A 122,121-nucleotide genomic window follows, 5' to 3' on the forward strand; every position below is an offset into this window, starting at 1 on the left:
TTCAATGACCCAGCCTCCACTGCCTTTTGGGGAACAGAATTCCACAGACTAGCGACCCTTTAGAGAGAAAAAATTCCTCCTCATCATCTTAAATGGTAGATCTTATTCTTAAATGGTGACCCCTGGTTCTAGTCTCTCCCACATGTGAAAACATCCTCCCGGTATCTACCCTATCAATAGTGATAATTCACACTCAAAAACTCTAGTCAAAAATGCACCTGTCTGACCAGGACCAAGGATGCCTGGAATTTCTGAACTCAAATGTCATTTCTCTTCTGCTGTACATGTCCCAGGTTACAAATATGCTCTTGGTGGTAGCTTTTCATAGAGTCACAGAATGAGACAACACACATGGAGTCCATTCAACCCATCATGGCTATGCTGGCTCTTGGAAACTCTTCCTACACTCCTACCTTTTTCCCCCATCACCCTGAAAATTTGTCCTTTTTCAAGTATTTATCTAATTCCCCTTGTGAAAGTTCCTATTCAATCTGCTTCCACCACCCTTTCAGGCAGCGCCTTCCAGATCACAACAACCTGCTATGTAAAAAAAAAATTCTCCCTCTCTGATAAAGGATTTTTACCTGAATTGTCAAAGTTTACTATGGACATCATTCGTTTACAACAGGTACTTGCATAATGCGGGGAATCTGCTGAATTAGTCATTGATGGATATTGCGTCTCTTCATATCCAGCTCCCCAGGGAACCTCCCCTCTCCCAATACCTATTGCAGCTGATCTCAAACACTGAGAACCACTGTGAATACAAGTATTGTGGAAAGGATGCAATACTGCAGGGCATATTCCATCTTGTACTCGGTGTTTGCCTTTTTTAAAATTCATTCACGGGGATGTGGGCGTCACTGGCTAGGCCCAGCATTTGTGGCCCATCCCTAATTGCCCCTTGAGAAGGTGAGCCACCTTCTTGAACCGCTGCAGCCCATTGCTTAATGGGTAACGTGCTCCCTTTTGAGTCATGGGTTCAAGTCCCACTCCAGAGACTCGAGCACTGAAATCCAGTCTGCAAGGGAGTGCTGCATTGTTGGAGGTTCCATACTTCTGATGAGGTGTTAATCCAAGGCCTCTCAGGTGGACATATAAGATTGCATGGGTAACATCACAGAGCACCACAGAATGGTTACAGAGTAGAAGGATGCATTTGGCTCATTGGGTCTGTGTTGGCTCTCTGAAGGTGCAGTTTACCTATTGCCACTCCAGTGCCTTCTCCCCGTAGCCTTGTACATTCTTCCTTCTCAGATAATAATCCAATTCCCTCTGGAGTGAACCTGCCTCCACTACACTCTCAGGCAGCACATTCCAGATCCTAACTGCTCGCTGCATGAAAATATTCCTCCTTGTGTCTCCATTGCTTCTTTTGCCAATCCCTTTAAACCTGTGTCCCTCTTGTTCTCGATCCTTCCACCAATGGGAACAGTTTCTCCCTACCTACTCTGTCCGGACAACCCTCATGATTTTGAATACCTCTATCAGGTCTCCTCTCAACCTTCCCTTCTCCAAGGCGTACGGACCCAACTTCTCCAGCTATCTGCTGAAGTTCCTCATCCCCGGAACCAGCCTCGTGAAACTTTTCTGCGCTCTCTCCAACACCTCCTCCCCAAAGCGTGGCACCCATAACTGGGCACAGTGCTCCAGTTGAGGCTGAACTAGTCTTCTATACAAGGTTAACATAATTTATTTGCCCTTGTACTCTAAATAAATCACCGAAATTAAAGCAGATGATCCAGGTCATTATCACCTTGCTATTTGTGGGAGCTTGCTGTGCGCAAGTTGGTTGCTGTGTTTCCTACATTGCAAAAGTAAAGTTCTTCATCGGCTGTAAAGTGCTTTGGGACATCGTGAAAGATTGAAAAGAGAATTGGATAATAATCAGGTAATATTAGGAAAGCTAATAGAATGTTATCATTTATTGTGAGAGGAATTGAATAGGGAGGTTATGTTTCAGTTATACAGGGCACTAGTGAGACCACATCTAGAGTACTGTGTGCAGTATTAGTCACCTTATTTAAGGAAGGATGTAAACACGTTAGAAGCAGTTCAGAGAAGGTTTACCAGACTAATACCAGGAATAGGGGGGGCTGTCTTATGAGGAAAGGTTGGACAGGTTAGGCTTGTATCCGCTGGAGTTTAAAAGAGTAAGAGGTGACTTGATTAAAACCTTTAAGACCCTGAGGGGTTTTGACAGGGCGGATGCGGAGAGGATGTTTCCTCCTGTGGGAGAACCTAGAACTAGGGGCCACTGTTTAAAAATATGGGGTCGCCCATTTAAAACAAAAATCATGCGAAATTTTTTCTCTCTCAGAGGGTCACAAGTCTTTGGGAATCTCTTCCTGAACAGGCAGTGGAAGCAGAGCCTTTGGATATTTTTAAGGCTAAGGTGGGCGATAGATTCTTGTAAAGCAGGATGGAGATTTGAGGTTACTATAAGGTCAGCTACGATCTTATTAAATGGCGGAGCAGGCTCGAGGGGCCGAATGGCCTACTCCCGCTCCTGATTTGTACGTGATTGGAGAGCCGGTGCAGACGCAATGGGCGGAATGGCCTCCCTCTGCACTGTAACAATACTATGATTCGGAGAAAGGAAGGTGTGGAGGCAAGGGTGGGGGAGTGGGGACATGGTGAGTCGCTCTGACAGAGAAGCTAGCAGGGGGCGTGACAAGCTGAATGGCCTCCTTCTGCGCTGCAACCATTCTTTGATATCAACGCAAGTCTTTCTACTGTGAAAGATTTTACAGTGCCCAGGCTGAGCAGAAATTCTGTAAACCTGGATTCGGGTTCCTTTAAGAAAAATATTTTGTACCCGAGTTTTCTGAATTGTTAGCTCACCCGCAAATTATTTCTGCTGCGGTCTACAATTTAAATTGTCTCCCGCGATGAAAACGCTGTTTTCAGTTTGTAAGCCTTTTAGAAGCTTGAAGTGAAGTTTCCCGGAGAGGGTCAATATTTGCATCCGACTCCCCCTCCCACATAAAAATAAATAGTTTGAAAAAACCCTTCAACGTTTAAAAAAAAAGTGTTAGCTCGGCCGTCAGTCGACAAAGTGTAAAAGAAGTACTGCACTTCTATAGCGCCTTTCACATCCCCGGGGTGTACCGTCGCGCTTTACGGCCAGCGGAGTTCTTTGGAAGCCTAGTTCGCGCTGTAGGAAATGCAGCAGCCAATTTGCGCGCAGCAAACTCCCGCAGACAGCAATGAAATGAGTGACCAATTAGACTGTTTCAGTGGTGTTGGTTAAGGAATAGATGTTAGCCCAGGATTCTGGGGAGAACAGAGCTTTTCGAAATCATGCAGTGGAAAATTCTGCTTACACAAGATTCTGACTTAAGCAACTCCACAAAGGCTTCTAACGCTGACACAAGTGCTGCACTTTGTGAAGGTGGATGTTATTTTTTAAAGTATTTTTGGGAATAGTGTAAAGAAGGCTATGTGTGTGTGTGTGTGTGTGTCTCCATGATTAATTAAACTAGGGGAAGGTTAGTAAAGACAACTTGTCTGTGGGAACTGAGAGATGAAAGGTAAAGGTTGCTAGATGCATGCATTTGTAATGAGAGGCTATGGTGAAGTCGAATGTACGAGTAAATAGGTTGGGTTTGAAATTTGTTTATAAAATAAGCAGGGACTTGACTTTTCAGCTGTTAAATTTCAAAGGAGAGTTTAGAAGTGACAAGGGGATTTTACAACTTACAAAGGTTTCATAAGTAAACAAGGGAAGGTTATTAAATTTTATTTGACCCCAAGGTGGAGAGACAATAGGAAAACGTGAAGATTTTTATATTTTTGGAAAAGTTGAGTTCAAAGAGGTGCTGAGGACAATGGGTCCTGAGATGAAAGGGGGAAAAGGATATTTAAGGAAAGGTGTTAAGCTGAGTTGGGGTGGCTGTGTGGTGGGGGGGGGGAGAAGATGTCCTGAGACCAGATCTGTGCTGGGAAAGATGTGAAAGTTGTGAATTTTGAAGCAACCATTGAGTTTTCAAGCCGGGAAAGTCTCTGTGTGAGAAAGCAGTTTGTTTATTGAACTTTCCTGAATTTCCACAACAGAGAGGAAGAGAGTGAGAAGTTGTGTGGTATACCTTTAACTAGTGACAGCAAATTTGTTTTGGGTAATATTACTGGATTTTTATGGTTAAAACTCTATAAGGGAGCTGTTGCTAAGTAGTTTACTTGTGTGTCCTGACCAAGTGGGTTTTTTGGGGGAGATGTTTTGTATAACTGTTTTAACTGTATAACTTTAATCTTGTGTGCTTAAGTTTTTTTTTCCTTCTTGTAAATAAATCTTTCAATTTTAAAATCCTAAGAGTGTAACTGGGATTCTATGCTTCTGGGATCAGTAGTTTTCCCCTCGTTTTCAAAATACAAAAGAAAAGGTTATGATCAGTAAGACAAGTTTCCCTCTGGAATTTGGCTTGCTCAGCAACTAACATCAGCTGTGGTCGTAACACACTGTAAACACTGTAACAATCAACAAAATGAAATACTGAAAGGTTACATTTATATGCAAGTAATGAAACTGAGGGAAGAGCTTTACAGGGGGTGGAAAGTGCGTACATCCTTAGAGGTAGAAAGGATATAAATGCATTAGAAGCAGTTCAGAGGAGGTTCACTCAATTGATACCTGGGATGGTGAGGAGGGGTTATCTCAAGAGGAAAGGTTGGACAGGCTGGGCCTGTATCCATTGGAGGTTAGAAGAATGAGAGGTGATCTTATTGAAACATATAAGGTCCTGAGGGGAAATGACATGGTGGAGAAACTAGAACTAAGAGGCACAGTTTACAAATAAGGAGTCTATCACTGACGACTGAGATGAGAAGAAATTTCTTCTCTCAGAGGGTCGTGAATCTTTGGAACTCTCTTCCTCAGAGAGTGGTGGAGGCATGGTTAGTGAACATTTTTAAGGCAGAGGTAGATAGGCTCTTGACTAACAAGGGAGTCGGAGGTTATTGGGGGTAGGCGGAATATGGAGTTGAGACCAGAATTAGATCAGCCATGATCTTATTGAATGGCAGAGCAGGCTCGAGGGGCCAAATGGCCTACTTCTGCTACCAATCTGTATGTATGCTCGTAGGTAAGGAACGGCACCGACAAAGAGAGAAATTTCAAGGAAACGTTTGGGATTTGGTGGGGTGGGGGGTCAGAAAAGTTAAGAGGTTTTTTTAATGGGAAATAGCAAATGTTTACATATTTCTTTTGCAGTGACAACTCGGGAAAGTTCCATGGCCTGGGAATCTTTCCTCGCTTGCAGGAGTTTTAAGACCAAAATGGCCCACTTTCTCCTACCCAGATTGTTGACTCACAGATCAGACCACAGATAAACTCTGAATTGTCAGTGGGTCTCGCCAGCTTCCGTGACACAGGAGCGTGTACATTCAGCATGACTCTACCACATCTGTGGTTCTGGTTGGCTAATGCAGGAGTTCAGCTGTGGTTTGGTGGTTAGCACTCCTGCCTCTGAGTCAAAAGGTTGTGGGTTCACCCCCTGCTCTGGGGGCTTGAGCATATAAACCATGGTTGATGCTCCACAATTCAGTACTCAAGCTGTGCTGCTGAAAGTGGCACTTTACAGCTGAGGGTGTTAAACTGGGGTCTTGTCTGTCCTTTGAGGTAGGTGTAAAAGACCCCTTTGTGCTAAGAGCAGGCAAGTTCTCCTCAATTTATCCCTCAACCTGTAAAATAAATGATCCTGCTGTTAGTGGGAGCTTGCTGAGTGCAAATTAGTGGTTGCTAGTGACCACACATCAAATCAAATTTGGGGATGCCCTGTGGCTGTGGGAGATCCCATATATACTGCAAGTTCTCAAGCTTAATAATAGTCCCAGGTCTGATTTCTTCATTCAATTGAAGTAATGTTCTTGTATACTTTTTCCTTTAGGAAGCCAAGGTTACTCCACTGGTGCACACTCAATGTCCTATGGATGACTGTGGTGATCCTTATGGCTATCGGACTGGCAATCCAAACACTGGGCATCACAGATAAAAAAAGGTTATTTCACATTTTGCTTCAATATTGTATGGAAGTTCAGAACCAAATCTTAACTATTGCTGAAAAAGGAGACATGTTACCGAAGCTTTACCTCTTGCACTCATCAGGACAAATGCAAGAATGCCAAATTTCAAATGATCAGAGCTATAGGTGAGAAAAGGAGACGATGGTGTAGTGGTAATGTCACTGAGTGAGTAATACTGGGGCCATGGGTTCATAATCCCATTACAACAGCTGGTGGAATTTAAATTCAAAGTAATAAAAGTTGGAATATAAAGCTATGCTCAGTAATGGTGCCCATAAAACTATATATTTTTTTTATTGTTAAAAACCCATCTGGTTCGCTAATGTCTGGCCTGCATGTGACTCTAGACACACAGGCATGTGGTTGACTCTTAACTGCCCTCTGAAAGGGCTGAGCAAGCCCACTCAGTTCAAGGGCAATTAGGGATGGGCAACAAACGCTGGCCTTGCCAGCGACGCCTGCATCCCATGAAAGAATAAAGAAAGAAAAGGTTGCTGATTTTCTCCTGTTAATAAATTGTTGTGATCCTTTGAAATTTGGCATTCTTGCATTTGTCCCGATGAGTACAAGATGAAAAGATTTGGCAACATGTCTCTTTTTAACAGTATTCATGTTCTGTACCACCAAGCGATTGTTGGCATTTAAATACTGGAATTTGAACATTGATGTATGTTAATGGATCTTACTGGAAAAGGTAAAAGGTGAAATGCATAACTTACTTGAAAATGGTAATTTGCTATTCTACATTGACCGTAACTGAATTAAGATCTTAGTTACATCATCGTATCACAATTTCATTAAACAAAGGAACGTGGGAACAGCAGGAGGCCAATCAGCCCCTCGAGTCTGTGCTACTATTCAATTTGATCACAGTCGATCTGTATCTTACCTCCATTTGCCTTGATTGGCTTCACGATCCCCCCTTTCCCAACAAAAATCTACCACTCTCAGTTCCGACACTTTCAATTGTCCCCCAAACGCAATGCCTTTTGTTGGGGGGAGTGGGGGCTGGGGAGAGAGAGTTCCAGATATCCACTCCCCTTTGTGTGAAGAAGTGCGTCCTGAACTCTCTCCCCTAAACTGCCTGACTCTAATTTTAAGATTCTGCCCCCTTGTTCTGGTTTTAAGATTCTGCCCCCTTGTTCTGGACTACCCAGCCTCCCTCCCCACCGTCCCCCACCCCACCCCACTCCACTCCACCCCACCCCACCCCACCAGAGGAAATAGTTTCTCTCTACCCAATCTATCAAGTCCTTTGAATTTAAACACTTCGATTAGATCACACCTTAATTTTCAAGATGCAAATGTGTTAAGGTGGTGTAGTGGTAGTGTTGCCGGACGAGTAATCCTGAGGCCTCGGCTAATGCTCTGGGGACATGGGTTCAAATCCTACCATGATAACTGGTAGAATTTAAATTCAACTAATAATTCTGGGGTCTAAAGCTAGTCTTGGTGACTGTGACAGCTATCATTGATTTTTGTTTGTAAAAAAAAAACCCATCTGGTTCACTAATGCCCTTCAGGGAAGGATATCTGCCGTCCTTACCCGGCTTGGCTTACATGTGACTCCAGACCCACAGCAATGTTTTTTTTATATGTTCATGAGATGTGGGTGTCGCTGGCAGTGCCAGCATTTATTGCTCATTCCTAATTGCCCTTGAGAAGGTGGTGGTGAGCTGCCTACTTGAACCGCTGCAGTCCCTGTGGTGTAGGTACACCCACAGTGCTGTTAGGGAGGGCGTTCCAGGACCCAGCGACAGTGAAGGAACGGCCGATATATTTCCAAGTCAGGATGGTGAGTGACTTGGAGGGGAACTTCCAGGTGGTGGTGTTTCCATGTGTCTGCTGCCCTTGTCCTTCTAGGTGGTAGTGGTCGTGGGTTTGGAAGGTGCTGTCGAAGGAGCCTTGGTGAATTCCTGCAGTGCATCTTGTAGATGGTACACACTGCTGCTACTGTGCGTCGGTGGTGGAGGGAGTGAATGTTTGTGGATGGGGTGCCAGTCAAGAGGGGCTGCTTTGTCCTGGATGGTGTCGAGCTTCTTGAATGTTGTTGGAGCTGCACTCATCCAGGCAAGTGGAGAGTATTCCATCAGACTTGTGCCTTGTAGATGGTGGACAGGCTTTGGGGAGTCAGGAGCTGAGTTACTCACCATAGGATTCCTAGCCTCTGACCTGCTCTTGTAGCCACAGCATTTATATGGCTGGCCCAGTTTAGTTTCTGGTCAATGGTAATCCCCAGGATGTTGATAGTGAGTGATTCAGTGATGGTAATGCCATTGAATGTCAAGGGGTTATGGTTAGATTCTCTCTTGTTGGAGATGGTCATTGCCTGGCACTTGTGTGGCGCGAATGTTACTTGCCACTTGTCAGCCCAAGCCTGGATATTGTCCAGGTCTTGCTGCATTTGGACATGTGGTTGACTCTTAACTGTCATCTGAAATGGCCCAGCAAAGTGACACAGAACTAAGAAATATAGAAATGAGGTGAAATATAAGCTGGTTGAGGGGGGGTGGGATAGTTAGAGCTAGATAGAGGGCCAGTGATAGATGGAGGCAAAGAAGAGAGCTGTCAGACCTGCTGAGTTTTTCCAGCTATTTTTGTTTTTGCTTCAGATTTCCAGCATCCGCAGTATTTTGCTTTTATCTCAGTTCAAGGGCAATTAGGGATGGGCAACAAATGCTGGGCTTGCCAGTGATGCCCACATCCCCTGGAAGAATAAAGGGAAAAAAGATAAAGGTGACCACTAGATTGCTGTCAATAAAACCCATCTGGTTCGCTCGTGCCCCTTAGGGAAGGAAATCTGCCGCTCTAACCTGGTCAGGCCTACGTGTGGCTCCAGACCCACAACACGTTCCCTCTGAATTGGCCCAGCAAGCCACTCAGTTGTCAAGAAGGTGGCTTACCACCACCACCACCACCACCACCACCTCCTTCTCGAGGACATTTAGGGATGGGCAATAATGGGACACAGCTCGCGAATTACTCAACAGAGAGTTTTAAGAGACTGAGCGAGGGGTGGAACTCGGCAGTTTTGAGGTCCCCCGGGGAAAGGCAGACTTGGAAGCAATCTCCTCCCTTTATGCACTGAATTACCTCACGGCGAGAGCGTGTCCCACAGCCCCTGAGAAGTATGACAGGTTTTTAACACTGATTCAACAGTATGGGTTAATATATCAATTAAATGTGTTCTGCGACATGAAAGGTATGGAAATTTGCAGGGGAAAGAGTTGGTGGGGGGACGTGGGGGTGGGGGGGGGGTGGAGTGGGGGGGAGGTGGGTGGGGGTGGGACTAATTAGATAGTTCTTTCACACTTTAACAGGCACATTGAAACCACCCCAACCCACCCCCGCTGTTTATATCAACGTTCATTTGCCATGTAGATGAGAATGAGATGTGAAACACAACAATTGATAAGTTCTCAGAGTCATGAGTGGATGTGGTCCCTATTCTCTGGAGCTTGGGAAATTCGGAGGTGGTCTCATTGAAACGTATAAGATTCTGAGGCGATTTAGGATCATTAGAAATAGCGGCAGGAGTAGGCCACTCGGCCCATCGAGCCTGCTCCGCCATTCATTAAGGTCATGGCTGATCTGATTGTGGCCTTAGCTCCACGTTCCTGCCTGTCCTCCCCCCCAATAACCCTTGGCTCCCTTGTAGATCAAAAATGTGTCCAACTCGGCCCTGAATGTATTCAATGACTCAGCCTCCACTGTTCACTGGGAAGAGAATTCCACAGACTAACAACCCTCTGAAGGGAAAAAATTCTCCTCGTTTCCATTTTAAATTGGAGACCCCTTATTTTTAAACTGTGCTCCTTCGTTCTAGACTCTCCCCACGAGGGGAAACATCCTCTCAGCACCCACCCTGTCAGGCCTCCTCAGAATCTTATATGTTTCGATCAGATCGCCTCCCATTCTTCTCAACTCCAATGAGAATAGGCCCAACCTGCTCAACCTTTCCTCGGAGGGCAACCCCATTCATTCCCAGGAATCAGCCTCGGCCGGACTGAGAGGGGGGAGAAATTTCTTCGCTCAGAGGGTTGTGATGCTTTGGAATTCTCTTCCCCAGAGAGTTGCAGAAGCTCAGTCATAAAGTCACGACTGACTAAGGAATGTGAGGATTGTCGCTTGGTAGCACGGAACTTGAATATCGCTGAATAAAAGACATTTTGTCAAAACTTTTCACCTTGCACTCATCAGGACAATTCACAAGAATACCCATGTAAGGGAAAACAACAATTTATACTGTATGAGAAGAGTGTGCTGATTGGTTAAGATAAAGTAAGGTGGGAGGAGGCATAAGCGCCAACATGGACCAGTTGAGCTGGTTGGCCTGTTTCTATGTTGTATGTTATTGGTACGTTAATTGTATTATCAAGATTAAGGATACATGGGTGAAGCACATTGACTGATTAAGTACTTTGAGCACATATAAAGAGAGACTGCTGGGTCACTTAGTAGGGAGACAGACACATGCAATGCTGCATTCTGTAACTAAACCAACTGTCAAGAAAAGGACTCGTGTCTGGTTCCACACTTCACCATCTGGCTTGGGATCCATTTAACAGTAGGCTCGATGTCATTCCATTGTCGCCAATATTGCCAGAGACGTTTTATAACTGCGCCCAGATGAGTTTTTTTTTGACTTAAATCCTGCTCCATTTCTTTAGGGGAACATCTGAGCAGCTGGACCAGCCTCGGGTTTTGTCAATGACCCCTCACGATGAAGGAGTCCCGTGGAAGCCCTGTCAATCCAAGACGCACGTGATGTTCCTAAAGACGCACAAGACTGCCAGCAGCACAATCCTCAATATACTGTACCGGTTCGGGGAGGCAAGGAACTTAACATTTGCGCTCCCCAACTCTTACCAGTTTGGCTATCCCTACCTCTTCAGCACAAGAAAGATTAAGTATTACAGTTCGATTAAAATGCAAGAGTATCACATAATATGCAACCATATGAGATTCTTCCGCCCACAGGTAAAGCAATGCACAGGCTTGGGCCGCGTTGTTCCAGAAAGGTGAAGACTGAGGTGGGGGTGTGGAGGGGTGACCTGATAGAGGTCTTTAAGTTAATGAAGGGGTTTGATAGACTAGATGTAGAGAAGAGATGTTTCTCCTTCTTGGAGGGAGACCAGTACTAAAGTTAATCAATGTAAGATGACCATAAGACCATAAGACCATAAGACACAGGAGCAGAAATTAGGCCATTCGGCCCATCGAGTCCGCTCCGCCATTCAATCATGGCTGATAAGTTTCTCAATCCCATTCTCCCGCCTTCTCCCCGTAACCTTTGATCCCCTTACCAATCAAGAACCTATCTATCTCGGTCTCCAATGACCTGGCCTCCACAGCCTTCTGTGGCAATGAATTCCATAGATTCACCACTCTCTCTGGCTAAAGAAGTTTCTCCTCATCTCTGTTCTAAACGGTCTTTCCCTTTACTCTGAGGCTGTGCCCTCGGGTCCTAGTCTCTCCTACTAATGGAAACATCTTCCCCACGTCCACTCTATCCAGGCCTTTCAGTATTCTGTAAGTTTCAATCAGATCCCCCCCTCATCCTTCTAAACTCCATCGAGTATAGACCCAGAGTCCTCAAACGTTCCTCATATGTTAAGCCTTTCACTCATCAGCTGATGGTCGCCAATAAATCCAGTCAGGAAGTTTGGAGAAACTTCCTTGGCAAGGGGTTTTGACCGAGGTGTTCAAAGTCATGAGGGGTCTGCACAGAGCGGATAGGGAGAAATCGTTCTCGCGCGCGAAAGGATTGAGAAAGAGGGGGCACAGATTGAACGCAATTCGTAAAAGAAGCAAAAGTGATTTGAGGAGAAACTTTTTCTTCTATGCAGCCAATGGTTAGGGTTTGGCTTGCACTGCCCGAGAGGGTGGTGGAGGCAGGTTCAACCGAAGCATTCAAAAGGGAATTGGACTGAAAAGGAACGCGTAGGGCTAGGGGAAGAAGGCAGTGGGAGTGGCACTAGGTGAATTGCTCATTCGGAGAGCCAGTACAGACATGATGGGCCGAATGGCCTCCTTTCTGCACTGTAACAATTCACTTTGTTGGCTGTAAGGTGCTTTGAGATGCCCAGCGGCTGTGAGAAGCGCTATATAAATGCAGGCCTTATTTTTTTGCTGTGCTGATTGAAATTACTTTTTACCTTGTTATGGCTGCAGGTTCTAACTATCAGGAAATGTCTAGCAGGCTGGGGGTATTTTCTGTAATAAAGGGCAGACTGAGGGGCAATTTGATAAAGGTCTTTTAAATGGTGAAGCAGTTTGATAAGGTAGACATGTAGAAGGTGTGGAACAATTTGATTATCATTTGATACATTTGCGTTTATTCTGTCACAGTCGCTAATCTGATGACATGAGTATTATCACATCAACACACAGCGTACTATTCACTATGTCAGCCATGACATAACTAAACTGTGGATAAACAAATGGGTACAAAACTAAAGAAATCAAATTGTCAAATTTCACAAATGAGTATTAACCAGTGCGGACTGCAGTAACTTCCTTCTGAAACATTTATTTCTCTCCTCTCTTTATCCTTTCCTCTCTACCATTCTCTCTCTCCTTCCCTCTTTCTTCCTCTCCCACTCTCTCACACACCTCTCTCTCTCTCTCGCTTTCTTTCTCCCTCTCTATGTCTCTCTTTCTCTCCCTTTTTCTCCCTTCCTTTCCCTCTCTCCTTCTACCTCTGCCACGCTCACTGAATCTTCCTCTTTCTCCCTCTCTCTATCTTCTTTCTCTCTCTCTACCTTTCCCTCTCTCTCTGTCTCTCCTGTCTGTCTCTCCTCTCTATCTGTCTCTCCTCTCTGTCTCTCCTCTCTGTCTCTCCTCTCTGTCTCTCTATCTCTCCTCTCTGTCTCTCTGTCTCTCCTCTCTGTCTCTCTGTCTCTCCTCTCTGTCTCTCTCTCTACCTCTCCTTTCTCTGTCTCTCCTCTCTTTTTCTTTCTCTCCTCTCTCTATCTCTCCTGTTTGTCTTTCCTGTTTGTCTCGCCTCTCTATCTGTCTCTCCTCTCTATCTGTCTCTCCTCTCTGCCTCTCCTCTCTGCCTCTCCTCTCTGTCTCTCCTCTCTGTCTCTCCTCTCTGTCTCTCTCTCTACCTCTCCCTCTTTCTCTGTCTATCCTCTCTTTCTCTATCCCTCCTCTCTTTCTCTCCTCTCTATCTGTCTCTCCTCTCTGTCTCTCCTCTCTGTCTCTCCTCTCTGTCTCTCCTCTCTGTCTCTCCTCTCTGTCTCTCTCTCTACCTCTCCCTCTTTCTCTGTCTATCCTCTCTTTCTCTATCTCTCCTCTCTTTCTCTCCTCTCTATCTGTCTCTCCTCTCTGTCTCTCTCTGTGTCTGTCTCTGTCTCTGTCTCTCTGTCTCTGTCTCTTGTTATCCCCTCTCTGTTCGCGTGCTCTCTCCGTCTGGTTTCTTCTCTCTCGTTCTTTCGCTCTTTCCGTATTTCTCTCTCTCCTTGTCTCTCTATATCCCTCTCATGTACAAATCCTAACACTTCTGCACACACAAAAGGCAGCAGAAGGATTAAATATAAGCACTGTACTGTTTCCCCATGCTACCTTCCTCACACTCAAATAAGGTGGGACTTAGCTAAGCTTCAGGGAGTGGTGAATAAGTCCAAAGTTGACATTATCTGAATCCCTTTGATCTATTTGTAAATGTTCTTAGCCAGCCATCATTTATTTAGTTGAAGAGGAGCTGACTTCGGAGAAATATTGGATGGATTTTCAAATTTTAGTATTAAATTAAATATCATATTCTATGTAGTAAATCTTACACATCTGAATGTGAAATTTACTTTCTGTATCAATTTTCATTTCCAGTGTAAAATACAAGCTCAGGTTACTGGTTTGCTACACAGAACAGAACAAATCATAGAATCCTACAGCACTGATGGAGGCCATTCAGCCCATCATAGCTGTGCTGGCTTTCTCTAAGAGCTATCCAATTCATCCCACTCTTCCCTCCCATCCCCCCCCGCCCTCCCAACACCCTGCAGTTTTCCCCCCTTCAAACATTTATTCAGCTGTGGGGAGATGGTGGTGTAGTGGTAATGTCACTGGACTAATAGTCTAGAGGCCCAAGCTCTGAGGATATGGGTTTGAAACCCACTGTGGCTTCTGGTGGAGTTTAAATTCAGCTGAAAAAAGAAATCTGGAATGGGAAGCTAAGGAACTATCATTGATTGTTGTCAAAAAGCCATCAGGTTTGAAAATATCATTTAGAGAGGGAAATCTACCATCCTTACCTGGTTTGATTTCCAGACCCACAGCCAAGTGGGTGACTCTTAACTGCCCTCTATAATGGCCTAGTAAGTATTCAGTTTAAGGGCAATTAGGGATGGGCAACAAATGCTGGCCTGGTCAGTGATGCCCCATCCTGTGAAAGAATATATCTTTTTAAAATTGCCTTTTGAAAATTGGACCTGCTTCCATCTCCCAGTCACCGTATTCCAAATCATAAAAACTCGCCGCGTTTAAAAAAAATATTCTCTTCACCTCCCACCTTTTTGCCAGTCGCCTTCAATCTGTGTCCATCTGGTTACCGCTCCTCTTGCTAGTGGAAACAATTTCTCCTTATCGTTTTTAACGCCTTGGTTAAGTCTCTCCTTCACCCCTCTCTTCTCCAAGGAGAACAATATCAGCTTCTCTGACCTCTCAAAAATCACTGAACTCCCTCGTTTGTGGTATGACATTGCATTTACAGGACAGAAACAGGCCGTTTGGCCCAACAGGTCAATGCTGGTTTGGTCAAGATCCATGATTTTTGAAATCAGATGTCTTTTTGAGCTCTTGGCCCCTCTGTCAGCAGCGGAATCATTGTATCTACTCTCGTCTCTTCCCTAGGTTGAAAAGGTGATGTCAAAGGGGACCTTTTACTTCTCGATCTTACGAAACCCGGTGACCTTGGCCGAGTCGGCGTTCACCTACTACAAGGGCTCGAGCACGGCGTTCAAGAAGGTGGAGTCACTGGAGCAGTTCCTGAGCGCGCCATGGAAGTACTACGCGGCCCGAGACCGTGGCAACCAGTACGCCAGGAACCTGATGTGGTTCGACTTTGGGTTCGACCACAACGCCAACGACACCAAGGACTATGTGGACCTGGTCCTCAAAGAGATCGGCGGCACGTTCCACCTCATCCTGCTGTCAGAGTACTTTGACGAGTCGATGGTCCTGCTGAAGGACGCTCTGTGCTGGGAGTTCGACGACGTGGTCTCCTTCAAGCTGAACTTCCGCAGCAATGTGACGGTGAGGAAGCTGTCCGACGAGACGGTGGGGCGGGTCAAGGCGTGGAACTCGCTGGACTGGCAGCTCTACCTGCACTTCAACCGGACATTCTGGCAGAGGGTGGAGGAGTACGGCTGGCAGAGGATGAGGAACGACGTCCTCCTTCTGCAAGAGAAGCGCAAGAGGCTGATGGATCTGTGCCTCCAGGGGAGCAGTCCGGTGGAGGCCAGTCAAATCCAGGACAAGAACATCAAACCCTTCCAGTACGGACGGGCCCAGATCATGGGCTACAACCTCAATCCGAACCTTGACAACAGCAGCAGGGAGAAATGTTTACGAATGGTCATGCCCGAACTTCAGTACAAGGACCTGCTTGATGCCAAGCTATTCCCCTTGGTTTCCACGGGAAAAAGTCTACAGACATCACAGCTCCATTTTTGAACCGATGTGTGAAGGAACCAACCCTACTTTGTCCGGCAGAACCTTATGGCCCGGTTATTGTACATTATGTCAAAATTTGGCTGACAAAATCTCCAAAAGCAACATTCCTCACTGCCAGTTGGACAACCTTGGGTATGAAGGTGGGGGCAGTGTCCCATTTCAGTCAGAACCATTATTATATCTAACAATTTATCCTTCAGGAAAGAGGGGCACTGTTGAAGTTTTCATCCTGCGCTCATATTCGTTTATTTATTCTTTCACGGGATGTGGGCGTCGCTGGCAAGGCCCAGCATTTGTTGCCCAGCCCTAATTGCCCTTGAACTGAGTGGCTAGCGAGGTCACTTCAGGGGGCGGTTAAGGGTCAGCCGCATTGCTGTGGGTCTGGAGTCACATGTAGGCCAGACCGGGTAAGGACGGCAGATTTCCTTCCCTAAAAGGGGCATTAGTGAGCCAGATGGGGTTTTTACACCATCGACAATGGTTTCATGGTCACCGTTACTGAGGTTAGCTTTCAGCTCCGGACTTGTTCACTGAACTCAAACTCCACCAGCTGCCGTGGCGGGATTTGAACCCGTTTCCCAAGAGTATTAGGCTGGGCTTCTGGATTACTAGCTCAGTGACATTGTCACCGCGCCCTCCCATGCCCCCCCCACCCACCAAACAAGACAGACGCAAGAATGCCAAATTTCAAAGGAAGCAACAAATGAGACTACAACCAATTTAAGATTATGAGTTGGCCTCACAATGTGTCTCAATTACGCTTGCTAGAAGCTACATACATTCATCGGCAGGAATCTGTCCTCTGCAGGCAAAAGAAACATGTCCAGGCAGCTCCTTGTTTTGAATTTTAAAAAATGCATGAGGGACAATAGGTCCCTGGTACAATCTCTGTGACAACTCCTCGACCAATCAGAGCCAAACAATCAGCACCCCTTTTCTCAAGCAGTATAAATTGTTGTTCACTTTTGAAATTTGGCTTTCTTGTGTCTGTCCTGATGAGTGCGAGGGAGCAAAAGCTTCAATAGTGTTTCTCTATCTTTCAGTAATACTCGAGGTCTGCACTACCAAGCGGTGATCTTTTCCTTCCCTGTGTTCCCATTTCCCAAATCGTGACTCGTTAAGGCGATGTTTCCTATTTGTTGATAATGGGGTCGTTTTTTACTAACCATATCTGAGAAGGACAATGAATGCCCATTAAAGCAACAGCCAGGTAATATTGGGTGCAGTGGTGCAGCGAGAGTGTTGCTGGGCTAGTATCTGTGCCATGCCAGTCTTTACACTTGCATTTGGGGTGAAAGAGCTGGTATTGGTCAAAAGTGACCAGTGAGCTGTCGGGTGGCTGTAAAAGTTGCCAGCTGGTTCACTGATGCCCTCCAGGGAAGGCAGCTTGCCATCTTTACGCCAGTCGGGTTTGCACGTGGTCCACACCAGCCCTCCAAAAAGTGGCCCGACAAACCTCTCAATACCCTAAAACCGCATGGTTCTTGGGAAGTGGGCAAGACTGGCACTTATTGCCCATCCCTAATTACCCTCTCGAGAAGGTGGTGGTGAGCCGCATTCTTGAAACCGCTGCAGTCCCTGTGGTGTGGATGCCCCCACGATTGCTTCCTCCTCCTCCGCCCCTGTCGATACAACTGAGTGGGCTTGCTGGACCATTTCAGAGGGGCAGTTCAGAGCCAGCCACATTGCTGTGTGGGTCTGGACTCACGTGTAGGCCCAGACCGGGTAAGGACGGCAGATTTCCTTCCCTAAAAGGGGCATTAGTGAACCAGATGGGTTTTCACAGCAATCGATGATAGTTTCACAGTCTCATCACTGAGACTGGCTTTCAATTCCAGATTTTATTCATTGTATTTAAATTCCACCAGATGCTGTGGTGGGATTTGAACCCAGTGCATTAGCCTCGGCCTCTGAATTACTTCTTTTCATTCAATCATGGGGTGTGGGTGTCGCTGGCTAGGCCAGCATTTATTGCCCATCCCTAATTGCCCTTGTTCTGAGGGCATTTAAGTGTCAACCACATTGCTGTGGGTCTGGAGTCACACTTAGGCCAGACCGGGTAAGGACACATTAGTGAACCAGATGGGTTTTTATGACAATCGGCAATGCTTTCATGGTCATCACCAGACTTTTGATTCCAGATTTTTTACTGAATTCAAATGTAACCATTTGAACCTGGGTCCTCAGAGCATTACCCTGGGTCTCTGGATTACCGGTCCAGTAACAATATCACTACGCCAACACCTCCCCGTCCACTAGTCTAGTGACATTAGTTGTCTAGTGATATGGCCACTCACCACCCTTTCCCCACTAATTCCCTATCAGATTTATTAGTGACTATCTCACATTGAGAGCACTTGGTCTGATCTCCCCCACAAGTGGAAACACCATCTCCACATCTACCCATTAAATCCCTTCACAATGTTAAAGACTGCTATCGGCTCAACACTCAGCCTTCAGGATGGAGGAAGGTAAATATATAACAGATAATGACTGACTGATTCGACTGAGAGTGAATGTTCCTTGTTCATTTGATCAACTGGTTGGGTCCTTTATTAGATTTTGCTAAGTCTTTTGCCTGTAACTCAATTGATGGAAGAATCAAATGGGCTGCATGTGCACACGCACACATACACATGCATATGCACACATATACACACACACATTTATATGCACACATATACACATACACACACATGCACATACACAAACATACACATATTCACACATATATGTACACACAGATACATATGCACACATATACACACACACATATTCTTATGCACACATACACACACACATTTATACGCACACATATACACATACACACACATGCACACACACAAACATACACACATTCACACATATATGCACACACACAAATACATATACACACATATACACACACACATTCTTATGCACACATATACACACACACATTTATATGCACACATATACACATACACACACAAACATACACACATTCACACATATATGCACACACACAAATACATATACACACATATACACACATACACATTCTTATGCACATATTTATACACACACACACACACAAAAAAGGCCTTACATAGACACGTACACACACATGCACGCACACACACAAAAGTTTACAGTCTGAGATGCTTTAGTGATAAATCATGTGAAGCTTTCAAAATTGTTCTTGATCTTATGACATGACAAGACTGATACTCTGCAGCATTCACATTAACATCCAGTTATGCTACTGCGGAACAATCATTGGAACAACCAGGTTGACGTTGAGGGGGTGCTGCACTGTCAGAGGTGCCGTCTTTCAGATGAGATGTAAAATCTAACTTCATTGTCTAGATGAGCAGGGGTGTTCTCCCCCAGTGGCTTGGGTGGATATCAATCCCTGAACCAACATCACTGAAACAGGTTATCTGGCCATTATCACATTGCTGTTTGTGGGAGCTTGCTGTGGGCAAATTGGCTGCCGTGTTTCCTACATCACAGCAGTGGCCACACTTCAGAAAGTACTTAGTTGGCGGGAAGGCACTTTGGGATGTGCTGAGGTCATAAAAGGTGCTATATCTTGTCTTGAATTTCTGTGGTGAGTTGTGATCTGAGATGAGCCGTGGGTGGAAGCGGATTCAATAGTAACTTTCAAAAGAGAATTGGAAAGGAAAAATTTCCAGGGCTGTGAGGAAAGAGCAGGGGAATGGGACTAATTGGATAGCTCCTTCATAGAGCCTGCACAGGCACAATGGGCTGAATGGCTTCCTTCTGTGCTCTGAGGTTTGATTGACTTGCTGACCTTGTCAAAAGTGGCAATATCTTAAGTGGTAAGTTTTCTGGCCCAAAATGAATGTTTTTGGGAAGTTGCAATGCAATAGCTTTAAAAATTAAATTAGTTCTGTGATAAGGAACGTTAATATGTGAAGGAACATTTTTTGTTTCAATAATTTCCACTAAACTTTGTTTCGCTGTGATTTATTTTCTGAATTGCTAAGGCCTTTTTTGGCCTTTATCGTAAGGGGAATGGAATATAAAAGTAGGGAAGTCTCGCTGCAGCTGGGGACGACTGAGTTCAGTTTTGGCCTCCTCATTCAAGGAGGGATATACTTGCATCGGAGGTAGTTCAGAGGGCATTTTAAGAGTCAACCACTAGGATAAAGGCAAAATACTGCAGATGCTGGAAATCTGAAACAAAATCAAAAAAAAAAACTCTGAGGAAGAGTCTAACAGACTCGAAACGTTAACTCTGTCTTTCTCTCCACAGATACTGTCATTTTTGTTTAAGAGTCAATCTTTCATTAAGAGTCAATCATATTGCTGTGGATCTGGAGTCCCATTACCACAAGACCAGATAAGGATGGTAGATTTCCTTCCCTAAAGGGTTTATAATTCCAGATTTGTATCAAATTCTACCATGGCAGGATTTGAATCCTAGTCCCCAGAGCATTACCCTGAGTCTCTGGATTACTAGCCTAGCAACAATACCACTACCTGCCCTATACTCATTGGTGTTTAGAAAAATGAGAGGCGATCTTATTGAAACATATAAGATTGTGAGACTGGATGCTGAGTTTCCCCTCACTGGGGGGAACCTTGAACTAGGGGGCACAGTTTCAAAACAAGGGGTCTTCTATTTAAGAGGGAGACGAGGAGGAATTTCCTCTCTCAGAGGGTCGTTAGCGTTTGGAATTCCCTTCCCCAGAGAGCAGTGGAGGCTGGGTCACTGAATATGTTCAAGGCTGAGTTAGACAGATTTTTGATCGATGAGGGTTATTGGGGACAGACTGGAAAGTGGAGTTGGGTCCACAGTCAGATCAGCCATGACCTTATTGAACGGCGGAACGGGTTTGAGGGACCGAATGGCCTACTTGTGCTCTTATTCCTTATGCTCTTACGTTTCTGTAGGCGAAGATCTTTACTTTGTACATTTTTAATTCACCTTCACAACTATTGGGATTATAGTTTGCAGCAGGCATCGGTAGCAACACACTTCTTCCGGGCATCGACTTGTTGGTTGGTGAAAGGTGCATCCATGTTGTCCCACAAAAGCGACAGGTTGTTTTCTGCATTTAGAAAGTAGTCCCTTGCCGAGGAATTAACAGGTTGTAATTCAATCGAGGAGCTCTGATGACCAAGGAGCGAGTGCATCATCGGAACCCTAAGACTGAATTACAGGTGTCACTTTACTCCTGGGTTTTCTTACTGTTTCATGAAATTAGGATTCAATTATTCATTGATGTGCGGCTAGGAGCTGGATTTGCTCCAATGGAGTGAGCAGCAACCTCGATTTGACGGTGATTGCAGGACTTCAGTGACCTGGAGCGACTTGAGAAACTGGTGTTGCCCCTAACCCACCCACCCCATAGGGCAGGGAAGATTAAGGGGAGATTTAATGGAGGCATTTCACACCATGAGGGGTTTTGATAGTGTGAATAGGGAGAAGCTGTTTCCAGAGGCAGGAGGGTCAGCAGCCAGAGGCACACAGGTCGAAGGCGATTGGCAAAAGAACTAGAGGGGGAGATGAACGGAATTTATTTTTCACACAGCGAGTTGCTGTGATCTGGAAGGCGCTGCCTGAAAGGGCGGTAGAAGCAGGTTCAATAGGAGCTTTCAAAGGAGAATTGGATAAATATGTGACGGGGGACAATTTGCAAGGTTATGGGGAAAGAGGGACCGAGGGAGACTGATTGGATAACTCTTTCAAAGAGCCAGTGCATGCATGATGGGCTGAATGGCCTCCTTCTGTGCTGTATTATTCTGTGATTCTATGAATATCATGGGCTGCCGCTGCTTGTAGCTACCCCTACCAGGAAATCTACTGGCACGCTTGTCAGTGACATCTTCTGGAGGGTGGTGGTGGTGGGGGAAAGGGGGGGGGTGGTGGGGGGTATTAAAATATAAAGCAAATGAGGGAAGTGTCTTCTGCAATGTATTTTCAACCATTTACCTGCTACCAATTTTGGGCTTTAGCTGTGGCTCAATGGGTAGCACTCTCACCCCTAAAGCAGAATATTGTGGGTTCAAGTACCACTCCAAGACTTGAGCACAAAACCTAAACCGATAATACAGTACTGCTGGAGGTGCCATCTTTCAGGTGAGGCCTTAAACTGAGGCCTGTCTGTCCCTCATAAGGTGATGTAAAAAATTCCTACAGCCACTATTCAAAGAGGAGCAGGGGAGTTATCCCTGGTGTCCTGTGGCCAATAGGTATCCCTCAAACTGACATCAATTAAAAACAGATGATCTGGTTGTCAAAACAACAGATTATCCAGTTACTGTTTGAGGGAGCTTGCTGTGCAGAAATTGGCTGCTGTGTCTCCTACATCCAACAGAACAAATGCCAAATTTCCAATGCTCACAACAATTTATACTACAGGAGCAAAGTATAAATTGTTGCGATAATTTGAAATTTGGCATTCTTGCATTTGTCCTGTGCTTAATTGACTGCAAAGGTTGTGAAAGTTGCTATAGAAATGCAAGATTCTTGCTTTCTTTCTGGTTCCACCTCTGCTCCAGTCAGGGATCAGTCCAGCTCCCTCTTTACAGTGTACAGAACATCACCCTAGCAACTAGCAACACATTCCAGAGGCTCACTGGAACTGCCTAACATCCAGTCTATTCTCCTTTACGAGTAGTTTAAATGGAGGTCCCTCATCCACCTCAGCCGGTCAAACTGGAATAATCCACCAAAAGCCATGCAGTCCAGCCCTTAATGTTCCCACTGGGTGGAAGGATTGAGAACGAGAGAGCACAGATTTAAGGCAATTGGCAAAAGAAGCAATGGAGACATGAGGAGAAACTTTTTTATGCAGCGAGCGGTTAGGATCTGGAATACGCTGCCTGAGAGTGTGGTGTGGTGGAGGCAGGTTCAATCGAGGCTTTCAAGAGGGAATTGGATCATTATCTGAAAAGGAAGAATGTGCAGGGTCACGGTGTGTTCTTTTGGAGAGCCTGGTGCAGATGGGCCGAATGACCTCCTTCTGCACTGGAACAATTCTGTGATTCTGTAAATATTCAGTCTCGTTTTATTGCTGGAGAAATCCAGAGTGATATCTGGTGGAGTGTTGTCCTGTCTATGAACTGGTGTTTGTCCTTTGGTGTAGGCCAAAACCGTCTGATCTATGGAGCAAGGTTTGTGTATATGGTATGTACAACACAGACAGGCCATTCTGCCCAACAAGTCCCTGATTGTCTTTATGCTCCACCCATAGCTCCATCTTACCGACTTGATCTCACCTGAATGACATATCCTTCTATTCCTTTCTCCTTCATGCGTTTATCTAGCTTCCTCTTAAATGTTCCTGTGCTATTCATAGAGTCAGAATGACACAGAATGAGGCTATTTGGCCCAACAAGTCCATGCCAGCTCTCTATAGAGAAATCCAGCCAATCTCATTTCCCCCCCTCCCCTACTCTATCCCGTAGCCCTAGAAGTTTATTTTCTTCGAGCGCCTCCATCCAATTTCCTTTTGAAATCATTCATCCTCTCCGCTTCCGCCCCCCTCGTGGGCAGCGAGTTCCAGGTCATCACCACTCGCTGCGTCAAAAAGTTCTTCCTCATATCCCCCTTGTATCTCTTATCCAAAACCTGCAATCCATCGTCTCCTAGCCTTTGTGCCATGAGTCAATAGAAGCAGCTTTGCTTTGTCTACCTTATCTAAAACCTGTCATGGCACCTCAACCACTCCCTGCGGTAGCAAGCTCCACGTTGCTGGACTAATAATCCAGAGACCCAGGTTAATCGCTCCGGCGATCCCGGGTTCGAATCCCACCGCGGCAGATGGTGGAATTTGCAATTCAATAAATATCTGGAATTAAAAGTCTAATGATGATCATGAAACCATTGTTGTAAAAACCCACCTGATTCACTCATGGCCCTTTAGGGAATGAAACCTGCCATCCTCACCTGGTCTGCTCCATATGTGACTCCAGACCCACAGTAATGTGGTTGACTCTTTTAAAAAAAAACAAGGGCAATTAGGGATGGGCAATAAATACTAGCCAGCGCCGCCCACATCCCATGAGCGGACGAAAAAAAATGATCTGAAGTTTCTCCTGAACTACCGATTAGATTTATCAGTGACTGTCTTATATTTATAGCCCCTGGTTCTCGTTTCCCCCACAAGTGGAAACATCTTTTCTACATCCACCCTATCGAGCCCCTTCTTAACCTCTTAAGGGTCTCTGTTTGGTCACCCCTCAGTCTTTTCCTTTCTGGTGACACAGACCAGTGGTATATGAAAGACCTAAATAATGAAATCCGCCACTACTATAGGAGTCTTGCTGGCAGGGGAAGCACCTTCCCTCGTAGGATGCAAGGTATCTCCACCGTATGCTTATAGCTTGCCAGTTTTAGTTACCAACCTTGGAAAACAAACATTGGGCAGGGACTACCTTCCGAACCTTTCAGAAACTGGAGAGGGGTGCAGTGGAAACGAGTCAATAAGTCTTCGGAAGTTAGAGGAAAGCTAACTTCAACAGAGTTGACAACTGTAAGTATTATGTACGGACATATAAAAGAGGTGATTGTACTCGAAACGCTCTGCTTAATTAAAGCACAGGGCAGAAAGGGCTAAAACTGATCTTACGGTCGCTTGGTAGTACAGAACTTGAATGTTGCTCAAAAGAGAGACATGTTGCTGAGGTTTTTTTGTCTTGCACTCATCAAGGACAAATGCAAGAATGCCAAATTTCCAATGGTCACACGGGACGAATGAAGGAGTGCCAAATTTCAAACAATCGCAACACTGTATACTTTTCTCCTGTCGTATAAATTGTCGTGATCATTTGAAATTTGGCGTTCTTGCATTTGTCGTGACGAGCGCAAGAAGCTTCAGCAACATGTCTCTTTCCAGCAATGAGACTTTCGATAAGAAGTGTTCAAAACCCAGGGAGGAGGGGGGGGTGGGGTGGGGAGGGGAATGCAAATGTATGTTAATGAGAGGATATTTGGATGCACAATCGACGTCATCGGAAGTCAGAAAAAAAATGCCTGAGGAGGAAATAAAAAGAGTTTTTCAGTTTGAATGTAGAGCCCAATATATTTTTGTTGGATAATGCTCTTGTGAAGCGATTTGGGATGTTTTTGTATGTGAAAGACGCCATATAAATGCAACTTGTCCTATTTATTTCTGTATAAATACTTTTGATGTTTTTGTGTTTGGTACTGGATTGTGGTATTATACTGGGTCAAAATCTTGGAACCCCCTCCCTAACAGCGCGGTGGGTGTACCTATGCCACACGGACTGGAGCGGTTCAAGAGGGCGGCTCCACACCGCCTTCTCAAGGGGCAATTAGGGACGGGCAATAAAATGCCGGCCTTGGATCGACGCTAAGGTCTCCACGTGAAAGAATGGGGAAAAAGAAAACGTACGATTGACTTTATTCAAAGGGAACAGGCTGAGGAATTTACAGCAGGTCATTCCGTGCGGAATTAGGTTTTGTCCAATATTTCAAGGAATAAAAAGAGAAAATGTAGAAAACACTCAACAGGTAAGGCAGCATCTGCGGAGAGGGAAAAACCGAGTTAATGTCTCGGGTCAGACCTTTCATCAGATCTGTAAGCAGTTAGAGATATAGCAGATTTTAAGCAGGTATCTAATTTCTCCTTAAATGCATTGGTATTCTTTGCCTCAACTACTGCAAGCAGTAGCAAGTTCCACCTTCTCACCACTCTCTGGGTAAAGACATTTCCCCAGTGGGTTTATTAATTATTGTCTTGTATTTATGGCCTGTGGTTCTGGTTTCATCCCCCCAAAGTGCAAACATCTTCTCTACGTCTACCCTATCGAACACAATTTATGGTTTTAAAGACCTCTATCAGGTCACCTCCCCCCCACCGACCTCGGCCTTCTCTTTTTCTAGAGAATAGAACCTACTGGCCACTTCAATCCTTCCTGATAGTTGTAACCTCTCGATTTTGGTATCGTCCTTGCGAAAAGTAATGTTGCGCCCTCGCCAGTGTCGCTATGTCCGTTTTTAAAAAAAAATACAGAGAACGGAACAGTTCCTAAGATGAGCCGACTTCTGCTGAATCCTACACAGTCAGCTCTCTGTGTGATTTGGCTTCCTTGGAGTGCAAAATCCATCCCACGATGGTATCTGGCTAGGTTTTTTTAAAAAAATTATTCATTCATGGGATGTGGGCATCACTGGTTAGGCCAGCATTTATTGCCCATCCCTAATTGCCCTTGTTCAGAGGATACTTAAGAGTCAGCCACCTTGGTTGTGGGTCTGGAGTCACATGTGGGCCAGACCGGGCAAAGGGTGGCAGATTTCCCCTCCTCTAAAGGGGGGATTAGTGAACCAGATGGATTTTTAACAACAATCGACATCATTAGACTTTGAATTACAGATGTTTAGTGAATCCAAAATTCCACCATCGACTGTGGCAGGATTCAAACCCCAGGTTCCCCCAGAGAATTACCCTGCATCTCTGGATCACTAGTCCCACAACAATACCACTACGCCATTGCCTCCCCAGGTACATGGTACCCAGAGAATGCAAGTAAAGTTGACCTTTGGAATAAAGCAACAGTGCATATTTGGTTTAGGGTCAATTATTAATATTGTTAATGCATGCCTCAGTCTGTACAAGTTAAATTGGGTGTATATATTTGTCCTTTGTTACTTATTTGTAAAACAACCCATTCAGAAAAATGCAGGGATCCGACTAACACTCGTTGTGTAAAGACTAAATTATGTTCTATGGAGAAATGTGACGGGAATATTTTTGTAATTTGAAGCATATTCCACTTGTGTAGATGCAAATTCATTTAACAATTGTTTTTAATCCAGATATTGAAAGAAAAAAAATGTTGTGGCATGTCTTTACTCAACATGTAGAAAACTGAAATGAAGAAACATTTACATATGTTAATTTATTAAAATAATATCAATCATAATCCTAAAAAAAAACATGCTCTTTAATCTGCTGTGGAAAATTTATCACTGCTTCTTCAAATCAGATGGGGTTTACGAGAACCGTGTGCATGTTCTGGTTTTTGATGACTTATAATATTAACTTTGATTGTTTAAACACAAATTACACAGCCATACTTTCCAATGCAAATTAAACTCCTCACCACAAGAAATAATTATCATCGTGAGTGCTTTGCCCAGAGGCAGCTCCTTGATTGTTGTTTGCTGATGTTTCATCCTAAGCCGTTCTCTTGGCACTGCTTTTTTGGCACTGATGGTTTGTCATTGACTTCCAATCTCAGCTGCAGGTCCCGAATCGACCTCGGCCAGAGCAGGAATCAAACCTGCGCTTCTGGCGTTCTTCTGAACCACACGCTGGCCATGAGCTAACCAGCCCTCAAACAGCACAAAAAGTGTAGCATGTGCGCCAAAGCACAAGGGTAACGGCTTGATCTAAGCTGATTTGAACATTGTGGGTTCAAGCCCCCACTCCAGAAACTTAAGCACAACATATCTTGTCCAGCAGTTTTGAGGGAGTGCAGCACTGTCGGAGGGCACCGTCTTTCAGGCCCCGTCTGCCCTCTCAGGGAGACGTAAAAATGCCCACAGCCGTTCTCCAGAGAAGATCAGGGGAGCTCCCCCTGGAGCAATACTTATCCCACAATCAGCATCACTAAAAACGGATGATCAGGGCATGTATCTCGTAGCTGTGTTTGTGGGATCTTGCTGCGCACAATTCGGCTGCTGGCATTTCCCACTTTACAACAGTGAGTGTGCTTCAAAAAAGTACTTAGCTGGCTGTAAAACGCTTTGGGATGTTGTGCACGTAATTGTAAGTCTTTATCAATTGAAATTATACTTACAGCGAGACAGTGTCGGGGGCACAGTGGGTAATGTCCCTGCCTCTGAACCAGAAGCTCCGGGCCTGATGGCCGTGGAAGGTGTGTTCGTTATGTGGCCAAACAGGTTGAGGGTCAACCTGCAAATTCTGCCCATGGCAGGTGGTAAGAGTGGGAGAGATTCCTGGTGAATCATGTGACAGAAAGAACATTGGTGCCTCTGCCATCATTATCCACATACCAACAGGCTACAACATGCATGTAAAAAGTCCATGGCAACACGGGCTCCCTGTAACATGCCACTGCATACTTGCAAGACCCGCGCCCGTGGGTTAGAAGGTTGCGCCCTGAGAACTATACCAGGATTAGATTTCAGAGACCTTGGGAGGAGAAGGGATGACTGTCTCTGCTGACTAGGCCTTGTGGCTAATCTTACTCCCTGCTAGAGGGAGTTTGGCTGGGCCGGAGGTTATGTAGAGTTCATGCGTCTTTGTGGATAATGGTACCAACGAGATTTACAAGGATGTTGCCAGGAATGGAGAATCTTAGCTGAGGATGAGGAAAGCTTGGATAGGCTGGGGTGGTTTTCTTTGGAACAGAGGAGAGATTTAATTGAGTGTTTCAAATTATGAGGGGCCAAGGTAGATAAGAAGGGCTTGTTTCCCTCAGCAGAGGGGTCAATAAACCAGCGGGCATTGTTTTAAATTAATTGGTGGAAGGATTGGAGGGGATGTTCACCACCCTCTGGGTGATAAAAAGAATGCAAGAAACAGGGGCAGGAGTAGGCCATTCAGCCCCTCAAGCCTGCTCCGCTATTCAACAAGAACCTGGCTGATCTGATTGTGGCCTTAACTCCGCTTTCCTACCCATCCCCCATAGCCCTTGACTCCCTTGTCCCTCCCTCAAAAATCTGTCTAACCCAGTCTTGAATATATTCAGTGACCCGGCCTCCACTGCTCGCTGGGGGAGAGAATTCCAAACGCTCACGACCCTCTGAGAGAAGAAATTCCTCCTCGTCTCTGTCCTAAATGGGGAGACCCCTTATGTTGAAACTGTGCCCTTGAGTTCTAAATGCCCCCATGAGGGGAAACATCCTCTCGGCATCTACCTTTTCAAGCTCCCTTATATGTTCCAATGAGATCACCTCTCATTCTTACAAACTCCAATGAGTATAGGCCCAACCTGCTCCATCTTTCCTCATAAGACAAACCCCCTTCAGGAATTGGCCTGTTTTGGGGTCCTGATCTCATTGCCTGAAAGGGTGGCGGAGGTAAAAACCGTCATCGCATTTAAAAAAAGCACATGGGTATGAATTGGAAGTGATGTTACCTACAGGGCTACGGACCAAGAGCTGGAAGGTGGGCTAAGGCTTCATAACCCCCTTTTTTTGGCTGGCATGCATATGACGGGCCGAATGGTTTCCTTCCGCGCTTTCGATGGCCGGGATTATCCAGTCCCGTCCACCGTGGGACCAGAAATTCCAGCCCGGAGGCAACGGATGTTCTGGTGGTCCCGTTGAGTTTTCTGTCCCGTTCGCGACAATTCCCGCGGCGGGTGGGACCGGGAAAATCCGGCCCTATGTTTGCATTACCCCGTCTGATCTCCCAGGACCAGCTTCCGTCGCCTGAGAGGGACACAGATTTAACATGAGTTGGACAAAGAGCCAGAGAGGACATGAGGGCGAAAAAGAGCTGTTGCGATCTGAAATGTGTTCCACGGCTGGGAGCAAATTCAACAGCAACATTCGAAAGGGAACAGGATTGCCGACTCTGATTAAATGTATTCCTGGGGGTTTCATCACATGGCTTGCCCCCCACCCCCCCCCCACCACGCTCCAGCCATTGGTCAGCCAACACGCCAAGGCACTGCCTTCCTAGGCCAATTGGAAAGGCTCGTTTGCCCAATTGGATGACGCTTGACTGGCGGGAGAATGGGGTTGAGAAACTTCTTTAGCCAGAGAGTGTGTGAATCTATGGAATTCATTGCCACAGAAGGCGGTGGAGGCCAGGTCATTGAGTATATTTAAGACCAAGATAGATAGGTTCTTGATGGGTAAGGGGGATCAAAGGTTACGGGGAGAAGGCGGGAGAATGGGAGTTGAGAAACTTATCAGCCATGATTGAATGGCGGAGCGGACTCGATGGGCCGAATGGCCTAATTTCTGCTCCTATGTCTTATGGCCTTATGGTCTTATGGACATAGTGAATCACTAACCATTCCTGGCTATGGTTTACATTCTGTGTGCCCCTGGGGAGTTTATCATTGATCAATCCAGCATTCGCAGTGGTTCAAGAACAACTTGAATTTATATGGCCCCTTTCGAGTAGTACAACACCCCAAGCGGCCTCACCGAGGCAATATGAGGAGGCATTCGGACGTGGGAAACGTGCCAAGATGCTTCACAGTGCTGCCTGTCCAGCAAAATTTAACCCCAAGTCACGTAGGAAGATATTAGGATGGGTGACAACATACTTGGCCAAGGGTTTGAAGGAGTGTATCAAAGGACGAAAGAGGGGGGGGGGGTGAGAGGTTTAGGGAAGGGATTCCCGAGCTTAGGGCCCAGGCAGTTGAAGGCACGGCCACCAACGGGTCGGGCGGTTAAAATTGGCAAGGGGCCAGTTCTGGAGGAACGGTGGGCTATTGGGCTGCAGAAGGTACAGAGAAAAAGAGGCTGTGGGGGTTAGGGGGGTAGTGAGGGGGTCGGGGGGGGGGGGGTGTGTGTGTGTGAGATTTGAAAACAAGGAGCATTGGCTGGACCGGGAGCCAGTGTCGGGTCGGTGGGCACCCTGGGGTGATGGGTGAATGGGACTTGGTGCCCGTTTGGATCCGGGTAGCAGTGGAGGAGCCTCAACTTTATGCAGAGTAGGAGGTTGGAGGCTGACCAAGCGAGCTTTGGAATTGTCCAAGACTGGCAATAGTAACCCTGCCACAAAACCCTTCCAGCAGGAAACAATCAATGTCCCTTTCACGCTGCAGTAAGTTTATTGGCATTGCATTGTAAAGCCTGCTTTGGAAATGAGCTGAACTGAAGCCATATTATGAAAATTGGAAAATATGTTTGGTGTTTATGTGCCTAACAAGCATGCGTACATCCTTGCACACATTTAACATTTGATGAGATATTTATCTTTGCAACCAGGACTAGAAATTATTTAACCAGCAGGAATTATTAATAGGAATAATTAATATCTAAGTGTGCATCTAAAGCTTTATTTTCACCGGGTGTGGAGGGGGGTCGGGGAGGGAGGAGGACCTCCTCCTGAACTTGCTCCTGGGCCGGGCCGAGTTGGCCTTTAACAGGTCCAGGCAGCGGGCGATCGAGGGGGTTGTCGGACCCGACTGTCTGCCCCTCTTCCGCGGCTATGTTCGCGGCCGGGTGTCCCTGGAGAGGGAGCACGCGGTGTCTACCGGCACCGTTGAGGCCTTTCCGTGCCCGGTGGGTTCCGCGGGGACTGGGGTGCTTTATCGACCCTATTAATCACATTTTGATTTGATGTTTGTAAGTTTTCTTTAAACTTTGTCTTTGGTTTTACAGCTATCCTAATTTAGGGGCTGTGTTTACTTTATCCCTCATTTTGTTAATTTAGTTTATTTGGTTGACTCTAAAAGAGCTAAAGCATTATTTTTACCCGGTGTGGAGTGGGCCGGGAGGGAGGAGGACCTCCTCGTGAACCTGCTCCTGGGCCGGGCCGAGTTGGCCATTAATAGGTCCAGGCAGCGGGCGATCTAGGGGGTTGTCGGACCTGACTGTTTGCCCCTCTTCCACGGCTACGTTCACGGCTGGGTGTCCCTGGTGTCTGCCGGCACCGTTGAGGCCTTTCCGTGCCCAGTGGGCACCGCGGGGACTGGGGTGCTTTATCAACCCTATTAATCACATTTTGGTTTAAGGTTTGTAAGTTCCGTTTAAATTTTGCCTTTTGTTTTTGTAGTTTCCCTTTAAGGGGCTGGCTTTTAATTTGTCCCTTCATTTGTTATTTTAGTTTATTTGTTTTGACTCGAAAGAGTTAAAGCATTATTTTCTTGTTCCTTTGAGGGATGGTGCCACGTGTTAACTAAAGGTACTCAAAATACACTTTCCTAAACCACAGGGTCTCCCTGAAACTTATTCTCACAATTGCAAGCCTTCTAAACTTGGTCATTTTCACCACATCCCTTAAAGTTCCAAAGAACAGGATTTCAACGTCACCGTGGTGTTGGTGTGGTGCGGTTCATTGAGGGAGATGATGCACTTTTCCATGCGTGTTGTAATCTGGAGCTATGGATAGTGATGGTAGAGGCTCCAACTTTCTATCCATCACATGACTGACCAGCAATCTCTCCCACTCTTACTACCTGCCATTGGCGCATGCATTGGAAGGATTTGCAGGCCGATACTCAACTAGTTTGGCCGCGTGACGAACACACCTTCTCTGGCTGTCGAGTCCTGGATTGGGTCCAGGACCTGGGGGTCCTGGCTCAGAGGCAGGGATGCTACCCACTGCACCGCCTCTGAACAGCACCCTAAACGTTGGTAAATTCATTACTTTTCACCTGATAGGGGCCAATAATGAGTAAAAAAGTTTCTCCTGAATTCTCTACTGGAATGACTGTCATATATTGATGGCCCCTAGTGATTTAGCTTGTTGCCCTTTACTTGTATGGTCTTCTGGCTTGGTGAGCTTTCATTTACTCTAGGAGTGACTTGGAGACAGTCAGTATTTAATTTTTCTTAAAACTGTATATTTACACGGTTCACATCCAAGACCTCATGGTAAGTACGTTGCTCTCTGGATACAGACTGCTTGGTGCCTTGCTCCCTTGGAGTCTCTTGGTCATCTGACCCTGATTACATCATCATTGACATCATTGTCTAATTAACATAACCATTAACCCTTAACTCTACACCTAGTTCTGGTCTCCCCCACAATTGGAAAGATTCGGACTGCAACGGTTCAAGAAGGCAGCTCACCACCACCTTCTCAGGGGACAATGAGGGAAGGGCAATAAATGCTGGGCCCAGCCAGCGACGCCCACATCCCCATGAACGAATCTAAGAAAAGAATTCTCCGTGTGGAGCCTAACAGATTCCTTGATAATGTTAAAAATCTCTACTCGCGACACAAACGTGCCCATTCAACTAAATCTTCCCTGCCTATGTGAATGAATTATTTCACCCAGGGGGACTGATGAAAATGGGGAATGGTTGAAGTGAATAGCATAATGGGAAGCTGGATAAACACATGAGGGAGAAATGAATCGAAGGATATGCTGATGGGGGTGAGATGGAGAGGAGTTTGGAGGAGGCTAATGTGTGCAGCATTAAAACTAGCATGAAGCAGATGGGCCAAATGGCCTGTGCCAGTGCTGTAAATTCTAAGTCGTTCCCTTTTTCTTTTGGAGGCAATTATGATGACCTGTGTTATGGCAGCTATCAAACAAAAAAAAAATGCCCCTTTATAAACTCAAATTATAAATAAAAGAGAGGGAAAAAACAGCTTAACTAGGATCAGGGTATGACATTCCATGATTTCTCTGAGATTGGCCGTGCCTTCTCCCTATGTCCGTAGCCTCCTCCAGCCCTACGACCCTCTAAGATCTCTGCACTCCACCAATTCGTGTCTCTCAAGCACCGACAGTTTCCATCGCTCCGCCACTGGTGGCCATGCCTTCAGCTGCCTGGACCCCAAGCTCTGGAATTCACCCCCCCACCCACCCCCAACCTCTCCATCTCGCTCTGTCTCTCTCCTCCTGCTTTAAAAAGAGCTTGGGATATGCATTTGAGGTGCCGTCACTTGCAGGGCTACGGACCAAGAGAGCTGGAAAGCAGGATTAGGCTGGATGGCGTCTTCCACTGCCGGCACGCGCCCAAGGGGCCGAATGGCCGATCAAGGAGCTGCTTTGGTTGTTCTGGGTGGTGAAGAGCTTTCTTCAGTGTTGTTGTGGCTCGTCGTGGTTTGGAATGACGCTCTATAGAAATGCAGGGCGTTGTTGCTGGAGAGGAGGGTTGCCAACTGTGACCAAATGTATTCCTGGAGGTTTCATCACATGACTTGCCCCCCCACCACGCTCCATCCAAGAGTCAGCCAACCTATCCATCGTTGAGACGTTCTGCCATCCTGCGCCAATTGGAAAGCAAAGTGACTCATTACCCAATTGGATTAGGTGTAGGGTTGCCGGCCCTTCTAGATTGGCCTGGAGTCTCCAGGAATTGAAGATCAATCTCCAGAACACTGCTGTGTGCAACCCTGCAGGAAAATCATCTGGATATTAATTTTCTTTGGCCTTTTTTTTTCAAACATTTTCTATACCAGATATAAAAATATTGAAAATGGGGGGGAAAAAAAGGCTATTTGGCTGACAGTCAAGCGTCATCCAACTGGGTAATGAGTCTTTTTGCTTTCCAATTGGTGTAGGAAGGCCGTACGTCACAAGGATGGACGTGTTGGCCAACTAATGGCTGGAGCGCGGGGGCAAGTCACATGACGAAACCTCCAGGAATACACAGTTGGCAATCCCAACAAAGTGTCAGCCAAACAGTCTTTTTTTTCCAAAATTTCTATACCCGGTGAAGAGATATGCTCAAAGAAAATGACAAAGAAGAAACAATCTTTTTCAGTGTCCCTATGATTATCCTCCAGGGTTGCACATGGCAGTGCCCTGGAGATTAATCTTCAATTCCTGGAGACTCCAGGCCAATTCTGGATGGGTTGGCAACCTTAGTTTCTGCTGGGGTTGCCAGTTCTCTGTCTGGATGTATTCCTGGAGTTGTCAATACATTGTCTCCACTCTCCACTAGCCCTACCCCTACACTCTTCCATTGGTTATCCAACGTCCCCATCATCGTGGAGCTCTGTTCTCCCACCAATGAATGGAAAGCAAAGTTTTCATTACTCAAACCCCAGGAGGAAAAAACAGTTCGGAAGTTTCAAATCTCCAGTAAAAATCTGTAATTCTGGCACCAGTAATGCCAGAGTTCCATTTTAAGGTATGCAAGGCCAGTTTGGACAAGTTTTACTGGTACCCTCCCAGGTTTTAATGGTTTTTTTTCCTAGCTGCCAATAAAACAGCCTCTTTTAGATAAAATAGGAACAGAAAATGCTGCAGAAACTCAGCAGGTCTAGCATCACCTGTGGAGAGAGAAACAGAGTTAATGTTTCGAGTCCGTATGACTCTTGTTCAGAGCTCTGAGGGCATATGGGCTCGAAATGTTAACTCTGTTTCTCTTACCACAGATTCTGCCAGACCTGTTGAGCTTTTCCACCATTCTGTTTTTATTTCAGATTTCTAGCATCTACAGTATTTTGTTTTTAGCCTCTTTGTTTAAATATTCTTTCATCGGATGTGGGTGTCACCGGCAAGGCCAGCATTTATTACCCATCCCTATTTGCCCTTGAACTGAGTGGTTTGCTTGCCTTGGCAGCAAGGCCCACATCCTATGAAAGAATAAAGAATTGAAAGAGAAAACATACAATGGGGCAAAGATTAGCGGTAAGCCAGAGGATTGGGAAAGTTTTAAAAACCAACAAAAGATGACCAAAAAAAAATAAAGAGGGAGAAAATAAACCTTGAGGGTAAATTAGCAAGTAATATAAAAGCAGACAGTAAGAGCTTCTTTAAATATATAAAAAGAAAGAGAGAGGCCAAAGTGAACATAGGCCCCTTAGAGAATGAGGCTGGGGGATTAATAATGGGGAACCAGGAAATGGCAGAGGAGTTGAATAAATACTTTGCATCAGTCTTCACGGTAGAAGACACTAATAGCATTCCAAAAATACTGAATAATCAAGGGGCAAAAGGGGGGAGGAAATTAATACAATAACTACCACTAGAGAAAAAGTACTAGGGAAACTAATCAGGCTAAAGACCAATAAGTTCCCTGGACCTGATGGATATTAAAGGAAGTAGCTACAGAGATAGTGGATGCACTGGTAGTAATCTTCCAAGAATCCTTAGATTCTGGAAAAGTCCCAGAGGATTGGAGAATGGCCAATGTAAGACCCTCGTACAAAAAGGGAGGGAGACAAAAAACAGGTAACTAAAGGCCAGTTAGCTTAACATCTGTCATTGGGAAAACGTTAGAGTCTGTTTTAAAGGATGTAATAGCAGAGCATTTAGAAATACATAATATAATCAAGCAGGGTCAGCATGGTTTCATGAAGGGGAAATTAGGCCTGACAAATTTATTAGAATTCTTTGCGGAGGTAATTAGCAGGATAGATAAAGGGGAACCAGTAGATGTAATATATTTGGATTTCCAAAAGGCGTTTGATAGGGGACCACACATAAGGCTTCTTAATAAGATAAGGGCCCATTGTGTTGGGGGTAGTATATTAGCATGGATAGAGGATTGGCTAACTAATAGAAGACAGGGAGTTGGGATTAGGGGGGCATTTTTGGGATGGCAACCTATAACTAGTGGAGTGCCACAGGGATCAGTGCTGGGGCCTCAGTTATTTACAATATATATGAATGACTTAGATGAGGGAAGTGAATGTACTATCGCCAAGTTTGCGGACGACACAAAAATAGGTGGGAAGGCAAGTGGTGAGGATGACACAAGGAGTCTACAGAGGGATATAGACAGGTTAAGAGAGCGGGAAAAAACTTGGCAGATGGAATTTAACGTGGGAAAATGTGAGGTTATGCATTTTGGCAGGAAGAATAGAGGAGCTGAATATTATTTACATGGAGAAAGACTAAAGAAAGCTGCAGCACAGAGGGATTTGGGGGTCCTTGTGCATGAATCTCAAAAAGCTAACATACAAGTTCAACAGGAAATATGGAAGGCAAATGGAATGTGAGCCTTTATTTCAAAGGAAATGAAGCATAAAAATAGAGAAGTCTTGCTAGAACTATACAAGACGCTAGTTAGAGCACACCTAGAGTACTGTGAACAGTTTTGGTCCCCTCATCTGAGGATAGATATACTGGCATTGGAGGCAGTCCAGAGAAGGTTCACTAGGTTGATCCTGGGTATGGAGGGATTTTCTTATGAGGAGAGGTTGAGTAGGTTGGGCCTGTACTCATTGAAGTTTAGAAGAATGAGAGGCGACCTTATTGAAATACTTAAGATTCACAGGGGGCTTGACAGGGTAGATGCTGAGAGGTTGTTTCCCTTTCTGGGAGAGTCTAGGACCAGAGGGCATAATCTCAGAGTAAGGGGTCGCCCATTTAAGACAGAGATGAGGAGGAATTTCTTCCCTCAGAGGGTAGTGAATCTGTGGAATTCTTTACCACAGAGGGGGGTAGAGGCTGAGGGGTCATTCAGTATATTCAAGGCTGAGATAGACAGATTTTTAATCAGTAAGGGAGCCAAGGGTTATGGGGAAAAGGCAGGAAAGTGGAGTTGAGGATTCTCAGATCAGCCACGATCTCATTGAATGGCGGAGCGGGCTCGATGGGCCGAATGGCCTACTTCTGCTCCTACATCTTACGGTCTTAAAAGAAGCCGTCACCCCAGGGACCAATCCGGTGAGGCTTCGCTGTGTCCGCAAAACCTCCTCTCCCATCGCCAGGACACAATACTTTGTCCAGCGAATGGGCGAAAATGTCTGAAGGAAAGTTTTGTTAAAAATGGTCAAGAAAAATCCTGTGGGGCTGGAGGGTGGGGGGTGGGGTGGTTTGGGGGTTAGTGCTGGAGATGGATCCTCAACTCCTAGAGACTCCAGGGCCATCCTGGAGGGGTTGGCAAGTCTGGTTGCTGTAGGTGGGGTGGGGCGGGGCCAAGCGGGGCGGGGCCAGGCCAGGCGGGGCGGGGCCAGGCGGGGCGGGGCGATCCTGGAGGGGTTGGCAAGTCTCATTGCTGCAGGTGGGGCGGGACGGGGCCAGGCGGGGCGGGGCGATTATGGAGGGGTTGGAAAGTCTCGTTGCTGCAGGTGGGGCGGGGCTGGGGCTGGACCAGGCGGGGCGGGGCGGGGCGGGGCGGGGCAATCCTGGAGGGGTTGGCAAGTCTCATTGCTGCAGGTGGGGCGGGGCAATCCTGGAGGGGTTGGCAAGTCTGGTTGCTGCAGGTGGGGCGGGGCTGGGCCAGGCGGGGCGGGGCCGGGCCAGGCGGGGCGGGGCAATCCTGGAGGGGTTGGCAAGTCTCGTTGCTGCAGGTGGGGCGGGACGGGGCCAGGCGGGGCGGGGCGATTATGGAGGGGTTGGAAAGTCTCGTTGCTGCAGGTGGGGCGGGGCTGGGGCTGGGCCAGGCGGGGCGGGGCAATCCTGGAGGGGTTGGCAAGTCTCGTTGCTGCAGGTGGGGCGGGGCAATCCTGGAGGGGTTGGCAAGTCTGGTTGCTGCAGGTGGGGCGGGGCGGGGCGGGGCGATCCTGGAGGGGTTGGCAAGCCTCGTTGCTGCCGGCGAGGCTGGGCTGGGCTGGGCGAGGTGGGGCGTGGCCTGGCGGGGCGTGGCCAGGCGAGGCGGGGCGGGGACTCACCTGTGGGCTCGGCGATCGATTGGTCGCGCCTGGCTGTAGTCCTCCGGCGGCCCGGCTGTCGTCCTCCGGCGGGCGGTTGCCATGGTGAGGGGTTGCGGGTGGATGAGCTCGGGCTGCCATTGAGGGGGTCTGTCTCTAGGGGGGGCGCGGCGGCCGTCGGCCGCGGCGGGGGGGTTGGTCCGTGCGCTAATGGAGTCCCTCTGCGAGTACCTGATGTATTTCCCGGCCGGGCCGGTTCCGGATTACAGTCGCTACCGCAGCCTCCCCCGCCGGGCCCAGCTCTACCTGGGCGAGACGGTGCGCTTCGTGCTGGTGGTCCGCTGCCGGGCCCGCGACTCCCCGCTGGAGGCCGGGGCCCTGGAGCCGCCGGGCTGGCGGGAGCTCTCCAGCTCGCTGTCCGCCCTGGCCAGCGTCTGCCCCGGCCTCCAGCAGCAGCAGCCGCCGCCTCCTCCGCCGGAGGAGGAGCAGGTGGTGGAGGAAGAGGAGGAGGAGGAGGCTGAGGCTGAGGAGGGGGATGAGGCCGAGGAGGTGGCGGCGGAGGAGGCGGCGGCGGCGGCGGAGGAAGGCGGGGAGCAGCCCCGGGGATCCGGACTGGGCCTCGGGCAGCCCGAGGAGAGGAAGCGGCGGCGGCGGCGGCAGCAGCAGCATCAGGGCCGGGGCCAGCGGCAGCAGCAACAGCGGCGGCGGCAGCAGCAGGAGCTCGGCGGCTTCCGCGAGTGCCGCCCGCTGCTCACACACGGCGCCGGGTCGGCGGGCAAGGAGGGCGGCTGCAGGAGCCAGGTGAGCACCGAGGGTGACGGGGTGGAGGGTGGAGGTCAGTGCCAGCTGGGCACCTGGGGTGGGGGTCAGTGCCAGCCGGGCACCTGGGGTGGGGGTCAGTGCCAGCCGGGCACCTGGGGTGGGGGGTCGGCGCCAGCCGGGCGTGTGGGGTGAGGGTCGGTGCCAGCCGGGCGTGTGGGGTGAGGGTCGGTGCCAGCCGGGCGTGTGGGGTGAGGGTCGGTGCCAGCCGGGCACCTGGGGTGAGGGTCGGTGCCAGCCGGGCACCTGGGGTGAGGGTCGGCGCCAGCCGGGCACCTGAGATGAGGGTCAGCGCCAGCCGGGCACCTGGGGTGGGGGTCGGCGCCAGCCGGGGGTGTGGGGTGAGGGTCGGCGTCAGCCGGGCACCTGGGGTGGGGGGTCGGCGCCAGCCGGGCACCTGGGGTGGGGGGGTCGGTGCCAGCCGGGCACCTGGGGTGGGGGGGTCGGTGCCAGCCGGGCACCTGGGGTGGGGGGCAGGATGTTTAGGATAGGTGTTGCGTTCTAGCTGGGTGAATTGGGTGAGTGTGGGATGTGTAGGGCAGGTTTGGGGTGCTGGTTGGGGGAGTGCCTACTGATTGCTGTGCTGAAGGCACAGTGTTGGTGCAAGTCGCTTTGAGCCCTGTCATGGTTGTCGTGGTCAGTTGAAAACGATTGCACGGTGGTGGCACGGCTGGATTGATATTACAGGAGTTTGTCTCCAGTTTCACAACTTACTGCTGCGATCAGAGGGTCCCAGTAAATCCTGACTATACTGTTGGCAGTGGGGTGTCTGTTGGCAGTGGGGTGTCTGTTGGCAGTGGGGTGTCTGTTGGCAGTGGGGTGTCTGTTGGCAGTGGGGTGTCTGTTGGCAGTGGGGTGTCTGTGAAGGTTATTTACGGTTCTGTGATTCAGATGCAGCCTTAAGTTGATAAACTTGTGAACACTGATTTTTGCTTGAACAGATGTATTAGTTGGCAATAGAAATGAAACTCACTGGGGCTCCACTTCCCGGTTCACACTCTGAGTTGGTAATGCTTGTGATAATTCCCTGTAGCCTCTTAGCTTCCTGATTGTTGAGAACTGTGTTCCTTCCAGTTTGGTTGCAGTGTTAGCACATATTGAAGTCTGTTGCTTCATTTTGTTGGCATTTTGCATCTATTATCAGCTGATATCATTCCAGTGTAAAATTAAGAGGGTCAGTGCATTTGTGTGTGGAGTATCTACCACTCCAAACCGGCGATCCCGCTTGTGCCAAAGTAAGACAGGCAGAAAGAACTGGGATGTGTAATTACCCATCATGATAAACAACTTTCATTTCTACTGTTGCAACTGGTTATCCTTGCTTCAGTTAGGACGAGTGAGAGAATGTGGGATCTTCAGTACAGTGGTTGTTAGGAAATCCAATGTATGCTGAAAATGCCTTTAATGTGGGTCAATCGCGCTGGACGTTGACTTGTGATCTGGCAACACCTGGAATTTAAAATTCTCATCCTATGTTCGAATCCCTCCATGCCCTCACCCCATCCTTATCTTTGTAACCTCTGAGATCCATGCGCTCCTCCGATTCCAGTCCCTTGAGCATCCCCGATTTCTGTCGCTCCGCCACTGGCAGCGGTGCCTCCAGCTGCCTGGGCCCTGAGGCCCGCGATACCCCCCCCCTAAAACCTCTCTGCCTCTCTCTCCTTTAAGACGTCCCTTAAAACCTACCAAGCTTTTGGTCACCTGTCCTTGTGTGACTCTCAAACACTCTTGTGAAATGCCTCGGGACGTCTTACTACATTAAAGGCGCTACATCAATGCAAGGTATTGGAATCTGTCGATCTCAGTCTTATTGACCCAGTATCCGCAGCCCATCCCCGTGGGATCTTGCTGTGCGGCGTGCAGCTGGCACCACGTTCTCAGGCAGTACATTCCAGATCCGAAACACTCTCTGCGCAGGGGGTGGGGGGTGGGATTTCCTTGCGTCGCCATTGCTTCTTTCGCCAGGCTCTTTAAAATCGGTGATTAAAAACAAAAAACTACTGCGGATGCTGGAAATCCAAAACAAAAACAGAATTACCTGGAAAAACTCAGCAGGTCTGGCAGCATCGGCGGAGAAGAAAAGAGTTGACGTTTCGAGTCCTCACGACCCTTCAACAGAACTGAGTAATATTAGGAGAGGGGTGAAATATAAGCTGGATTAAGGTGGGGGGGTGGGGGGAGAGAAGTTGGTGGGGTGGGGGGGTGTGGCTGTAGGGACAAGCAAGCAGTGACAGGAGCAGATAATCAAAAGATGTCACAGACAAAGGAACAAAGAAGTGTTGAAGGTGGTGATATTATCTAAACGAATGTGCTAATTAAGAATGGATGGCAGGACACTCAAGGTACAGCTCTAGTGGGGGTGGGGTGGAAAGACTGACAGGGCATTACAGGTATAGATTTAAAAATAATGGAAATAGGTGGGAAAAGAAAAATCTATATAAATTATTGGAAGAAACAAAAGGGAGGGGGAAGAAACGGAAAGGGGGTGGGGATGGATGAGGGAGTTCAAGATCTAAAGTTGTTGAATTCAATATTCAGTCCGGAAGGCTGTGAAGTGCCTAGTCGGAAGTTGAGGTGCTGTTCCTCCAGTTTGTGTTGGGCTTCACTGGAACAATGCAGCAAGCCAAGGACAGACATGTGGGCAAGAGAGCAGGGTGGAGTGTTAAAATGGCAAGTGACAGGGAGGTTTGGGTCTTTCTTGCGGACAGATCGCAGGTGTCCTGCAAAGCAGTCGCCCAGTTTACGTTTGGTCTCTCCAGTGTAGAGGAGACCGCATTGGGAGCAACGAATGCAGTAGACTAAGTTAGGGGAAATGCAAGTGAAATGCTGCTTCACTTGAAAGGAGTGTTTGGGCCCTTGGACGGTGAGGAGAAAGGAAGTGAAGGGGTAGGTGTTTCATCTTCTGCGTGGGCATGGGGAGGTGCCATAGGTGGGGGTTGAGGAGTAGGGGGTGATGGAGGAGTGGACCAGGGTGTCCCGGAGGGAACGATCCCTACGGAATGCCGCCAGGGAGGGTGAAGGGAAGATGTGTTTGGTGGTGGCATTATGCTGGAGTTGGCGGAAATGGCGGAGGATGATCCTTTGAATGCGGAGGCTGGTGGGGTGATAAGTGAGGACAAGGGGGACCCTATCATGTTTCTGGGAGGGAGGAGAAGGCGTGAGGGCGGATGCGCGGGAGATGGGCCAGACACGGTTGAGGGCCCTGTCAACCGCCGTGGGTGGAAAACCTCGGTTAAGGAAGAAGGAGGACATATCAGAGGAACTGTTTTTGAAGGTAGCATCATCAGAACAGATGCGACGGAGGCGAAGGCACTGAGAGAATGGGATGGAGTCCTTACAGGAAGCGGGGTGTGAGGAGCTGTAGTCGAGGTAGCTGTGGGAGTCGGTAGGCTTGTAATGGATATTGGTGCACAGTCTATCACCAGAAATTGAGACAGAGAGGTCAAGGAAGGGAAGGGAAGTGTCAGAGAAGGACCATGTGAAAATGATGGAGGGGTGGAGATTAGAAGCAAAATTAATAAATTTTTCCAGGTCCCGACGAGAGCATGAAGCTGCACTGAAGTAATCATTGATGTACTGGAGAATTAGTTGTGGAGGGGGCCGGAGTAGGACTGGAACAAGGAATGTTCCACGTACCCCATAAAGAGACAGGCATAGCTGGGGCCCATGCGGGTACCCATAGCCACACCTTTTATTTGGAGGAAGTGAGAGGAGTTCAAGGAGAAATTGTTCAGTGTGAGAACAAGTTCAGCCAGATGGAGGAGAGTAGTGGTGGATGGGGATTGTTCGGGCCTCTGTTCAAGGAAGAAGCTAAGGGCCCTCAGACCATCCTGGTGGGGGATGGAGGTGTAGAGGGATTGGACGTCCATGGTGAAGAGGAAGCGGTTGGGCCCAGGGAACTGGAAATTGTTGATGTGACGTAAGGTGTCAGAGGAATCACGGATGTAGGTGGGAAGGGACTGGACAAGGGGAGAGAGAAGGGAGTCAAGATAACGAGAAATGAGTTCTGTGGGGCAGGAACAGGCTGACACAATCGGTCTGCTGGGACAATTCTGTTTGTGGATTTTGGGTAGGAGGTAGAAGCGAGCCGTCCGAGGTTGGGCGACTATCAAAGTTGGAAGCTGTGGGAGGAAGATCTCTAGCGTTTCTTCCCCCTCCCTTTTGTTTTTTCCAATAATTTATATAGATTTTTCTTTTCCCACATATTTCCATTATTTTTAAATCTATACCTGTAATGCCCTGTCAGTCTTTCCACCCCACCCCCACTAGAGCTGTACCTTGAGTGTCCTGCCATCCATTCTTAATTAGCACATTCTCTTAGATAATATCACCACCTTCAACACTTCTTTGTTCCTTTGTCTGTGACATCTTTTGATTATCTGCTCCTATCGCTGCTTGCTTGTCCCTAAAACCACAACCCCCTCCCAACTTCTCTCCCCCCCCCACCTTAATCCAGCTTATATTTCACCCTTCTCCTAATATTGCTCAGTTCTGTTGAAGGGTCGTGAGGACTCGAAACGTCAACTCTTTTCTTCTCCGCCGATGCTGCCAGACCTGCTGAGTTTTTCCTTTAAAATCGGTGTCAGACTGAATTTAGGAAACACTTCTTCATGCAAAGGGTGGTAGAAGTTTGGAAATCTGTTCCGCAAATGGTAATTGATGCTAGATCTATTGTTAAATTGAAAACTGAGATGGATGCGTTTTTGTTAAGGGTGTGTGGGGCTGCGGCGCGTACATGGAGTTAGGTCACAGGTCATCCATCATCTCATTGACTGGCAGAACGGCCCAAGGGGCTACATGCTGACCCCCACCCACTCCGATTGTTACGTTTTAAACGCTTGTTCATTTGTTCATCTGTTAAGACCCCCACCAGTTTTGCTGAAGGGGATCATACCTAAAGTGCCTGTTCTTTCTGCAGCCACTAACTGACCTGGTTCAGAGTTTCCAATGTTCTCCTTCAGGATGTGCTCCTGGTCACAGGACTTGAAATCTTTCCTGAATTGTGTTTACAAAGAAAATAAGTTTAAGAACAGGGCTAAAACAGAATTACCTGGAAAAACTCAGCAGGTCTGGCAGCATCGGCGGGTAAGAAAAGAGTTGATGTTTCGAGTCCTCATGAGGACTCAACTCAAACGTCAACTCTTCTCCGCCGATGCTGCCAGACCTGCTGAGTTTTTCCAGGTAATTCTGTTTTTGTTTTGGATTTCCAGCATCCGCAGTAGCTTTTTGTTTTTAATCACCGATTTTAAAGAGCCTGGCGAAAGAAGCAATGGCGACGCAAGGAAATCCCACCCCCTGCGCAGAGAGTGTTTCGGATCTGGAATGCACTGCCTGAGAACGTGGTGCCAGCTTTCTCTCTCTCGCTTTCTTTCTCTCTCTCTCTCTCGCTTTCTTTCTCTCTCTCTCTCTCGCTTTCTTTCTCTCTCTCTCTCTCTCGCTTTCTTTCTCTCTCTCTCGCTTTCTTTCTCTCTCTCTCGCTTTCTTTCTCTCTCTCTCGCTTTCTTTCTCTCTCTCGCTTTCTTTCTCTCTCGCTTTCTTTCTCTCTCTCTCTCGCTTTCTTTCTCTCTCTCTCTCGCTTTCTTTCTCTCTCTCTCTCGCTTTCTTTCTCTCTCGCTTTCTCTCTCTCTCTCGCTTTCTTTCTGTCTCTCTCTCTCTCGCTTTCTTTCTCTCTCTCTCTCGCTTTCTTTCTCTCTCTCTCTCGCTTTCTTTCTCTCTCTCTCTCGCTTTCTTTCTCTCTCTCTCTCGCTTTCTTTCTCTCTCGCTTTCTTTCTCTCTCGCTTTCTTTCTCTCTCGCTTTCTTTCTCTCTCGCTTTCTTTCTCTCTCGCTTTCTTTCTCTCTCGCTTTCTTTCTCTCTCGCTTTCTTTCTCTCTCGCTTTCTTTCTCTCTCTCGCTTTCTTTCTCTCTCTCTCGCTTTCTCTCTCTCTCTCGCTTTCTTTCTCTCTCTCTCTCTCGCTTTCTCTCTCTCGCTTTCTTTCTCTCTCTCTCGCTTTCTTTCTCTCTCTCTCGCTTTCTTTCTCTCTCTCTCGCTTTCTTTCTCTCTCTCTCGCTTTCTTTCTCTCTCTCTCTCGCTTTCTTTTTCTCTCTCTCTCTCGCTTTCTCTCCCTCTCTCTCGCTTTCTCTCCCTCTCTCTCGCTTTCTCTCTCTCTCACTTTCTTTCTCTCTCTCGCTTTCTTTCTCTCTCTTGCTTTCTTTCTCTCTCTCGCTTTCTTTCTCTCTCTCTCTCGCTTTCTTTCTCTCTCTCTCTCGCTTTCTTTCTCTCTCTCTCGCTTTCTTTCTCTCTCTTTCTCTCTCGCTTTCTTTTGCTCACTCTCTCGCTTTCTTTTTTTCTCTCTCTCTCGCTTTCTTTCTCTCTCGCTTTCTTTCTCTCTCTCTCTCGCTTTCTTTTGCTCACTCTCTCTCGCTTTCTCTCTCTCTCTCTCTCTCTCTCTCTCTCTCTCTCTCTCTCGCTTTCTCTCTCTCTCTCTCTCTCTCATATTCTACCTGTTCAGACACTTAAGCAATCCCCTTTTTCTCAGGACAGTCTGAAAGCTGGGGCTCTTTTCACTAGAACAGTGAAGGCTGAGGGGTGACCTGATGGAGGTCTTTAAAATGATAAAGGGGTAAATGTAGAGAATATGTTTCCACTTGGTGGGGGCGAGTCCAGAATTAGGGGCCATCAATATAAGGTAGTCACTGATAAATCCGATCGGGAATTCAGAGAAATTTCTTTACCTGGAGAGCTATCTTATATTGATGGTCCCTAGTTCAGGTCGTCCCCACAAGTGGGGACAATCTTCTCTACATTTACCCAATCCAGCCCCTTTGGAGTTTTAAAGACCTCTATCAGAACAGCCTTCTCTTTTCAAGGGTAAAGAGCCCCAGCCTGTTTCTACATAGATATAACCTCTCAGTTCTGAGAAGAGAGAATCTAACAAGAAGAGAGAGGCCAGGGAAATAGGATTGGATGACGAGCTAGCACTAACATAAACTTGATGGGCTGAAAGGCCTTGTGTGTGCTGTCATCATTCTTAAAATGCAAGTGTTCACAGTATCTGAGCATTGAATGTTGCTGAAGCTTTTCATGTTGCACTGATCAGGACAAACAGAAGAATGCCAAATTTCAAATGATCGCAACAATTTATACTACAGGAGAAAAGGGTGATGATTGTTTGGCAAGTCATCTCTGATTAGCCTAGGTTGCCATGGAGAAAACAAAGGGGAACTATAGGCTCCCCAAGCTCCTGAGTAATTCAAAAAAGGCTTGAACATATTCCTTGTTTGAAAAGAACAGGTCCCTGTGTATGAATGTAAGTCGCTTCTAGCAAGTGTAAATGAGCCACAGTACGAGCTGGATGATTATTTTAAATTGGCTGTTGGTGTGGCTATTAGCGCACTCAGGATTATTTAGCAAGTGCTGCCCAATTGCAGAATCATGTCTGATAGCGGACATTTTATTTTGGGTTTTGCAAGCATGGGCTGGTTGAGTATGGCCTGTACTCTGCCTATAACGAACAATCCAAGAGACATGCTGTTTGATTTGATCAGCCAATTGTTTGGGATGTACAGCCTATGTACCTGACATCACACCGGCAATATTTCAAGTTCTATACTACCAAGTGACTACCTGAGCATTGTAAGCCCCTCGTTGGGCTGAACTGGTGAGCTTTGTTAGAGGGGGTTGAGGATATAGAACGCATTCAGATTTGTCTTTGTGTCTATTGAGTGGGGTAGGAAGCAGGAGCTTTGTGGCAGTGTTTCCCTCAACCAGGAATTGACCTGTGCAGACCCACAGGGCCACTGACTGTGTAATAAATGCTTGTGATCCCCAGGGTTGGAAAAGAGAATTGTCTGCTGTGAAATCGCTACATTAAAAAAAAATTGCATAATCAATAAATTGTTAATGGAGCCATAAATGTTGGGAGTGCCGAGGAATTGAAAAGACACCACCCTCTGACAGTGCAGCACTCCCTGGGAGTGTCGGCCTTATCTTGCACCCGGGACCTTGCTTCTTGTTTTACAGTGGATTATGTGAATCTCATTTTCAGTAGGTGTGAGTATTCTCCAGCATGTTTTCATTTTGAGGGTGGGGGGGGATAAGTTCTATCATACCACCGGTGGAAGCCTCTTGTTTGTGAGAGGAGTTGAAGTAATGGATGACCATAGAAAATGTAGCGGTTATGTCAAATCTGCAGTGCTCAGCATTTGAACTGCAGCAGGCCCTGTGCGCATTACTTAAGGTGTTAGCCTCAGTTAAAGCTTTATCGCAGTGGTGGACATGTTTTCACTTGGGCTGTTAACAGTTTTCCACTGAACGTTCCAGGGTCAGGCATTCACCTCCGGGGTAGGCGGGAAAGTGGAGTTGAGGCCGCGATCAGATCAGCCATGATCTTTTTGAGTGGCGGAGCGGGCTCGAGGGGCTGAATGGCCTACTCCGGCTGCGAATTCGTACACTCGTGAAGCTCCCTCACCCTGTAATGTGGCATCGTGATGTTCCTGTTCCTGTTCCTGCAAAGATAATTTGGATGCCGGCTGGGGTACTCTCGCCTCCCAGTTGGAAGGAGGGTTTCGTGGGTTCAAGTCCCGCTGCAGAGACTTGAGTACAAAACCCAGGCCGACACTCCCCAGTGCCAGCGCCGAGGGGAGTGCTGCACTGTCAGAGGGTGGTGTCTTGCGGGTGAGATTTTAAACTGAGGCCCCCATCTGCCTACGAGGCTATTCGAGGAAGAGGAGCTGGGGAGTTCTCGCTGGTATTTATCCCTTGACCAATATCACTTTTTTTTTAAAAAGAAAGGCCTATTATCTGGTTGTTGTCCCATTGCTTTGTGTGGGATCTTGCCATGCGCAGACATTCTGCCAGGTTTCCCACATTACAACAGTAACTCCACTTCAGAAAGAGTTAATGGGCTGTAAAGTGCCTTGGAGTTGTGAAAGGCGCTGTATAAATGCGAATTTGTTCCTTCAATTGAAGCCCATTGTACAACTGTCGCAAAGCTACTTGTTAACCAAAGTGTATACCCTCTTCTTTTTTTCCAGTCATAGTTTTTTTAATTCTCTCCCCCTCCCCCCATTCTCGGTTCTTTGCTCTCCTTCTCCACTCCTTGTCTCCCCTCGCACACCACTCATGAATCCCAACCAGAGCGACAGAGAAGCATTGGCTGAGAGTTGTTTACCAGTTCGCTCCAAAGTAAAGTGGGGTCCGTGATGGCCCTTTCCAATAGTTTGATCGAAGGAAGTCTTGCTTATTTTCCAACTGCTCTTCTTATAGAGGTTTGGCAGCATTCCCCCTCCCCTTGGGTTTAATCCCAGGGTCCCGCTGATGCTGTTGCTAGTCAGCTCTGAAGTGCGGGAAACCTTTTCAGCTTCTGCCGCTCCCTTCCAAATGCTTCACCTCCGCTGGTGCCTTTCATCCTTGTGTTCCTGCAGGTTTGCCTCACTCTTCCACTCTGCAAACAGAAAGGTTTTCAGTCCTGGCTTCTCCTAGTTTTTTTTATCTGTCTCCTGATTCTTGTTTGGGGTGTGGTCCTCCATGAATCAGAAGTCTTCGAGCACCTTGTGCCCTCGCACCAGATCGTAATTTGACTGTGTTGGCAAATCGACCAACAATGCATCATGGTTGATGTTAATTGTATCAATTAAAGGTAAGTACATACAGGTAGGGGGCATTGATTGGATAGTTATGTGAGCACATTTAAAGAGACACTTACTGACACAGGAGTAGGAAGGGGTCAGGAGATATATACCTGTAATGTGAATAGAGTCCACCCCAATTAAAGACTGGCTCTGGTTTCTTCCTTCGCCAACTGGCTATCTATGTAACATTCGAAACCATCCCCACTGTGTCCTCTTCCCGACGACTGCATTTTCTATCAGGCGTGGCTAGTTAGTGATGCGTCTGAAGGACCTCTGCTTTAAAATTACTAGTCCCTTTCCCCTTTCACAGGGACACAACAACAGCCTGTATTTATATAGCGCCTTTTAACGTAGTAAAACGCCCGACCATGCTGCACGGTGGCGGGATGGGACAAAAATTGACACTGAGCCAAAAGAGATGTTAGGGGTAGGTGACCAAAAGCTTGGTCAACGAGGCAGGTTTTAAGGAGGGTAGTGAAGGAGGAGAGAAGGTGGTAGAGTAGCAAAGAACATTGGGGAGGATTCCGAAGCTTAGATGGCTAAAGAGTGGGACGGAGGAGTGCAGGGATGGACAAGAGGCCAGAGCTGGAGGATCATTGTGATTTCATACATAGGCTTGTAGCGTCGGAGGAGGTTACAGAGATGGGATTCACAATCACCTGTGGGGCGAGTATCTTTCTGGCTGCAGACAACGTCCGGTGGTCTAACGCCAGCCTTATGATGTAATCACAAGAACATTTTTAACTGGACAACTGGACAAGGGTCAGCATTTCTCCAAACACACCGCCAGGTCTTCAGATTGAATACCCTTTAATCGTTTAGCAATAAAGCCAGATCAAAAAATGGGGAAATCCCTTAAACAGATACCATTTTACAAACAGCTTACAGCGCAGTATGTTTAAAAGTCCATTGTCCGGCTCGATAATTTTATTTTCTAGTTAACAAAGGAGTGATTAATAAAAGATTAAAGTTAACCCAGCAAAGGCCAATGGGATAAAAGTTGTCATTTATTTTCTTTCTTGCAGTTTGGGAGGGGATCTGATTTGTTTTTTGTTCTTGGGATTTGAGCATCGCTGGCTGGGCCAGCATTTCTTAACCATTCCTAATTGCCGTTGAGATGGTGGTGGTGGGTCACCGCGTTGAGCCGCTGCAGTCCATGTGGTGTAGGTACACCCACAGTGCTGTTAGGGAGGGAGTCCCAGGATTTTGACCCAGCGACAGTGAAGGATCGGCGATGTAGTTGCAAGTGAGTGGCTTGGAGGGGGACTTCCAGGAAGTGGAACGGGATCACCTGTCATTCTTCTAACCTCCACTGACATGTAGGCCTAATCTACTCGATCTCTCCTCATAGGGCAACCCTCTCGGAAAAGAAGGAAGGGTGTGCTGAAAGGGTGAGATGAAGCGGGGGAAGGGGTTTGAGGAGACTCGAGTGGAGCATTTTGGAAATTTTTATGCAACATTGTTATTTCTTGTACAATATGGGTCTATACTGTGGGAAAACCATCCAAGAGATTTTTTTCCCAAAAATGTGGCAGTATTTGTTTCTGTTGGAGTGCATGAGGGGAAGGAGAGGCATTCTCTCTTTTCCACTTGATCTGTATGTTAAGCCTGTGAACAGAAATTAATGTTTTCAGCTCCCTGCAGTCTTGGTACGAAACCCAATGCCATTGACTCCAAGCTGAATTGGGAAACATCCCATTTTCTCTCTGTCCCGTTCTTCAGATTGAATTCTTAAGTCGAAACTAGGAGGCTCTTTCTTTCCCCTGGCTGGGGAGTCTAGAATTAAGGAGTCACCGTTTCAGAATAAAGAGTTGGCCGTTTATGACATGAGATAAGGAAAGAATTTCTTCACTCAAAGGGTTGAGAATCTTTAGATTGCTCTACCCCAGAGCTGTGCATGCCCAGTCACTGAGTGTATCCAAGACAGTGATAGATTTTTGGGTGTAATGGGGACATGGGGACAATGTGGGAAAAGAGGGTTGAGGTGGATCAGCCAGGATCGTATTGAATGGCAGACCAGGCTCTAGGGGCCGAATGGCCTCCTCCTGCAAGGCGGCCATGGCTCTGCCTTTCTAGCTTACAGTGAGTTGATTTCCTTTATTTACAACCTCGGCATAACCTTTAACATTGGAACTGGGACATTCGAAAGCAAAATCAGAAAGCGTTTCTTGTGTAGTAAGTGTAATGAAGTTCTGGAACGTTTACACTCCCCACCCCCCCACCCCACCCCATGCAAAGCCTGTGAAGATCAATAGATTTTTGTTAAGTGTGGTCTCAGAGGGTCGCGGGGCTGGAGGAGACTACAGAGACAGAAGTGGGGTGGGCAAGGGGGTGGAGGAGATCACGGAGCGATCGTAAACGACTGTGAGAGCTTCAGAATTGAGGCCTTGCTTGACCGGGAGCCGATGTCGGTCAGCGGGCACAGGGGGGTGAGGGTAAACAGGACTTGGTGCGAGTTCAGAGTTTTGGCTGACCTCAAGTTTCCACAGGGCATGATGTAGGAGGCTGGCGTTGGAATGAGCTAATGAAGGCAGGGCTCAGGGTTTCAGCAACAGACGAGCTGAGGCAGGGACAGAGTCCGATTCATAGGAGGCCTCGATTAACGTAGCACGATAGCATTCAGACAAAACCAGCCAGATGGTGTAGATGGCATCAGAGTAAGGTTGTGCCATGTCATGGCACGGTTCATGTGTGAGAACTTCCGATTAAATTAATGAGGAAATTGCTCCATAATGAATAGAATTTACTCTGCAGTACAGTGTTTGGGAATGCGCGGTTCTGTGCAGAATACAGCCTGTGGTGTAGCATGACAAGTTGTAACACGCTGCAGATTTGACAGTCGCTCCAAGACTAAAGTTTAAGTAATTAAGGCAATCCTGGAGAGTGCAGATAATGTGTCAGTGCCTTGAAGGTCTTCAATTTGTGATCTTGTAGCGATTTCCCCATAGGCTTTTATTTGGACTGATATTTGTAGTTACCGTGACTGTGCTCTTTGTGACTATTGATATTCAACCTAAATCAGTGATCTATGTTGGCCCTGGGCTACGGTGGCACAGTGGATATATTACTGGACCAGTAATCCAGAGACCTGAATTAATGACCTGGGGACGTGAGGTCAAATCCCACTGCTCAGTTAAGTTCAGCTAATTAATTCATCTTTACTTAATTAAAGTCTGGAATTAAAAAGCAAGTCTCAATAATAGTGATCATCGATTGTGATAAAAAACCCATCAGGTTCTCTAAGGTCCTTCAGGGAAGGAAGTCTGCCATCCTTACCCGGTCAGGCCTACATGTGACTCCAGACCCACAGCAACGTGGCTGACTCCGAGCTGCTCTCTGAAATGGCTGAGCAAGCCACTCGGTTATATGGTGTGTTACACTCGCAGTCCAAGTTGCTGTGGCAATATGCACTTTTTTACACGCATGTTGTAGTCTGGAGCTATGTATCATGATGGTGGAGGCACCAGCTTACTTCCCCCGGCTGACCAGGAATCTCTTCAACTCTTGCTGCCTGCCAATGGTGTGTGTTGGAAAGATTTTCAGGTTGAAACTCAAACCTGCTTGGCCGCATCATGAACGCACCTTCCTTGGCCATCAAGGCCTGGAGTGGGACTCGAACCTGGAGCTTCTGGGTCAATGGATGCAATCCACTGCTCCACAAGACCTCCATCTCAGCTGTATAGGGCTGGGAAATACATGCAAGCCTCACCAGCAATGCCGCCCTCCTGTGAGTGAATAAAAGAGAGGCAAATTTTATCGTTCTATTTCTTCTCCACGGACGGACTAACGTTTCAAACTACCGCACAGGAGCGCCCGCCAAAGGTGCTGCGACTCGAACGCTGCAAAAACAGCTGCAGTCAAAACAAAAAAGAGACAGACTTGCATTTATATAGCACTTCTCCTCCAAAGCCCCACTCCCAGCTAGCCTGATGCCTCGGCTTCTGCCTCAGTCGGCAGTGCACTCTCGCCTCTGACTAAGAAGTTTGTGGGTAAGAGAGAGGAGGGGAGAGTTTATTCAAGTACCTTTAGTGTACCTGCTCTCTCCATTCCCACCCCTACCCCTCTCCGTTCTATCAATTTAATGTGCGCTGTATCTTGCTGCTTTTTTCCTACAACCGTGACTACATTTCACCAGTATTCCATTAGCTGTAAAGATGTCAGGCAGCCTTGAGAAGTGCTCTATAAATGCAAGTCTGTCTATTTCTTTTTTTGACTGCAGCTGTTTTTGTAGCATTCGAGTTGCAGCGCCTTTGGTGTGTGCTCCTGTGAGGCAGTTTGAAATGTTGGTCCGTCTGTGGAGAAGGATGGATTGCTATTGCTGCTATTAATCAATCCCTGCTGTTCCCCCTCGAGCCCCACTCAAAACCCCTGTATTAGGTGAATTGAAAAAGAGGATGATTTAATTATGTTCACAGATGTTGGGAATTACTGCTTTGTAAGCTGTTCATTTGTTTCTTTTCCCCTTTCTTCCTGCCACAGGTTAATATCTTGTTTCTTGTCTCGTGAGCGGAATGAGAACAGCAGATTTTTTTTTGTTCCCTTACGCTTGGAGTTTTTTTGCATGAATGCTGATCGCTTTGTTTCTCTCAGCAAAAGCGCTATTCAAACATCCTGCTCCTCCCGAGAAAGTCTGGGGAATGTTGGTTGGTCCCCGTGACGTTAATCTCAGACTGATCTCGTTTTAATAAAAAATAAGCATTTGCCTCGTTTTCTGTTTCACTTTCTCTGCTTCTCCACGGCCTCGCCGCCTCTTCCCTATCTCTGTGAGGCCCTCCAACCCCACTACCCTCCGAGATCTCTGCGCTCACCCAACTTTGGCCCTTGTCCATTCCCCCATTTCCTCTGCCCCACCATTGGTGGCCATGCCTTCAGCTACCTGGGCCCCCAAGCTCTGGAATTCCCTTCCTAAACCTCTCCACATCTCTATTTCTCTCTCTCTCTCCTCAGAAAAGAAAGCAGAGGGAACCCCCGAAAGAGGTTTTTATGGTTATAGGAACATACAAATGTAGGAGCAGGATTAGGCCATTCAGCCCATCGAGCCTGCTCTGCCGTCCAATACAATCTTGGCTGATCATCCACTTCAGTGCCTTTTTCCCACACTATCCCCATATCCCTTTATGTCATATATTTAGAAATCTGTCAGTCTCTGCTTTAAACACACTCAATGACTGAGCTTCCATGGCCCTCTGGGGTAGAGAATTCCAAAGATTCACAACCCTCTGAGTAAAAAATTTCTCCTCATCTTGGCCCTAAGTGGCTTCCCCTTACTTTGCAGTTCTGTCCCCTGGTCCTAGACTCAGGGAAAACACCTTGCTTGTCTATCCCTTTAAGTATTTTGTAGGTTTCAATGAGATCACCTCATTGTTCGAAACTCTAGAGAATACAGGCCCAGTTTCCTCTGATTTCTCTTCATTAGACAGTCCCACCATCCTGGGAACAAGCCTGGTGAACCTTTGTTGCACACTCTCTATAGTAATAATTTCCTTCTTGAGATAAGGCGACCAAGACTGCACACAGTACTCCAGGTGCGGTCTAACCAAGGTTCTATACAAATGAAGCAAGGCTTTGCTACTCCTGTACTCCAATCCTCCTGATAAAGGCTAACACTATTATTTTCCTAATTGCTTGCTGCACTGCAAGTTAGCTTTCAGTGACTTATTGTTGAGGACTCCCAGGTCCCTTTGTACATCTACACTTCCTAATCTCTTACCATTTAAGAAATGCCCTGCACATCTGTTCCCTCTACCGAAGTGGATAACCTCCCATTTTTCCACATCATATTCCATCTGCCATGTTCTTGCCCACTCATTAAGTCTGTTCAGAAAAGGACAGGAAAGGTTTGAAAAAGCTAGATGTAGAGAGAAAAATGTTTCCACTTGCTGGACACACCAAATTCAGAGGCCATAAATATATGATAGTCACTGATAAATCCAACTGGGAATTCAGGAACAACCTCTTTGCTCAGAGAGTGGTGAGAATGTGGAACTCTTTAGCACAGGGAGTAGTTGAGGTGAATGGTATAGATGCATTAAGGGGAAGCTAGATAAACACGTCAAGAAGACAGGGATAGGAGGATGTGGTGATCAGGTGAGATGGAGAGTGGTGGGAGGAGGCTCTTGTGGAGCATAAATTCCAGTATGGACTTGATGGGCTGAATGGCCTGATTCTGGGCTGTTAATGCGATTGTAATACTACATTAAACTAGATGTACAGCATTTTTCACAGTCTCAAAATGTTCCAAAGTGCTTCACATCCACTTTTGAAATGTAGTCCCTGTTGTAATGTTCGAAATATGGCAGACAATTTGTGCACAGCCAGCACCCACAAGCAGAAATGTGATAATGAGCTGCCTGTCGAAGGTTCCAGCCTAGGTTTAGTGCTCAAGTCTACTGGAGTGGCAAGTAATATTTGTGTTACACAAGTGCTAAGCAATGACAATCTCCAACAAGACAGAATTTCACCATGTCCCCTTGACATTGCCAATGCTAAATCCCCTACCATTAGCATCCTGGAGGATCCCATTGACCAAGAATTTAAACTGGACTAGCCTGTGGCTACAAGAGCAGGCTGGGAATTCTGCAGCGAGTAACTCACCATCTACAGGGCACGACAGGACTGTGATGGAATACTCTCCACTTACCTGGATAAGTGCAGCTTCAATAGCCCACAAGAAGCTTGACACCATCCGGGACAAAGCAGCCTGCCTGATTGACACCCTAACTACCCCCTTCGACATTCACTGCCTCCGCCACCAACACACAACTCACCAAGGTTCCTTCATCAGAACCTTCCAAATCCACGACCTCTACCATCTAGAAGGACAAGGATAGCACCATCATCTGCAAGTTCCCCTCAAAGGCACGCACCGTTCTGACTTGGAACTGTATCGATGTTTCTTCACTGTCGTTGGATCAAAAACCTGGAGCTCCTTTCCTAACAGCACTGGGCGTACCTACACCACATGGACTGCAGCGCTTCCAAGAGGGTGGTTCACCATCACCTTCTCAAGGGCAAGGAGGGATGGACAATAAATGCTGTTCTTGCCAGTGATGCCCACATCCCATGAAAGAAAAAAAACGTGATGCTAACTGGCGTGCCTCGAGATGTGTTATAATAATTTTCAATCGTCCAGAGTTGAGGGAGGAAGAACTCTGAAGAGTTCCTTCTCACAGTTGCTTTCAGTGTTCTCTGTGGAAACGTGCGCCTGTGTGAGTGAGCTCAAAATCAACTTGGCTCTGAACAGAGATTTCGGTTCGTTTGTGAGGGCAGACACTGGCACCTAGCGAGCAGGAAGGGAGCGTTTATGTGATGGGGAATAACAGGCGGAGGTATGGATGAACGGAGGTGATATTGGAGTGGAATAAACCTATAGAGCTCCCAATAAATTCTACCCTGCAGTGGAAGGAACAAATACTAAAGTGTTTTTATATCAGAATCACACAACTAGAGGCCATTCAGCCCATTAATCTTTTGCCAGCTCTTTTAATGAACTGCCCGATTGGTGTCTCAGTCCTGCATTTGTTCTCTTTCAGGTATTTATCCAATCCCCTTTTGAGAGTTCCTGTTGAATCTGCTTCCGCCACCCTTTCACACAGCACACAGTAGCTGTATTTTTAATAAAATTCTCCTCATCTTCCTCTCTAATTCTTTTACCAATTATCTTAAATCTCCTCTGATTTCTGACCCTCCTGTTACTGGAAATAGTTTCTCCTTAGGTACTCTGTCAAAACCCTTCATAATTTTGAATGCCTCTATTAAATCTCCCCTTAACCTTTGCTCCAAAGATAATCACAGTTGCTCTATAACCTCTACACGTAACTGAAGTGCCTTATCTCTGGTACCATTCTAACAAATCTCCCCTGCACCCTCTTTTGAGATGTTTAATCTGAAGCTTAAAATCTATTTTGACATTTCGTTGCAGTGCTGAGGGAATGCTGCAGTGTCGGAGGTGCCGTCTTTCAGAAATGCAAGGGAATGGATAGGAGATTCAGAGAGGCAAGGAAGAGCGGTTAATAAAACATTTAGTACCCTAGCTTTGTGACTAGCGGCATAGAGTAAAAGAGCAAGGAGGTTATGTTAAACTTGTATAAAACACTGGTTTGACCTCAGTTGGAGTATTGTGTCCAGTTTTGGGAGCCACACTTTGGGAAAGGTGTGAAGGCATTTGAGAGGGTGTAGAAAAGATTCATGGAAATGGCTCCAGGGATGAGGAACTTAAATTACATAGATTGGAGAAGTTGGGACTGTTTTCCTTGGAGAAGAGAAGATTGAGAGATTTGATAGAGATTTTCAAAATCATGAGGGTCTGGACAGAGCAGATAGGGAGAAACTGTTCCCATTGGTGGAAGGATCAAGAACGAGAGGGTCCATTTATAAGACAATTGGCGAAAGAAGCAATGGAGTCATGCAGCGGGTGGTTAAGATCTGGAATGTGCTGCCTGAGAGTGTGCTCGAGGCAGATTCAATTGAGGCTTTCAGTAGGGAGTTGGATTATTATCTGAAAAGGAAGAATGTGCGGGGGAACAGAGAGAAGGCTGGGTGAATGACACTAGCTACATTGCTCATTTGGAGAGCCAACGCAGACATGATCGGCTGAATGGCTTCCTTCTGTGCTGTAACCATTCTGTGAAGTTGTGATGAACTGTTATGGAGTGCTAGTTCAGCTCCAGCTTGCGTGTTGTGTCCTGTTCTGGGTGCTGCACTTTTGATGGGTGAGGGGGGGCTGGGTGATTTGCTGTAGTGGTTCCAGACATGGGGGACTTTGGCTGCTTGGACTGGTTGGAGGGACTGGGGCCATTCTCCTTTGGGGAGGGGCTTTGAGGAGAAATTTGATGGGGGTGTTTGGGGTTGTGGTGGGAGGGCTGAACAGAGTGGTTAGAGATTGTTCCCATTTGTTGGGGGTTCAGGTGGTTGGTGGTGGGATTGGGAGAGGGTGACACTGGTAAGCTTTTTTATTCAATGAGTGGTCGTCATCTAGAATGCTCCACCTGAGAGTGTGGCGGAGACGGATTCAATCATGTCTTTCAAAAGGGAATTGGATAAGAACCTGAAGAGAGAAAAATTTGCAGAGCTGTGGGGAGAGGGTGGAGGAGCGAGGCTAGCTAAACATCTCTTGCAGGGAGCTGGCTTGGGCTCGACAGACTGAATGGCCTCCTCTGTGCTGTAACCATTCTATGATTCCATTCTACGTTAAACTGAGGACCAGCCTCCCACCTTAGGTGCACCTAAAAGATCCCATGACGCTGTTAGGAGAAGAGTAAGGGAGTTCCCTCCAGTGCCCTGGGCCCCAAACCCATCCCTCGATCAACATCACAAAACGAAAACAGACAATCTGGCCATTATCACATAGCTGTTTGTGAGAGCTTGCTGTGTGCAAATTGGCTGTCCTGCTCCCTACATTGCGACAGTGATTACACTTCAGAAATACTTCATTGACTGCTTTGGGAATGTCTTGAGGTTTTGGAAGGCGCTAGAGAAATGCAAGTAGTTCTGAATGGCAGTGAGCGCCTCTAACATTAACGTTGCTATACTAGGATTCCAAGGAAGAAGCCCATCCTTTCTGAAGCCGGGGAACAGAAAAAATCCCTTCTGAATGTAACTCCCAGAAATAATGCACCACTGGAGTGGAGCCTGCTATCTTGCATATCGATTTCCATAAAATTGGTGCAGAGTGAGTTATGAATTGTCGGACAGGATGCTACATTTGTTACCTGAGGTGGATGATGAGTACATTGCAGTGTATTTTCGGAGTTCAGAGTGTGAACTTGAGTGGTTTTCCTCAGCAGCATGTGATTCCTCCCTTTCGTGGAGGTGACTGTCAAAAGGCTTCTTAATGCTTGGAGGAGCAACGCAAGAGGCTGGAGCAAAATGCAGTTATCTGTGCAATTTGAACCATTCATTTGTGCTGGTGTTATTTTCTGATGTGTGTAATTGTAAACACCGTGAGCAAGCTCTGAGGTGACACTCCCTTTATTTGTACAATACGTTTAATTCTTCCGCACTTTAATTTTGCACTTCTAATACATTTTATTTTGCGTCTCCTCTTCACTTCTTGCTCAATTGACAAAACTTCCTCCAATGCCGACTGTGATTTGCCTCCGTGCTCAGAAATCTGTCGACCTCTAGCTTTCGAAAAATAGTTATCTGAAGAGAAAAAAGTTTGCAAGACTGCGGGGAAAAGGCAGAGAAATGGGGCTACCTGAGCTGATCTCAGTCTTGAGTATATTATAGGACTAAGCATCCACAGCTGCCTGCGGTAAAGAATTCCAAAGGTTCACAGCCCCCACTGAAGAAATTTCTCCTCATCTCAGCCTGAACTGGCTGCTGCCTGATCCTAAGACTGTGACCCCCTACTTCTACCCAGCTGACACATTCACAGGATGTGGGCGTCACTGGCTGGGCCAGCATTTATTGCCCATCCCTAGTTGCCCTTGAGAAGGTGGTGGTGAGCTGCCTTCCTGAACCACTGCAGGCCATGTGCTGTAGGTACACCCACAATGCTGTTAGGGAGGGAGTTCCAGGATTTTGAACCAGCGACAGTGAAGGAACGGCCGACATATTTCCAAGTCAGGATGGTGTGTGGCTTGGAGGGGAAACTCCAGGTGGTGGTGTTCCCATGTGTCTGCTGCCCTTGTCCTTCTAGATGGTAGAGGTTGTGGGTTTGGAAGCTGCTGTCTGAGGAGCCTTGGTGAATTGCTGCAGTGCATCTTGTAGATGGCACACACTGCTGCTACTGTGAGTCGGTGGTGGACGGAGTGAATGTTTGTGGATGTGCCAATCAAGCAGGCTGCTTTGCCCTGGACAGTGTCAAGCTTCTTGAGTGTTGCCTGGATGAGTGCAGCTCCCACAAGTGGGGAGTATTCCATCACACTCCTGACTTGTTCCTTGTAGATAGTGGACAGGCTTTGGGGAGTCAGGAGGTGAGTTACTTGTCACCTAGTCTCTGACCTGCTGTTGTAACCACAGTATTCATATGGCTAGTCCAGTTCAGTTTCTGGTCAATGGTGACCCTCGTAGGATGTTGATAGGGGATTCAGTGATGGTAATGCCATTAAGCGTCAAGGGGCACTGTTGGAGATGGTGGTAGCCTGGCACTTGTGTGGCGCGAATGTTACTTGTCACTTCTCAGCCCAAACTTGGATATTGTCCAGGTCTTGCTGCATTTGGACATGGACTGCTTCAGTATGTGAGGAGTCACGGATGGTGCTGAACGTTGTGCAATCATCAGTGAACATCCCCACTTCTAACCTTATGATGGAAGGAAGGTCATTCATGAAGCAGCTGAAGATGGTTGGGCCAAGGACAGTATCCTGAGGAGCTCCAGCAGTGACCTCCAACAACCACAATCATCGTCCTTTGTCCTAGGTATGACCCCAACCAGTGGAGAGTATTCCCCCGATTCCCATTGACTCCAGTTTTGCTAGGGCTCCTTGATGCCACACTTGGTCAAATGCAGCCTCGATGTCAAGGGCAGTCACTCTCGCCTCACCTCGGGAGTTCAGCTCTTTTGTCCATGTTTGAACCAAGGCTGTAATGAGGTCAGGAGCTGAGTGGCCCTGGCGGAACCCAAACTGGGCATCAGTGAGCAGGTTATTGCTAAGCAAGTGCTGCTTGATAGCACTGTTGATGCCCCCTTCCATTATTTTACTAATGATCGAGAGTAGACTGATGGTAATTGGCTGGGTTGGATTTGTCCTGCTTTTCATGTACAAAATGGGCAATTTTCCACAGAGCCGGGTAGATGCCAGTGTTGTAGCTGTACTGGAACAGCTTGGCTGGGGGCGCGGCAAGCTCTGGAGCACAAGTCTTCCAGTACTCTTGCCGGAATATTGTCAGGGCCTGTAGCCTTTGCACTATCCAGTACCTTCAGCTGTTTCTTGATATCATGTGGAGTGAATCAGATTGGCTGAAGATTGGCATCTGTGATGCTGGAGACCTCTGGAGGAGGCTGAGTTGGATCATCCACTCGGCACTTCTGGCTGAAGACTGTAGAAAATGCTTCAGCCTTATCTTTTGCACTGATGTGCTGGGCTCCTCCATCATCGAGGATGGGGATATTTGTGGAGCATCCTCCTCCAGTGAGTTGTTTAATTGTCCACCACCATTCACGACTGGATGTGGCAGGACTGAAGAGCTTAGATCTGATCCGTTGATTGCGGGATCGCTTGTGGGATCTCTCAACATCCATCCTGTGAAGTCCTCTAAGAATTTTGTGTTTCAATGTGATCAACTCTCATTCTTCTAAACCCCAGAGAATACAGGTTAATTGTGCTTGATCTATCTTCATAGGACAGCCCTATCCAACCTTCATTGCACCTCCTCTGAGGCACGGATAATCTTTCCTTGGGTACGGAGACTAAAACTGTACAGTTCTCCCGGTCTGGGCTTACCAAAGACCTGTACAGTTGCAGAAAGGCTTCCTTACTCCTCGTTGGCCACTGATTCAGCACTGCCTTACTTTTAGAATTGTCATTCTTGTTTTTAAATCTCTCCATGGCCTCCGACCTCTCCATCCTTGCAGTCTCCTCCAGCCCTGCAACCCTCTGAGATCTCTGCGCTCCTCCAATTTTGACCTCGTGCATTCCCGATTTTAATCACTCCCCCTTTGGCGGCAATGCTTCAGCTGGGCCCGAAGCCCTGGAAGACCCCCCCTAACCTCTGAAAACCTTACCCCACGACCAAGCTTTTTGTCACTTGCCCTAATATCTCCTTCCGTGGCTTGGTGTCAGACTTTTGATGCTCGTCCCTGTGAAGCAGCTTGGGATGGTTTACTGTGTTAGAGGTGCTATATAGAACCATAGAACCATAGAACACTACAGCACAGAAAACAGGCCATTCGGCCCTTCTAGTCTGTGCCGAAATATTATTCCGCTAGTCCCATTGACTTGCACCTAGTCCATAACCCTCCAGACCTTTCCCATCCATATATCTATCTAATTTATTCTAAAAACTTAAGAGTGAGCCCGCATTTACCACGTCAGATGGTAGCTCGTTCCACACACTCACCACTCTGAGTGAAGAAGTTCCCCCTAATGTTCCTCCTAAACCTTTCCCCTTTAGCTGTGGGTTGTTGGGCGTGATAGGTAGGGGGAGTGACATGATGGTGTTTCCAGCACATTGCTGCCCTTGCTCTTCTCGTTGGTCCTTTCAAAGTAACTGTGAGTTGCTGTGGTGTAGCCTGTGCAGTCACAGTGCACTGGTCATGCAGCGAGTGGATATGGAGTCCGGTGGAAGGAATGCCAATAAAGTGAGCTGCTCTGTCCTGGATGGCAATGAGCTGCTTTAGTGTTGTTGGAGCTGGACCCATACAGGTGGGTATTTGATGAGCCTTATAGATGGGATGGAAGGGCACTGATGGATCAGGAAGCGAGCTACCTGTTGCAGGATAAGCTATCTCTGCCCTACTCCTGTTGTTCTGACTGGTTCAGTGCGATGGGTCATTTAAAAAAAATTCATTCATAGGATGTGGGCGTCGCTGGCTAGGACAGCATTTATTGCCCATCCCTAATTGCTCTTGAACTGAGTGGCTTGCTAGGCCATTTCAGAGTCAACCACATTGCTGTGGATCTGGAATCACATGTAGGCCAGACCAGGTAAGGACAGCAGATTTCCTTCCCTAATGGGACATTAGTGAACCAGGTGGGGTTTTCCGACAATTTCTTTTTAATGGTCGCCATTCGACTTTTTAGTTCCCGATTTTTATTGAATTCAAATTTCAGTGGTGGGATTTGAACCTGGGCCCCCAGACCATTACCCTGGGCCTCTGGATTACCAGTAATACTACACCCACCACTTCTCCATTTCTGGCTGGATCTGAATACTGTGGAAGCAGTCACGGTCAGCGAGCAGCTTTAGGTGTAGACGTTACAACGAGGGAAGGTCATGATGCAGCTGAAGATGGTTGGGCCTGGGGAACCCCTGTAAGCCTCTGACAGCTCTGACCATGTTCCTCTGTGTCCGGTATGACTCCAGGCACTGGAGAGTTTGCCCCCATTCAACATGATTTTTTTTTTAACCAGAGCGCCTCAGTGCTGAAGCAGGTTATTGGAGGGTAGGTGTCGCTTGATGGACTCACTTCACTGAAGATTGGGAGGAGGCCATTGACTGGATTGGAGTTACCCTGTTATCTCCTGCCTCCTCAGACATACCTGCGAAGTCTCTGTCCATTGTGTTGATGCCAGTGTAATAGCTGTATTGAAACAGCTAGCTTTGTTGGATTTGTTTTCCGCATTACAGCCAGAATGTTTTTGGGCACATTAAACTGGCTGTGTATTTTATTTCCCCCTTGTTTATGGGATGTTGAGAAGATGTGGCGGAGTCGAGAACCAAGGGACACAGTTTAAAAAAACCCCGGCCTTCCATTTAAGACTGAGATGAGGAGAATTTTTTTCTGAGAGCTGTTAGTCTATGAAATTCTCTTCCCCAGAAAGCAGTGGAGGCAGGGTCATCGAGTATATTCAAGGCTGAGTTGGATCCATTTTCAATCAACAAGGGAATCAAAGGTTATGGGGGTGCTGACAGGAAAGTGGAGTTGAGGCCACGATCCAATCAGCCATGATCTTGTCGAATGGTGGAGCAGGCTCAAAGGGCTAAGTGGGCCCATTCTTGCTCCTAATTCTTGTCTTATGGGATCTTGCTGTTTTAAATTAAAAAGTTGTTGAGGCCGGGGCCCAATTGTAAAATATTAAAACTTGAGATCGATAGATTTTTTTTTTGTTGGGCAAGGATATTAAGGATCATGGAACTAAGGTGGGGAGATGGAGGTAAGATGCAGATCAGTTGTGATCTAACTGAGTAGAGTAAAAGGCTTGAGGGGCTGAATGGCTTCTTCCTGTTCCTATATTCACTTGAGTGAAGTGAAGGTAGTGCTCTTGGTCTATCGTTGGTGAGAAATGAGAGGTGATGAATTCTTTATTTATTTTACAGAGTATAAAAGTAGGGAAGTCTTTCTACAACTGTAAGGGGCTTTGCTAAGACCGCACCTGGAGTAATGTGTACAATTTTAGTCTCCTTACTTAACTTGCATTGGAAGCAGTTCAGAGAAGGTTCACTAGGCTGATTCCTGGGATGAAGGGGTTTGTCTTATGAGGAAAGGTTGAGCAGGTTGGGTCTGTACTCATGGAGTTAGAAGAATGAGAGGTGATCTTATTGAAGCACATAATATTCTGAAGGGGCTCGACAGGGTAGATGCTGGGAGGATTTGTCCTCTCATGGGGGAATCTAGAACTAGGGGGCATAGTTTTAAAATAAGGGGCTGTCCTTTTAAAAGGGAGATGAGGAATTTCTTCTCTGAGGGTCATTCGTGTGTGGAATTCTCTTCCACATTGAGCAGTGGAGGCTGGGTCATTGAATATATTCAAGGCTGAGTTAGACAGATTTTTGATTGATAAGGGAGTCAAGAGTTATTGGGGACAGGCAGGAAAGTGGAGTTAAGGCCACAATCAGATCAGCCATGATCTTACTGAATGGCGGAGCAGGCTTGAGGGGCTGAATGTCTCTTATTTCTCTTATTTCTCTTATTTCTCATGTTCTTAATTCATGACTACATTACACAACATTGAAAGGGCTTAGGTGTGATTTACTCACTTCTCTCCCCCCCGCCCCTACCCCCATTCTTCTTATGAGGCTAAAATAGACAGCATTCCTCAGCTGACCTTGCCTAAGTTGTAGTTTTACATACGCGCCAACCAAGCAGAGGCTTACTGGAATAAATCACTGAGAGTGTCGGCCCTATAACTCACTTGTGCTGCGGGAAGATGGTTAAGTTCTTGGGCCTGACATTGCTGGGGTTTATTTTCCAGTAAAGCACAGCCCCTGCCTCCTATTCTATAATTAAATGCAGCCTGATTACAAACGTTCACTGTAACTCATTACTACAGAGCACTTAGAATCTAAAATATTTATACCGCTTCATATTTCATGCTGGGGCAGAGCACATTCATCAATCTCAAATAATTTGCAATTCGGTTTAATCCTTTGAGTGCTAAGAGCCCCTGGTGCTGATGAGCATCATGCAGCCCTGAAGGCTTCTTCTGTTCAGCCCATCGTGCCTGTGCCAGCTCTTCCACAGAGCTATCCAATTCATCCCACACTCCCTGCTCGTTCCCCGAAGCCCTGCGAATTTTTTTCCTTTTCGAGTAATTATCCAATTCCCCGTGTGAAAGTTCCTCTTGAACCTGGTCCAAGTTGACCCGACTCGCTGTGTTTTTTTAAAAAAAAAAATCTCCAGGTTTTTTTTTTTGCCAATTATCTTTTTAAGTATTCACAAAGGGACAGTGAATGGCTGAAAAATTCTGACTGATCCCTAGGGTATGCTGTTTTTTTTTTCAATTTTTGGCATTGCCTTTCTTTTGATCATCAATTTATGAAGCGAGGTTTGGACCACTGAAATGAAATCAGAAGTGGCTTCGAACACAGAGCAGCTGAACAGTCTTCGAACAGTCAGACAGCAGCTGAATAAGATATCCCACTTAGCGTGCGATGGGGACTGAATCCCAAACTGGAGCAGGTTGAAACGACTTGACGATTTCTATTTCTGCTTGTCAGGCACGCACAAGAATTTCTTGTGTCTGTGGATTTATATTGAATGACGTTGAATAGAATGTACAGGACAGAAACAGGCTATTTGACCCAACTGATCTATGCCGGTGTCTATGCTCCGCATCTTCCTATCACCCACTTTCCATGAAAAAGTGAAAAGAAATGTTTATTCAGCTTCCCCTTGAATGAATCTGCACTATTCACCTCAACCAGTGCTAGCGAGTTCCACATTCTTACCGTTCTCTGTGTAAAGCAGTTTCTCCTGAATTCCCAGTTGGATTTATTATTGACGATCTGCTATTTATGGCCTGAACAGTTATAACCTCTCAGTTCTGACATCATCCTTGTAAATCTACCACATAACGTGAGCTTGGTAGCTGGCACTGTCCAACTTGTAGCAACCAACCGAGTCTCTTCACCGCATGTAGCTCTGAATCTGTATTTTTTTTAATGGGGATACTATCTATTGTGGACCTTTGGAGCAGGAGACCATTTGGCCCTTCAAGCCCACTCCTATTAATCATGGCTGACAATGCCTTGATAGCTTTGACCAAGCTTTTGTCCACCTGTCCTAATACCTCCTTATATGGCTCAGTGTCAAATCTTGTTTGATAGTCTCGCCTGTGAAGGGCCTTGGGACATCTTCCTGCATTAAAGGCGCTTTATAAATGGGAGCTGATGTGCGAAACCTATTAAAGTTTAAATTCAATGCAGCTTCACTGCTGCGATGAGGAATGGGTTGGGGTGACTGACAGAACCTGCCATTGTCATTTTTTATGGGCAATTTTCACCAAGGACGAACACTTTTTTTTTTAATCCGCCCTGCCGATTCCTCCAAACGTGGAAAGAATACACATTTCAGCCACTGATCAGTCAACCTTGCTTTAATTGGATCAGAGGGTGCTATAATTTAACTGCATGGCTAACAGCCCATTGCAGGCAGTAATTCAGGCGAGCAATTGCCCCTTTATAAGCCATCAGAGAAAAGCATAGCTGGAGCTACTAACAAATTACATTGGGAATCAAAGATGGATTACTCCTTTTAGCTTGCTGGCAAGTGCTTGTTACTTCAAGTCCCTGATTTATTTTTTCTTTTTAAAAAAAAGTTTTCTTGAAACTTTTACTGCTTGGGGAATAGAATAGAACCATAGAATGGTTACAGCATGGAAGGAGGCCATTCGGCCTTGCTGACCCTCTGCAACAGGTCAAGGCGTTGCCCTGAGGAATGAGTCAATCAGGCTCAAAGCTGCCTGGTTTAAATTTCAAACAAATGCTTGGCAGTTAACTGTCAGTCACCATCAGTAGTGCATTCTCCATGGCAACGCCACTTGCCAACCGTCAGCACTCTCTTCAAAATGAGTATAAATTGTTGTTTTTTTCCCCTTTATATTGGCATTCTTGCAAGTATCCTGATGAGTGCAAGGTGAAAAGCTAAGCCATGCCTCTTTTTTTCAGCAATATTTAAGTTCTGTACTCCCAAACGACTAAACTAGATCAACTGGCCAGTCGTCTCATCATTGTTTACGGAATCTCGCTGTGTGCCAATTGGCTGCCATGGTTCCTTAATTTCCACTGCACTTCAAAGTGAGTCGTTGTACTTGGAAGTATTTTTAAACACAGGAGGGCCAGCTTATTGAATGAAAAAGTTGGCTTCTCTCTGGAGTTACAGCAATCCAATCGTAGTGGTCCATTAATTAAATAAAAGGTTGATATCCAGATCCTTTCAGGATTCTTGCAGCGGTGAAAGGTGCGTGGGCCTACACACACTCGATTCCTTCAAGGTACAAGCCCAAGGGACTGAATGGCCGCTTCTGTTTCCTCTTGTTCTTAGGCAGCCCCTGGGGGGGTGGAGGATGACTTGCTCCCACTCTGGTTCGATGGGTTCTGAAATGGCTGATTAGTCCAATGCGCGATCTGCAAACTCTTGAGACATGCAGGGCAGCTTATGCTCGGAGGGTTGGGTAGATGGGGTCGTTTGGAGGTTTTTTGCACTCCCTCCAATGCTTTAACTTCACCTCTGCACATTCCTGAAAGAAGCCTCTGTGTTCAGTGCCTTACAGAATCAGCCTTCCTCATTTTGGTCGGTCAAAGGTCCAGGGCCTCCAATGAGTTGGTGGGGATTTTTGGCCTCTTCAGGGATGCTTTGAGGACAGCCCTAAAGCGTTTCCGCTGTCCTCCTGGAAGTCTCCTGCTGCGACCAAGCTCTGAGTCTGCTGTCAGGCATACGAACAACAGTCCTGTCTGGCAGAGTTGAGTTCTGAGTGATTAGTTCCCAATGGTCAGTCAGGAGGTTACATGGTCATGTTGCTGGCAGGTGCCTCACAATGCAACTTTACTTCGCAGTGAATCAGATAGTTGGCAGGATCAATACAAATCCCTGACTCACGTCTACCCTATCATTAGTCACCAGCTTATCCTGGTAAAGACTTGGAAGCAGATTCAGAATAAAGTGTGATCGTCAAACTAGAGAGGGACGTGGGAAGCAATTGAAATTGGAAATGAGCGTTTAAAGGATTACGTCTTTGTAACAGAATGTTATAATTGGTTGCTGGCCTACCAATGTGACGTGTGTTGCAGTTGTCACTGAGTTATATATAAGGTACATACTGGAAATGGGCAATGTAAATGACTGCACTGTGATGTTGAGTATGTTTCGCTTAGTTTAGTAAGGACTTTGGCAAGCAGTGGTGATGTTGGAGGACAACATATTACTGTCTTTTGCAACAGTTATTAACTGGTGCTGTTTGTGGGCAGATGACATTTTCGCGGATTAATTCCTTACATAATTTATTTTGGTGCAGAATTGACGCTGCATTCTTCCAACAAAAATGACTTCAGCTTCCCCTTTTCCCTCCCCCACCACTTGGTGTAGTGACAGGCGGTTTTAATATGTTTAATAGAAGTGGCTGACGATTCCGCTGCCCATCTCACCTGCTGAAGGGGAGGCTTATCTATCTGTGATGCATTTTGATCCAACAGATAATTACAATCAAAGTCTCTCATCTAGGACATGTAAATGGGTTTCGAATTGGTTCTGCAACTCAGTTTGCATTGTGGGGTATGCTATGGGTTGGTATTTTTCTCGTTTAAATGTCCTGACTCCTTTCTACAAAGAGGCTTATTTCCCATACTATCCGAATGGCTTGCAAATTTGCATTGGAGCGTAGGCCTGGCAACCAACATTGCTGGCAGTCACTTGGTTATTGAAGTTTCTGCAGGATTCCCATTGCATTTCTCAGAAGAAGGAAATTTTACACTTTAGCCTTGCTCCATGCAGGCTAAATTAACTAATCAAATTTATTTACACTTATTCGATGCATAAAGAGTAGAAATATTGGGTAAGAGCTCTTTTCTCTGATGTGCATGTACTAGAATTGTGTTAAGTGAAGGAGTAACTTCCCCCTTTTAAGTTCCCTCTGCAAACTTGAAAGGAATCCTTAGTACTGTATGAAGTTCTCTGCACAGCAAAGTTACTATCTACCTTATTGGGTGGTAGTTTATACAGCATGGAACCAGGGGAAGAAAGCTGTGTATGCAGCATTGGTTTAAAGGCGCAGCCTGTGACCATCTTGTGGCTGCTGCCATTTTCTCAGTAGCTGGGGGAAATACCTGTCGAGGTCAAATGGTGGAACAAGAATGCACCACTGGTTTGAACAGGGGAGGCCATTCAGCCCCTTGAGCCTGCTCTGCCCAATCGATTAGATCATGCTGATCTACACCTCAAATCCATTCGGCCGCCTTAACCTCAATGCTCAAATCTCCATAGAGTCCAATATCTGGAAGTTTGAATCATCTCTTTTTTAAAAAAAAGTTATTAGCTGAAGGACTGACGAGATTTCATGTTTTAAAACTTTTACTAACAAATGACTAATAAAAAACACTTGACTCAACACTATTTCCTTTCTGTAGGCAATTTATACTTTAAACTACAGAAAGTGCCATTCTCCTTGTCCACTTATTGCCCATCACATTCTCCAAGGAATTGCACTCCTTTTAGCAAACAGTTCATAATTACTCCCAGCTTCCAATGGGTTCCTGTATCAGCATTTTGCGAGTAGTAACTTTGAGTGACTGCTTCCAGGCACTTTCCTCAGTTTTTGGAGAGTTTCTTCAATCCACCGTAAGCAGTAAAGCGTGTTCCGATGTCGACCCTTTCCTCTGGCCAGGCCGGAACGAATCTCCTGGGATCCGTAGAAGGCCGCAGGACGTGTCTCTTCGACTAAAGACTGTATTCCCCCCCCCCACGTCCAGCAGTGGTAGCTCGCAAAGCCAAGCCGCCTTCTCTCTCTGCTGATCGCATAGAACTGCTGTTTCTCTGCCCGCCCACTCTTCTCTCTTCTATTCAAAAGCCTGCGGCCGCCAAGCCTATACTTTGTGAGCACAGCTGCCCTGGCCCTTTGTCCCAGGTGTGAGCATTTCGCACCTTTCAGCAAGTTCCTTTGTCCTCTATTCCATTTTACCTCAGATTAAAAATATAGCTTAGAACAATGTTATAACTCCCGATATTGTAACTCCCTTACCTAATAAAAATCTATCAATCACGGTATCGAAAGCTCCAATAGGCCCCCAGCAACTCTAGCCTTTTGGGGGAAGAGTGTTCCAAGATTTCCACTGCTCTTCTGGAAATAAGTGTTCCCTATTTTCCCATCGAAATGGCCGAGCTCAGAATTTATGATTGTGCCCCCTTGTTCTTGATTCCCCGATATGAGGAAATGGTTTCTCAGAAGCAACGATATCGAATCCTTTTAACGTTTTTAAAACACCTCGATCAGATTACCCCTTGATCTTCTATTCTCGGAATGCGAGCCACGTTTCAGCAATTATTTGATCCTTGGTAACGTCCTGGTGAGTCTGCAAGGCCAGCGAATCCCTGCGGAGGTGCTGTGTCCTAAAATGGGTGTACTGTTCCAGATGACAAAGGATCTGTACAACCATTTGCCCTTTGTTAATCCATCCTGCCTGAACCATACTGGCTCTCTATAAGGGCCTTTATGTTTCCTGTTGGTAGCATCGTGAATTGAGCCTCGCTAGTTTGAAAGAGCACCTCTTTGTGGTGACCCTACTGCCCACCAATACACAGGTGCTGTTTGTTTGTGGAGTAATTGTTTTATCATAAGTGCTCTCTCCAATGAACCCAGCAGTCAAATGTGAAGCAACAAGCTGCACCAGAGTCGAATAGTGAAGTTCTCATGCCTTGGATGATTTAGCTGCATGCAGGCTAAAGTAACTAATCAAATTTATTTACATTTAAACAATTCACAAGAGTAAAAGTATTGGGTAAATGCTCACTGCACATGCCATGCACGCACCCCACATACCATGCATGCGCATACACGCAGTCCTGTGCCAAGTTTTTCTGTGGTTGCTATCAAAAAGGTCAAATGAATTGCAGGACAGATGTGGGACAGAATATGCAGACATTGATCACCATAGACTAAACGTCCTTTAGTTGTGTCTACTTGGCCTTGATTCTTTCCAACGTACTCCGCACAGCTGAAAGGTACGATTTTACACTGGTATTGCATTTTGAGAAACGCCACTCTGCTCTCAGCACCATTTAGCACTTCAAGACTCTTGTGGTTGGCAGGAATCCAGGTCAAGGAGTAGAGACGAATGCCTTGGGGAGACAAAGTGCACGTTCCTGAAACCAATGCAGAAAGTGCTTTGCTACAACCATTTTAAAACCAGGTTAATGGAGCATTGTGTAGAATTCTTCAGTGCTCGGGACTAAATCCCAGGGGAGTCGAGAAAAGACCTTCCAAGTAAAAGAACTTTGCTTTTGAACGTCGGGGGCAATGTAGAGCTCAGAACAGTTTAAATTGTCAATTTACTGAGTGCTTGACTGGATGCTGTGACCTTCACAGTCTTGGTTTTGAAAAGATTATTCTTTGCGGACAGATCCCATTGTGGAGTTGATCAGCAGGTCATACATCAAGAATCCTCCTGAGGCAATCTATTAAAATTACTGTTTTGCAATCTTATGTTCTCCAAATTGCTGTGTACATTCATGAGCAGGCTAATGAGATTTCTTTTTAATAACATAAAACAGACTCCAGCTACTATTAGTGCTGAGGGCCTGGTAAAAGCTGCGGTGACCCTTGTACTGTCTCATTCTGTCTGTCTAGCTTTTTAAAAATGACAGAAGAGCAATGCAACTGGGCGAGGATTCTTTTGTTTCACATTAAACAGTTGTTTATCTTGCCAGCATTTTAATCTTTCCTATCCTACTGTTTTTTCCATGAGACAGATAAATAATGAACTGGGTGTGAGGACATGTTTAACAGCTTAAGTGTTACTTTGATTTTTTTCTCCTCCAGCTTCTATGATTTCACACTCCCCTCCTTCCTGGTCCTTCCCCTCCCTCTTTTTTCTTTTCCCTCCTTTCTCTGTTTCTTTATTTCCCTATTTCTCTCTCATTCCCCCTCTCTCTCTCCCTCTCTGTTTCTCTCTCTCCCCCCTTTATCTCTTTTTTTCTCTCTCTCTCTCTTCCCCCTTTTATCTCTTTCTCTCTCCCCCCCTCTCTCTCTCTGTCTCTTTCCTCTCACCTCTTTTTCTCCCTCAATCTTTCTCTCTCTCCCCCTTGTATCTCTTTTTCTCTCTCTCTCCTCTTGCCTCTTCTTCTCTCTCAATCTTTCTCTCTCTCTCCCTATCTCCAACTTTCTGTCTCTCTCCCCTCGTTCCCCTTTCCCCCTTCCCCTCTCGCCCCTTCTTTCCCTCCACCCTTTGCTCTCTCATTTCTTACCACCAACACGCCCCCACCCGCCCACCCTAGACACATTAACACAGCGTGGGTCATCCCACGGTACCTGGCTCTAGTATGTGTTTATTTTCACTTGTGGGGCACCTCGAACCCTTCGATATAGGAGATGCTTCAGGTAAACAATAAAATGTTGAAATCTGCAGTAAAACCCCAGGATGCCAAATGTGCAACAGCTCAGGCAGAGTTAGAAAGAAGAGCGGCTGTAGCTTGGGAGGGAGCCTCTGCATTCCTCAATATAGGTGCGGCATGAGTCCACTCAGTAACAATGCTCAGTATTGCGTTCTGATTGTCAGCATTTCACCATTTCCAGTAAATTGAGACCACCAATTAATCTCACAGCACGGTAAGTGCGGGTTTGCTGCACTGGTTACTGTTGAATTCTCCAGAGTCTCCATAAAGTAAATGTTTTTCCTAGCATAGAGTCAAGGAGCTCAGGATTCGAACATGATAGTCAGCCTGCGGAGTGTGTTTAGCCGAGCAGAAAGTTGAACTTTAATTTGCTATGTCTGTTCCTTTTACCTGTGATTCCCGCCAATCCGGCAACAGTAACTTGTATTTATCTAGCACCGTTAAAGTAATAAAGCAGCCCAAACTTTGACGCCGAGCCACATAAATGCTGGCCAAGCCAGCGATGCCGGAATCCTGTGAAATAAAAAGGGGCAATATTAGGGACAGGTGACCAAAAGGCTGGTCATTGAGGTCGGCCTTAAGGAGCGTCTTAAAGGAGGAGAGAGAGAGAGAGAGAGATGGATGGAAGGTTTAGAGAGGAAATTCCAGAGCTTAGGGCCCAGGCAGCTGAAGGCACGAATGCCAATGGTGGAGTGATTAAAATCAGGGGATGCCCAAAGCCAGTGGTGCATTAGCAGGTGTCACAGAATAGTACAACATGGGCCATTCCGCCCGTCATGTCTGCCCTGGCTGTTGCAATGAGCAATCCGGTTAGTCCCAACTCCTTCCCTCTTCCCCCAATTTTTTCTCCTTTCAAGTATTTGTCCAGCTACCTTCAAAGGCCACAATTGAACCTGTTTCCACAGCCCTATCAGGGAGTGTGTTCCAAACCTAAACCATTCTTTGCGTAGAAAGGTTTTCCTCATGTCGCCCCCTGGTTCTTTTGCCAATCACCTTAAATCTGTGTCCTCATGTTATCAATCCCTTTACTGTCGGAAAAAGTTTCCCTTTACTTTCTTCGCCTAAACCCTTCATGAATTTAAATACCTCTTATCAAAACTCCTTAACTTTCTCTGCTCTAAGGAGCTCGGTGATGCAGTTGGTGCAAGTTTGACTTTTCCCCGCTGTCAACATGAAGCAAAAACAAAGACTTGCAAACAATTGGGGGTCTTTTCTTCAGATTGGAGAAGCTGGGGTTGTTGTCCTTGGGGAAGAGAAGGTTGAAAGGAGATTTGACAGAGGTGTTCAAAATCATGAGGCGTCTGGACAGAGTAGCTAGTGAGAAGCTGTTCCCATTGGTGGGAGGATGGAGAACCAGAGGGCACCAATTTAAGGTGATTGGCAAACAAAGCCATGGTGACAGGAGGAAAAACATCTTTACGCCACAAGTGGTTAGGGTCTGGAAATTTGCAAGGGCTGCTTGATGCCACACTCTGTCAAATGATTCCTTGATGTCAAGGGCAGTCGAGGATCTTTTTCCCCTGAGCAGAGAGGTCAATAATCAGGGGGCATAGATTTTATGTTGGGAAATGTGATGCAAATTATGGTCAACTAATTGAGTGCTGCGGTCTGGAGAAGACCAATTACTTGGAAGAGATAAAAATCAATAGATGTGGTTAGAAGAGTGAGGAAGTCTTTGAGGGAGAATGGGAGAGACTTTTTCTGTCACCTGGTTTTTTTAAATAAGAAAGGATGAACGAACTAGGAAAATGGCCTGGCTGCACCCCTAAAAATTCATAAAAGAATTTGAGTAATGCAACATCTGAGAGAGAGTCAGGTATTCTGGTTAATTATTCTCTATCCAGAAGGTCACAGTAAGGTAGTGCCTTGGTTTTAGTGCCTTGGCTGCTGTTCTCTTTAGGAAAGGATGGAAAGACAAATGAGTGGGTTAGATTAAGAGTAGAAGTTGAAAGATCAAAAGGCGTTGCTATGTACAGTTGGAAAGATTCAGCTAGTCAAGTACAGACATTGAAAACGAAGACCCAACAGCCTTGGCAACAGTTGAAGGAGAAATTGAGGGTAAAAATAGACGAGGAAGAAGAGAAATCGCACGGGTGGATGACATTGAGTCATGGACTGAGGGAAGCTGGAAGAAAGCCAGAGAAGGAAGCAAGGCCTTGCTAAGGGCCCCACTAATATTATGGTGACAAGTAACGAACGTTCTCTATAGGAAATGGCGGCATGCCATTCAGCTCCCCCAACCTGTTCCACCACTCCGTGAGATCATAGCTGATTTGCATCCTAACTCCATCCACTCACCCTAGCTCCACATCCCTTAATGCACTTGGCTAGCAAACATTTATCAGTCAGAATTCAAATTATTGATTGAGCGAGCATCTACTGTTGTTTGTGCTAGAGTTCCACACTTTGACTACCCTTTGTGTGGAGAAGGGTTTCCTGAAAGATCTGGCTCAAATTTTAAGGGTTTCCTTGTCCTAGTGCCACCCCACCCCAGCATCGGGCAATGTTTCTAGTTAAACAATTCTTTTCAAAATCCTCCCAATTGGTTTGTTCCAGGGAATATGAGCCTAGTTTACTGAATATCTCCTCACGATCTGTCCCTTGGAGCCCTGATTTTGCTGATTCTGCACTGCACTCCTTCCAAGGCCAGCGCGTCCTTTCCAGGGTGCGATACCCAGAACTGTACACAGCAAAATAAAAAAACTTGCATTTAGATAGCATTTTTCACCACCACCAGACATCACAAAGCACTGATGAAGAGTCTCTCGGACTCAAAACGTTAACCGTTTCTCTCTCCACAGATGCTGTCAGACCTGCTGAGTTTTTCCAGCATTTTCTGTTTTTAATCACACAGCACTTTCCAGCCTAGGAAATCTGTTTTTTGTGATGTTGATTGAGGAATAAATATTGGCCAGGACACCAGGGATAACTCCCTCGCTCATCTTCAAAATAGTACCTTGGGATCTTTTGCATCCATCCGATGGGGCCTCGGTTTAACATCTGACCCAAAAGAGGGCACCTACAACAGTGCAGCACTCCCTCAGTACTGCAACTGGAGTGTCATCCTGGATTTTTGTACTCAAGCCCTGGAGTGGGACTTGAACTCTAAACTTTGTAACTTGGAGGCGAGAGAGAGAGTGTGCTACGAACTGAACCACGGCCGTGAGTGCAGAGGTGGTCTAACCAGGGTTTCAACCCTCCACTATTCCTAGCTTCCGCTATTTAAATAATACTCAAATCTATCCCTTTTGGACTAACTTAGCTGCATTGAAATCCCATCTGCCACAGCTTAGCCTACTTGTTTAATCTATCAACGTCTCTTTGTAATTTTATGCTTCCATCTACACTACTTGTTGTACCATCAACCTTTGTGCAATTGGAAACTATGGCCCGTGTTATCTAAGTCATTAGATAAAAATAGTGAATAGTTGAGGCCCCAGCACACACTCTTGTGAGACGCCATCGGTTAATTCCTTCCAATTGGAGTGCAGTCCTATTATTCCTACTCTGTCTTTTACTGCCTAACCAGTCCCTTCACCAGGCCAACCATTTGCCTTCAGGTCTGTGAGCTTTAACTTTAGCTAACTGTCCCTTACGAGGAAGTCTCTGCCGAGTTCATGCATTTCTGACCCTATATTTAAATATGGGCATTGTGTCGTGAAGGCATTAGAAATATCAGTGAAACAGTTTGCACACTTGACATCAAGGGATGTGGAGATAGTGAGGGAAAGTGGCATTGAGGTAGATGATCAGCCATGATCTAATTGAATGGCAGCACAGGCTCGATGGGCTGAATGGACCATTTCTGTTCTGATGTTCCTACACTTTAAACTGTAAGGAGGGCGACAGGAGGACAAAGGGATGCTCTGACGCTCCAGTGTACTGCGCCAATGAAGTAGTGAGTTGGGGGCTGATCCGTTCTGGCTTGTGAATGGCTTGTATTGTTGAAGTGCAGGTGAAGAAATAGAAGCTGAGGTGAAGTAGGGGTGGGAGAAGGCTTGTGTAGGGCATAAACACTTCAATTGACCAGTTGTGCCAAAGGGATCATTACCTGAAGAGAAAAAATTGGCAGGGCTACGGAGAAGAGATGGAGGAGTGGGAATAGGTGAGATGCTGTTGCAGAGAGCTGGCATGACACAACAGGCCGAACGGCCTCCTCCTGTGCAGTAATCGTTCTATGATTCAACGTAAATGATGTCGCCCATACATCTAATGCTTTTTTCTATTCTTCCATGGGATATGGGCATCACTGGCAAGGCCAGTATTTGTTGCCCATCCCTAATAACTGAGTGGCTTTCTTGCGAGGCCATTGCAGAGAGCAGTTAAGAGTCAACTACGTTGCTCTGGGTCTGGAGTCACTTGTAAGCCAGACCAATCAGCACCCTTTTCTGATGCGGTGTAAATTGTTGCACCCTTTGAAATTTGGTATTTTTGCATCTGTCCTGATGAGTTTAAGGTGAAAAGCTTCAACAACTTATCTCTTTCTTCAGCAATAAACAAAACTTTGTAGAGCTCTGAGGAAAGAGCCAAGGGAGTGGGACTAATTGGACAGCTCTTTCAAAGGGGCGATGGGCTGAATGGCCTCCTGTTGGGCTCTATCATTCTTGTGAGCACTAGCTTCCATGTTACAAAGCCATTTGGAATACAGGCAGCCCAAGGGAGCACCACTGGAGCCCACAATTAAACAAGAGGCTCATTGCCTGACTTCGTTGACTCATTAATCAAGTCTGTTCATTGAGGATAATTAACAGGCTGGATGAAGAGAGGGGGTGATGTGTGGATGATATATGAGCTGGATTCTTGACTCTCCAGACATCCTCCCCTAATTACCTCCCACGGGCAAGCTGCATTTTGTCAGCATTATCTTCAGACTTTTTTGCGTGCTGTTGCTACTCGCAGCATTCCTCTTGTGAATCTAGCACGCCCGCAATCCTGTCGCATTTTGCTGATAGATCCAGAGGGCTAGCAGTGTAATGAGCTTTTCTCCTTTTATAAACCTTCCCCCGAGAGAGTCTCGCTTCTGCTGTTGCAATCGATTTGCCTTGTGATGCAGTTCTACAGTAGGATTTGTATGTCAGCACCAGCAGTGAAGGTCTATTGATGGATGAACCCAGGAGTCAGTGCCATTTATAATGTGGGACAACTACATCCTGGAGCTTTCCTAACGTACCTCGCTCAGATATTGGCCAGTTCTAGAAACTTAGAGCCTCTTGATAGTGTAGCATGGATGAAGCAGCTGTAATATTAACAGAAAACAAGAGAAGGCCAGTGAGAGAAACGCAATATAGGTGAAGAAACCTTGATTAAGTGATTAATTTCCTGCCTGTTTGTATATGTGGCCAGTCATGGGTTCACCTAATTTTTACAAATTTTGGATGATTTCTGAGTTCACATAGAAATCAAATGGACATATTGGAAAAATTGAATGTTTGTCATTTATCAAAAAGGCAAGTTTCATTTCTATAGCACCTTATCACAACGTCTTGTCACAGTTCAATAATTTTTGGAGTGCAATAGCTAGGCATGCATGACAATGGTTTCCTGTTGACTGAACTGTTTTGGTATGAGTTGAGGGTGGGTTGGGAAGGGGGTAAGAGTGTTAGCCTGGATACTAGCAGAAATCCCATTGCTATGTATGGCGCTGCGGGAATGCGAATGGGCAGACAGCGCCTCGGCTAAAAGTCCCGTCCAAAGGATGGCACCTCAGCAGCACAGCCCTGCACTGGAGAGAAGGTTTTGTGTATGCTATTGGGTGTTGCTATGGGATTCGAACCGAGCACTGCACCTGCCTAACCAAGTGCTTCTTTGCCTCTGACGTACTTTTGGGGACGTCCTGAGGTTGTGACAGGCTCTATAGAAAGGCAAGCCTTCATTCTTTTTGCCTTGGTTGAAGGCCGTTATTGAACCCGTTGAGTTTTTGTATGACCGCAAGGGTACCGAACGTAGAATCACAGAATGCTAAAGCACAGAAGTCAGCTATTTGGCCTAATGTCCTTGTGCTAACTCTATGATAGAGCTACTCAGTTACCCTCACTGATCTGTTCCATCCCCTTAGTCCTGTAATATTTTCCACATCAGAATATTACTGAAAAGAGAGAGATGGCGCCGACATGTTTTCATTTTGCAATCGTCAGGACAAATGCAAGAATGTCAAATTTCAAACGATCACAACAAATTATACTGCAATAATATAAATTGTTGGAAATTTGGCATTCATGTGTTTGTCCTGATGAGTGCAAGTTAATAAGTTTCGGCAACACGTATGCCTTTTCAGCAATATTCACGCTCTGATCGACCAAGCAACATCAGGATGTGCTTTAACAAATTGGCCGTTGCCGTGCGCTTAACAAGGGCCCATGCCCCATGTGGTATCTCATTGTTTCTGTTTCTCTTGTTCTCCAGACTGTGGTGGAGGAACCGATCATTTCCAACGATGAAGTCATTTTCCCCCTTTCAGTGGCCCTGGACAAGCTCCCGGTTGGAACTGTAAAGGCGAAGGTGAGAGACTTAACTATTATGTGACCATGCGTCAGGCACTGTTCAGAGTCAACTCCGCTTGCCGAAAACATGCTAGTGTCTTATGTGCCCTCCTCAGAAATTTATCTTTCCACTGTTAAGGGGCTGGATCGCTCGGGATATTTTGCTTCTGGGGGAGGTTGCCTTTTCCAGTACTCCGACTTTGTCTCCCCCTGAAGGTGCAGATTCTTTCCATTCCTGTTGTCCAACCAAATGGCCTCTGGTCGAAGGAATCGAAAGATCAGCCTGTTTCTGATTGGTGAGTGTCAGCTGTGGCTCAATGGGCAGCATTCTTGCCTCTGAGCCCTGAGGTTCTGCGTTCACCTCCTGGAACTAGAGCATGAAAATCTAGGCTGCACCCCTGTCCAGTACTGAGGGAGTGCCACACTGTCGGAGGTGCCATCTTTCAACTGAGACGTTAAACGGAGGCCCCATGGGGTGGATGTCGAAGATTCCACAGCCCCAATTTCGAAGAGGAGCAGGGGAGTTATCCCCAGTGTCCTGGCCAATACTTATCCCTCAATCAACATCACAAAAAAACAAATTATCTAGCCATTGTCACATTTTGTTTCTGTGGGAGCTTGCTGTGTACAAATTGATTGCCACATTTCTTTCTTTACAACAGCGACTTCCAAAGTGGTTTATTGGCTGTAAAGTACTTTGGGATGTCCTGAGGTCAATTAGATGCAGGAATTTCTTTCTAACTCTCAAAGCAATAACTAAATCTTATCGAGAGACAGTCAACAGTTCATTACAGCGTAATATTAACTATGGTCTCAATAGTTAATTATTGTTAAGGTATTTCGTTTCTTTTCATGTGTTTAGTCATATTAAAAATGGGTGCGGTTCACTACCTCATACACAGAACTGATTTGAACAGACAATTTGAGATGATAATATGTTAACTTCGCAAAGCTGGAGACAGTACAGCGACAGTAGAAATGAAAGCAGAGGTCAGGAGCATGCATCATAACAGAGAGAATAATGGAAATGATCAAGAAGGGCTGAGAACAGAGCAACTAAAGCTGTGGAGAATAGCAATACCTCAGAGAGAGGGAGGGGGGAAAAAAGAGAAACCTCCCACCCTCCTCCTCCTCAGTCTATCACCATAGAATATTGTCTATTAAGACAATAGTCTTAAATGTCTATTGGCTTCAACTGCTCTTTGTGGTAGTGAGTTCCACATTCTCACCATTCCTTGGGTAAAGAAGTTCCCCTGAATTCCTGATTGGATTTCTTGGTGACTATCTTAAATTGATGGCCTCAATACTCTTCCCCGCAAGAGGGAACATTCTCTCTGTATCCACTCGATCAAAACTTTTCATAATTTTAAACTCCTCTATTAGGTCACCCTTCAACGTTCTTTTCTCATCAGGCAAGAGACCCAGCCTGTCCATCCTTTCCTGATATGTATACCCACACGTTTCTGGTATCATCCTTGTAAATCTTTTCTGCACCCTCTCCAGTGCCTCCATATCCTTTTCGTAATATGTCGACCAGAACAGCGCACGGTACTGTAAATGTGGTCTAACCAAAGTTCGATACAGGTATAGTATAACTTACCCACTTTTCAATTCTATCTATAGAAATAAAGCCTAGTGCGAGATGCCTTCCCCGGTTGAATAGCTTGCTGGTCCTTACTGCCTGGGTCTCCCATGAAGAATGATCACATTCCTTCAATAGAGGAACCCATTAAACCCCGCCAATGTAGAATTATAAGAGGTAGAGTCAGACTCGCCAGCAGTGGACATCTCATTGAGACTCTGCTTCCTGCTCCTTTTATGGCTGAAAGTGGAAAAAACCTACCCATCAGGTAAATGCTTGTGGGGTGTGCCGACACGCCGTACTAAATACACGCTGTGTGAAAGTTAGGAGCCACGTGTTGATTTAGGCATTAACCAAGCCTTTTAAAGCTGTCACACTAATGATCCATTCTCCTCCACCACTGAAGTACATCGGCGATGGTACACAGTGTGTACCATCTACAAAACGTACTGCAGCAACTCAGCAAGGCTCCTTCGACAGCAGCTCCCGAATCCACGACCTCTACCACCTGGAAGGACAAGGGCTGGAGGTGCATTGATACACCACCACCTGCAAGTTCCACTCTAAGCAGCACACCGTCCTGACTTGGAAGACCATCATCTGTAAGCCCCCCGGGCTCCCTCCAAGCCACACACCACCCTGACTTGGAACCGTGTCGTTGCTCCTTTGTCGTCGCTGGGTCAAAATCCTGGAACTCTCTTCCTAACAGCACTGTGAGTAACACGGACTGCAGGTGCACATGACTCCAGATCCACAGCAGGGTGGTTGACTCTTAACTGCCCTCTGAAATGGCCTAGCATGCCCTGAGTACAAGAGCAATTAGGGATGTGCAACAAATGCCAGCGACACCCACATCCCATGAAAGATTTAAAAAAAACCTTCACAAGGCGCCAGCTAGCGAGTTAAGGTGCACCTTCGCAAGGCGCCAGCTAGCGAGTTAAGGTGCACCTTCACAAGGCGCCAGCAAGCGAGTTAAGGTGCACCTTCACAAGGCACCAGCTAGCGAGTTAAGGTGCACCTTCACAAGGCGCCAGCTAGCGAGTTAAGTTGCACCTTCGCAAGGCGCCAGCTAGCAAGTTAAGGTGCACCTTCGCAAGGCGCCAGCTAGCGAGTTAAGTTGCACCTTCACAAGGCGCCAGCTAGCAAGTTAAGGTGCACCTTCGCAAGGCACCAACTAGCGAGTTAAGGTGCACCTTCACAAGGCGCCAACTAGCGAGTTAAGGTGCACCTTCACAAGGCGCCAGCTAGCGAGTTAAGTTGCACCTTCGCAAGGCGCCAGCTAGCAAGTTAAGGTGCACCTTCGCAAGGCACCAACTAGCGAGTTAAGGTGCACCTTCGCAAGGCGCCAACTAGCGAGTTAAGGTGCACCTTCACAAGGCGCCAACTAGCGAGTTAAGGTGCACCTTCACAAGGTGCCAGCTAGCGAGTTAAGGTGCACCTTCACAAGGCGCCAGCTAGCGAGTTAAGCACAGCATGATTCTTCCCGAAATAAGCGCATCGCTGAAGGATGGTGTAACCTGTAACTTGGAAACTAACCTTGATACAGGTGGTTACTGTGTTGTCGCTGATGAAATCCACTGCACCTTTTAAATGTGGAGTTTTTAAAGTGGTGTGGAATCTAAATGTGTTTAGGGAGTTGGTATTCGTCACATGAAGCAAAGGAGGACTCAGAGCAGTTGGTTGGAGAGGCAGGGTTACTGAGTTGAAATGCGTGAAACCAGGGTTAATGATTAATGACCCTTTGCTCTCAAAATGGCTGGGGTGTCAATTGGAATTTTCACGCCGGAGATTGATATTTTTGTTGGATTAAGAGAATTAAGGGACATGTAACCAAGGCCGGTGGATGGAGTTAAGATATACATCAACCATGATCTAACTGAATGGCGGAACAGGCTGGAGGGGCTGAATGGCCTCCTCCTGTTCCTAATGGAGCACAGGGTGGGATAAATATAGATGGGGGAAGAATTGGATGCTAACTGGCAATGATAGGTTGATGAGGAGGTGGAGCGAGGGAGTGCCTTCAAGTCAAGGGACTCGCATTTTTTTTTAATAGGAGACAAAATCCACATTTGAAAAGCAAAATGGAAACTATTATTTGAGGTGTTTGGAAGTGATTGTGTCTCTCCAGTATAACTTGCATATTTACTGAGGTGTCGGAACATTGGGAACTCATTGGATGGACTGAGTTTGGCATTGGAGGTCTGGCACATTCTGGTTGATGAACTAATGCAAGCCGTGATTCCCTCTGAGGGTTAAAAGAAAGATCTCAGTGCCTGCAAGTTTAGAATTAATTTTGATTAAAATTGCATTTACCTGTTCCCTAACATTACGAATGGACACCCCACACACTTAAATGACTGCAGCCATTGCTAAGCTGCGAAATGTGGGTAAACTTTCCCCCCAAACTTGGTGCTACCGAAAACTGAATTGTGTTGTGTCTCTTCGGACCAATGCGAGGGCCTGTGAGAGGGCAGGGGAGATTTACCAGAATGGGCCCCACGGATGAGTGATTTTAGCCACGAGGTTAGGCTGGAGAAGCTGGGATTGTTCTCCTTGGAGGAAAGGAAGTTGAGGGGAGACCTGATAGAGGTGTACCAGATGATGACAGGTTTGGAAAAGAGAGACAAAGAGAATCTATTCCCATTAGTTGAAGGTACAAGAACTAGGAAATACAGCTTTAAGGTTTTGGGTAAGATATGTAGGGGGATGTGAGGAAGAACTTTTTTACTCAGCGGGCGGCAATGACCTGGAACTCGCTCCCCACGAGGTGGGGATGGAAGCAGAGACGATGAGTGATTTCAAAAGGAAATTGAATGGGCGCTCGAGAGAAATAAACTCGCAGGGATACGGGAGAGAGAACGGAGAGATGGGACTGATTGGGTTATCTGTCGAGAGCTGGCATAGACTGTGGGCTGAATGGCCTCCTTCCAATGAATATTACCACCTCCATCTTGGGTTGCTAATCCTCCAGGAAATGTCCTGGCGCTGCCAGTTAAAAAAATGAATCCTGGAGCACTGAGTGAGAAATTGCGAGGACATTAAAAAAAAGTGTGTCTTTTTCTAGGACTTTTTCTTGGTCTTTCAGTTTTTGTGGGAGGAAGAAAAGTTGCTTGGCTGGCCTGGGTGGGAAGCTATATGGTGAAACCTCCAGGAAATGTCTGGCTGGAGTTGGCAACCGAAGCTCGCCCTGTGCGATGTGGGGGCTGTTTGAAAATAGACAGAGGAAATGCACCATGACCTCATTCTTCCCAGTATCCACTGTGGGGGTTGACTTGGAAAGCCAAATAACCTGTGTGACCAAGTTTCAACAATTCTATTTTGAGAACCGACAGGAACTAAGGGAAAGCTTCATAAATCAGTCTTTTCTGTTCCATCCCTGGAATGTACTCTTTGAGGTCAGCTGGTAAACCAGAGAGGGATTGAAACTGGACCCTGACTTTCTTTCCTGTTTCTGGCTCCTTATGGATGGTGCAACTTCTCAAGCCAGTTAAGGTTAAGGGTGCACTTGCAGTTCTGTAGTGCCTTTCATGGCCTCAAGTTGTCCCAAAGTGTTTTGCTGCCGATGTAGAACGTTTGAGGCGTTGTCATTTGTTGCAACGTAGGAACCGTGATAGCCAATTTACGCAAGACCCCACAACCAGCAATGAGGTAATGAACAGATAATTTATCTTCTATGTAATGTTGACCAAGGGGTGAATATTGGCTGGGGCACAGGGGAGAGCTCCCCTCCTCTCCTTCGAAACAGTGGCCGTGGGATCTTTTACGTCCATTGGAGATGGCAGACAGGGTCTCAATTTAATATCTCATCCGGAAGACAATCTCTGGCAGTGCAGCACTCCCTCAGTACAGCACTGGGAGTATCAATCTAGATTTTGTGCTCGAGTCTCTGGAGTGGGCCTCAAACCCACAACCTTATGACTCAGAGATACATGTACTGTCGACTGAACCATGGCTGGCACCATTAACAGACGCTCTTAATAAGCGTACTCATTTAATAATGAGAGGGTTTCTAGTCTATTTCTCCGGAACCCCGAGGGATTCGGGGATTTTAAAGTGACGGAGGTTTGTGGGTCATGGAGTGCCCTTGGGCACTGTCGTTTCACCTTTAGGATCTGCTCTGAAACTTGGCATTCGACGTCCAGCTGTGAATGCTCCATGCAAAATAAATTCCGGCAGTCTCAAATCTGCCCACTCGGAGGTGTGGAGTAAACAGGTGGGGAGAGGTATTGTCATTGGGTTAGTAACCAAGAAACCTAGGCGAATGGCCTGGGGGAATGGGTTTGAATCTCACCACAGCGTCTGATGGAATTTAAATTCAGTTAATAAAATCTGGAATTGAAAGCTAGTCTCAGTGATGGTGACCATGAAACTATCATCGATTGCTGTAAAAACCCCATCTGGTTCACTAACGTCCTTTAGGGAAGGAAATCTGCTGGTATGTGACTCCAGACTCTCCGCGATGGGGTTGACTCTTAACTGCCCCCTGAAATGACCTAGCAAGCCCACTCAGTTCAAGGGCAATTAGGGATGGGCAACAAATGCTGGCCTTGCCAGCGACGCCCATACCCCATGAGAGAATTTTTTAAAAACCCACTCTGGTTAGCTGGTGGGAATGATGTCACTGGTGCGCTCAGTGGCTATATCTTGACCCAGAATGGAGGATGAACGAAGAGTTTGCTAATCTGCTCGAGGAACTGACTTATCGCTGTAAATTTGCCAAAACCACTTGTGACTTGGTGCCTCAATATTACAGCAGCAAGTGTACAATTTCTCTGCTGTTGGGTATGTTGCCCGGTTTTGGGTCTATATTGGAATGCCTTGTTGGAAGACTTGATTCCCCCAGCGGAGAGGTTAGTTAGCAGGGGGCACAGATTGAAGGTGATTGGTAGAAGGATTAGAGGGGATATTCGGAAAAGCTTTTTCACCCAGAGGGCGGTAGGTGTCTGGAATTCGCTGTCCGGATTGGTGGTTGAGTCAGAAACCCCACAGACCAAGTGCTGGGAGGTGGGATTGGAATGGGCAGCCGATGCAGAAACGATGGGCTGAATGGCCTCTTTCTGTGCCGTAACTTTTTTTATGGTTCTTTGCCCGGCTCCGTATTGGACCCAGCTACAAGGACTCCATATTGGGCTGTCCTTGCAAAGTGAGGCAATGCAAACATTAGGTTTGGCTGGTTGAAGTTAACCAAAAAGCAAGGTCCAGTTGAGTCACCAAGATGCTGGCACAGTTGCATGTCTAGTCTAGCCGGTTGTTGATTCTGAGCCACTGAGAACTTGTGTGTTGCTTTTACAGTACAGTGTGTACCTGTTGCATACAGTATGTGTCTCTCCTCCCCCCGCCGCACCACATTTACCACTGGCCCGGTCTTGTCGTGTATTCGAGTTCCTCTTAATCCAGAGGAACAGCTTCGATGCCTCCTCCAACTCATCTTCGTGATGTACCACTTCCTCACCTCTGCCTCTTTTCACCACCAACCATGGCCTCTTGCTGAGGTTTCTCCGTTTTACAAAACATTAGAGCCAAGTGTGTCCGTGGAGCATCAGTAAATGTATGGCTGTATGTTCATGTTGGTCTGTGTTTGCTGCTGAACAGAACGAGCTCTCCTCTCTCTCTCGCCCCCTCTCTCTCTCTCTCGCCTCCTCTCTCTCTCTCTCGCCCCCTCTCTCTCGCCCCCTCTCTCTCTCTCGCCCCCTCTCTCTCTCTCGCCCCCTCTCTCTCTCTCGCCCCCTCTCTCTCTCTCGCCCCCTCTCTCTCTCGCCCCCTCTCTCTCTCTCGCCCCCCTCTCTCTCTCTCGCCCTCTCTCTCTCGCCCCCTCTCTCTCTCTCGCCCCCTCTCTCTCTCGCCCCTCTCTCGCCCCCTCTCTCGCCCCCTCTCTCTCGCCCCTCTCTCTCGCCCCCTCTCTCTCGCCCCCCTCTCTCTCTCGCCCCCTCTCTCTCTCTCGCCCCCCTCTCTTGCCCCCTCTCTCTCTCTCGCCCCCTCTCTCTCGCCCCCTCTCTCTCTCTCGCCCCCCTCTCTCTCTCGCCCCCCCTCTCTCTCTCTCTCGCCCCCTCTCTCTCTCTCGCCCCCCTCTCTCTCTCTCTCGCCCCCTCTCTCTCTCGCCCCCCTCTCTCTCTCTCGCCCCCCTCTCTCTCTCTCGCCCCCTCTCTCTCTCTCTCGCCCCCTCTCTCTCTCTCGCCCCCTCTCTCTCTCGCCCCCTCTCTCTCTCTCGCCCCTCTCTCTCTCGCCCCCTCTCTCTCTCTCGCCCCCTCTCTCTCTCGCCTCCTCTCTCTCTCTCGCCCCCTCTCTCTCTCGCCCCCTCTCTCTCTCTCTCGCCCCCTCTCTCTCTCTCGACCCCTCTCTCTCTCTCGCCCCCTCTCTCTCTCTCGCCCCCTCTCTCTCTCTCGCCCCCTCTCTCTCTCTCGCCCCCTCTCTCTCTCTCTCGCCCCCTCTCTCTCTCTCGCTCCCTCTCTCTCTCTCTCTCGCCCCCTCTCTCTCTCTCGCCCCCTCTCTCTCGCCCCCTCTCTCTCTCTCTCGCCCCCTCTCGCTCTCTCGCCCCCTCTCTCTCTCTCGCCCCCTCTCTCTCTCTCGCCCCCTCTCTCTCTCTCTCGCTCCCTCTCTCTCTCTCTCTCTCTCGCCCTCCCTCTCTCTCTCCTCTCGTCCCCCTCTCTCTCTCTCGCCCCCTCTCTCTCTCTCGCCCCCTCTCTCTCTCGCCCCCTCTCTCTCTCTCGCCCCCTCTCTCTCTCTCTCGCCCCCTCTCTCTCTCTCGCCCCCTCTCTCTCTCTCGCCCCCTCTCTCTCTCTCGCCCCCTCTCTCTCTCTCGCCCCCTCTCTCTCTCGCCCCCTCTCTCTCTCTCGCCCCCTCTCTCTCTCGCCCTCTCTCTCTCTCTCGCCCCCTCTCTCTCTCTCGCCCCCTCTCTCTCTCGCCCTCTCTCTCTCTCTCGCCCCCTCTCTCTCTCTCGCCCCCTCTCTCTCTCTCGCCCCCTCTCTCTCTCGCCCCCTCTCTCTCTCTCGCCCCCTCTCTCTCTCTCGCCCCCTCTCTCTCTCTCTCGCCTCCCTCTCTCTCTCTCGCCCCCTCTCTCTCTCGCCCCCTCTCTCTCTCTCTCCGCCCCCCTCTCTCTCTCGACCCTCTCTCTCTCGCCCCCTCTCTCTCTCTCGCCCCCTCTCTCTCTCTCGCCCCCTCTCTCTCTCTCTCGCCCCCTCTCTCTCTCTCGCTCCCTCTCTCTCTCTCTCTCGCCCCCTCTCTCTCTCTCGCCCCCTCTCTCTCTCTCGCCCCCTCTCTCTCTCTCGCCCCCTCTCTCTCTCTCGCCCCCTCTCTCTCTCTCGCCCCCTCTCGCTCTCTCGCCCCCTCTCTCTCTCTCGCCCCCTCTCTCTCTCTCGCCCCCCTCTCTCTCTCTCGCTCCCTCTCTCTCTCTCTCTCTCGCCCCCCTCTCTCTCTCTCTCGTCCCCCTCTCTCTCTCTCGCCCCCTCTCTCTCTCTCGCCCCCTCTCTCTCGCCCCCTCTCTCTCTCTCGCCCCCTCTCTCTCTCTCTCGCCCCCTCTCTCTCTCTCGCCCCCTCTCTCTCTCTCGCCCCCTCTCTCTCTCTCTCGCCCCCTCTCTCTCTCTCGCCCCCTCTCTCTCTCGCCCCCTCTCTCTCTCTCGCCCCCTCTCTCTCTCGCCCTCTCTCTCTCTCTCGCCCCCTCTCTCTCTCTCGCACCCCACCTCTCTCTCGCCCCCCTCTCTCTCTCGCCCCCCCCTCTCTCTCGCCCCCTCTCTCTCTCGCTCCCCCTCTCTCTCTCTCCTCTCATCCCCCCCCCTCCTCTCGTCCCCCTCTCTCTCTCCTCTCGTCCCCCTCTCTCTCTCTCCTCTCGTCCCCCTCTCTCCCTCCTCTCGTCCCCCTCTCTCTCTTCCGTTGCCCCTCGCGCGCTCTTCCCGACTGCCCCCCCTCCATTCGCTCACCTCCCACCATCCCTCTCATCTCCCCATCTGTCCAGTTCTCCCCCCCCGCCCTCTGTCTCTCTCTTTTACTTCTCCTCCGCCCACCATCCTCTCCTTCAACACTGAAATGCTGCAGCCGCAGCCTTACTGCACCATCTACTTAATGGCAGATCATCGTCACCGTGTGGAAACAGGACCGGGAGAAAGCGGAAGTGCGGGAGCACGGCTACCTGACCATCCTACAGAACCGCAACCCCTCGCAAATCTTCCGAGAAGATCAATACTCCTTTAAAGCTCAAGGTAGGCGAGTGGCAGACAGCCCAGCAATATAACACTGCAGAGAGAGTCAGGAATATTGTACAGACATCCTGCAGAAGAGTTAAAGCCAAGTATGTTTGCAAAAATAGCAAGGTCAGTGCAAATAGGATGTTTATTTTGTTCTTACTTCTCATCAACGTGAAAGATGTCTACACTGAGGAGTGGAAACATTTCCCTTGTTGCGCTGTGGTTGTGGAGTGTGTGCTTGTGTGGAACCTACATGTAGACCCAGGTACAATCATCAGGTTCAACCACCTTCTAAGCTGTTGTATCTGAGTTCCTCAAAGGAGTAGGAGATTGTTAAGGAGGGTGCTTTCCAAGTACTTTTCCATTTGGCTGCTTGTCCCTGAGCTGAGCCTCAGACCCTGTACCCTTCCCGCCAGCCATTCCTGTCTCTGCCCACGTGCTGCTGATGCCCTCATGTTGCCTCCCGCCTCCCAAGTTTCCTCTGCTCTCCTGGCTGGCCTGCCCACCTTCCATTCTCCAGAAAATGAGCCCGTCCTCAAGCTCTGCTGCCTGTGTCCGAACTTGCACCGAGCCCCATCGACACGCCTTGCTGACCTACGCTGGCTCCCGGCCCAGCAACACCTCAGTTTTCAAACCCCATGCCCATCCCCCTCCCCGCGTCTTTGTCACCTCCTCCTGCTCTGCAACCCCCCGAGATCGGTTGGGGAGGAGGCAGACGCAAGTAATGCTGTAAATTCTGTAAATAAATCCAATCTTAAATTGAAAAGATCGGCGCCTGGTTTCTGACTTCACTCCTCCTGAAGCCAGGTGGTGAACAGTTGGGATCTGGGATGCTCGACCTGGAAAGTTGGCCGAGGGCGATTTAATAATCAGGAAAGGAGTTTAGACAGGATTTGGAATTTGCAGGGTTGTGGACAAAAAGTTAGGGGTGTGCCAGCAAGCACCACCCCCTTTTCAACGGGGCAGTATAGACGCAATGGGCCGAATGGCTTCCTGTTGTCCCTGTAAAATTCTAAATCCCCAGACTGGTTTGGATAGCTTTGCCAGAAAGTAGTTAATCCCCCTCGAGAGCTGGGTACAATTGAAGGGGTCTCCGTGCAAAGCAAAGACGATTGCCTCTGGATTATAAAGTGTGGACGGTTGGCGGGGAGGGAGGGTGGCAATGGAAGACAGGTGGGACCAAGTTGACCAACGGTTATACGACATGCCCGATATACAGTTCCTCCTGACACCAATGGAGCAGGAGATCTGATGGAGCGAATGACCGATTGGAGGCACTTGTCTGGCGTCCCTGCCCGAGTTGGGTTTCCCCTTCGCTGTATGTTTTGAATGTGTGATGACATTCATTTATGCTTTGTTTTAATGTCTCTTATACCCCCCCTGCAGTGAGTACGTTGCTAACAGTGCTACCGCCTCCGACGGTCAAGTGTCGACAGCTCAATGTCTCGGGGAAACAGCTGACCGTTCTTAAAGGTAATGGTGTCGACCCACTTTGCAGCAATTGCCTTTCCAGCTCTGCAGAAACATCCCCTTTAACATGCACAGTGGGCCAATCGCGCGTTAAAAATCAGACGATTTGAGTGCGTTAGCGCACAAATGTTATCGTGTGTGCTGCTCGGACCGAACCCACTTGAAGCACTCGATGTTTCAACCTTCCTCTGCAGCTCTCACCAGCCTTCTGGGTTTTGTGTCATAATCTTCAAAATGTAGAGCAGTCAGAGGACTAAGACTGAGCTGCCCTGTTATCTTACACCTGCAAAGACTTGACATAAGAACATCCAGCATAAAAAAAAACAAGCCATTGGGCTCCATTCCTCTTCCTCTCACTCCCACCACCATATTCCTTTCTCTCTCATGTCCTTTATCCAGCTTCCCCTTAAACGTATCCATTCTATTCACCTCCACCGCTCCCTGTGGCTGCAAGTTCCACGTTCTCACCACTCTCTGGGTGAAGATGGTTCCCGTGAATTCCCTGCTGAATTTGTTACCGACTGTCTTATCTGGAGGAGATCCTGTGGCACAGTCGGTACTGGCCCTGCCTCTGAATCGGGAGCTCCAGGTTCGAGTCCCACCCAGGACTCGATGGCCAAGGAAGGTGCGTTCGTGACGTGGCCAAACCTGCAAACCTTTCAAACACTCGCCAGTGATGGGCAGTAAGAACGGGAGAGCCTCCTGGTCAGCCATGGAAAGAGATTGGAGCCTACTCCACCACTATCCATAGCTCCAGGCTACAACACACACGGAAAAGTGCCACTGCAATTTGGGCTCCCTGGGTGAACTATAACACCACCACCACCACCATCTTACCTTGATCGCCCCTCATTTTGGATGCTCCCACGAGTGGAAATTCCACTTCCTCCCTCTCAGTGCGGTCAGCCCTTTCTGTGGCTCTCCCCGCACCCCCTCCCCGGTAAAGTTTACTGTTCTGCTCCCTGCAACGTGACAGGGTGTTAAGAGGCTGCCTTGTGGGTCAAAGGTTGCAGAGCGTGGAACACCTCTGACTACCCCTTGATCAAGTAGTGACGTTGGCTGATTCTCTCCTCTTTCACTCCCCCACCCCACCCAAAGGCGTGTGGATGTTAAGACCGCTACCTTCCTGCATGATCTCCGTTCAGTCGGTGCAGAGTAACCGTGTGCCTTTTAAAACGTGTTCGCTCCACCCCCCTCCCTAGGCTGAGCACCGGCGGTGACCTGCCTGGCCCTGAGTTGCTCAGTATCACGATCATTTGGATATTAAGATCATCGGGCCTGACCGATCGTTCTCTCGAGTCATGATCAGGTCAGACACGGAGGGACTATCGGCCGTGGATACGTGCCGATTCACTTAATTAAAATTTGTCAAGCTTTTGAAAGCTTTACTCGCCTTCTGTTAACAAACGGTTTAGAATCATAGAGTTGTTTACGGCACAGAAGGAGGCCTTTCGGCCCATCGAGTCCCTGCCGACTCCCTGTACAGCAATCCAGTCAGTCTCATTCCCCCCGCTCTATCCCCGTATCCCCTGCGAGTTTATTTCCCTCGAGCGCCCATCCAATTTCCTTTTGAAATCATTCATCGTCTCTGCTTCCACCCCCCTCGTGTTCCAGGTCATTACCACTCGCTGCGTAAAAAGGTTCTTCCTCACATCCTCCCCTGCATCTCTTGCCCGCAATCTCCCTCTCCTAAAGCTTTTACCATCGACTAATGGAAACAGCTTTTCTTTGTCCACCTTATCTAAACCTGTCATAAACTTGAACACCTCTATCAAATCTCCTCTCAATCCCTTTCGCTCCAAGGAGAACAATCCCAGCTTCTCCAACCCAACCTTGTAGCTAAAAATCCCTCATCCCTGGAACCATTCTGGTAAATCTCCTCCCCACCCCCTCAAGGATCCTCTCATCCTCCCTAAAGTGTTGTAGCCAGAATTGGAGGCAATACTCTCGTTAACAACGACAAATGATATGGGCCAGGATGCGCAAAGCTTCATCCCGAATTTCCCAAGTATTTGCGTCAGCTTAATCATTGGGATTGGGAGGGTGGGGGTGGTGGGGAAGTCTGAATAATCGCATGGCGCATGTCTCCGCATCTTCCGAAAATGCCTGCTGAGCTGGCCGAGCTGTGAGAGATGGCTCATTTGTGCCAGTTCGGCAGGTTTATCACAAAATTAACTCAAAAGCAAGGAGAGTGGAGTATACGGAGCGTGCGGAAAGCTGCAATGCCGATGGGAGCTGGGGTTGGAACGGCACGATGCTGAGCAGCCATTGGGAAGGGTAATCGAACCCTTATGAAGGTTTGCCTTCCTCTCCTTGGCACCTCAGCTGGAAACCTCTCACCATCGTCAGCGGCCCCGAGCAGGGCCAGGCGACTCCTTTATTGGATTACTTGCTCAGAGTGTGAACGTAGGGACAGCGGGAGGCCATTCAGCCCCTCGGGCCTGTTCTGCCATTCAGTGAGATCCTGGCCGATCTGCTGCCTAACTCCCTACACCTGCCTTTGCCCCATATCCCTCAATACCTTTGGTTCACAAAACCCTTATCGATCTCAGACTTAAAGTTAGCAATTGATCCAGCATCAGCTGCCGGTTGCCGAAGAGAGTTCCAAACTTCTACTCCACTTTGGGTGTGGAAGTATTTCCTAATTTCACTCCCGAAAAGGTCTGGCTCCAACTTTTAAGACTCTGACCCCCCCCCCGCCTCGTCCTAGACTCCCCAACCAACAGAAATATTTTCTCCCAGTCGACCCTATCTGTTCCCCTCACTATCTTGAAAGCTTGGATCCAAATTGCCCTTCACCTTCTAACTTCTGGGAATACAACCCGAGCTATTCTTCACATTCTGCCTCTGCTGATCCGAGGTCTCCATCCACTTATCTGACCTCCTAAGGAAGTGGCTGCTTCCTCCTAGACCAGTTCAGAGTGCAACAGTCCCTGCCTATTTTCCTAGAGTTTACAAGAGTGAGAGGTGATCTCTTTGAAACATATAAAACTCTTAAGGGGTTTGACAGGGTAGATGCTGCTCTTTACCCTGGCTGGGGAATCTAGAACTAGGGGGTCACAGCCTTGGGATAAGGGGCCAGCCATCTAGGACTGAGATGAGGAGAAAACCCCTTCACTCAGAGGGTTGTGAATCTTTTGAATTCTCCACTCCGGAGAGCAGTGGATGCTCAAAGCTGTCGAGTCGATAGATTAAAAGCAAAATACGGGCGGAGGCTGGAAATCTAAAACAAAGACAGAAAATGCCGGACAAAGCAGGTCTAGCAGCGTCTGCGGAGAGAGAGAAACAGAGTTAATGTTTCAAGTCCGTCTGGCCCTTCTCAGAGCTCTGAAGAAGGCTCATGCAGACTCGAAACGTTAACTCTGTTTCTCTCTCTCTCCGCAGACGCTGCCGGACCTGCTGAGTTTTTCCAGCACCTTCTGTTTTTGGGTCGATAGATTTTTGGACGCTAAGGGAATCGAGGGATGGGGGGCGGGAAAGTGGAGTTGAGGTCGATGACCAACCGTGGTGGTGGTGTTGAATGGCGGAACAGGCTCAAAGGGGCCGCCTCCCCCTCTTATTTCTCCCGCGAGTCGGTTTTGACGGTTTGAACGCAGCGTTTTATGGGGATTGTCGTTTGCCAGTGCCGTAATGTCTCAGCCAGGTGCTGAAATGGCTGCTTTCTCTTTTCCCCGACAGTGCTAAACACCTCCTCCCAGGAGGAGATCTCCATCCAGGATATCCGGATTTTGCCAAACTTCAATGCCAGCTACTTGCCCATGATGCCTGATGGTTCGGTGCTGCTCGTGGACAACGTTTGGTGAGAGCTGGGCCTCTTTATCTTTCTTTCTCTTTGGGATTTATAAAGGGACTGGGCAGGATGGGGAAAGGTCCGGCGGCTGGTTCATTGCCCCGCCTGCGACAGGTTCTCCGGAGATTTGCACTGCAGCCTGGTCCCGCCGGCTCAGTGTTTGGGGCTCGGTGGTTTCTGGGGTTCGTGCGATCTGCCTCCCGGCGTTGGCGCCCCCCCCCCTCCGCAACCGGGAGGAGCGGCAAGGAGCACGATGTGAATCTGGGGGTGGGGGTCGGGCTGCAGCAATCGTACTGGGGAAGGAGAGGGGTGTTGGGGGATAGCAGGGGAGAGGAGCGTGGAGGGTTATCCAGCGACCTGTGCTGTGAAATATCGGCCTGGTTACCCCCTGCTCGGGCTCAGCGCGAGACATAGGGGCTCCTGGGTGCGATTCAAACCCGAGCAATAGAATTAAACTTAAGAACACATCCAAACATACAAATTTGGAGCAGGAGTAGGCCATTCGGCCCCTCAAGCCTGCTCCAGCACGTGATAAGGTCATGGCTGACCCTATTGCGGCCTCTACCATCCTGTCTACCCCCTGTACTCTTTGATTCCCTTGTCAGTCAAAAATCTAACTCAGCCTTAAAAATGTTTGATGACCCTGTCTCCATTGCTCTCTGGGGAAGAGTTCCACCAACTCACCACCCTCTGAGAGAAAAAATATTCTCATCTTCATCTTAAATGGGGGACCCCTTATTTTTAAACTGTGTCGCCCTAGTTCTAGTCTCTCCGACAAGGGGAAACATCTGCCTTTTGACTTCTCCTCAGGATCTTATGTTTCAATAAGATATCTCAATCTCCTAAACTCCACTGGATACAGGCCCAACCTGTCCAACCTTTTCATCCCAGGGATTGGTCATGTGAGCCTTCTCTGAACTGCTGCTAATGCAAATATGTCCTTTCTTAAATAAAGAGACCAAAACTGTGCGCGGTAGTCCGGATGCGGTCTTACCAATGCCCAGGACAATTGTCACAAAACACCTCTACTTTTATATTCCATTCCCCATGCAATAAACGGCATTCCATTTGCTTTCCTAATCACTTGCTATACCTGCACAGCTCCAGTCTCCATATCACAGTTGGAGCACTGTGCACAGTTCCAGTCTCCATATCAGAGTTGGGGCACTGTGCACAATTCCAGTCTCCATATCACAATTGAAGCACTGTGTAAAGTTCCAGTCTCCATATCACACTTGGAGCACTGTGCACATTTCCAGTCTCCATATTACACTTGGAGCACTGTGTACAGTTCCGGTCTCTATATCACACTTGGAGCATTGTGCACAGTTCCAGTCTCCATATTACACTTGGAGCACTGTGTACAGTTCCAGTCTCCATATCACACTTGGAGCACTGTGCACAGCTCCAGTCTCCATATCACACTTGGAGCACTGTGCACAATTCCAGTCTCCATATCACACTTGGAGCACTGTGCACAGTTCCAGTCTCCATATCACACTTGGAGCACTGTGCACAGTTCCAGTCTCCATAACACACTTGGAGCACTGTGCACATTTCCAGTCTCCATATTACACTTGGAGCACTGTGTACAGTTCCGGTCTCTATATCACACTTGAAGCACTGTGCACAGTTCCAGTCTCCGTATCACACTTGGAGCACTGTGCACAGTTCCAGTCTCCATATCACACTTGGAGCACTGTGCACAATTCCAGTCTCCATATCACACTTGGAGCACTGTGCACAGTTCCGGTCTCCATATCACACTTGGATCACTGTGCACAGTTCCAGTCTCCATATTACACTTGGAGCACTGTGCACAGTTCCAGTCTCCATATTACACTTGGAGCACTGCGTACAGTTCCAGTCTCCATATCACACTTGGAGCACTGTGCACAGTTCCAGTCTCCATATCACACTTGGAGCACTGTGCACAGTTCCAGTCTCCATATCACACTTGGAGCACTGTGCACAGTTCCAGTCTCCATATCACACTTGGAGCACGTGCACAGTTCCAGTCTCCATATCACACTTGGAGCACTGTGCACAGTTCCAGTCTCCATATCACACTTGGAGCACTGTGCACAGTTCCAGTCTCCATATCACACTTGGAGCACTGTGCACAATTCCAGTCTCCATATCACACTTGGAGCACTGTGCACAGTTCCAGTCTCCATATCACACTTGGATCACTGTGCACAGTTCCAGTCTCCATATTACACTTGGAGCACTGTGCACAGTTCCAGTCTCCATATTACACTTGGAGCACTGCGTACAGTTCCAGTCTCCATATCACACTTGGAGCACTGTGCACAGTTCCAGTCTCCATATTACACTTGGAGCACTGTGCACAGTTCCAGTCTCCATATCACACTTGGAGCACTGTGCACAGTTCCAGTCTCCATATCACACTTGGAGCACGTGCACAGTTCCAGTCTCCATATCACACTTGGAGCACTGTGCACAGTTCCAGTCTCCATACCACACTTGGAGCACTGTGCACACTTCCAGTCTCAATATCTCAGTTGGAGCACTGTGCACAGTACCAGTCTCCATATTACACTTGGAGCACTGTGCACAGCTCCAGTCTCCATATCACACTTGGAGCACTGTGCACAGCTCCAGTCTCCATATCACACTTGGAGCACTGTGCACAGTTCCAGTCTCCATATCACACTTGGAGCACTGTGCACAGTTCCAATCTCCATAACACACTTGGAGCACTGTGCACACTTCCAGTCTCCATATCTCAGTTGGAGCACTGTGCACAGTTCCAGTCTCCATATTACACTTGGAGCACTGTGCACAGCTCCAGTCTCCATATTACACTTGGAGCACTGTGCACAGCTCCAGTCTCCATATCACACTTGGAGCACTGTGCACAGCTCCAGTCTCCATATCACACTTGGAGCACTGTGCACAGTTCCAGTCTCCGTATTACACTTGGAGCACTGTGCACAGTTCCAGTCTCCATATCACACTTGGAGCACGTGCACAGTTCCAGTCTCCATATCACACTTGGAGCACTGTGCACAGTTCCGTCTCCATACCACACTTGGAGCACTGTGCACACTTCCAGTCTCCATATCTCACTTGGAGCACTGTGCACAGTACCAGTCTCCAAATTACACTTGGAGCACTGTGCACAGTTCCAGTCTCCATATCACACTTGGAGCACTGTGCACAGTTCCAGTCTCCATATCACACTTGGAGCACTGTGTACAGTTCCAGTCTCCATATTACACTTGGAGCACTGTGCACAGTTCCAGTCTCCATATCACTCTTGGAGCACTGTGCACAATTCCAGTCTCCATATCACACTTGGAGCACTGTGCACAGTTCCAGTCTCCATATCACACTTGGATCACTGTGCACAGTTCCAGTCTCCATATCACACTTGGAGCACTGTGCACAGTTCCAGTCTCCATATTACACTTGGAGCACTGTGCACAATTCCAGTCTCCATATCACACTTGGAGCACTGTGTACAGTTCCAGTCTCCATATTACACTTGGAACACTGTGCACAGTTCCAGTCTCCATATCACTCTTGGAGCACTGTGCACAATTCCAGTCTCCATATCACACTTGGAGCACTGTGCACAGTTCCAGTCTCCATATTACACTTGGATCACTGTGCACAGTTCCAGTCTCCATATCACACTTGGAGCACTGTGCATAGTTCCAGTCTCCATATCACACTTGGAGCACTGTGCACAGTTCCAGTCTCCATATTACCTGAAAGATGTAGAAAGACTGGCAAAACAGATTTGCAAGGATGACGCCAACTGAGAGGTTAAAGTCATCAAGAAAGACGGAACAGGTTGGGATATTTTTCTCTGGAAGTCCGAGTGATAACCTGATTGAGATCATTAAAATTATGAAAAGATTTGATAGCTAAACATAGAGACAATATTTGCACTTGTGGAGAGGTGTGAACTAGAGGCCGTAAACATAAGGTAGTCACTAACAAGTCGAATAGGGAATTCAGAAACAGTTTCTTCAGAGAGGGGCAAGAATGTTTGGGTGGTGAACTGTGGAGCGAGATTAGACTGGGGGAGTGGATGGTGTAGACCCAATGGACCCAATGGCCTTATGCTGTGCTGAGTCAGTCCTATGGATTCTTTATGCATTGGGCCCAGTTGGTGGGAGATCGCTAAAGACTGGTCAGATGGCAGCTTAACTTCTCGCACAGGTCCGTTGAGTAATATTGGGGAACTTGTTGTCTCTTCAGGAAAAACTGCTTCGTGCAGTGAATCGGGAATAAAGGTTTTGTGTGTCTCTCCTTTCTCAGTCCTGACTTTGTAATTTTGTGCAAGCAGTATCTGAAATGATACATACCAGTACCTTCTGCAGAGCCCTTAAAAGCACATCCATAAACTCCCTGCAAGTACACTGTAGAATTTCTGACAATATTACTATAATATGTGACTCCTGTCAGGGTCTTTACTGACAAATGATTCTCAGCTCGGGTTAATGAGAATTATGGAACGTTTCTTTAACTTGGGAGAAGCGGACTCTGTTTCCCTGTATCCTAACTCACGCCATGTCCTGTTTGTCTATTGCCGCACCCCACCGTGCTCACTGACCTACATTGGCTCCTGGTCCAACAATGATACTGTTTTAAAATTCACGTCCTTGTTCACGAATCCCTCCATGTCCTGGTCTTCCCCATTCCCCCCCCCCACCTCAACTTCCCCACCCCACCCGCCTCTATCTCTGTAACCACCTCCAGCCCCACACCGCTCCGAGATCCCTGCACTCCGCCTATTCCAGGCCTGTTGCCTGTCCCTGATTTCCATCGCTCCACCATTGGCGGCCGTGCCGTCACCTGCCTGGGCCCTAAGCTCTGGAATTCGCTCCCTAAACCTCTTCCCCCCTCCCCCCTGACTCCCCTCCCCGCTGACTCTCCCCCCTTCTCCCCCTCATATAACCTAGCTCCTTGACCAAACTTTTGGTCACCTGTCCTAATTGCTCGTTATGTGGTTCGGGGGTCACGTTTTATTGGGTGACACTCCTGTGGTGCACCCTGGGACGCTTAGCCATGTTAAAGGTGCTATATAAATGCAAGCCGTTGATGTTGGGCTCTCTGTCGCGATGGGTTTGAACCTGAACCTTTGCCCGCCATTGGGTTTCCTTTCCCCCCCCACAGCCACCAGTCGGGTGACGTGTCCGTGGCTTCGTTCTACAGAATGGACGGCAGCTCCAGTCGCCTCCCGACAAAGCTCAGCGCCCTGGAGGAGCAGGCTTTCCTCTTCCGGCTCCAGGTTAACGAGCGGCCGCAGCAGGAGACGAAGGAGGTACAGCCCGCGCGTCAGGCCAGCAGCCAGGGGAAAAACTCGCAAGTAAATTTTGCCAAGGAGGCCTCAGCGGCCTAACGGTGACACCCCTGGACTAGTGATCCAGAGGCCCGGGCCGATGCTCCAGTGACGTGGGATCAAACCCCCACCTCGGCAGCTGGGAGAATTTAAATTTCATTCATTGATGGACAAAAGGTTTGAACTCGTCTGGTTCACTCACCACCCTTTAGGGAGGGAAATCTGCCGTCCTTACCCGGTCTGTCCTACACGTGACTCCAGACCCCACAGCAACGTGGCGGAATCTTAACTGCTCCCTCCGAACCGCCATTTGGTATCGACCCCGCGACAGATTAAAAAGCATCCTGGGTGTACCTGCCCTGCACGGGCTGCAAGCGGCTCAAGAAGGCAGCCTCCTCGAGGGGCACTTAGGGACGGGCAGTAGCGCCCGCCTGCCAAAAACAACTAAAAGACAAAAAAAAATTGACGGGGCGGGGTGGGATAACAGAATGGATCATTGTTTCAGGGAGACAGCACTGTTACGATGGGCTGAATGAGGAATGGGGATTAATCTTGTGGGAGTGTCGATTGAAACGCTTCCCCGGGAGTGCTGGACAAGCGAGAAAGTTGGACAATTGTTTAACTATTTTACACCGAGGATATTTGGGAGCAATGGGGGGCGTTTTTCCCATCTTAGTGAAACCGGTCAAAGATAAGGAAAGATATTCGATGGGCTGAATAGCATTCTCCTGTGCCGTAATGTCTCCATATATGGGCCGTTGTTGGCAATGGGAACAGGAGGAAGCCGTTCAGCCCCTCCCAGCCTATTCTGACATTCTATCAGCTCCTGGCTGACCCATATCTCAGCCCCATTCATCCCCCCCGCTCCATTTCCCTCGATACCCCCCCGTCCAAAAAAAAAAACTTGGGCTTGGAAGTGACATTAATCCACGGCCCTGTCTCTCCCGTCCCCTCGGGGAGATGACGTGACCTGCTGGGGGTGTGCGTGGGGAGCGGGCCCTGTCTGATGTTGATGTTGTGCGCACCGTGACTGTGCTGGGGCAGGCTCGATGGACAGGATGCCCTCTTGCCACCTGCTACTGGCACCCAGTTTGCAGTTGAAATGACCCGGTCAGAATTGACTGACTTCGTTCTGGTCCGGTCTGTGCAAATGGTCCTAACGCTCGGTACTGTCAGCTTGAATAATTTGCTCTTTTTTTTTTATTATTCCCCCCACCTTTTTTCTTTTTCCTTTTTGAAACATGATTAGGGTTTGGAAGTGCCGTTGACTGCGATAGTGTGCTGGTCCACTGCTAACCTGGACCTTGACAACAAGATCTATACACATTACAGGTGGGTATTGGAGCGCAGCCTGTCCCACTTTTTACAGTGACTCATCATCAGCCATTTCTTCACTGTGCCCCCTGTGTGTTGCCAAACAGTAAGCCTACTTTTAATGATTTATTGCTTTGTGAGTATTTCAGTTATTTATGTACAGGCAAGGAATAGGAGCAGGAGAAGGCCATTCAGCCCATTGAGCCTGCTCCGCTATTCAATACAATCATGGCTGATCATCCACTTCAGTGCTTTCCCCCCGCCACGCTGCACGTTTGATCCTCCTACCAAGGTGGATAACCTCCCATTTTTCCATGTTATATTGCATCTGTCGTGTTCCTGCCCACTCACAAAGTCTGTCCAAATCCTCTTGAAGCTGCTTTGCATCTTCCTCACAACACACAACACAACATTCCCCTTGATTCTCTGAGAGACCAAAAGCCTGTCTCTCCCAGCCTTAAATGTACTCAACAATGAGCATCCACAATCCTCTGGGGTAGAGAATTCCAAATATTGAGTGAGGTAATTGCTCCTCATCTCAGTCCTAAATCATTGGCCCCTTGTCATGAGATTGTGCCCCCGTGTTTTAGATTCCCCGACCAGGGGGAAGCAACCTCTGTGTCTACCCTGTCAAGCCTACCTTGAGGATCACCAAGTTCCCCTCCAAGTCACTCACCATCCTGACTTGGAAATATATCGGCCGTTCCTTCACTGTCACTGGGTCAAAATCCTGGAACTCCCTCCCTAACAGCACGGTGGGTGTACCTACACCACAGGGACTGCAGCGGCTCAAGAAGGCAGCAGCTCACCACCACCTTCTCAAGGGGCAACTAGGGATGGGCAATAAATGCTGGGCCCAGCCAACGACGACCACACCCAATGAGATCACCTCTCATTCTTCTGAACTCCAGAGCATATAGATCCAATTTACTCAGTGTCTCACTGTAGGACAACCCTCTCATCCCAGGGACCAATTTAGTGAACCTTCTCTCTACCACCCCCAATGCAAGAAGACCCTTCCTTAAAAACGGATAGCAACACGGCACACAGTATTCCAGGTGTGACCTCACCAAAGCCCTGTACAATTGTAGCATCACTTCTTCATTCCTGTTCTTCAATCCACCTGCAATAAAGACCAAGATGCTTTACCTGGTCTGAGGGCAAATGGGGGTGATGGTCTCTCAAATCCTTGGGGGTTCCCCCTTCACCCCTCAATATTCTTCCCTCCCCCCACCTCGAGTCCCATTTTAAAAATGTGGGATGGACTTGTTTTTTTAAAGTGCATTCACGGGGATGTGGGCATCGCTGACTGGGCCCAGCATTTATTGCCCATCCCGAATTGCCCCCTTGAGAAGGTGGTGGTGAGCTGCTGCCTTCTTGAACCGCTGCAGTCCATGTGGTGTAGGTACACCCACAGTGCTGTTAGGGAGGGAGTTCCAGGATTTTGACCCAGCGACAGTGAGGGAACGGCCGATATATTTCCAAGTCAGGATGGTGAGTGGCTTGGAGGGGAACTTCCAGGTGGTGGTGTTCCCATGTATCTGCTGCCCTTGACCTTCTAGATGGTAGAGGTCATGGGTTTGGAAGGTCCTGTCGAAGGAGCCTTGGTGAGTTGCTGCAGTGCATCTTGTAGATGGTACACACACTGCTGCTACTGTGCGTCGGTGGTGGAGGGAGTGAATGTCGAACGTGGTGGATGGGGCACCAGTCAAGCGGGGCTGCTTTGTCCTGGATGGTGTCCAGCATCTTGGAGCTGCACTCATCCAGGCAAGTGGAGAGTATTCCAACACACCCCTGACTTGTAGATGGTGGACAGGCTTTGGGGGGGTCAGGAGGTGAGATACTCACCGCTGGATTCCCAGCCACTGTAGTCACAGTATTGATATGGCTGGCCCAGCTGAGACTACAGTGATATCTGCTGGTTTTGTGCAAAAGGATTTCTGCAATAGGCTGTAGGGAATGGTTAACCTGCGCCACCCTGTGGCAGCTCATGGAGTTTCACCCGTAGTTTATACCAAATTGGGATGAAAGCTAGACAAACAGAGCTGCTGTCAAATACTTCTAAGCAGCGGGGTGGGTGGGGGGGGGGACTTGGCTGCCTGGTATTTTTTTTGGTGGAAAGAATAAATCTGTTTCCAACGCGATGATAGCTGTAGAGATATTACAGCACAGAAGGGGCCCGTTGAGTCCATGCCAGATACACCTGATAGCTTTGCCCATGAAGCAGTCACTTCGGTTCCAAGGTTGCTCGCTGTATGTGAAGTGCTCCAGTACATTTGAGAAACAATAAGGGGGGGGGGAACTAGGAACACAGCAACAGGAGAAGGCCATTCGGCCCCCTTGAGCCTGTTCCACTGTTCATTTGGATCATGAGCTGATCTGTGTCTTAACTCCAGCTACCCGCCTTGGTCTGTAACCCTTAACCCCCACCGGCACAACAACAAATAAAATCTATCAGCCTCGGTCCTAATTGACGCCGGATTTTTTTTGAGGGAGAGAGTTCCAGGTTCCCTTTTGTTGTGAAGAAGTGCTTCCTGGCATCACCCCCTGAATGGCCTGGGTCTAATCTTAAGGTTCTGCCCCCTTGTTCTGGACTCCCCACCCCCGTCAGAGTTTCTCCCTATCGACCCCATCCAATTCATTAATTATCTTCAAGGCCTCAGTTAGATCACCCCTCAATCTGTGCTCACACTGTGTAAATGCGAATGCCCATTTCTTTTGAGTATTGTCATTCTGTTATTTCCCTCTAACCAGCAAGGGTTTTGGTTTTTGTAAGAAGAAAAGCATTTGCGGGGGGTGGGGGCGGGGGCGGAGTGGGAATATTTCGCTTCTGCCGCTGACGTCTTTCTCCTCCGATCAGGCTGCCCAACATCCAGCTGAACCGCCCCAAGTTTGTGATGATGGCGTCGTGCGAGTCGCCCGTCTCCCTCTACAAGCGCTTCACCGTCAAGTACACGCTGCTCAACAACCTGCAGGACTTCCTGGCTGTCCGGCTGGTGTGGACCCCGGAGAGTGCCCTCAGCTCGCAGGCGGGTGAGTGCCGACGCTCCCGGGGGTCTGACGGGCGAGGCCCTGTGCACCCCTCTGGCCTGTCGGCTGCTCCGCGCCAAATACTTCACTCTGTCAAAAGCCTGAGGAAAGAGGATAGATTGGGTAGGCTGGGTTCATTTCCACTGGAGTTTAGAAGAGCGAGGTTGTAGGGATGGGGGGGCGACGTGATTGAAGTACGTAAGACCAAAGGTTACGGGGAGAATGGGGGTTGAGAAACTTATCAGCTGTGATTGAATGGCGGAGCAGACTCGATGGGCCGATTGGCCTAATTTCTGCTCCTGCGTCTTATGGTCTTTATGAATGGTTTTGACAAGGTGGACGTGGAAAGGATGTTTCCTCTTGTGGGTGAGTCCAGAACCAGGGGGCCACTTTTTTTTAAGATTAGGGGTCGCCCTTTTAGGACAGAGTTGAGGAGAAATTTGTTTCACTGAGACTTTGGAACTCTCTGCCTCCAGAGGTGGGGTCACTGAATATTTTTAAGGCGGAGGTAGATAGATTCTTGTTAGACAAGGGAATCGAAGGTTATCGGGGGGTAGATGGGAATGTGGAACTCGAAACACAAACTGAGCAGCCAGGATCTTATTGAATGGCGGAGCAGGCTCAAGGGGCCAAATGGCCTACCTCTGCTCCTATTTCGTATGTGGTTGTTCTGCCTCAGCTGACAGAAAGCAAAGCTGCAATGAGGAACCTCCTGCCACAAGCAGAACTGTTGATTTAGTAGTACAGAATTCGAATATTGCTGAAAAGAGAGACATGTTACCAAAGATTTACAAGGCTCAAATTTGAGATAGCAAGGTTCAAGCCTTGCACATTTTTGGGAGCTTAGGGAGCCCTGTTACTTTCTCCATAGCAACGCCTTGGCCAATCAGAGTCGACTTGCCAACCAATCAGAGTCGGCTTGCCAACCAATCAGAGTCGACTTGCCAACCAATCCGAGTCGACTTGCCAACCAATCCGAGTCGACTTGCCAACCAACCAATCCGAGTCGACTTGCCAACCAACCAATCCGAGTCGACTTGCCAACCAACCAATCCGAGTCGACTTGCCAACCAACCAATCCGAGTCGACTTGCCAACCAACCAATCCGAGTCGACTTGCCAACCAACCAATCAGAGTCGACTTGCCAACCAATCCGAGTCGACTTGCCAACCAATCAATCAGCATGCTTTTCTCCTGTGGTGTAAATTGTTGTGACAGTTTGAAATTTGGAATTCTTGCATTTGTCCCGATGAGTGCAAGATGAACAGCTTCGGCGACATGTTTGTTTTTGCAGCAGTATAACTGTTGTTTTGTGGGCAAACGCAGCAGTCCTTCCACACTAGTGAAATTCCACAAGCGGCCGCGAGCTGAGTGGGCCAGTTAAGCACGTGAGGGGGAGAGAGAGAGAAAGCGAGAGAGAGAGAGATAAAGGTTACGCTGATAAGGTGGAAAGGAGGCTCGTGTGGAGCATAAATGCCAGCACGGGACCAGTGGGGCCGAATGGCCTGTTTCCGTGTGCTGGAACCTGCAGAGTTGCGAGGGGATAACGCTGTTACTGTGGCGGCCATGGTCTGTTCTGTCTGGAGCCCACTCCGCTCCAGCTGCTGCTGTTGTGTTTGCTGTTGCGTTTACCTGAACCCTTCTCCAGATCGCCCTTCTCGCCTTCATTAGGAAAGAAGCTGTCCGAGGAAGATCTCCGGGCTGCCGAGACCACCCTCAACTCGGTCGTGTGCCACACGCCGCTCAACCACTTGGGCTACTGCAAGAAAGGCAGCACAGTGACCTACAAAGTGGCCTTCCAGGTGCTCCGCGCTGGACTCTTTGAGGTAATGGCGCACCGCTTAAACCCCCGCCCTCGTGCTTTCAGAACGGGCTCCAAATCATTTACAGCTTTGCTCTTTTCTAGAACCATTGCAGCTCCCCAAATGATGCTAAGTTTAACAAAACAGATCTTTTCAAACTAAATACAACACAGAAAACAGGCCTTTCAGCCCAGCTGGTCCAAGACGATGTCTGTGCCCCACGGGAGACCTGTGTATCTCGCAGAGTAGAACAGTCTCTGGTCTTTCCACGTACCTGAAGACCCTCATCCTTGGCACCATTCTTGTGAATCTCCTCTTCCCGAACTTGACATCCTTCCTAAAGGGAACTGGATGTAATGCTGCACAAATCCTGAGTGTCCAGTTTTTATTTAGTGAATATCTGCTATGTGTGGAGTTTTGATGATGTAGAGATTAATTTAACAAGATTATTTTGCTGTGCTGAGAATGCTGCTGAATTAGTTACCTATAATTAACTGTGTATTTCTTACCGTAACCTCGAGGCATCTTCGGTAATCGAGGTTTTTAAACTGTCAGCATCAAGTTATTGAACATTGTTCTGTCTTTCTCTCTGTTTGTGCTCTGGCCTTGCTCCTCCTTCCTTATTCTCTACCTCTCGCCCCGTCTCTCGCTGTCTCTCGCCATCTCTTTTCACCTCCTCCCTCCCTCCCTCGCTCGGCCTCCGCCCTCCCTCCCTTGCTCGGCCTCCTCCCTCCCTCCCTCCCTCGCTCGGCCTCCGCCCTCCCTCCCTTGCTCGGCCTCCTCCCTCCCTCCCTCCCTCACTCGGCCTCCGCCCTCCCTCGGCCTCCGCCCTCCCTCCCTCCCTCACTCGGCCTCCTCCCTCCCTCCCTCGCTCGGCCTCCTCCCTCCCTCGCTCTGCCTCCTCCCTACCTCCCTCCCTCGGCCTCCGCCCTCCCTCCCTCGCTCTGCCTCCTCCCTCTCTCCCTCCCTCCCTCGCTCGGCCTCCGCCCTCCCTCCCTTGCTCGGCCTCCTCCCTCCCTCCCTCCCTCACTCGGCCTCCGCCCTCCCTCGGCCTCCTCCCTCCCTCCCTCCCTCACTCGGCCTCCGCCCTCCCTCGGCCTCCGCCCTCCCTCCCTCCCTCACTCGGCCTCCGCCCTCACTCGGCCTCCTCCCTCCCTCCCTTCCTCACTCGGCCTCCGCCCTCCCTCGGCCTCCGCCCTCCCTCCCTCCCTCACTCGGCCTCCGCCCTCACTCGGCCTCCTCCCTCCCTCCCTCGCTCTGCCTCCTCCCTCCCTCCCTCGCTCGGCCTCCTCCCTCCCTCCCTCGCTCGGCCTCCTCCCTCCCTCCCTCGCTCGGCCTCCTCCCTCCCTCCCTCGCTCGGCCTCCTCCCTCCCTCCCTCGCTCGGCCTCCTCCCTCCCTCCCTCGCTCGGCCTCCTCCCTCCCTCCCTCGCTCTGCCTCCTCCCTCCCTCCTTCCCTCCCTCGTTCGGCCTCCTCCCTCCCTCCCTCGCTCGGCCTCCTCCCTCCCTCCTTCCCTCCCTCGCTCGGCCTCCTCCTTCCCTCCCTCGGCCTCCCTCCCTCCCACCCTCGGCCTCCTCCCTCGTTCCGCCTCCTCCCTCCCTCGTTCCGCCTCCTCCCTCCCTCCCTCGGCCTCCTCCCTCCCTCCCTCCCTCGGCCTCCTCCCTCCCTCCCTCCCTCGGCCTCCTCCCTCCCTCCCTCGCTCGGCCTCCTCCCTCCCTCCCTCGCTCGGCCTCCTCCCTCCCTCCCTCGCTCGGCCTCCTCCCTCCCTCCCTCGCTCGGCCTCCTCCCTCCCTCCCTCGCTCGGCCTCCTCCCTCGTTCCCTCGCTCGGCCTCCTCCCTCGTTCCCTCGCTCGGCCTCCTCCCTCGTTCCGCCTCCTCCCTCCCTCCGCCTCCTCCCTCCCTCGCTCGGCCTCCTCCCTCCCTCCCTCCGCCTCTTCTTTTTGCTGCCCCTCTCTGTCCATCTCCCCATCCACACCCCAACCCTCTCTCGGTCTCTTTGGTCCCATTAGTTGAGCCAACACATGAAGCTGAAGTTACAGTTCACTGCCAGCGTGACGAACCCTCCCCCTGAGGCCCGGCCGGTTTCCCGGAAGAACAGCCCGAGCAGCCCTGCAGTCCGAGATCTCATGGAGCGTCACCAAGCTAACCTGGGCCGCTCGCAGTCCTTCTCCCATCAGCAGCCCTCACGGAACAGCCACCTGATGAGGTAAGGACACTGCCGAAGGCAATAAGCCAGTACAAGAGGACCATTTGGCCCATCGTGCCTGTGCCAGCTCTTTGAAAAAACGATTCCGTTAGTCCCACATTCCTCCCCTTTTCCCATAGCCCCTCCCCCTTCGGGTAATTATCCAATTCCCTTTTGAAAGTTCCTATTGAATCTGCTTCTACCGCCGTTCCAGCCAGCACGACCCAGATCCCAACAACTCGCTGCTCTTAAAAGTAAAAGCTCCACATCTCCCCCTCTGGGTCTTTTCCCGATTCTCTCCAACCTGTGACTCTCTGATGACCGACCCTCCTGCCACTGGAAACAGTTTCTCCTGATTTACTCTATCAAAACCCCTCACGATCTTAAACACACGGGCAACTGCCATCCACATGAGGCCGTCCATCCGTTTCAACTCTGCTTTTATTGTTCTCGGAAATGGAGAGGTTTGGTTGTAATCGTCGATTTTAAAATTCTTATCCTTGTTTTCAATCCCTTCATGGACATCACCCCCTCCCTATCTCTGTAACCTTGTTATGGCACAGCCGATGGTAAATGCGGAGTTGTTCAAATCCCAGAGGGAAACTTGAGACAACTGCCACAACTATTTTTGCAATTTGTAGGTTTCGAGATGCGGGCTTTGAATTCAGTAGTAATAAGACCACCGAGCCTTATAGGTTTTTACAAAACTAGATTAAACATTTATTAATAAGATAAATGATTATAAGCACATATGTATGCCTAAAAATTACTAGTATAATAACTTCTAAATCCCCTAATTAATCTGACTCCCAGTTACATCTCCATTAAGGCAAATGTAAGACACACAGATTTTAAAAGACCCAGGCAAAGAAACATGATACCCTGAACCATCCAATTCAAAGTGAGTTTTCTTAACTTCAGTTTGTTGTAGACAGCAGCTTGAGGCTTAGATGCTGAAGGCTTTTCACACTTGTTAGATCTTAAAATGCCTGCCTTTACACACAGACTTCTCTCCTTTTTACACATTTGCCTCCTTTGAAGGCAAATTCCCATTGTTTCACTATGTCTTTGGACTTTACCTCCCTGATCATAAAAACTTATCATATTGCCAATTTTACCAGTAATCTTTGGGAAAAATAAACACACTGTTTCTGAACTTCACCTGGCTAGGTGACACATTTCACCCCTCCTTTGAAAACATTCTAGTCTGGTTTATTTAAAAATGCAAATGTTCTTTTACACTTTACATTCTAAACTTCCCCACATTTACCTCCTTAACATTTCAATCCGAGCTTATCTTCCAGCACATCAAAGCCTTCAGACCAGCTGCCTTTAATCCAATTAAGTCACACACACACACACACACACACACAAGCACAGTCATACACACGCACACACAGATACCACTATTTTACAATAAATTCCAATAACATCATTATATCTTCCTGACAAACTTCCCCCAGCCCTACAACCCTCCAAGATCTCTGAAATCTTGAGCATTTGGATTTCCATCGCTTCCCCTGTGGCAGCTCTGCCTTCACCAGCCAAGGCCCTGTGATCCGGAATTCCCACCCTACACCTCTCTGGAGATGTTGGATTCGAAGGGCTAGAATTGAAGGAGCGCAGATGCCTTGGATAGTTGTGCGGCTGGAGGAGGTTACAGAGAAAGGGAGAGAGCAGGGACCATGGTGAATGGGAAGTTTAAACCCCAGCACAAGCAGTTTACAGAATACGTTTTTCCCCAGAAGGTACACACCCTGGAGTCAGGAGCTCAACGCTGTAGATACCCCTCACCTTTCGAAGATTCACAGAACAGTTACAGCGTAGGAGGGAGGCCCTTTGGCCCATCGTCCGTGCTGACTCTCTGCGAGAACAACTCGGCTAGTCCTACTCCTCCCGCCTTTTTTCCCCGTAACGCAGCTCGTTTTGTCTCTTGTCGTTTACCCAATTCCCCTTTGAAAGCCTCAGTTGAACCTGCCTCCGCCTCTCACTGTTCCAGATCCTCACCGCTCGCTGTGCAAGAAACGGTTTCCTCACGTCGCCATTGCTTCTTTTGCCCCCTCACCTCAAATCGGCGTCGCCTGGCTCTTGGTCCTTCCGCCGCTGAGAACAGCTTTTCCCCGTCTACTTGCGGTCCCAAATCCCTCCGATCGCTTCCCCCAGCCTCCCCAACCAATCATGATCCGGACCTCTGATCCACATCCCCGTCCCACTGGGGAATGTCGCCTCCTGTCTGGGATCCCACCCTGAGCAGCTCCCTCTTTCCGGTTTGCTTCTGCCCCCCTCATGATGTTGCCTCCTCTCTCTCTCTCTCTTCGTTGCCTCCCTACGCAGGACCGGGAGCGTGATGGAGCGACGAGCAATCACACCCCCCGTCGGGTCTCCGATCGGCCGCCCGCTTTACCTCCCCTCGGAGAAGGCGGTGCTCTCCGTGGACAAGATCGCCAAACGCGAGTGCAAAGTGCTGGTGGTGGAGCCTGTCAAGTAGGAGAAAGGCAGCGAGGCGAAGTCGGTGTTGGGGGTGGGGGTTGGGGGGGCGGGGTGAGGGAAATCCGGCTAGGCTGCCTCCTCGAACAAAGCTGTGTCTGAGCGACTCTGCATCAGGCAGAACGGCACAAAGCACTCGCCACTCACTCATCCCAGGAAAAGCCCTTTCCTCCTCACCCCTTCACTACACGCCGGCTGGGGACTCCCGCGGTCTCAATTCTACGATGTGTGTTATGTGTCTCGTGCTTTGTGACGCTGGTTGAAGTAGTTAGTATCGTTTGCGAGTCGTTTCGCACCTTGGTGAGGCGGGTTGGCGGGTTGGCTGGGATACGAGTTCTCTGACCAGAGTTGTGTTTTCTGATCTGAGGAGCCGCCCACAGCTGAATCCAGTATTACGGGCTGGCCACACATTAACTGTGTCCGCGGTTTGCTTTACTGGTCGCAAATTGTATCAGCCCTCGCGATCCAGAGCTGAAATGTCAAATCCCACCCCCCTCTCCCCCGCCCATGTTTCGATTCCTACCTAATTCGGGTGGGATCCCAACGAGCTCCCTGAACCCCGGCTGCCGTTTCTGCATCAGGCCGGTCCAAATTTCTTCCATTTTTCTCCCCTGGTGCACCCCGTCTCGATGTGACGCTCGAAAGCACCAGGGCAGAGTTTTGGGCTGCACGCTCCACTAGTAACAGCGAGACTGCCAAGCGCTCACTTTAGACTCCTGCATCCAAGCGAGGGAGAGCTCCTGTTCCATCGGTGACCCCCTTGGCTGGGGTTCCTGGTCCCAGATGGAAGGATGCTGTGCTCGCTCACCAAGCCTTGCACAGCAACCTCTTAACTAAGACTGATCTTTCATATTTGGGTTGTGCGTCGCGAAGATAGGGGGAAGACAGTGGCATAGCGACGATGGTCGCTGGGCTAGTAATCCAGAGGCCCCGGGTTCTAAAGGAAAAAAGGATAAAAACCATGTTTTCCCCACACCCTTCTCACCAACTTGCAAAGCTCTTCAACCAGTGGTTATATGCCAGTTGTGAAAATGGCCCTGATGTCTCAGAGGCTCCCAGGGAGGGTGGTGGGGGTGGTGGCAGGGGTGCTTTGCACTCTCAACATTAATTTGTGGTGTCTTCATTGCCGTGCACCTACTCCTGCAGCCATCTAAGCTTGCCTTGCACTATGCCAAGGCTGGTATGACTGGCATCAAATGCAATGCAGAGAGTGGCTCATGGAGCCTTTCCAACTTTTGTTCCCTTCTGCCCCGGCAATCTCTGTTGGTAGTGTCGTTACAGCACAGAAGGAGGACATTCAGCCCATCGAGTCCATGCCGGCTTTCCAGAGCAATCCAGTCAGTCCCCTTCCACCAGTTCTATCCTCATATCCCTGCGAGTTTATTTTCCTCAAGTGTCCATCCACTTTACTTTTGAAATCCACTTTCACCCACCTCGTAGGCGGCGAGTTCCCGTCATTAGCACTCGCTGCGTAAAAAAAGTTCTTCCTCACATCCGCACCCCCCCCGCATCTCTTACCCAAAACCTTAAATCTGTGTCTCCGAGCCCTTGTCCCAAATGGGAACAGCTTTTCTTTGTCTACCTTATCTAAACCTGTCATCATCTTGTGCCCCCCCATCAGATCCCCCCTCAATCTCCTTCACCCCAAGCAGGACAATCCCAGCTTCTCCAACCCAACCCTGTAGCCAAAATCCCTCATCCCTGGAACCATTCTGGTAAATCTCCTCCCCACCCTCTGAAGGACCCTCACGTCCTTCCTAAAGTGTGGTGACCAGAACTGGACGCAGTACTCCAGCTGTGGTCTAGCCAGTGCTTTATAAAGGCACTGACCCAACTGGTATTGGCATCTTGCCACAGATGTTGGTTCACCGAGCCTCGGCTACACTGGTCCAGTTCCTTAAACCACGGGCATCAGTCAAGCAGATGCCTGAGCCTTTGATGAGTTGGGGAATTCTTGAGTCCCCTGGTGGCACCATTGGGATAGGCAATGAATGTCACTGCCCAGATCCCCAGATCCAATTGGAATGTAAACGATGGGACTGGTACCGTAACTGGAGACACCCCACTACTGCTGCTCCTGCTCATGTGTGTAATGGGGTAACTGTACAGATTTAATTAAGTAATTTAACCTGATCAGTGCAAGACCTTTCATCCAAGTACTGCAGAGAATGTGATTGAGAGTTATTAACCAGATGCACTTTAGCCAAGCTCTGTAACCATTACTATTAACTGTAAATGCACAAATGGTCAACTCTGGTCTGTTTGACATTCCGAGTGACTGCAGGTACTGGAGATCTCGGTTACGGGGCAGCATTTTGGGAGTTTGCCCCTTCCACAAAGACCACAACTTAACTACGGTCAACTCCTCAGCCAGCATTGGCAACGGCCATGTTCCAGTAAGAGATGCAGATTTGGTCACTGATGGGCGATCGATGGCTGCAATCAACCTTCAAAAGAATGAGATCAATAAATAGTGTGTTTGTTCCATTGACTTAATGCGACAGCTCAGAAGCTGGCATGGTCTGACTGTTTTTTACTGTCTGCATATTGTAGCAGAATGCAAACAATGTGAGTGCTACTGTTTAACCCTCTTGCCCATATATCATCCCACTTGGAGGAAAACTATGAAAATGGACAAAGTGGTGGGTAATTGAGAAGGGAGCTAGTTCAAGACATCTATCAATGTGCCCAGCGTTTCAGAATTGATATTATCCAACTGCATCATCTTGTCAGGTGCCAGTGTCTGTAGGGCCTCTCCTTGCTCCACCCCTGTGGATTTCTAAATGCTGTTCTTTATCCAGTTCGGCGTGTTTATGAACGACTCTGTTAACAGGCTAAAGGACTGAGGTAAGATTTATTCTGTAGGCGTAAATTTATAGTGAAGCTGGGAATCGGTGGCTTGACGACGGCCTACGAGAGCAGTGGGGATTATTCTCCACATACGCATTCCATGCCCAGGGAACGGCTTCGTCGACTGTAGAAAGCAAATGGAAAGAAGCGAAGTGATTTTCGCCATTCTGATCTTCACACTCCGACCCTAATGTGCCATAAACATCAAGCTTTTCACAAGTTACCTCGAGTTCTTCAAAAAGCCTCGCATTCATTATTTAGAACAGAAATCTTGGCCCATCTTGTTGGGAGCAGTGTTCTTGTGTGAACTTGTAATCCATCATTTTGTACCCAGGTGCTCTCTCAACTTCTACATCTTAAGGCTGCACTGGGCAACCTGGATTTGTTTGGTATTTTCTCCCTTGACATGGGAATCTTGTTAGGGGGTGATCGGTGACTCCATCGAGAGAGCCGACAAAGTGACAGGCACATTCCCGATCTCTCTGTCTTTCGACAGCCTCTGTGTTTACGCTTAATGTTCTTACAGTCAGCAGCAGCACGGATGCTGGCTTGGTTATGCCACACTAATTGATAATGCTGCCAGGGGTGCTCCAGTGGGCATCAGCACCATTTGCTAACTCCTTGCATGAAATTCAAGACCCTCGACCTCTTATTTACAATTCCTTCCAGGGCCTCTTGCCACCCTCTAGCCACCGCGGCTGCCTCCGAAGTTATATCTCCGCCTCTGCTCCCTTGTGTGACCCCTTCACCCCCATCCACCATCCCGTTGCCGTGCTGCAAATGTTGAGGGCGGCACTTTGTTTGAAAGGAAGAACGCAGTACCCAGGAGCTCTGAATCGCGCTTGGACAACGGGACGCCTTTATATTTTCCCGGTGCTGTCCTTCAGAAGCTGAGGCTGTGCTTAGCATTGCTGCGATGGTCCAATGTTTGCTGTGCTTTTCGGTCTAGTGTCTCTTCATTACACCCTGAAGCACCCATATCCCACAGCATCAACTGACCTGAAGCCCCGTTCCCCCATGAGGAGCCCCCTGGTGGTTGGCAACCATGAATTTAGAAGGTTAATGGATTTGATTTGATCAAAATTTTCAAGATATTAAGGGTGGCATACGGGGTAGACAGAGAGAAACGAGGTTCACTTGACTGGTGAGTCTAGAATGAGAGCATATAGCCTGCAACTTAGAGGCAGACATTTCAGGAGTGAAATTGGGAAACACACACCCAAGTTTGGAGCTGTCGCCCACAATTGCAATTGGTGCTGGATCGATTAATTTAAATGTGAGATTGATAGAATTTTGTCAGCCAAAGGTATTAAGGGATTTATAGGGCAAAGGCGGGTGTGTGGAGTGAGGTCAGATGAGCCGTGGCCTCGTTGAGTGGTGGAATCAGCTCAGGTTTCTATCTGTGCTGCCAGTGGTGCCATATTGCCCTGCGTGGCACCCAAGCAACTGTGCCTGCTGCCCGCATTGCACAGGGACCTGCTTGCTTCCTCGTTGCTCTTCCGCAGCATTTCCTTTGTTGTTGTACGCCTTCAGAGCATCTCCAGGCTGCTGCAGCCTTTCAGTGCTTCATAAACCCTAGCCCCTGTTTTAGGGAACCTTTTTTAGGGAGCTAAATTCCTCTGGGGGAAAAGGGAACTTGGCAATTTCAGTTGCTTAGGGTATCCCAAGCCAGTGCTAGAGGGGGCGCGGGGAGGGGAAGGCTGGAAGACATCACCTTCTGCCTGGGATTTGTGTCAGTTTTGGAAGAGAAAGTGTGCGCGCGCCCGTGTGAGGGGGAGCGTGTGTGCCCGTGTGAGGGGGAGCGTGTGTGCCCGTGTGAGGGAGCGTGTGTGCCCGCGTGAGGGGGGGGGAGAAGCGTGTGTGTGCCCGCGCGAGGGGGGGGGGAGAAGCGTGTGTGTGCCCGCGCGAGGGGGGGGGAGAAGCGTGTGTGTGCCCGCGCGAGGGGGGGAGAGAAGCGTGTGTGTGCCCGCGCGAGGGGGGGAGCGTGTGTGTGCCCGCGCGAGGGGGGGAGCGTGTGTGTGCCCGCGTGAGGGGGGGGGGGGGGGGGAGAGAAGCGTGTGTGTGCCCGCGCGAGGGGGGGGGAGAGCAGCGTGTGTGTGCCCGCGCGAGGGGGGGGGGGCAGCGTGTGTGTGCCCGCGCGAGGGGGGGGGGGGGGAAGCGTGTGTGTGCCCGCGTGAGGGTGGGGGGGGAGGAAGCGTGTGTGTGCCCGCGTGAGGGTGGGGGGGGAGGAAGCGTGTGTGTGCCCGCGCGAGGGGGGGGGGGGGGGGGGAGAAAGCGTGTGTGTGCCCGCGCGAGGGGGGGGAGCGTGTGTGTGCCCGCGCGAGGGGGCGGGGAGCGTGTGTGTGCCCGCGCGAGGGGGGGGGGGGGAAAGCGTGTGTGTGCCCGCGCGAGGGGGGGGGGGGGGGAGGGAAGCGTGTGTGTGCCCGCGCGAGGGGGGGAGCGTGTGTGTGTGTGTGCCCGCGCGAGGGGGGGGGGGGGGGGAGAGCGTGTGTGTGCCCGCGCGAGGGGGGGGGGGGGAGCGTGTGTGTGCCCGCGCGAGGGGGGGGGGGGAGCGTGTGTGTGCCCGCGCGAGGGGGGGGGGGAAGCGTGTGTGTGCCCGCGCGAGGGGGGGGGGGGGGAGAGCGTGTGTGTGCCCGCGCGAGGGGGGGGGGTGGAGCGTGCGTGTGCCCGCGCGAGGGAGGGGGGGGGCGTGTGTGTGCCCGCGCGAGGGGGGGGGGAGCGTGCGTGTGCCCGCGCGAGGGAGGGGGGGGGGGCGTGCGTGTGCCCGCGCGAGGGGGGGGGGAGGGGGGGGGAGCGTGTGTGTGCCCGCGCGAGGGGGGGAAGCGTGTGTGTGCCCGCGCGAGGGGGGTGGGGGGGGGGGGAGCGTGTGTGTGCCCGCTGGAAAGGTGCCGAAGTTGGGACCTGTTTTGTTTTGTTTTGCTGTTGTATTTTGTATGCATGAATAATCTGATGTGACCTGTGCGGTGAAATGCAAGTCTGGCAAATACCCAACATGGCGCCATGTACCTTTCTCTTGACTTGGGGGGGCTTATTGTCCAATAGTTGCACACCATGTGTTCTGTTCTTCTTCACCCTTGGAGTTTATAATAAAGGGGCAAATATTCCCGGGCCGATCCGTTGTGAAAAGTCCCCGCCAAGGGAAAAAAGTTTACTTCTCTTCTCCTCCTGTAATCCCAGATTCCCAGTGCACGGCTGTTAACGGGAGATGGGAATGATTGCGCGAGGATTGCGTTTGCCACGGAGACAGAATTCCGATGCGAGCAAGTAACTAAGAAATATTTGCGCAAAGCATTGAAAAAATAAAATCTGATCTCCGTGGCAGGGATTTTTATTTTATTTATTTATTTTCTATTTTTGTACATATTGCCGTGAATGCACTGAAAATGTGGCTCAACCCTCGCTGCCCTCACTCCCTAACAGCCAGGACTGCACTAAAGCTGCGCTTGTGACGATGTTGCTCCCAGCCTTTGTGGTGAAACAATATTAAGTTAAGAACTCGTGCGCAAATACTTCCCGAGCACTTCCTCGCTCAGCCTGAAGATGGCAGTGTGCTGGCAAGGTTGTTGAGTCAGAACCTTACGATCAAGGAATGTCGGGCGAGTGTGGAAAGGTGGAATTGAGGTAGCAAATCAGCCACGAGCTTACTGCATGGTGGAGCCTGCTTGAGGGGCCGAATGGCCACCTCCAGCTCCTGTTTCTGATATTTTCCGCCTAAACAGATCCCAGGAGAGTGGGGTAACCTGGCAGCTAGGAAATGGATGTATATTTTACTGCGCTTGAAACTGCAACTAAATAATTATTTCTACTATTTAATCTAAGCAACAGACCGAATGTTTGTATTTATTTTTTTTTTAAATTTCCAATTGCAAACTGTGTCAAGGGACATGTAGGATCAATTAAACTCTTAACGTAGGAACTGGAGAAGGCCGTTTTAGCCCCTCGAGACTGTTTTGCCAATCAATTAGATCTTAGCTGATTTGCATCTTAACTGCATCTACCCCTAACGAGAATCTTATCAATCTTTTCAGTTGACCCTCCAGCCTCGACAGCTCTTTTGCAGGAGGGAGTTCCAGATTTCCACTCCCCTCTGTGGGAGGAAGCGCTCCCTGACATCACCTCTGAACGGCCTGGCCCTCATTGTAAGGTTCTGCCTCCTTGACCTGGACTCTTTTCCCCCTTCCAGAGCAGATAGTTTCTCTCTATCAACCCTATTGAACCCTGTAGTCACCGTGAACACCCTCAATTAGATCAGCCTTTAATCTTCTATACTCGAGGGAATACAAACCTGGTCTATGCAACCTGTCCTTGCAATTTAACCCTTTTAACCCCCCGGTATCATTCTGGTGAATCTCCGATGCACCTCCTCCAAGGCCAATATATCCTTCCTAAGGTGCAGCGCTCAGAGCTGAACACAGTTACTCCTGATGGGGTCTAAGCAGAACTTTATGAAACTACAGCATAACATGCAGCCTTTTGTTGGCAGAAGCACCGGAGATAAAGACCATCCCATTAGCCTTGTAAATTAAGTTTTCTACCCCAGGTAGCTGCTGTACACTGTTTTTAATAGTTTTTATTTGAGGCTTGCCACTTTCACTCCAGATTCTTTATCAACTGCTCATGACCATCATTCTGTGTCAGAGGGGAAGAGCTCGGGGCGGGGATCCAGGATACAACCGCTTGTCCGTGCTGGGTGGCTGCTGAGAGAAGGAAGCCCGCATGGTTATGTTAAAAGCAAAAAAAAGTGCGGATGCTGGAAATCCAAAACAAAAATAAAAATACCTGGAAAAACTCAGCAGGTCTGGCAGCATCTGCGGAGGAGAACACAGTTAACGTTTCGAGTCCGTATGACTCTTCAGGTTCTGTTGAAGAGTCATACGGATTCAAAACGTTAACTGTGTTCCCCTCCGCAGATGCTGCCAGACCTGCTGAGTTTTTCCAGGTGGTATTATTTTTTTTCCCATGGTTGTGTTGTTCATTGCTGGTGAAATGCTTTGCAAGCTTCTGTACGTTTTAGACAATGGGTTTACGCAACCCTTTTTTTATTTGTTTAGACTGTCTAACCTGTCACGCGGTCATAAGGAGAAGCCTGCGCAGCTGTCCCCTCACTCTACTGTTAACCTCTCCAAGCCCACCCCTGTGTTTCATATACTTCCGCTGCGAGGCATTACAAGCAGGAAAATTGATCGGTTCTCTCTCTCCCCCCCGCCTCCACAACCTTGCAAACTGCTCCACGAGCAACATTGCAAGTAGGCTCATTGGGGCTATTTACTGAGCACTCCCAAGTCACAATACACTGGCCAGGGTTATCGTTGAGTTAGTCCCAAGATTCATTGATTGAACATCGAGCCCGCGATGTCTGGAGGTTTTATGAGTCTTGGCCCTGCCCAGACAACTCCCGGCTGACAGGGTGTCAGCGTTGTCAACCCCAGTTACTGTTTAGCCAATCTCTTGTGTGTTATTAATGGGCTGTTTACATTGGTAACTGGGGTGTGTCAGGGCGGGGGTGCGGTAACACTGGTCGCTGCTGAGCCAAACAACAAAAAAAAAGTGCAAGCGTTCTCTCGCAGCGCACGTCTCCCCGGTGCATGTCCTGTGGGCCCTGCAGTGAGAGCATAAATCCCACATGCTCTATTTACCACCCACTTCTGCTCAGCGAGGTGGGCAGGTCAGTTGGTCATAGGGAAATGTCCTCACTCCAAATTGTACAACTGTGTGTGTGTGTGTGTGTATATATATATATAATGTATAAGTTGCCTCTTGAAACTCTCCTGAAGCCAAGGATCAGAACCTTTATACTAGACTGGGATGAAATTAAGGTGTGTGCAAGGTGGGGTGGGTGATTTTCTTGCCAATACTCTGGAGCAAAATATTTGCAGTGATGGCAAGTGACCCAGGATATTGTGATTTTTTAATGTTTGCTGCTGTTGTGATATGTGATGATGTATCTGTATTCTTTACTTGATAATCAGCTGTTTTTTTTTATATATAAGTCAATTGCACTTGAGATCTAACACTGAATCATGATGTGATTTAATCTTGCACTCAGTCTGACCATCCCTGCAGTCCCGGCACATAATCACCCAGCTTTAGTGTTGCCCTCACGAGCAAGACCGACGCTATGCAACGGAATGCCAACATGCAATGTTTCCCAATGTGGGATTGCCTCTCGTCAGTCAATGTTTTTCTTTACACTTCAGCATTCCCACCACCTCAAAGTGAATCCTCATCTCCTCTGTGCGAGAGCCCCCTCCCCCTCCCCCCTTTTTTTTAATGGTTGAAGAATCTGTCCCTCTGCTCTCCAATGCCTTTCCAAGCGTGTGAGAGACTTGGCCAGACGCTATTTGGTGTTGGGTTGAGGGGGAGATTGGCCTGACTCATCCAGCCACCCCTCCTTGCACGTTCCAGCATTGGGGCCTGGAACCCTGGCTTCTCTTTCCTCCCACCCACCACCACCACCCTCCTCTCCCCCCGCCCATGGATATTGAGGTTACTTGTGACCCTACTGTCTCCACAATACAGGCGCAAAATGTAGCAGAGGGGACTAACTTCAGGAATGTGCTGGCCTACAGGGTTTGGTTACTTGCTGGTCAGGTACATCAGCCAGCTCCAGGAGATGCTAAGTATTTCTTATTTGCTGTTAGATTGAGCACACCCTTCTCAGCCTCTCAACCAGGGACCATGGTCAGTATTCCACTTCCATAACCCATCGATTCCTGGTCAACCAATGGCACCGTATGGATCACAACAACACTGACGCACAGTCGGTATGAACGTATTCAGAAGTTGTTCCTCTGTTTTCTTTTCTCTTCTCTTTGCTCCCTTTCCCGAAGTCTTGATTCTAAACTTAAGGTGTCATGGGACTGGGTTCCCTCAGCAACTTCCAAGTCACCAATTCGGACTTGGCAGTTGCCAGGCGGTTTGACTTGAGACAGTGCAGCCAGCGAGCTTCAAGGGGGTGGGGGTTTGTGGGAGAGGGGGCGTCTGGGTGGCTTTTGCCCTCCAGCAGGTTTGAGAACAGCCGTGACAAACCTGCTGTTGGCCAGAGGTGGGCTCACCTCGCACAGGTGGAATCCTGGATTGTTACCAGTTAACTTGCCGGATCAGTTGACCTATCTAGAGTTGCGAGGTTTGTGTTGTAGCTCATGTCCCAGAATCTCTTGAACATGAGTTTTAAGGCAACAGTCCACCTCTTGATAATGGAGGGAAGTCAGTACTTCATTCCCCTTTGGTCCATACCTCCCCGCATGCGTTTCAAATTCTCCTGCCAAAGAAGCTTCGCAAAGACCAACAAACTAAATGTCGCAGAATGGAAATCCGTTCTGTATACAGGGGACGGAATGATGGTCCGTATGAGTCAGGTAATCCAATAACTGGTAAGGTTTAGGAAGAGACAGACATTTCAGTGGCGGATGCTCGTTGGAAAATTCCGAGATGTTAATCCACCTCCCCCCCACTTTCAGATTCTGTTGTTTCAAATTGCCAACAGTTCCCTGCATTGCTCTGTCCCCTCGCCTCAGTCCCGATCTCGGGGCGTTGGAAAGATGTGTTGGCCTTTTGTGCGAAAGATTGCCGAGGCCCATTTTATATAAGCTCGGACATGAAGAGGAGCTTGAAGTGGGTGGGTGAGGAGAGGCGATGACAATGAATAGAAGGGAGGGTGGTGTCTGGAAGTGTGAGGATTGGGCACAGCATTGTGATGGCATGAATACCTTCCCTTCAATACCCTGGTTGCCACCATCTGTAGCCAGGACGGTTGAAGAGAAGGGCAGTTGGCTGTACACACTCAATCTAGGGTAAATCGTGAGCGCGAGATGACTCCGGTCAGCTATGGCTGCCAACCCCTTGCACTGAGGGCTGTGTTATGATGAGTGGGTTGTTAAGGGAACACAGTGGTACAATCCAATCCAGAACAAGTTACCAAGTTAAACAATTCTGTGTGTAAGAATTCGGAAATCCTCCATTTCCGAGATTTCAGAAGTTCCTACTTAAGTGTTTTTTTAAGGGAATTGAATGCCACTATGAGCAACACTACTGATACAGGAACACTATACTTGAAAGAGTCTGAAATCATGAAGCAAAAAGCATCAGAGAACAGCCTTTCGGTGTAAAAACTTTTAAAGTATGTTTTAATGACAGAATGCACTTTATTTAAACGTAACTTATTTACTTTGTTTTTAACAATCGGAAAACTGGAATTTGTGTATGTGGTGTTTTCTCGAGCCTATGTTTATTCTTGTGGGGGGGATTCAGGGTGCTGTAACAATCAATGTCACTACTGAGAAACCCTTTTCCTTCTGTGTGTTAATGGGTTGATTTAAGAGCGTGGTCACTGCCCTGATAATCTGCCTAGATTGCTTGTACATTATGGTTGTACTGCTGTAAATAAAGTGCCCATTCATCACCATGTTGTTTCACGGTCTGTTTATTACACACGTTTGCCCAACGCTGCTTCCTGAAAAGGTGCTGCATATTTCTTTGAGCTTATTCTAGAGGAGAGTCTGCAAACCACCCCCACCCCCCCACCTTGGCACAAAGCTTTCACCAAAACGTCCTCTGAAGCTGCCAGGTTTGGTCAAGGAGGTGGGTTTTATGACGTGACTCAAAAGAAGGAAGGGAAGGTAGTGGGGGGGTGGGGGGGGAAGGTTTAGGGAGGGAATTCCAGTGCTCAGGGCCCAGGCAGCTGAAGGCACGGCCGCCAATGGTAAGAGTGATCAAAATCGGGGGATGCTCAAGAGGCCAGAATTGGAGGAGCGCAGAGATCTCGGAAGGTTGAGGGTCGTAGCAACGGAAGGAGATTACGGGGATAGTAAGGGGCAAGGCCATGAAGGGATTTGACAAGCAAGGATGAAATAAAATAATAATCTGCTGGGATACTTACTGAGCTAGAATAGAATGCCTCTGTTATTTTGATCTGGCAAAAGATTATTAGAATGTATTAGAAAGGCTGTGTTTGGCGATGTTGCAACTGCAGAGGGCGCAATATGTTGCAGTGCCTGTGCCATTCAGGCCAGCAACACCCTAAGCAGATACAATCACCAAACCCAAGCCAAAAGAGTGGGGGGGGAGGAGTAGCAGTGATTCCTGGGTTCACCCCGGCTGGAAAGCACATTGTCAGCAGCAAGCTCCAGGAGTAAAAGCGAGAGCTGGGAACTCAGGAGTGTCTGTAAATTGGAGGCGATATGGGGACTGATGAGGGAGCATCAGACAGAAGTAGGAACTGCAGCTCAGGAAGGGGGGGTTTGGGGCTGGGGGGTACGGTTTGCGACCCAGTGGAGGAAGTAGGCCAGTGGCAAAAAAAAAGGCACAGTTCTCCCAGCTGCAAGTAGCAAGGGTGATGCTGCCATTACGCACAAGGCACAAACCAGTACTGGGAAACGGCAACTTGCTGGTAGACACCGTGTGAGCAGAGTGCATATACGCAAAGACATCTGGTCAATCCGTGTCAGGAGGTCATTCAGTAGAGCGATCAGCCATAGTTCTTTACCCCTTCTGGTTGTCTGCGCACCTCTACCCTACTGCACCCCCGCCCTCCACCCAACTTAGTAACTACCCAAAGTGTTTGGACTGAAATCAGCTTACTGTGCAACCGCAGACCTACATCCCTTCACTGTTAGTGTTTTAGAGACAAACACTTGGAGCAAAACGTTGGATTAGGTTTGTGATCCTGGATCCATGGGCTGGTACAAGCCAAGCAATCACTGACTTAATGCCCCAGATTTTTTTGAAGTGAGATTTATCATAAGGGTCACCATTGACCAGGAATTTATTTACACCAGCCACGTAAATACCGTGGCTACAAGAGCAGGTCAGAGGTGGGAATCCTGCAGCGAGTAACTCACCTCCTGACTCCCCAAAGCCTGTCCGCCATTTACAAAACACAAGTCAAATCTCTTCTTGCCTTTGAGAAGGTGGTGAGCCACCTTCTTGAACTGATGCACATTGTGTGGTGA

At 48.4% G+C, this 122,121-nt stretch overlaps 2 protein-coding genes across 4 annotated transcripts; both read left to right on the forward strand.

Annotated features, from left to right (window-relative positions):
- The first annotated feature begins 5,889 nt into the window (after nt 1-5,889).
- On the forward strand, nt 5,890-15,932 carry LOC144671853 (galactose-3-O-sulfotransferase 2-like). Its single transcript, XM_078533903.1, has 3 exons — nt 5,890-5,996; nt 10,692-11,001; nt 14,878-15,932. Exons 1-3 carry the CDS (start codon nt 5,929-5,931, stop codon nt 15,697-15,699), a joined length of 1,200 nt encoding a protein of 399 aa, XP_078390029.1. The 5' UTR covers nt 5,890-5,928; the 3' UTR covers nt 15,700-15,932.
- A 22,102-nt stretch (nt 15,933-38,034) lies between these two features.
- Nucleotides 38,035-117,743, forward strand: trappc14 (trafficking protein particle complex subunit 14). Of its 3 annotated transcripts, none has more exons than XM_078533839.1 (11): nt 38,035-38,633; nt 78,092-78,187; nt 87,813-87,942; nt 89,314-89,400; nt 93,076-93,196; nt 98,339-98,486; nt 99,754-99,836; nt 102,679-102,851; nt 104,520-104,674; nt 106,659-106,855; nt 116,771-117,743. In XM_078533839.1, the coding sequence occupies exons 1-11, from the start codon at nt 38,043-38,045 to the stop codon at nt 116,790-116,792; spliced, it is 1,803 nt and encodes a 600-aa protein (XP_078389965.1). In that variant the 5' UTR covers nt 38,035-38,042; the 3' UTR covers nt 116,793-117,743. The 3 variants fall into 3 exon arrangements, with proteins under 3 accessions (XP_078389965.1, XP_078389964.1, XP_078389966.1); XM_078533838.1 differs by lacking the exon at nt 116,771-117,743 and adding an exon at nt 109,169-109,340; XM_078533840.1 differs by lacking the exons at nt 38,035-38,633; nt 78,092-78,187; nt 116,771-117,743 and adding exons at nt 79,899-80,018; nt 109,169-109,340.
- Nucleotides 117,744-122,121: the final 4,378 nt, after the last annotated feature.

Source organism: Cetorhinus maximus, chromosome 34, assembly GCF_964194155.1.
Source record: "Cetorhinus maximus chromosome 34, sCetMax3.hap1.1, whole genome shotgun sequence".
In the NCBI taxonomy this organism is placed as follows: Eukaryota; Metazoa; Chordata; class Chondrichthyes; order Lamniformes; family Cetorhinidae; genus Cetorhinus; species Cetorhinus maximus.

Excerpts from the sequence above, each read along its gene's own strand:
- LOC144671853 (XM_078533903.1), top strand. The coding sequence starts at position 5,929 with ATGACTGTGGTGATCCTTATGGCTATCGGACTGGCAATCCAAACACTG. Across the intron at positions 5,997-10,691 it reads GGCATCACAGATAAAAAAAG|GGGAACATCTGAGCAGCTGG; the intron begins GTTATTTCACAT and ends CCATTTCTTTAG. Across the intron at positions 11,002-14,877 it reads TGAGATTCTTCCGCCCACAG|GTTGAAAAGGTGATGTCAAA; the intron begins GTAAAGCAATGC and ends TCTCTTCCCTAG.
- trappc14 (XM_078533838.1), top strand. The coding sequence starts at position 38,043 with ATGGAGTCCCTCTGCGAGTACCTGATGTATTTCCCGGCCGGGCCGGTT. Across the intron at positions 78,188-87,812 it reads TTGGAACTGTAAAGGCGAAG|ATCATCGTCACCGTGTGGAA; the intron begins GTGAGAGACTTA and ends ACTTAATGGCAG. Across the intron at positions 102,852-104,519 it reads TGCCCTCAGCTCGCAGGCGG|GAAAGAAGCTGTCCGAGGAA; the intron begins GTGAGTGCCGAC and ends CGCCTTCATTAG.